The 144,179-nt window shown below is 35.6% G+C and overlaps 1 protein-coding gene across 2 annotated transcripts; it reads left to right on the top strand.

Annotated features, from left to right (window-relative positions):
* Nucleotides 1-38,212: 38,212 nt before the first annotated feature.
* On the top strand, nucleotides 38,213-99,171 carry LOC131161516 (protein PSK SIMULATOR 1). Of its 2 annotated transcripts, none has more exons than XM_058117332.1 (13): nucleotides 38,213-38,620; nucleotides 38,961-39,545; nucleotides 50,395-50,720; nucleotides 50,843-50,935; nucleotides 51,035-51,125; nucleotides 60,841-60,934; nucleotides 79,534-79,631; nucleotides 79,869-79,938; nucleotides 84,666-84,769; nucleotides 97,566-97,682; nucleotides 97,830-97,906; nucleotides 98,219-98,263; nucleotides 98,350-99,171. In XM_058117332.1, exons 2-13 carry the CDS (start codon nucleotides 39,222-39,224, stop codon nucleotides 98,861-98,863), a joined length of 1,953 nt encoding a protein of 650 aa, XP_057973315.1. In that variant the 5' UTR covers nucleotides 38,213-38,620; nucleotides 38,961-39,221; the 3' UTR covers nucleotides 98,864-99,171. The 2 variants fall into 2 exon arrangements, with proteins under 2 accessions (XP_057973315.1, XP_057973316.1); XM_058117333.1 differs by having other exon boundaries at nucleotides 38,213-38,625.
* Nucleotides 99,172-144,179: the final 45,008 nt, after the last annotated feature.

Here is a 144,179-nt window from a genome sequence, read left to right as displayed (position 1 = left end):
AACTATAATCCTGCGAAACCCCATCACTGGAAACCTCCCCACGTGCTCCCATGCACTGGCACACTGCCAACAGTCCTGATCCCACGAGATGACATGTGAGATAGTTTTCAGCCACTTTTATTCTGATGCCTCAATCTATGGAGTTGAAGTGTGATAATCAAGTTAACTCTTCATATTGCCTCCAGCCCAGTCTTCCATAAGCAAACAAAACACGTTGAAGTTGATTGCCACTTTGTTTGGGAGAAATTTGTGCAGAAGCTCATTACCACCACTTATCTCCATTATGTAGCTTGCTGAGTTGTTTACCGAAGCTTTGGAGGGTGCTTGTGTTAAATTTATTTGTAACAAGCTAGGAGCATATGATATTTATGCTCCGGTTTGAGGGGAAGTGTTAATGGTTATTTCAGTCTTACAAATTATTAGTGTGTTAGTGTTATGTTAATAAGTGAGAGTTAGAGAGAGTATTATGGTCATTAGAAATGTATTTGATATGTATTATAAATAGAGGGAGAGATCTATTCTTGTGTTAGGTCATTCATTTAACCAAAAATGTTAACAATAATGATGGCGAGGGTTTGAGAAAGTGGTGTTCTTAGCTTTTGTTAGGTTTTTCTCTTTGCTTATTTTATTTTATTTATTTATTTTCCTTTTTGTGGACTCTTATTTTTCTTTATTGTTCTTAGCTTTTGTTAGTCCTATATTAATTTGTTATCTCCTCTTCTTTTATCTTAGTACTTTTCTTTGCTTCTCTAAACAAAAAATTATTTTTCCCCTGTAAGAACAATGCTGAGCTTTAAGAACAATGCTGAGCAGTTGAAACTCATTTTGATGAGTTATCTTTCTTCGCATTGTAAATGCAACATTATCAATCATATAAATTGCATTTTGAAACAGACTAGGTAATTTTAATATTTATTCTTTTAAATTTCATTTGGAGGCGAACCCCTAGCCATTACAAAAAATGGAGACAAAAATTTGAAAATGTTGGTAATGGGGATGATCTTAAATTATAAAATGTAAATTAGTAAAATTCTTTTTTTTTTTATATAGTTGAGAAAAACTTTAGTATTAGTAGTAGTAATGATGATGATGATGATGATGATGATGATGATGATTGTACAAACAACAACACTGCGAAGTTTGGATTTCCAGTCAGATAAACATGCACATTTAAGTTTCAGTTCCTTAGTAATCATGAACTAGATTCTAGAAAGTTCTTGAATGAAAAAAATTTCATTTTGCTATTGAATGCAAATCAACTCCTATGTATAGTTTATTGGAGAAGGTATGCCAAATATATTATCCTTGGGTCCTGTATCTGTAGTATTCCATCTGTTCCCCGATAAATTCTTTCCTGGGATTTTTTCTGCTTTTCATAATAGATGTTTTCCAAGTCTAGCCATCTATAAAATAATCTATATCTTAATCACAATAAATAAATATCTGGTCTTACTCTTCATGACGTCAACCCAGAGGCACTTGAAACTTTAGAGCAATTTTGGTCTTCCATTTTAGTTCTTGAACTATTCTTTGGGAAAAAATTTATGGCTTTACGTCTTTGTAGCTGTTTAATCTACTGCAGCACCTGTTGTGTGAGACAGCTACCAGGCCTTGGTGTATAATCTGTTGATTGCAGGAGCATTCTCTCATGACATAGAACCTCCATCCCCGAACCTCTCGTTGCCAGCATTAGACTAAACCCTAGATCTGCCTTGGTGCTCTTGTGGCTATGCATGACCCTGCTTGCAACAATGGTGTTTAATGATTCAGGTTGAATTTTAGCCTGCTGATCTTTTCCTATTGTTTAAAATCAATATGTGCTAGCTTTCATGTTTGTTTGGATTTTTTTTTTCTTTTTCTGCTAATACTTTCTTCGTTCCTCTTTGTGTGTGTGTGTGTGTATTTTCCGGGCTGTTGTACTGCTGTTGTGATGTTGGTGCTTCAGTCGATGAGTAAAGTTTAGGAACAACGAGGAAACTAAGAGCTGTTCTGGTATCGTTTTGAGAGTCTGAAGGGGACTTGTCTTCATATAGTTCATTCTAAGATTACTGTTTCATTTATATTGGGTTATGTCATTTTCTCAAATGAAATATTATTTTCTATGCTCAGTCAAACAATCCACAATCTATATTCAAAGTATTGCTCCTTCAGCATTCTCTGCTTGTTCAATGTATCTAGTGTGAGTTTGAAAAATAAGAGTTGGGTCGTGAGTATTGGACAACTAATTTTTAAAAGCTTGCCGTCTCTAATGAAATTTGAAAATAGTTATTCCTTGTATATTTCTTATTATGGACTCAAAATGTTTTACATTATTATTTGTTTTGTAGTAATAACGCAATTCCTTGTATAACTAATTGTAGTAACCTACTAAAATTAATCTATTAATGAGAATAAGTATTCCACAAACCAAACTTAACTTTTTTTTTTCTTTTTTTTAATTAACTTCTAAAAAATTATAGATTGGAAGAATTTTTTAAGTTAAAAGCTAGTTTTTTTCTCAAACAAGTTATTCAACTCAATTGTTGTCCTTAATTTTTTATAAATATTACAAAACTATCAATGCGTTAAATATATTTTTGAAAAATATATGTTGATTTTAGTCATTTTAAATGCTTAATTTTTTATGAATATTTATATATTTATTTATTTGCTTATTATTGTAATGAATAATGAAATATAATGGAGCAGGTACTTGCCTGTGATAGTTTTTAATGGAGCAGGGTACTGAGTTCAAGAGCTATTTTAATGGCATCTGTTGTGATGTAGTGGTTGAAGGCTTCTCAACTGTGCCAATCCCATTGATTGTTTTATTTGGTTATTGTCGACCTACACATTTTTATGAACAAAAGATCTTCATGACTACTTGAAATCCTAATGAACAAAAGGCAAATGGGTTTATTATGCTTCACTGTCTTTGAATTTTAATGATCTCTCTCCCTCACTGTCTAGATATCCTCTCCTCCATAGATTTTTGAAATAATATGAAATTTTGGAATGGAAGCTTGTGTTGATTCATATGTATTTTTAATTTAAATAACATAAAATGTCAAAAAAAAAAATTGAATGCATGTCAATAAAAATTACAATTGTTTAGCTTCTACCTCCCCTTTCTTGCATCCCAGCTATTCGACTTTCCCCTTCCTTTTTCTATTCCATTTATCTATAAATGAAAGTTCCGGTAAAAAAAGTTAAGGTTAAGACCTTTGTTCTATAGAATCATTAGAAAATTTATTTGAAATCTAAGATGGAATTTTTTAATGATTTTACTTTATTTTAGGTGTTACATCATTTGAAAAAGTCAATAATAAACTTTTAAAATGACCTGAATTCTCAAAATGATAAAAATTAAAATTTCAGTTCTAGGCTTCCTTATTATATGTTTGTAGAATTTTCTATTCCACATATATCCCAAAAGTCAAAATTGAATGCTCACCCCTTCGAATCTCTATCCAATGCCTGTAAAAATTCTCCCTTCCCTTTGCTGTATCTCGAATACTCAGTTTCCCCTTACCCCTCTTTTATTCCATTGACCTAGAAACAGGAGTCCCTACAAATGTGACGATCCACCTTGATTCTCACATTCAATTATGAGGTAAGAGATTTTTGTTTCGTATGGTCATTAGCAAATTCATTTGAATTTTAATATAGAACTTCTAATGATTTTACTTAGATTTGATTCTAAAGTCATTTAAAAAAGTAAGTTTAAAAATTGGCCTAAATTTTATGATCTTTCTTAAAAGTAAGCTTAAAAAAGTAACACAACGATCCTCCTGGTTGTATGTGAATTTTTATTTGTAGACTTCGGTTCAATTTTTAAGGGTTATTGGTTTTCCGTGCGGTCATCCTCGTCATGAAAATGAGGCATAACCTTTATGGTAATCACATGAAGGGTAGATTAATTTTTGTGCGTTGTCATTATTGAATTTGTATTATTATTATTTTTTAAAAATTGTATTTTTCTAGATCTAGGATTTTCTTTTGTGAATTGTCTAGTATTTTTCTTGTGTTTTAATGATGTATTAATAAATATGCGAGTCTGAGAATTTTAGCCATGGTTTTTTTCTCAGTATTGGGTTCATATAAATTGTTTGTTAAGATGGTTAAAGTGAAACAGTGGAAATATTTTTATTTTATCTATGTTACATGTGATTGCATGAAAAAAGTATTATGTAAATTATGTTTATAAATCTTACTAAAATTTAGATATCCTTTTTAAATTAATTAGTAATATATTGTCATAATTTAGTTTATAAATATTAAAATATGAATATTGAAAGTTATTTATAAAAACTTGCATTATTTTTAGAACTACAAGATATATACGATCATACAGATAAAATATTATTATGACACTAGGTAGATGCATAAACAAGAATATTTTTGAAAATATTGATATGATAGGAATGTTATGATAAACATTACGTGGAATTTTAGAATTTAATATTTATGTAGTAGCATAGACAAAAATTTTAATAAATGCATATACATTTTATTCTTTTTATTTTTTTAATAATCTTAATATATAAAATCTTCTAATGAAAATATGAATAAATTTATTGAAATTTCTAAATTGCGATTTTCTACTTAAAATATTTATAATTAATATTTTTTTTGTTTACTTAATGATCAATTAATGACTCTTTTAGGCTGAAATAAATTTAAAATTTATTATTTGGGGCACTTCTATGCCTTTAATTTTATTTTTAAATTTATTTTCAAAATTTATATTATTATTTATTTAAATGATGTTCGAAACTTTGCAATTGACCTATTTCATTTAAGGACATATTGTTATTTAATATTTATAATACAATTATATTTATTATATTTTTAGTTAAATTTATTTTTTAGGTTAAAATATTAACCCATTTAAAATAAAAATTTTAAATGTAAATTTATCTAATTGAACTTAATTTTTTTTAGAAACGATTTTTCTTATTTTTAAAATTGAATAATATTTTACACTATTCGTACTTTTATATGATACAAACAACGTTACTTTATTTTGTTTTTTTAGTTAAATAATTTTTTTCTTTTTTGGGTTCAAACATTTAACTTAGACAATATATGTTTTATAAATGTAATTTTATCTAATTTTGTTTGGATTTACATTTTCATAAATATTTTGTCTTACCTTTAAAATATAAGGAAATTTTTACTTCAGGATGTTCTCTCCAATTGTAAATTAATTATTTATAACATGGATATAGATATGAAATATCGATACATATTATATTTACGTACACACACATAGTTCCTTTTCATGAATGGCTCTCTTGAAGGCTCTTTTTTTTAAGGGACTAAAGGTGCAAGGCAAGGAGACCTGTTCTCAGGCTATTTGTTTGTGATTGTTATGGAGGTCCTAAAAAACTACTTAATAGGGTAAGTAGATTGAATCCTTAATTTGAATCCTTAATTTTTTAATTGGGCAAAAGATGTTTGATAAAAAGATAATGATTTTATCTGAGATTTGAAAAATTTTAGAAACCTTCCCTGAGATTTAACAAAAAGACACGAACGTTCTTTCATATTTTGTAAAATGATAAATTTTTCTGTGAAAAGTATGTATCCTTTTGATAAACTTTAAGAGAGGTCCGAGTCATCTTTAAAATCTCAGGAGAAAGTTTGTATCATTTTTGAAAAACTTTAGAGGAGGTCCCTGAAATTTTTAAAACCTCAGGAGGAGAAGTCTTTATCTTTTTGCCAAATCTCAAGGAAGGTCGGTATCTTTTATCCTTTTAAATAATGTATAATATAAATTTTACAATTTATATGGGAAGAGTGATTATATGGGGCAACCTGTCAAAGTAGTCATAAGTATCATAGAAAATGCAACATAAGTAAGACCATTAGTTTGTGCATTTGTAGCTTGTTGAAATTATCTTATAAGGATTTACTGTATAAAATCGGATGCACAGCCAGAATAACATAAGCATATAACGCAGCATTCAACGGTGAAAATACAGAACAATACAATCACGCAGATTATATGAAAGCAATAACAAAAGATACAAACGTGATTCGACAATGCTTACATCCATGAGAGCAATTGGTAGTATTTTCTTACTATTTTGTGTCAGACATCAACAATTATACAAACACATCATAAACATTGTATAAATAAAGTTCTCGCAAGCTTTCCCTCCAAACATCAACCAACTTAACATCCCTATTCAAAATTTGAAAATATGTGCTGGATTCCCGAGCCAAACTATCGACGATTTTAGACAAAAAGCAAAATCTCTCTGAAATTGGGTCAAACTGTCCATGGTTATAGGGTTACCATTGACGATTTCCCTTGCTGATAGTAGGATCTTCATTTCCATTATGTTTTCTCTTTGTGCATGCGTTCCATTCAGTATGTAAGCTACATATCTCAACAATTTCCACCTTAGCAAATATATGCCCCTTAGGAGAAACTGAAAGCATAAACCCGCTGCTCCACCTTGACCCTAGGACATTAGATTGGGACCGTCTCCTTTTTAGCAACTGGAGACATTCAACAAGTTCAAGAAATACTTGAACTTAACCATGGTAACCAACTTCGTCAAGATATCCACTACGTTCTTAGAAGTGTGAATTTTCTCAAGCACAAGTTCACCTGAAGAAATCAACTCCCGGATCCTATGGAAACTTACATCTATATGTTTGGTTCTAGCATGATACACTTGATTATTCGCCAAAAAGATGGCCCTCTAATTGTCACAACGCAACTCAACTCCACCTTGCTATATGCCTAGCTCCTTGACTAAACCAGTAAGCCACAACACTTCCTTTGTAGTTTCGGTGACTGTCGTATACTCCGACTTAGTTGTTGATAATGCCACCAGAGATTGTACCATAAACCTCCAACAAACAGGTCCTCCCAAAAGGATAAACACATACCCTGTTGTAAATCCCCTGTCATCAAGATCCCTTGCATAATCTACATCAACAAATCCCACACTAACGGATTAATATGTTGCTTGTCGAATATGATGCCATAATGAGAAGTATCCCGTAAGTATCTGAAAATCTATTTTACCACATCCCAATGTTGTCTACCTAGATTTGAAAGAAACTTACTCACCACACTGACTACACGTGTCAAGTCTGGTCTTGTACATACCATAGTATATATTAAACACCCCACGACACTAAAATAGTGGACCTTTGACATGTCTAGAATATCATCATCCGTTCTTGGGTATTGAGCGATAGACAAGTTAAAGTGATTCACTAACGGTGTACTTACCGGTTTTGCATTAGTCATGCTAAACCTTTCCAACACATTCTCCACATAACCGTCCTGAGATAACCACAATCTCCCTACAGTTCTATACTGCCGAATCTCCATCCCAAATATCTTCTTGGCGCAATTTTCATGTCAAACACTTTATTTAATAGAGTCTTCAACTAATTTACCTCAGTCATGTCCTTCGCAACAATTAGCATGCCATCAACATAAAGTAACAAGAAAATGAGAGAACTATTATCAATATTCTTCATATACACGCAACAATCATACTCACAACTCCTGTAGCCTATCCGAATCATATAGGAATCAAAACATTTGTACCATTACCTCGGAGACTATTTCAGCCCATAAAGAGACTTCTTTAGTTTGCAAACTAAATGCTCCTACTCAAGTTGACTAAATCCTTCTGGTTGTACCATATAGATCCGCTCCTCCAAATCACCATAGAAAAATGATGTCTTCACATCCATTTGTTCCCAATGCATATCATAATGTCCCACTAATCCCAACACTACACTATTGGAAGTGTGTCTGACCACATGTGAGAAGATTTCATCATAATCAACTCCTTTCTTTTTTTAGTACCCCTTAACTACTGATCTTGTTTTGAACTTCTCTCATTCCTTTTTTGATACCACTTCCTTATTCCTTTATACCCACTTGCAACCTATCGCCCTCTTTCCATCTGGAAGCTCCACCAAATCCCAAGTTTGGTTTTTATACAACAATTCCATTTCCTCCATCATAACACTCATCTATCTACTTTTCTCCTAATAGTGCACTGTCTCTTGAAAAGTTGTTGGATCCTTGAAATTGGTAATGAAAGCATAAGATACCAGATCATCAAATCCATACCTAAGCGGTGGTTTGATAGTGTGTCTAGATCCCTATATAGGAACATTGTCTACTTGTTGGTTTCCTGAGCTAGAACTCCCTATAATCTAGTGAACATGATCATTGCCCTAAGTCTCTAACTCCACTTGCACAACATGCTCATCTCTGCTCTAACTTTCAGACTTCTATTTCTCTTCATCATCTCCTTGAGTGCCCTTCACCATTGCTTTCTCATTGAAAACTATATCCTTACGGATTAACACCTTGTTTGTCATTGGATCCCATAGCTGGAACCCCTTCACACATTTCTGATACCCCCAGAAAAATGCAAGACTTTGCGTCAAGTTTCGATTTCTCCTCACTAGAAATGTGCACATAAGTTGGACAAATGAATACTCTCAAACCGGGGTAGTCTACCACATTACCTATCCATACCTCCTCTGCAACTTTTCCCTCTAGTGATGCCCTTGGTGATCGGTTTACCAAGAAACATGCCATACTCATTGCCTCAGTCCAGAAGTTCTTTGCTAGCCCTGAATTTAACCTGAGACACTGAGCTCTCTCAACCAGAATTCGGTTCATCCTTTCTGCCATACCATTTTGTTGTAGTGTCCAGAAAACTATGAAATGTCTCATTATGCCCTGCTCTCACAAAACTCCATGAACCTCGAATCACCATACTCGGTCCCATTGTCTGACCTGAGGCATTTAATTCTCCTTCCGGTCTGGTTTTTAATCTTAGCTTTCCACAATTTAAATCTAGTAAACGTATCTGACTTGTGCCGCATAAAGTACACCCAGACCTTCCATGAGTAATCATCAATGAAACTCACAAAATACATATGTCCACCCCATGATGTTACTCTCACCGGTGTTCAAACATCCGAATGAAAGCAGTCAATAATACCTTCTGTCTTGTGAATGGTTGTTTTAAACTGCACCCTATTCTGCTTCCCGAGAACACAAAGCTTGCAGAAATTCATCTTACATGTTTTCATACCCTTTAAGAGTTTCCTCTTATGAAATTCTTTCATCCTATGCTCACACATATGCCATAACTACATATTCCACAAGACGGTGTCATCAAACTCAGAATCTACGACTGCAGCTCCACCTACAATTGTAGTGCCCAGTAGTGTATAGATGTTTCCCGCTAGCTTATGCCCTTTCCTCACCATTAGAACGCCTTTACACATCTTCATAATCCTACTTTTGGACTTGTAATTAAATTCGTTACAACTCAAAGTGTCCAATGAAATTAAACTGTTCTGTAGATCCATTATGTGTCTTACATTACATAAGGTTCTTATAATAACATTAAACATTTTAATTCTTATGTTTCCTATTCCGATTTTTTTACAAAAAAAATCATTACCCATCAAAACATAACCAAAATTAATCGACCTATAGGTGTTGAACCATTCTTTGTTTGGTGTCCTGTGATAAGAACATGCCGAGTCTAGGATCCAAGAGTCCGTGAGGCGATCCGACCCCGATGAAACTGAAAGTATATCACCATCACTGCTTTTCAAATTTCCTTCTTCAACTACATTTGCTGATTTTGAAGAACCATCTTTATTTTCAGCATTTCCCTTCTTCCATTCTGGACACTCCGGTTTTGTGTCCCTTTTTACCACACTTAAAATATCATATATCCTTCTTCTTCTTGGACTGTGATCGAGACTTATTTTGATTCGATCCATTCCTGAATTTTCCTCTTCCGCGTTCATGATTACTCTTCACCACAAGCCCTTAACCATGTGAAATTTCATCGCTGACCTTCTTTGTTTGATGAAAACCCAACAATCCACTTGTTACCTCTTCCAAATTCAGGGTTTCTTTACCCTATGTTAGAGTCGTAACCAAGTTTTCATATGTTTAAGACATAGGTAGGGAATTCAATAGCATCAACGGCTTGTCATCTTCCTCGAATTTCACATCAACCCGCATTAAATCACTTATGATTTGATTGAATGCATTGATGTGTTGGTTCAAATCCGAACCTCCCACTATCTTAAGCCAATATAACTTTTGCTTAAGAAATAATTTATTCCTAAGAGACTTAAACATATACTGGCTTTCAAGTTTCTGCCAAACAGACGCAGGGGAATCCTCTTCTATGACGTGATACAGTACGTCATCGGCCAAACATAATCTAATAATAGCCACAACTTTTGCTTCCAATTCCTTCCAATTTGCCTCATTCATGCCTTCTAGTTGAACTTTGTATAAGGTCTTCACCATATCTTGCTGCACTAACAAATCCTTCACCCTTCTCTGTCATAAACCGAAGTCTCTGGTTCCATCAAACTTGAAAACATCGAACTTTGCAAAAGAAGTTCCAAAAGCCATTACTAAAATGCTCTAATACCAATTTGTTGTATAAAATTGAATACACAACGGAATAACACAAGCATATAACGTAACACTCAATGGTGAAAATACAGAACAATGCAATCACGCAGATTATATGAAAGCAATAACAAAAGACACAAAGGATTATGTGGTTTGGTAATGCCCAAATCCATGGGAGCAATTGACAATATTGTCTTACTATCTTGTGTCAAAGACATCAACAACCATACAAATACATCATAAACAGTGTATAAATAAAATTCCCAGAGGCTTTCCCTCCAAACCCCAACCAACTTAATGTCCCTATTCAAAATTTGAAAATCTGCACTGGGTTCCTGAGCCAAATCGTCGATGGTTTGAAGACATATTGTTGATGGTTTCAGATAGAGAGCAAAATCTCTCTGAAACTGGGCCAAACTGTCGACGTTTATAGGGCAACCTTCGACGGTTTCCCCTACTGACACTAGCATCTACATTTCTATCATGTTTTCTTTTTGCGCATGCTTTCCACTCAGTATGTGAGCCACATATCACAACAAGATTCAATTTTTCCAACAACATAAACAATGTTTTTGCATTTATTCTATTTTCTCTTTGGCTTGTTAATGGTTTTCATCTATCGCATCTCAAAATGTGAAAAGAATAATGTTAAGCAATTCTTGGCTATTGCCAAGGGTGAGCTAACAATTAAGTACTTTAGCAATTCTGTTGTCGGTAAAAAAATATAGTAAGAACTGCATGCCTAGCTTGTGGTGAGAAGTCATTCTAGAATATATAATTGAACAAGTAATCATCTCCCTTATTGAGTGAGACTTTTAATCATAAAGTGAACTTTGATAAGCATTCAAGGTATTGGAGAAACCTTATTTGTCCCTATTGCTATTATTTTGCACAAAGTTGGGGGGAAAAAGCATGCAAGCTATTATCTAAAGGGAGCCGAGCATTAAACTAATCTTATATAGAATGCTGTTTCTATTGTCAAAATTTTGGATTATTTGTACTTAGAAAAATTTGTTTTGCTTTAATGAAGTGAAAAATGTCAATATTGGGGCAATTAAGCCTCCCCAAAGTGCTCTTATATTTGAAAGAATATTCCTAAGGCGAGCAATTTTATTTACGATAACTTCAAGTATATCAATGGTGATCGAAGTACCACTTCCTTATTTTATAACAAGGGCACCCCTAAGCCCTTTTGGAGGTGGTGTTGGGTCCTTCGATAACAACTAATATTCCTTTTAATGCTAAAGTTTCAATATCATCATATAAGATCATTAGAATTGGCCAAGAAGTACTACAAGTGAAATTGATGAAATTAAGGACACCACCCACTTCTTTTAATATGGACTTCGTTGTATTTCAAATGCCCTCCTTAATTACTTCAATTGCCCTCCTTAAGTTCTTCCACTTTTCCTATAGCTTAGGAGAAAAACACAAAAAATTAATCGGTATAAGGTAATATGGTTCAAATTTAGTGCCCTGAGGCATGCCTTTATTTGCTAGTTGACAACTTCGATCAAATTATTGACCTTAAGCAGATTAAAGGTTTAAAGCATAGTTAAGTATGTTTAATGAATATTTCATATTATGGAGGATAAAGGTCATCTATTATTTGACTATGATGTTACAAAAGCACTTTGTCCTATCAAACCTATCATTACTTAGGCACATCACTAATTTGAGAAGAAGAATTTCATTGGCTTTTTCCTTGGTTAATAATCTTTCAGATTTTATTAGTTAGCTAGCTTGGGCTGCCACCATATATCATGTTTGGAAGGCTAAAAACATTTCTTATTTGAAAATGCTCTTACTAAGCCCAAAGAAGTCATTGCATTTTTTTTTGGAAGAATAAAGTACTATTATGTTAAAAGAATGCAAAATAGTCTAAGAGTATAAAAGGAGAATAGAGAAAACATATAATAGAAATGATTACGAATCAAACAAAACATAAATATAGTAAAGAATCAAATATGTTAAGCCCCAAACATCTACCTTTAATATCAAGGATTATTTGATTTGTAACCTTAACAACATTAATGTGTTCACCTTCAAAAATTAAAATATTTCTAACTTTCTAGTAGTAGTAAGTGGAAGTGGTCCAAACTAGCCTACATAATTCATTAGTACTTTATTTAAGCAAAGAGGAAATCTAGTTTAGATTTTCCTCCCAACGCATTGAAGACTATTGAATATTGAATTCAACAAACACAAATATATAGATTCGTCCAAAAATTTGACAACTAAAAAAAGATATGATCTCTGCTTTCAATATATTCTAACACATGCTCTACAATTTGGATCATTTATTGACTTTTTGAGTCTGATCGCTGTTTTGATGTTGATAAAGCACCAGTATCTTATGTGTTCATTTAGTGTGTGAACGGGTTTTCATTTCAACACGAACGTAAGATATCTAAAAATGGAAGCTAACAAGAACATAAAGCTCACACACCTCTGGCAAATTCTATGGAAAATAAAGAGTAAAAGAAGAAGACATTTTGATTCTACTTGTATTGCATTTAATTTTTATTATTTTTTGTCTGTAATAATGCATGCATCTGCATGATATGTTTGAATGCTCAGATGACCATAGGTTGACCATAGGACACCTAACACTTCACAAAAAACCTTTTTTTTAACAACTAAAATCAGACAAAAAGGTTTAAATTGGTTAGCGCCAAAATCAGGGCAAAAGCAAAGTTTCGATCGATCGACGTTGGATTTTTGGGTAAAATATTATTTTTTTAATGCCTCGATCGATCGACATATTCGAGCTTTAATCAGCTCGGTCAACCGAACCTACCCGGAATCAACAGTTGACTTGGTTTGGTCGACCAATGCTCTTTTGAACTTATCTTCCCTAGTCAACTGACGCATGTATCTTTGCTTTCCAACGCCCACAGCCGATCGGCTCCTTTAGTTCAAAACATCAATGGTCGACCGAACCTATTGAATGGCTGACCATTCTTGCCCCTAGGTTGACTGAACCCACGAAGGGTTTCAGATCGCCTCTCAATCGGTTAACTAACCTTCCCATTGATCATCCGAGCTATTTAAAATTCAAAATCATTGTGAGAGCTCGGCCAACCAGACATGTGCTCAGTCAGCCAAGCTTGCCTAACATGGTCGACCGAACCTTGACTCGATCAACCGAATCTCTTGGGTTCCAACATTTTTAAATGATAAAAACACGTTTAAAATTAATTAAACTTTTCTAATAATACTGAGCATATCCCCAACAGTTATATTTTCTTGAAAATCTATAAATACTCATTCATAACCTCAAATTAGCAACTTTGATTAACTTCAATTTTCTCTAAACCTTTGTTAATCAAATTTCCCCCAAATCAATTCTTATTGCTAAAATTATATTTTTGAGGCAAAATCTTTAAACAAATCTCTCTCAACTCTCTTTTACTGTTTTATTTCAAAATCATTTTGAAGAGAGTATTTTATTTTGGGCATTTCATTTGTATTCACATGCACATACTCTTACTCGTTATTTATTTTATGAAAATCATTTTAAGAGTATTGCTTGGGTTTCTTTCGATTATTTTCATGATAAATATTCTTGGGAGAAATTATTTATTGCACAAATATTTGCTTGAACTTCAACTTCAAATTATCCAAAATACTTTATTTGTAAAAATTTTTGTTAAAGAACATAATAATCATTTTATATCCATATATTTTATTTGTGCACATACTATTTGAAAAACACTCTTACTTTACTGAACTCATAATTCATATCATAAGAGAGTGCATTGTCATGCCCCGAACCTGCAGATGGGCCTCAGGTGTGAATTACGAACCTAACATGTCTTTGTATTAATTAAAACATACATGATACTACACTAAATGAGGGTCCGACCTCGTGGGGTACACGTATACCCAATACACTTTCATATACACATCACATACGCAGCGAAAATGTTCTTTCTATACATACATCATACCATACCAAAGTCTATACATAACTAGAGTCTACGCTCCAAAATACAGTACGTACCCGGGTGTCTACAAAACCCCAAATAACAACCCGGTTACAAAATTCGTACTTACACAAGTACTATACGTAGCTAACCGACAACCACACTCCCGTTATGCTAAGACACTAGTGACAGCTACTCGAAAGACCTAAAAAATATTTGTATATTTAAGGTGAGACACCTCTCAATAAGGAAGAAAACAGGTTATATCAGTGTGTGGCATACAAGTGTTATTTCGACATAAAACATAACACGGTACTTTTTCAGTATTTTCACAATCCTGTTCTAGTACATACAATACAAAACATACGGTCAGTGTCGTCACACTCTTTGGATGAAATTGGCCGCATTACACAGGACACCCGATAACCTGGAATTAGACGAAGCCCCACAGAGATATCGTTGCTAATATGGTGTCCACGCACACCCATAGGTGACCAACCGGAAAAAACAGGTGATATTTCACACCCTCGGATATAGAATTGGACACTCTCACCCATGGTATTTAGCCGAGACATGGCGTTTGCCCATGGTAATTAGCCGAGATGTGGCAAATTTCAAAAAACCTAGAACAATTTTGGAACTCATGTTCCTATACCTCTCAGCTTACGGTAATTAGCCGTCATGATTGTTTTCACACTCCTGAAACATTTTACATACAACAGTTCATTCCACACTTATTTGATATACAACAAATCATATCGTTTTCAATTCGAGAATACAATTTAATACAAAAATAGGTACAGTCATCTCAATATCACAATTTTATACAACATACGATTTTCCAATAGAAATAGAGATGATACCCGAAACTCCCAAATTTTCCCAAAATAGTAACCCGAAAATTTCGTATTTTCACTCGATAGATTTTCCCAAATAAGTAATCAAATTATACATACAATCGTAAACTACATGTTTACCGATTTCTATTTAAAAAAAAAACTGATATAAACAGAATCCCCTTACATTTTCCCGAATACCAAAGCCTGAACTCTACGGCTCCAAAACTACAAACCGAGTTCCCAAAACCTAAACAACGAAGAACAATACTTCCTTACAATACTATTCTCTACAGATCTACCAAAACGAAAAGAAATTTGAAGCCTTACCTCGATTTTGGGTCAAAACCCGAAAATCCTCGAAAGGAAAATCTGATCCGCTATAAACGTAGAGATTCTCCTCCTGATCCACGTGGTAATGTTGGATCGTTAATTCCTGCAACAAACGACCCAAAGTCCTAAAGAGAGAGAGAAAAAGAGAGAGAGAGAGAGAGAGAGAGAGAGAGAGAGAGAGAGAGAGTGTGTGTGTGTGTGTGTGTGTGTGAGAGAGAGAGAGAGAGAGAGAGAGAGAGAGAGAGAGAGAGAGAGAGAGAGAAAGTGTGTGTTTTGGTTTTATTCTCAACTAAGCAAGCCAAAAGATATTTATAACTTGGTTGACCCGAACAGATTCGTCGACACCAAGTTGGACTCGTCGACGAGTTTGAGATTTCTGGATTTCCCAAAATCCCTTGGTATCTCCTCGTTGATGGGCTACTGATTCTCGTCCCCAAGCTGAACAAGAGACTTCGTCGACGAGAAAAGAATCTTCGTCGACAAGCCATGCAGATTTTTACCTTTTTAATTTTTCTTCTCTTTTCTTATTTATTTTATACTCCTATCTCGGGTCGGGTTTTTACATGCATGTATTTGAGCTTTTAATATGTACATTCATGCTTGTATTTAGAAGCATATTAATATGCACAAAAATATTTTTCATAGACCGGTTAGGTTTAGGTCGTTAATTGAATTGGGCAGTCTCAACCCCGTAAGTAAGGCCGATTGGGTTCAACCCGAAAATTGAACTGGGGAGTCTCAGCCCCGTAAGTGAGACCGGTTGGGTTTAGCTTGAAAATTGAACTGGAGAGTCTCCGCCCCGTAAGAGAGACAAGTTGGGCTTAGCCTTGTAATTGAGCTGGGGTTTACCTTGCCCCGTAAGGAAAGGTTGTAACAGCTTCTGCTCCACCCGTTTAAGTGAGCAGGGATAGTGTAATCCTTGGAGGATATGCCCAAGGTGGGGACATAGGTTAGTTTGGCCGAACCTCAATAACAAATATCGCGTATCTCTTTCTCTCTCTCTCTCTTATTTACTTTCTACACTTTAATTTCCATATGTGTATGCTTGTTTATTTACTGTCATAATTATTTGCATGCACACATTTGAGTTAAATGCGATATGCCGCACGTGTATGCTTGAACGTATAGTTTCATCATTTTTCATACACACTATTATACTGAATGTGATATAAACTATTGTGAATCGATGTAAATGTTTAAATTTGCCAAAATATTTTTAAAACCCAATTCATCCCCCCCCCCCCCTTTTGGGATCACACAAATTCCAACGATTCGTATCAGAGCCTTATTGTAAAAAGTTTAACCGCTTATGCTAAAGATCGCAACGACTCATTTTTCGGTGTATCCCTGTTTTGAGGGTTAACCCTTTGCAAATCCTCCACTGCTTTTATTGAAAAGATTTTACCATCTGAAATTTGAAAATATTTTTGTAAAATCAAATGATTGAAGGATTTGGAAAGTATTTGTCAAAGTTTATCATATCCCATTGAAAATTATTTCAAAATGCATGTTTACCAAAATCTGAAAATGAATTGAATTTGCATGACATGTGTTTTAATGCATATCATTTGTGTGCCTTGCATATTTTTACTTTGCCTTAACTACTAATGTTCTTGAAAAGTTCATGTCTTGTATTAGTGCTAAGGTTTTTGGTAATGTCTGAAAAATATAGTAAAATCAAGAGAGAGACGTAAGCCACTACAAGCTTAAACGACTGAGAAGAAGTAAATTGAAAAGGTATATCAATTCTCCTTCTACTTTATTGAAAATTTCATGCAATGATTCACACTGTTTGTTTTGAATTACATTTTTTTTTTTATGAATCATGTGAATTTAATTATGACTGCATGCTATCTTATAAGATGCTCAAAATAGATTCTTGTTAATACTCATAAGGTATTAGGACATTTAAAAAAAAAGGGGTATATTGCTTTAAATGCTTAAATAGTGTGTGTGATTAAAATTCTAAATTTTTGTATACACTATTATCATCCTGAGGACCATTCGAAAGACAAGCCAATATGAAAATTAAAGTGTTATGTTTAATCTATGCTTAATATAAATAAATATCATTATGATTGACTATTATATAACAATATTGGCTATAGAATGATTTTGGTTGAAAATCCCCTTCAAATCGACAATGGTTTTAATTTGTGAAATGATGTTATATGTGATGTAGTACAATTAGTTTAAATATAGCATACTATTTTTTCCATCACATTGTAATGAGTTTTAGGAAATTGATCTTTTGCTATGTAATGTTTAATCTTAAACTCATCATTGAGCTTAAACGATAAATCTTTTTCAAATGATAAATTAAATTTAAGGAATTCATAGGCTCATCCCCATATTAGAAAATATTGGTTATGTCAAATACTATTGATTGAATATAAAACTCTTTAGCTGCCTAATTGAGGGGGAGCAAAAAATTTAAAATCTCATCCAATAAGCTCTTTATTGCACTATGCTTAATTTTGGAAATGTTTTATTATGATATTTTTATTGGATGATTTGTTTGCGCTAAATGCTAAATATCCATCTTTGCCTAATGTTTATATTGTCTGATGGATGACTGAAATTTTAGCTTGATTTGTTGTTTGAGTTGAATGCAACTGTCCATTGTTTGCAAAATGATTATATTATTTAATTGATAGTCTATACTGATGAATTTACTTGAATGCATGCCTGTATTGAATGCCTCTTGCATAGCTAATGCAGTGATGTGAATTGCATATTGGTATAGATTATAAGTTCTCGCATGCTTAAACTGAATTATTATATATTACTTGTTTGAATCTATTAGTGCATGAGTTTTTGGGAAATGTCCTATTTACAGACAACATGCTGTCGAAATTTCGGTAGACTTTCCCAACATAATTAAATATTATAAAACATGCACTAAGATGATATTAAGTTTGTGCATGCTAAGATATTTTTGAAAGGATGGGTGAATCATAAAAGAATATCAATTTTCATCCTTAGTTATAGGTGCATGTTGAACCGTCCGCTGGTGCATGTTAAATTTTAAATGGTATATGCTAAATTGAAAAACATGCACAGTCTTCATGTTTATTTCCTAGGATGCTAGTTAATTAAATAGATTAGTACATTTTAAATCCTATTTGTTTGCGTTGAACTGAAAACATGTACACATTTTATGGACTTAGGAGAAACTAAGTTCATAGACACCATTCGGTCCTAACCTTGGGATATGAATTTCATGAAAGACCCAAATGGTCAATCATCATGTTATAATATTTAAGTCCATGTAACTATGAGCAATTGCATGACTTAGGGGGAGTGTTCATCACACACACTCATTGTGTATTTTGAGTTGTGTTATTCTTATATTGAACCCCTATTGTATTACCTTTGAATATAGCCTTATTTGGCTATCATGTTTTAAAATTGAAATGCAATTTGTCATGCATATGTACTAAATGACTATCATTTGCTGCATGCTAAAATTCTTTGAAAAGATGAATATATGAGGAATGCATTTAAATGAACATCATCCTTGAGCTTAATTCAAGTAAGCGTGCATGCAAATATACAGAGGAACTTAAGCCCTAATCTTAGGATAAATCGGTAAGAGCTTAATGCCTACATTCTCTTGCATGCTAAGTTTTGTTATAAAGGATGAACATGTGTTGAGTGTGCTTAAATGAAATTCATCCTTGAATGTTAATGCACTTATGTATGCTTGAGACTATACCGGGAAGCATAAGCCCCATCCTTGAGAAAAAGATTATAAATAGCACCTGCCTCATGGACTCACATTATATTGTTTCCATTTTTTGAGTCAAAAGTTTCTTTAGGCATCTTGAACATCATATCCTGCATTTATTGAATCAATATTTGATATGGATTGTTTTTGGGGCGTGTGAACACCTTGCACTTGACTAAATGATAAATTTCTGGTGCATGTGTGTTTTAGGAACAATTTTACTGGTAAAATACAAAGTACTTAAAATATATTTAGTAAAATCTGTTTAGGAATGAAAAATAATACTTATACTGGTTAAACTCTTAATGAAATTTTCACAATCAGTACTAGTATAAGCAATTAAGTGAATCTAAGCACGAATTCATATTAATAGGGGGAGCATCTAAATATAAAATCCTATCTTGTGTTGCTCACCAACATTTTTAGGCTTAGATTTGTTTTTGAATTTTTTGTGGCTTGTACTTAAATGAGATATTTTTATTGAAATTTTTTAATTGAAATATACTACTTAGTTACAACTCTTTGTTCTTTCATGTGATCATTGTTTTTAAAATTATCATAATATTTTTATGATCTATGTGGTTGGTTTTTCTGGTTATTTGTTGAAATGATCTATGCATAAATGTATACCAGAAAAGCATTGTTTGCTTAAACTTTCATATTAAAGTTTTTTCTTTAGCGAGCATAGCACCCAATATTTATCGAAAATCATAAGGGGATATATTTTAATACCTATATACATTTTATATGTGTATATATATGTGTGTGTGTGTGTGTGTATATATATTTAATGTATTATAGCAAGAATTTTTTTTAAATGAAACATACTTTATTTCTTACTTGTGTGCTTAAATGCCTATCATGACTTGAGCTTTCTTTATATTAAAAATTATGTCATGAAATTTCAAGTGCTTTTTAAGGGTGTTGCATAACTAGTTTATTGATTATACATGAAACGAATGTGAACTAGTTAAACAGTTTTTATGCTCAAACCTACTTTTTCGTATGCCGCATATTTTTAAATTTTAATCTTTGTGGGGACTTATTGTAATGCCTCGAACCCGAAAATCAGGTCCAGTGTGTTATATCTGAATAAACCGTGCTTCGTGGCACCCCGAACCCGCCTGATGGGACCCAAGTGCCATGTCATCCATTCATTTACCTAATATTTGACATTCTATTATCATTTATGCAGCGGAAAACATAAATACAATCCTCCAACAATATAATACCATAATTTTCCACATCTATCTACATTCCAAAATAAACCATTCATCCACCTGTATCCACATATATACATATCTTCAAAAACATAATCTACAACTTCCAATATTCACAATTCAGAAGACTTAAAACATAAAACATAAAACTTATACATCTCAAAAGTATCATCAAAGTTTATACCCTTTCTCTTTCTATATACAAAAATGCAACAAAAACCCCGAGCTCTCTAAGTTTGATCACATGGAGGTCCTAGAAAAGATAAATTTGTATTCGAGTGAAACACATCTCAGTAAGGGAAGAAACAATATATTAAATCAACGTATGGCCAACATGAGGTTTGTAAATAACATATGTATATGTATTCATTATTTGAAAATCATTATCATAATTTCTAAAATCCTTTCCTGAGCCTGATCAAACACATGCAAGGTATTTTACCCACGAGAATACCTAAGGATTTAGGTGATTACCCGCCCATACAAGTAGCACCCCTCTGTTATGATACTTTAGGTAAGCAATGGTCACAACTGAAACATATCAGGGCACTTACCTTACTCAGTAAGCCCTCAGGTGAAAAAGTAATTTCGTATTCACACAATTTATACAAAGGTTTACTAGTAAAGGCTCCAGAGAATAAGGAAATTTGCCCGCTCATACAATTAATTTCCCTCTTCCCTAATATGTTTTACAACCTACTACTATATTTAATACCTACTAGGGCACTCGCCTTTCTCAGCAAACCCTCGGGCGAAGAGTTTGTCCCACCCATATAAATACATAACATAGTAGCATAGATACTGATACTATAATAATACATTACTTTGTTTGTCATTTATTCTATATTTCTCATATCTTCATGTTCTCAACTTTGACATTTCATTGCATTTCACTTTACATGACTTTTTCCCATTTGACACCGTTCACAATTCACATTTCATTTCATTCATATTTCATTTCATTTTATGCATTCATACTATAGCTCCTTTCAGCTGTACATCAGTTAGTCTACATATATATGCGCTATTTTGCTACTACAACTCCTTTTAACTATTCATCAGTTAGTCTACAACTCATTTCAACTGTTCATTTGTTTCCATAGTTACATTAACAATCATATGCAGTATAATTCATAGCACATTTTCATTCTAATTGCATTTCCTGTATAACCTGCATTTCATACATATAACATAATTCAACATAGAATTTCCATTTTACTCATGCCACACAAATTAGTATTATATTTCAAACATTTTCTATAAAATAAGTCAACCCTCATTTATCGTTCATATGCTGAAAGTATATTTTTAATTTCCTACACAATTATCTTGAAAAATCTTTCACTTTCATCAGTCCATTTTCACAAATACATATTTAATAAAATAGTCCTAGGCTCAGAAATCATAATTTAAACGGTTGGCATTTTAAACCCATTCGAAAACATATACATATATACATAACATAATCTATTTATTCATTTAATTCATAAAACTTGGTTTAATATATATTCCCCCTTATCTATGTTCTTGAACTACGCCAACAGGGATCTCGAAAAAATACTTGTGGCGCTCACCTGAATCCTGAATCAAAAATCCTAGTTCCATTAAATCAACCTTAAATAAAATACTATTTTAACATTTCTTAAGCCCATAAATTCCCAAATATAACAAATTTACTTAATTCTCTAAATCTCACTCTTGCTTTGGAGTGGTGCCTAGGATACCCAAAATTTATTCAGGCCAAAATGACAACAATTGAGACTATGACCCCGTGATGGTGCCCGATCATCGATTTAGCTGAAAATCTAAGGAGAAATTAAGGAAAAAGTGAGGGTTTACTTTACCCTAGGAGTGGTGCCTATGTTGCTCCCATGACAAATCCACTTCGGTAGAAATGTCGATGATAGAGATAGGAATCCAACGGTACCTTCCGTTTTTCGATCGGCCAAATATTCAATGAGAAATTTTAGAGAGAGGGAGAGAGAGATGGTCGTGGAGGAGAGTTGGAGAGAGAGAATGGCGTGAGGGTTTCTTTTGGATTGCTTACAAAGAAAACATCCAACCCACTAACCTATATAATATATATATCATTAAAATATTATACTAATATCATATATATATATATATATATATATATATATGATAAAGTTATATATATATACACACACACACATTTACATATTACTTTATCATATATATATATATATATGTGTGTGTGTGTGTGTATGCACTCACATATATCTATCATACCATTTATTTAATTACTTTAATTTAATAATGCTTAATTAATTATTTGATTAATAATTAATATTTATTTATTTATTTATTTTTCCACATTATTCCTTTTATTAGTTTATTTATTATTTTTATTAATTATTTTAATCATTTTAATTTTCTAGGTTTTTACATTCTCCCCTCCTTTAGAAAACTTCGTCCTCGAAATTTCTTTACTAATCAATCATTTCCTCATTTCAGACATTCATTATCTCACTATATTCCAATATTTATATCAAAAGAATTCCTATATTATCCATAATAAATTAAAATCATCATATAAACTTCTCAATCATCCATAGTTAAATTAAATCATTATTATCTTAATCACAAACTCATACATGTGCCCCTGACATTATCTGACTCAAGCTGAACCAACGAGTAAACTCATGCTAGACCACCTCTTCCTAGTGTGGTACTTGCTACTTCCCCCGATCCTGGTTCGGTACAGGTATAATAGGCAACGGTTCTTGACAATTCTTCTTGATATGTTTCAGTTTATCGTACCTGAAACAATTAGGAGTCTCAAACCAGCATTCACCCCTATGTCTCTTGTTACATTTTTGGCATACGGTGTAAGACTGATTATCCTGATAACCAGGATAACCCCGATCTTATGTCTCCCATCTTGAGCCCATTGCATCTTTGCCTTTCTTCCCCGATCCCTGACTGACCTTAGCTTGAAAACTGGATGGTGTAGGCCTCTTTTTTTGCTCTGTAGGCTTTGTACTATCCTAGATGCTCTTTTCCAGTACCGAAACCTTATCAATTAAGTCTGAGAAATTCTGGACTTGGAATCCCACGACATGTTCATAAATTCTGCATTTTAAGTCTTTTTCAAATTTTCTGGCCTTTCTGGCCTCGTTCGGGATCAAGAACGGTGCGAAGCAAGATAGCTCCACAAATTTCACTGCATACTCCCCAATGATCATATTCCCCTAGGTGAGGTTAGTAAACTCTTCAATCTTTTCCTCTCTGGTAGATAAGAGGAAATACCTATTAAAGAACAGTTCTTTAAATTGCTCCCACGTCAGTGCTATCTTTACCAGCTTTTCTAGTAGTTTCACAGAAAGTCACCAGTGTTTTGCATCTCCGGTCATCTTAAATACGGTATAACGGACCTTCTACTCGTCCGCGCAGTCGATTATAGCCATAATCTCCTCTATCTCCTGTACCCAATTCTCTGCAGCCACTAGATCAGGTCCTCCTACGAAGGCCGGAGGGTTCATTCTCATAAACTCCTTGATGTTGCAGCCCTGACCTGCAAGTGGACACTTCTGCTCTCTCAGATTCTTCCTCATTTCTACCCTGACCTGTCGGGCTATACCCCTCAGCATTATGGAGGTGTCCAAGTCCTCCTCACTGGAAGTCTTCGCATCATCTCTTCCTTAAGCCTCTACATCCTCATCCCTAGGATCCATCCTAAAAATAGGACAAGAAAGAGTTAAGAATCTCATATCATAACTCTAACAACACAATCATTAAATTTAAATCCAATATACATCCAAGTTCTCCACATAAGGAACAGTCTCACAGCTTAGAAACGAAATCATCTAAGGTTTACTATGCTTTTTTGAGGCGGCCGACTGCTTCAGAAAAATCACAGAAAATTGCCGACGTATTTTCGCCTCTAAACTACAAAATAAAATTTTATACTTCTCAATACCTAACATATCCATCTAGTATCCTCATCCTAACTGATTCCTGTACTCTGGTATAAATCATCCCTAAGTTTGTAGAACCTAAAACCTACTGCTCTAAACCAAAATGTAATGCCCCGAACTCGAAAACCAGGTCCGATGCGTTATACCTAAATAAACCATGCTTCGTGGCGCTCCGAACCAGCTTGGTGGGACCCGCGTGCCATATCGTCCATTCATTTACCTAATATTTGACATTCTATTATCATTTACGCAGCAGAAAATATAAATATAGTCCTCCAATAATATAATACCAGAGTTTTCTACATCTATCTACATTTCAAAATAAATCATTCATCCACGTGTATTTACATATATACATATCTCCAAAAACATAATCTACAACTTTCAGTATTCACAACTCAGAAAACTTAAAACATAAAACATAAAACTTATACATCCCAAAAGTATCATCAAAGTTTATACCCTTTCCCTTTCTATATCCAAAAATGTTAGAACAACCCGAGTTCTCTAAGTTCGATCACGTGGAGGTCTTGAAAAAGATAAATTAATATTCGGGTGAGATACATCTTAGTAAGAGAAGAAACAATATATTAAATCAGCGTGTGACCAACATGAGGTTGGTAAATAACATATGTATATGTATTCATCATTTGCAAATCATTATCATAATTTATAAAATCCTTTCCTGAGTCTGATCAAACACATGTAAAGTATTTTACTCACGAGAATACCTAAGGATTTGAGTGATTACCCGCTCATACAAGTAGCACCCCTTTGCTCCGATACTTTAGGTAATCAATGGTCACAACTAAAGCATATCAGGGTACTTACCTTACCCGGTAAACTTTCAGGTGAAAAAGTAATCTCATGCTTACACAGTTCATACAAAGGTCTACCAACAAAGGCTCTCAAGAATAAGAAAATTTACCCGCTTATACAAGTAATTTCCCTTTATCCTAATACGTTATACAGCCTACTGCTACATCTGACACCTACTAGGGCACTCGCCTTTCTTAGCAAGCCCTCGGACGCCCATATAAATATATAACATACTAGCATGAATACTGATATTACAATAATACATTACTCTGTCTGTCATTTATTCTGTATATCTCATATGTTCATGTTTTCAACTTTGACATTTCATAACATTTCACTTTACATGACTCTTTCCCATTTTACACCGTTCACAATTCACACTTCATTCATATTTTATTTCATTTTCTACATTCGTACTACAGCTTCTTTCAGCTGTTCATGAGTTAGTCTACAACTCATTTCAGCTGTTCATTTGTTTCTATGGTTACATTAACAATCACATGCAGCATAATTCATAACACATTTTCATTCTCATTGCATTTCTGGTATAACCTGCATTTCATACATATAATATAATTTAACACAGAATTTCCATTTTACTCATGCTACACAATTTAGTAATATATTTCAAACATTTTCTGTAAAATAAGTCAACCCTTATATATCGTTCATATACTGAAAGTATATTTTTAATTTTCTACACAATTATCTTGAAAAAAATCTTTCACTTTCATCAGTCCATTTTCACAAATACAAATCTAATAAAATAGCCCTAGACTCAGAAATCATAATTTAAACGATTAACATTTTAAACTCATACGAAAACATATACATATATACATGACATAATTCATTTATCCATTTAATTCATAAAACTTGGTTTAATATATATTCCCCCTTATCTATGTTCTTGAAATACGCCAACAAGGACCCCGAAAAGATACTTGTGGCGCTTACTCGAATCCTGAATAAAAAAATCATAGTTCCATTAAATCAACCATAAATAAAATACTATTTTAACATTTTCTAAGCCCATAAATTCCCAAATATAATCAATTTACTTAATTCCCTAAATCTCATTCTCACTTTGGAGTGGTGCTTAGGATACCCAAATTGAAAATTTACTCTAACCAAAATGACTACGATTGAGACTAGGACCCCGTGGTGGTACTTGATTGTCAATTTAGTTAAAGATCTAAGGAGAAATTAAGGAAAAAGTGAGGATTTACCTTACCCCAGGAGTGATGCCTATGTTGCTCCCACGACAAATCCACTCCGATAGAAATATCGATGACGAAGATATGAATCCAACAGTACCTTCTGTTTTTCGATCGACCGAATATTCACCGAAAAATTTTAGAGAGAGGGAGAGATGGTCGTGGAGGAGAGTTGGAGAGAGAGAATGGCGTGAGGTTCTGTTTGCAATTGGAAATGGATTTCCAATTTCTATTGTTTCATTTGGATTGCTTACAAAGAAAGCATCCAACCCACTAACTTATATAATATATATTATAACTGACTTTATCATATATATATACACACATTTACATATTACTTTATCATATATATTATTATAACTGACTTTATCATATTATACTATATATATACACACATTTACATATTACTTTATCATATATATATATATATATATATATATGTGTGTGTGTGTGTGTGTGTATCTATCATACCATTTCTTTAATTACTTTAATTTAATAATGTTTAATTAATTATTTGATTAATAATTAATATTTTTTTTTTCACACTATTCCTTTTATTTGTTTATTTATTATTTTTTCTAATTATTTTAATCATTTTGATTTTTCGAGTCTTTACACTTACGTTATGATTAAATTGAAATAGTTTGTGTATAATTTTGGTCTGATCATGTTTGTCATTTCATTTTAAACTTAAATGACCTGTTATACGATTTGTGTTATGCCCAAATTGTTACATCAAGTAAGGGGAGAGTTTTTTTTTTTTTTTTCCAAAAGGGGAGTTCTCTTTGTTAAGTCTATTTTAAATGATAAAATTATTTTATACTTAACTTAACCCTTTTTGCTGATGCAAAAAAGGGGAGAATGTTTATGAGTAAAATGATAATGGTCGAAAGAGAATTTTCGTTGGGGCAAATATTTTGGGGACAATTATCTAAGCGTGTGCTTTAACACAAAAATTTAAATGCATGGTCATTTGTAATGTCTTCTTTTGTGAATGTGCTTGAAATTTATTGTTTGTATTTTAGATTATGCATATTCTTAGGGGGGGCCTTTTCGGGCTTATCACATTTTGCTCTTGGGTGTTTGGCATCATCAAAAAGGAGGAGATTGTTGACTTTTTGAATCCGATCCCTGTTTTGATGCTGACAAAATACCAGTATCTTATGTGTGCATTCAGTGTATGAACAAGTTTTCTTCAACACGAACATAAGGTACCGAAAAATGGAAGCCAACAGGAACATAAAACTCACACTCTCTTGACGAATTGCGTGGAAAATGAAGAGGAAAAGAAGAAGACATTATAATTATACTTGTATTGCATTTAATTTTTATTATTTTTGGTCTGTAATAATGCATGCATTTGTATGATATGTTAGAATGCTCAGATGACCATAGGTTGACCATATGACACCTAACACTTCACAGATAACTTTTTTCTTAACAACAAAAATCATACAAAAATGTTTAAATTGGTTAGGATCAAAATTAGGGTAAAAGCAAAGTTTTGGTTTACCAACGTTGGATTTTTGGGAAAAATATTAATTTTTTTAATGTCCTCGGTCAACTGACATATTCGAGCTCTAATCAGCTCGGTCGACCGAACCTGCCCAAAGTCAACAATTGACTTGGCTTGGTCGACCGACGCTCTTTTGAACATATTTTTCCTAGTCAACCAACACATGTATCTTTGCTTTCCAACGCCCACAGCCGACTGACTCCTTTAGTTCAAAACATCAATGGTCGACCGAACCTATTGAACGGCCAACCTTTCTTGCCCCTAGGTCGACCGAACCCACGAAGAGTTTCAGATCGCCTCTTAGTCGGTTGACTGGCCTTCCTATTGGTCAACCGAACTGTTTAAAATTCAAAATCATTGTGAAAGCTCGGCCAACCAGATTTGTGCTCGGCCAACCGAATCTCTCGAGTTCCAGTATTTTTAAATATTAAAAACACGTTTAAAATTAATTAAACTTTTCTAATAATATCGAATGTATCCCCAACGGTTATATTTTCCTAAAAATCTATAAATGCTCTTTCATAACCTCAGATTAGTAACTTTGATTAACTCCAAATTATCTCTAAACTTTTGTTAATCAAAGTTCCCTCAAATCAATTCTTATTGCTAAAATTATTCTTTTGGGGCAAAATCTTTTAAACAAATTTCTCTCAACTCTCTTTTACTTGTTTATTTCAAAATCATTTTGAAGAGAGTATTTTATTTTAGGCATTTCATTTGTATTCACATGTACATACTCTCACTCGTTATTTATTTTTTGAAAATCATTTTGAGAGTACTGTTTGGGTTTCTTCCGATTATTTTCATGATCAATATTTCTGGGAGAAATTATTTATTACATAAATATATTCTTGAACTTGAACTCCAGATTCTCCAAAATACTTTTATTTGCAAAAATCTTTGTTGGAGAACATAATAATCATTTTATATCCATATATTTTATTTATGCACATACTATTTGACAAACACTCTTACTCTACTAAGCTCATAATTCATATCATAAGAGAGTGCATGTATTTGAGCTTTTAGTGTGTACATCCATGCTTGTATTTATAAGCGTATTAATATGTACAAAAATATTTTTTTATGGACCGATTGGGTTCAGCCTGTTAATTGAACTGGGGAGTCTTAGCCCCATAAGTGAGACTAATTAGGTTCAGCCCATAAATTGAACTAAGGAGTCTCCGCCCCGTAAGTGAGATCAGTTGTGTTCAGCCTAAAAATTGAACTAGAGGGTCTTCATCTCGTAAAGGAGACAAGTTGGGCTCAATCTTGTAATTGAACTAGGGTTTGCCTTGCCCAATAAAGAAAGGTTGTAACGGCTTTTGCTCTGCCCGTTTAAGTGAGCAGTGATAGTATAATCCTTGGGGGATATGCCCAAGGCGGGGACATAAGTTGGTTTGACCAAACATCGATAACAAATATCGTCTCTCTCTCTCTCTCTCTCATTTACTTTTTGCACTTTAATTTTCATATGTATATGCTTGTTTATTTACTGTCATAATTATTTGCATGCACACATTTGAGTTAAATGAAATATGCCGCACATGCATGTTTGAACGTATAACTTCATCATTTTTTATACACGCTATTATACTGAATGAGATATGAACTGTGGGGAATCAGTGTAAATTTTTAAATTAGATAAAATATTTTTAAAACCCAATTCACCCCTCCCCCTCTTGAAATCACACTATTTCCAACATCATTGATACTACCCCATTTTGAAACTTTCTCAATAGTATTTAGTCTATTAAGAATAGCTAGCCAAAGATGAAGGAAAATCTTGGGACTAGATGCTTGAACCAAACAAAGTTAGTCTAAAAAATCTTATTCTCCTTTTTCCTTATAGCTTCACCTGCAGAAGTAAAAGAGAAATTCCCGGGTGAAGTTAAACTTGAACAAATTTTATCGGCAATTCCATCGTTAGGATAGAAAATCAATTTTTGATTTTATTAATAACATTATCTTATAATCTTATAGTCCATCTCCAATTATTTTCTTTAATTATAGAGCTTACCTAGGCTTTTACTTGAAGCCCAAACTCTACTGCCAAATAATCTCTACAATGTTGAATGAGAGGACCATCCCTTGTATTCTTGTTTTTTAACATGTATACATGTATCTAGATAAGCCCAAAGAAAATTCTTTGAAGTACATCCTGTCAAGGGTTTGTTACCCAAGCCATCTTCATTTGAAGCTAGCTATACAAACCTTTTTCCTCTTAACTTTAGAGTTGTGAGAGTTCCAATCATTTACTCTTTAGATAAATTTCTTAAACTTTTTTTCAAGTTCCTTATAACAACTTGAGGAAGAAAATGAGCGAAAGCTCAATAACCATAAACATTTTGCAATCCAAGTTTTACTAATTGTAATCTTCTAGCAAAAGATAAAAATTTATGAGGCCATGTAAAAAATAAATGTATTTTCACTGAGCTAATACATTCCCTATCATCTTTTTAAGGAGAGAAGCAAACAAAATTTAATTTAAACCTTTTTTTGGCAAAAAGAAAGAGTACATTGGCATAAAAGGGATACAATAGGGTAAAGAGAGAAAACTAAAATAGCAAAGTAGAAAAAAACTATAAAGATTTCAACCACTTAACACTTTCCCACTACCTTAAATGCCTTCAACAATGGGATTAATAATAGTATCCCAAAAATAGAAGAATTCTCATATATAATAAGATTTCTAAATCTCTAAATATGGTAAACATCCTCATTCAAAAGGTGGGACCTTCACTTAGCAAGAAACCTATTGATATCCTCCTCTAATTACATTAGAAAACATTAATAAAAAATTTTGACATAATTTAATAATTATATATTATTTTGTTATGTATATAATATATATTAATTATTTTTTGAAATATAATGATATTATTCACATGATAATAATATATAGCATAAAATCCAACAATACCCTCCGAATTTTCTGAAAATAAACTCCACCCCTTGTATTTTAAAAAATTACCAAAGAACTCCTCGAGATTTAATTATATTGACCAAATGAACCTTTCATTAATTGACCGAAGGTCAATAATTATATATATATATATATATATATATATATGCGAAAAAGATTAATTTTAGCCATAATATTTTAAAATAAAACTTGTTTAATAAATTAAATTGAAAAAATTGATCAACTTGATGTATTGAGAACTAACTATGCGACTCAAAGACCTAATTAATTCTCAAATTAACTAGTCTAATTATCTAACTACTTTAAATAAACCAATTGACGTTAGAAGAAGAAAATTATTATTATTCCAAAACTTTAAATATATATATATATAGAATAATAAAAAAATTATTAATAAATCAAAAAATACCTTATAATTATAATACTACAAAATGTTATTAGATGTAATTTTCATAAAAAATTAATAACTAAACACGTCATAAAATAAATAGAACATAGTTTCAATATTTTTAAATTCAAGTAACTTATCGTGTTAAGAAAAGATAATCTAAAATTTTGAAATTCATTATTTCTAAATTAAAATTATAAAATTGGATGTTAGATCTTCTATGTGTAGAATATGAATACGAAATGGATAAAGAAAATTAAAATTTGTATTAATTAGTAAACCATTAAACAATTCACTGACTTTTCCTGATTTTATTCAAGTCGATATCTTATTAAATATGGAATTCAACTGGACCCAAAAAAGCAAGCCACATTCGACCAACCATTCAATCAGAGCCGATTTTTTAAAATATTATATTTTTTAAAGATATAGTTACTCATTTAATTTTCATAAAATGTATATATCAAATATTTTGTACTAATATAAATATTTAAATATTTTTTAAAAATTATTAGTATTATTTAGTTTTTTATAATTTATAATTTAATAATTTAATTTTATTGTCATGCTTATGTCAATTAAAAGACCCAGTTAGTCGCTGGGTGCATGATTCACTTATGAGTTTATTTTTCAAATATATTGTGATTAATTGAACAATTTTTGCAACTTAATTTATTAAATTAATGTCATTTTCTTAATTTATTTTATCAACATTGATTGAAAGGATAAAATTTAATTCTTTTCCTAAATTTTACGGTCATGGTAAACTAATGAAGAGTTTATTTTGTCAATAAAATTAAACCTCGAGGGGTTTGTAGTAATTTTAAAGAACTCAGGGGGTGGACTATCATATTTTGAAAAAGTGAGGAGGTGTTGTTTGTCGTTAGATTTTACCCAAATATATATTCCTACGAGATTTATAATAAAAGTAAGTACCCAAACACCACTTATTTTTATCGGTACTTATAATCAATAATTTTTTATACACAATCAAACAATACTTATGACTTCTAATACTTTCCCAATTCAACATTTATTATTAATACTCATCAAATTTAGTACTTAAAACGATCGCTAAGCACTCTAAAAATTGAAATCTCCTTTATTTACACAGTTAGATCAAAGTTTTAAGCACGTTTACGAGTCTTAAGCTTGTTCCACAAAGTCAGCCAAATAATAAAAGGAGTACTTGAAAGCTATATGGATTAATATACAATAAGACCCCTCCAATCATAGGTAAAGTTAAAAGAAAAAGATAAACTAGAAAACCAAACAAATTGAAAGAAAAAACAAAGTGGAAGGCCAAACAAGTCAATGTTGGAGTTGAAGGCCAATTTATCTCCAATTATAGAAATAGTTGAAGATGTGCTGCTTACCTAAATCCACCCCCTGTACTTTTATAATATCAAAGGATGTTTGTTATCAAAGGAAAGAAACTAATTATTACTACCATTTCCAATTCCTTTAAGTGTTTGAACTTTGAAAGCATAAAATACTTACCAATTTAAGTTGATTATATTTCAAAACTCATAGATTGAGTAGAAGAAATAAATAAAATTGTACTCTTTATTTTCAAGCTCTCTCACCAACTATAAAAATAAAATTTCATTATATTTTAATTTTATTTGAGAGCTTATTTTAATTAGTATTAACTGAATTGAGACGACAAGGACCACTGCTACTATTATTATCATAAATTTCTTGCAATTATTCGAAAAGCATAAATTTATTTTATTTTTGTTGAGGCAGAGTGGAGTAAATTTAAAATATTAAAAAAATAATAGATAAAAGAAAAAAGGACCCTGCTACTTTTAGCGGCCCAATAGAGACGTCTCGTCGCTAAAGAGGCGGGACGGTAGAATTTCCTTGCTACATTACTATTTCCAATTAAGGGGAATGCATCAATAATATGCCAAACTAACCGTGGTTAGATATTATAGAGTAAATAGTTGAATTTGAGCTCAAGTCTGAAGTTTGAATGAGAGGACCATCCCTTATATTCTTGTTTTTAAATATTTACACATGTATCTAGATAAATCCAAAGAAAATTCTTGGAATTACATAGATGCCACAATAATTTCATTGTTGAAACTGTCCTTGTTAGGACCGGAGGAACCCATAAGTGGGCTTGATACTCCCCCTTGAGCGGAAACCGTCTCCCTTTTGGGAGTAAGCTCAATTCTCTAACAGTTGCTCAAATGGGCCTTATTATTGGTGCCTTACGTGCGTCGGATTGCATTTCACGTGCCTCCGAACCAATTATACATCTTACGTCTTGACCCTATTCGGATCCATCTCTAGCCTAGATGATCCTTATTGACCTCAGTCACACACTTGGTCCTCCAACTGTTAGCACGTCAGGCGAATTAGTCTCACATTTCGACTTTTTACAATGTCACTCACCCAAAATTACGAACCGTCGGCTCTGATACCACTTGTTAGGATTGGAAGAGCCCATAGGTGGACTTGATATACATGAGTGAACACCAACTTGATCCAAAAGTTTGAGCTTATTGGATATTGAGCCTAACCAAGTATATAAGTACTCACCGTCCACTCAATATTTCTAATGTGGGACAAACTCACAATTGGAATTCTCAACAGTCCTCCATTCTATCAAGGGTTTGTTACCCAAGCCATGTTCATTTAAAGCTAGCTTTATAAGCCTTTTTCATCTTAACTTTAGAGTTGTGAGAGTTTCAATCATTTACTCTTTAGATTAAGTTCTTAAACTTTCTTTCAAGTTCCTTATAACAACTTGAGGAAGAAAATAAGCAAAAGCTTGATAACCATAAACATTTTACAATCTAAGTTTTATTAATTGTAATCTTCTAACAAAAGGAAAAAAATTACGAGGCCATGTAAACAATAGATGTATTTTCACTGAGCTAATACATTCCCTATCATCTTCTTAAGAAAAGAAGCAAACAAAATTTAATTTAAACTCTTTTTTCAGCATAAAAGGGATACAAAAGGGTGATGAGAGAACTAAAATAGCAAAGAAAAAAAAACTATAAAGATTTCAACCACTCAACACAATATGTGAAATCTCTTTTACGCTACCTTAAATGCTCTCAACAATGGCATTAATAATAGTATCCAAAAAATAGAAGAATTTTCATATATTGTAACATCCCTAACCTGAAAATCCGGTCCGGTGTGTTATACTTGAATAAACCGTGCTTCATGGCGCCTCGAATCCGCCTGGTGGAACTCAGGTGCCACGTAATCCATTTTCCTGTTATTCCATTAACAATTACGCAGCGAAAAATATAACTACAATCCTCAACCATTATAATACCAGAGTTTTCTACATCTATCTACATTCCAAAATAAACCATTCATCCACCTGTATTTACATATATACATATCTCCAAAAATATAATTTACAACTTCTAGTATTCACAACTTAGAAGACTTAAAACATAAAATATAAAACACTTATACACCCCAAAAGTATCATCAAAGTTTATACTCCTTTTCTTTTTATATCCAAAAATGCTATAACAACCTCGAACTCTCTAAGCTTGATCACGTGGAGGTCCCGAAAAAGATAAATTTGTATTTAGGTGAGACACATTCCCCCTTACCTGTACTCACCCTAACCCTGAATCAAAAACCCTACTTTATCAACTCAAATCCCCAAACCACGTTCATATAACACTTCCTAGGTTCCATATACCTTAATCTAACAATAAAACTCTAAAATATCTCACTTATCCTGATTTTGGGATAGTGCCCAGAATCCCAAATCAATGATCTATTCCGGTAGCTTTGCAGAGAGCGATCCCACGAACCTCGTGGTGGCTTCGGATCATCAAAATGGACCTTTACGGAGCGAGAATCGAAGAAATATGAGAGAGACACCGTAGGGTTCAGAGAGAATGAAGAAAGAAATCAATTTCCTTTGAAAGTCACCCGCATGACTTTCTTTATAGTCACCTCTGCGCAGAAAACCGTTGCTGATTTTCTCAGCCCCTCAAAATTCCGTCGCCAAACCGACTCTGTTTTTATCGTTTAATCCGTTATTGACCCGCGATAATTCCATATAACCATCGCTGATTTTGTCCTTACTTCAAAAAACTGTGGCCGATTTTTTATTTATTTATTTTTTCGAGTTATTACATATATAATAAGATTTCTAAATCTCTAAATATGGTAAACATCCTCATTCAAAAGGTGAGCTTGGATAGATGGACCATCACCTAGCAAAAAACCTATTTGTAAGTCAAACTTGAAAGTTTTAAAACAACTATTAATTAGAAAATATTAATTAAAATTTATAACATAATTTAATAATTATATATTATATTATTATATATATATAATATTAATTATTTATTGAAATATAATGATATTATTCACATGATGATAACATATAGTGAAAATCTAGCAACACCCTCCAAATTTTCTGAAAATGACACTCCACCTCTTATATTTTAAAAAACTACCAAAAAAATCCCTAAGATTTAATTATATTAACCAAATGAACCTTTCATTAATTGATCGAATGTGAATATATATATGCAAAAAGGATTAATTTTAGCTATAATATTTTAAAATAAAACCTGTTTAATAAATTAAATTGAAAAAAGATCAACATGATGTATTGAGAACTAACTGTGCGACTCAAAGACCTAATTAATTCTCAAATTAACTAGTCTAATTATCCAACTACTTTAAATCAATCAATTGACGTTGACAAAACAAAAAACTATTATTATTTCAAAAATTTAAATATATATATATATATATATATATAGTAAAAATTACTAATAAATCATAAAATACCTTATAATTATAATATTACAAAATATTTATTAGATGTAATTTTCATAAAAATTTAATAACCAAACACATCATAAAAATACACTCACGGAGCATCGGGGGTTCAATTCCAAGTAGATACACTCATGGAGTCAGCGATACCTGTGGATGGTGAGAATTTACTCTGTATACCTGTGGATGATGAGAATTTACTCTGTGAGCCAGCGGGGACTGTGGATGGCGAGAGTTCGTTCTGTGAGCCAGCGGAGACCGTGGATGGTGAGAGTTCTCAGTGAGCCAGCGAGGACTGTGGTTGGTAATGGAGATGTGTCTCAGGGGTCGGGTTGGCCGAACGTCCAACTGATGCACGAAAGCCGTGTCCGCATTCCAGACTTTACCTGATCAGTGAGACCTAAGGGGAGGACGTTGATCCGTAGGTTTAGTGCCGCACTAGAGGGTCCGAAGGGCTTGTTAGTGGCTGGAGTTCCTATGTAATCCAAAAAAAAGAAGAAAAAAAAAGAAAAGATAATCTAAAATTTTAAAATTCATTATTTATAAATTAAAATTATAAAATTGGATGTTGGATCTTCAATGTGTAGAATATGAATACTAAATGGATAAAACAAACTCAAATTAATATTAATTAGTTAACCATTAAATAGTTCACTGATTTTTCCTAATTTTATTCAAGTCACTATCTTATTAAATATGATATTCAACTGGACTTAGAAAAGCAAGTGACATTTGATCAACCATTCAATCCGAGCTAGTTTTTTAAAATATTTTATTTTTTAAAGATATAGTTACTCATTTAATTTTTATAAAATGTATATAGCAGACATTTTGTACTGATATAATTATTTAAATATTTTTTCTAAATTATTAGTATTATTTAGGTTTTTATAATTTATAATTTAATTATATTCTCATGCTTATGTCAACTAAATGGCCCAATTAGTCGTTGGGTGCTTGATTCACTTTTGAGTTTAATTTTCAAATATATTGTCATTAATTGAACAATTTTTGCAACTTAATTTATTAAATTAATGTCATTTTCTTAATTTATTTTATCAACATTGAGTGAAAGGATAAAATTTAATTTTTTTTCCTAAATTTAACAGTCGACTCATGGTAAACTAACGAAAGGTTCATTTTTCCAATAAAATTAAACCTCGGAGATGGGGGATTTGTGGTAATTTTAAAAAACTCAAGGCGTGGAACATCATATTTTAAAAAAAGTGAGGAGTGGTGTTGGATTTTACCCAAATATATATTCGTACAAGACTTATAATAAAAGTAAGTAACCAAACACCGCTCGGTACTTATAATCAAAATTTTTTATATATACAACCGTGCAATACTTATGACTTCTAATACTTCCCCAATTAAATATTAATTATCAATACTCATCAAATTTTGTACTTCAAACGATCTTTGAGCACTCTTAAAATTGAAATCTCCTCTATTTAGACAGTTAGATCAAAGTTTTAAGCATGTTTACGAGTCTTAAGCTTGTTTCATAGAGTCAACCAAATAATAAAAAGAGTACTTGAAAGCTATATCCGATTAACATACAACAAAGATCCCTCCAATCATAAGTAAAGTTAAAAGAAAAAACAAACTAGAAAACGAAATAAATTGAAAAAATAAAGTAGAAGACCAAACAAGTCAATGTTGGAGTTAAAGGGTTAGCAGTGAAATCTAATTTATCTCCAATTGTAGAAATAGTTGAAGATGTGGTTCTTAACTAAATCCACCTCTTGTTCTTTAATAATATCAAATGATGTTTATTATCAAAGGAAATAAACTAATTACTACTACCATTTCCAATTCCATTCAAGTGTTTGAACTTTGAAAGCATAGAATACTTACTAATTTAAGTTGATTATATTAAAAACTCTTAGATTGAGTAGAAGAAATAAATAAAATCATACTCTTTATTTTCTAGCTCTCTCGCAAACTATAAAAATAATATATTTTAATTTTTTATTTTATTTTTGTTCAGAAATTTAAATTAGTAAAAAAAATAGATGAAAAGAAAAAAGAAACCTGCTACTTTTTAGCGGCACCATAGAGCCGTCCCGTCGCTAAAGAGGAGGGACGGTAGAAATCCCCCGCTACACTACTATTTCCAATTAAGGGAAAGGCATCAACAATACGCCAAACTAACCGTGGCCAGATTAATTATAGAGCGAATAGTGGCGACTGAATTTGAGCTCAGGTCTGAAGTTTGACCAGCAGAGAGAGAGATAGAGAGAGAGAGAGAGAGGGACTGCGCCTACTTTCAGAGCGCGTTGGTCGGGACTTGGGGGGGTGGGTGTTGCTGGTGTGGACTTCCTCTGTAGCTCTCTCTCTCTCTCTAGAGCCCCCTCGCTCTCCTTCTCTCTCTAAAAGCTTCTTTTGCACTTGTGTTTATGCGCCTGCTGATCCCTTCCCATCACTATCATCATCATCACATCATCATCGTCTGCACAGCCTCTCTCTTTCTTTCTCCCAGAAAGAAGCAGTCCCAATAATTTCTTCCATTTTCTCACAGATCCAGCTCATCCTTTCTCTCCCCTCCTCTGTTTTGCTGGTATGGTATACCATCTCCGTCAATCTTTATTTTATCAGCTGTGTTAACTGTTCTTTGACCATGCAGATCGATGTCGAGTTTTTAATTTTTCAGTCCTGCGGTTCATCTGATTTCTTGTTTATTTATTTATCGTGGGCATTTGATTATGTTTCGTGGGTGTTTTAATCATTTTCAATCTGCTTTTCTAATGTTCTTTTTTGTTATTTATTTTGTAATTTATGGTTGTGTTTTTTCTAGTTTTGCCAAATCAGCAGCCTTAATTTCTTCTTAATTTTGATACGGTTGATTTGTTTTAAACTTCTGGGTTTTTCTTCTTTTTTAACCCCCTATTGATTTGCAGTTGGTGTCATTGGACTGGAGTTCCAGTAATGATCGGAGCAGATACTGTGGTAATTTTGATGAAATACGAGGTGAAAATTTATGGGATCAGTTTTTGTGACGATCTGTTTGAGAGAAACGTCGATTAGCTGCTGATCATTTCAGTTATAATTCCTCATTTGGACAATAAAAGGGTTCTTTATAGTTCTTGTACATATTTCAACCTCTTGCTTTTTTATGGAAATCTTGACCTACAAGTGAATAATAATTTTCCATTATTGCAATGGGTGGGCTTTGCTCGAAGGGTTCCCCCATAAATAATGCTCCCACTGGAAGCTTTGCACATACTAATGGTCATCTGAGTCATGGCTCTGAGTTGGTTTATCAGTCCCGTGGATTGCCTGCAAAAATGGAAGGCAATTTGCCCACATCCCCAATTGGGCAAGGCATGGATAAGCAATTACGAGAACCAGTTTCTTTTCCAGATATTAATGCAGTTTCACATGGAACTGACCCAAATGATATCTATGATGGGATTCCTCGCTTGTCAAGGGCATTATCAAACAAATCTAGATCAGCGAAGTCTAAGCAGGCTGCTGTTGCTAAGGCAAGTTCAACCTAGATGTGTTCCTCAGATGTTCCTATGTATATTTCAGTTTATGCTTCTCCGGATCTCTCTTTCTTTCTCTATATATGCTTTTAGTTTGTGGCTGTATTGCACTGCAAGGTGTTATAGAATAAACGGGTTACTACCATCTACTTTGCTATTGGTTAAATTTGTTCTATGCAGCAGTAGCCATCGAGCACATGGGATGCATGTGTAGTATGTCTTCATTTAACTTTTTAAAATAAATTTAATTAATTCTTTGCATTTTTTTTTAATTTTTGTCTATTTTTATAATTTATCTAATTTCATTATTTAATGTCTCTAACATTTACTATCTAGTCCACTGTAAATTAGTTTACAAAGTTAAATGTGGTTAAGTAATAGTTAATTTTGTAATTGAATTTGAAAATTTGTATAGGGATATTTTAGAAAGTTAACAAGTGGACACCTATGAACTAGTTGTAGTTAGTCGTGGGTTAATTTTGAGTTTTGGTCTTTACATATTCATGTAGTAATTATAAGTAGTTACGAGTTAATTGTGTGATATCTAGTAATAGATTTCTATGCATTGACTATTCCTCTAGAATGCGTCCATAGCAAGAAATTAAACCATTGCACAACATAGTTGTACAGAACTGCAATGGAGTCAATTCATGAAACCATTAGTGTAATCTTCTTCATGCAACAAAAAGACACTGATTTTAAATTATAACATGCTTTCTAAAAAGCAGTGGATTAGCCTTTTTTTCTCTTTGGATGTTGGCATGCAGCGTATGAAATGCATTAACTTTTATGTAACAAAATTGAGAGTACCAGTGACTAGTTAATTTGATATTTTTTAACATGTGTAGTTGCATATTTGAAAGCCACGAGAATGAAAATCTTCTTCCCTCAATTTTTTTTTGAATTTTATTAACATTTAACTTTGAAATTTACACTTATATTTGTTTTTTGTATGTGAAGATATACTGACACTTGTCAGCATCTAAACTTATTTGAAATGAGTCATACTCCTAGACTGTATTTTTGCGCCTAGGCACATTGGTAAGGACTGTTTGGTTGCTCCTTTTTTTCTCCTGTGAATAATGGGTTTGAGTTTTGGAAAGATTATTGTTTGCATGCAGATTGCAGGGTGAGACTGAGTGTGTCAGACCACCCTGCCTGGACCCACATTGCTGGGTGCCTTGCATGGGGGGGTTACATGTGAATTAAGCTAGGCCGGAGATAAGCGTTTAAGCTTGGCTCAATAAGAGAAGGGTGTGTACGTTCAAGCTTGAATTCGAGTCATGCTTGACAAACTCTTTGGCAATCACTTTCAACTGAAAGCTTATGAAGTTTGAGCTTGGATTAAACCAACTCGAGTTGGTGAGAGCTCAGATCTTGCATGCTTGAACTCTAATGAGCTCTGATGTAATTAGTTTGTTATTTGTACATGGAAACACTAAATGTATAAGTACATATGAATGATAAGTATGTTAATTATTTCTGTAAGTATATAAAAACTAATAAACATATTTGAGCTCACAAGCTCATGGACTGAATAAAGAACTTCAAGGAAGAAGTGGAAATATAACAATAGGAGGGTTAAAAAGGATGTATAAGCAAAATGCAAAGCAAGATAAAGGGACAGAGGAATATAAAAGGCAACCTAGGAGGGATGGTTCCTTGTGTAGTAATACAATCATTGGCACCCCTCTCATCAAGCATATTTTTTATGTTGTTTGTAAAACACTTCTGTTCCTAATGACTGCTTTGCTATAGTTACAGAGATGTGAATTTTAATTCCTGCTTTCGTGTAGCAAATCACCATTGAACTAGCTTAGAGTTATGATATCCAGCATCCCTTTAAGAGTTGCTGGGAGAGAGGGGTTGGACATCTTACTATGAACATATTGCTACTTGCAAGTTCATTATCACTTCTATTTTATGTGAATTTTCTTTCATATATATGATTGTACTTTCTATTGGTTGTTTCATCTCCTTTGTACTTTTTAAATGTTTATTGTATTAGAGATAAGAGTTATAAACTTCACGCAAGGCTACATGAACAAGTTTGAATTGGAGACGTGGACATTTGACAGCAGGCTGTGCTCTTGATATATTAATTATTTTCACCCTATGTGATTAGTTTCAATATATCGACAAGGAAGATGAAGTAAATGTTTTATAGTGAGTGTTTAATTTATTGAAGTTGCTATTGCTATGGGTAGGATGATGGCTACTATGAAGGGAAACACTTCAGGCTTTTACTGCATGTTTGGTACATTGGAATGGAATGGAATGGAATCAAATTTATCACTTGATTTCTTCAAGTTGTCCGTTCAATTTTTCATTCCATTCCATTCCTAACCCTTCCATTCTGCAAGCCAAACATGACATTAGGGTTGACTTGAAATTAAACAAGCAAAGGATGGTTGTTGTATGCTAGGATTTTTAAAGGTTGCTCAACTTGCTCACGGTTGCTTTGGGATAGAGCGACTTTCCTCACATCCCTTTGGGTGCACTCTCTTGAGTTTTTTTGGGGATTTCTGCTGTTCGACTACATGAGAGATTGGAGGGCAGCGCTCTTGTAATTGATACTTGTACTGTTTTTTTTGGTTCTTATAGTAGTTTATAGTTCTTTGTTTCTTTTATTATCCAGGGAGGACTTCTTGTCCACCATTATGTAATATGTTTCTTATTTTTAATTAAATTGTCTTCTATCCAAAAAAGAAAAGGATTGTTGTTGAATAATATCCGCTCGCATGCAAAACTATAAAAAATGGATTGTACAAGTTCTTTAAATCCCACAAGCTACAATAGTGATAAAATTATTAGTGTGCTAAGAGTTTTTGGATAAAAAAGAAAAATAAAAAAAAAATGTTGGTGAGTTAAGAATTGGAAAAAAGGATAGGAGACCTTGAAAATAGTTACTAAAGAATAAAAATGGAAAGACTAATCAAATCATGGAAAGTTTGTAGACAATGAGAACTGATGATTAAAGTTTTGAAGGGATAATCTCAAGTAACATCTCTCTATCTCCCCCCTCCACCGGGAGGCATATAATCAACAATCATTCTTGGGGACTATATAAGGGGAAAAGCATTGTAAGGAGTAAGTCTTTGTCTACTAAAATGGTTTTATAGATTCTTTAGAGAGTTAGATCAATTTTCATCACCCTTGGGTGAGTTTTAACTTGTATGCACTGTGATGCACAACTATTCTGTGACCACTTGGACATTCTTTGGAGTAAGTCACCACTTGTGATATACTCGAAAGGACACTCAGGTGAAAACTTCTTTTCCTAGCTTGCGCATTGTGTACAATGCTGTTATACTTTTCACCACCTTATTTAATGCAACTTTTTTGGACTCTTGTTTCTTGGTGTTTGTGGGGAGGGGGAGGAGGAGGCTGTCTTTTGATTAAAAATGTTTCATTGTAATCGTTTGGGCTATTTGGGTTGAACATAATGGGAGAATGTTCGAAGATGCCTATTTGTACTATCATTTTTCGTTCACTAGAGATTTCCATCCTTGTTAATAGGCTAATGTTGAGTATTTTTTGTTTCTAATGTAAACTTAAGATCCTTGGTAACAAGCTAATGCTAAGTAGGAGTTTAGGAATATTTCTTTTTGATTTTGTTAGAAAGCGGAAGAAAGTTCCCCATCTTTCATATCTAAAGGTACCATTGTTATAATTTTATGCCACTAAGTTATAGAGCTTCCATCTTTTGTGGCAGTGTTCTTCATTGGATACCTTGGTCAATGAACATTAAAGTTGCCATCTTACCAAGATGGAGTGCTTCCATCTTGCCACATCACTTAGGAGTCCCTTATGCAGCAAAAGCACTTCCTCTCTCTCTCTCTCTCTCTCACACACACACACACGCACACACACACACATTTATCATTTATGTTTCATGGAGTTCTTTTCATCCTTGATGTGCTCACTTATGTTCAATATGTTTAATTTCATTAAGAAACAACATATGGATGAGTTGACAGGAGAGACATGACAGACTAAAATATTTAATGCATACATGTAGATAAGATGATAGGAAGTTGTCGATGACGGTTTCCTAATGCTCAATAGTATGAAAAGAATGTACGACAAAGATCACAATTGCACAAAATAAGGTTCAACTCTTTGGTTCTAGTTGGAGATCCCTAGAGAACATTAGGGAGGCAAAAATATGAGTTAAGTCCTTGGGAAAAAAAAACATTATGGCTTGTAGTTTGAGAAAAAGTAGTTTCAGGTCATACCAAATGGTGAAAAAAAAATTTGTGCTACTCAGTGATTTAAAAGATGTTCTTGAGGGGCGTCTTGATGTGTTTTGAGTGTAAAACACCTCAAGGCATAATGTAAAAGGTGAAAGTACGCCTCAGCCAAAAAAGCTTGCATTTCACGCCTCAACAAACAAGGCGCACGCATTTCAGACTCCACTAATTACAGAGCAGATTAAGCTTCCCACTACATCGTCGAATACTCTATTTCGATTTGTTGATGTTCTTTGAGAGGACCTCTCCTCTGGCAAGACGGCTGGGTTGTCCCTCTTCAACTAATCAAGCACCACGATGCTCTCTCTCTCTCTCTCTCCACTTCAAATTGTCGACCAACTTTAGATCTTTTGCAGATCTGTGCCCTTGTCTTCTCAGGCGACCTCTTTCCCACATTGAGGACCTAATTTTGATTTTGGAGCTTAGACTCTTTAGGCTATTTTTAGGGGTAAAGATTAAGAAAATGTTGTATTTTAATTACTAAATAAAATTCATATTATTTTTAATAGGAATCATTTTATTTATATATTTTTTTAAATAAAAAATTAAATTCCTAAAAGACTTACACCTCAATGCCTTGAGGCATACACCTCACGTTGTAAGGGGTAAAACGCCTTGCCTTACGCCTTTGTCTTATCCCTTTGCCTTTTAAAACATTGGTGCTACTTATACCAAGTAACTGTGGACTTGGAATTAGACCTTGTTGAGCTAAGTTTGACAACAAACACGCTTCATGAATAACTTGATTTCCAAAAGCAAGAGAGATGTGGCGATGATTGCATGGAATGACAAGCAATGAAGCATGGAAATAGATATGACTTATGAGGATACATAGATATAGAAATTATTAAAAATTCGATATATGATATGGGGGGGATACATTTATAATTAGGTTTATACCAATATCTTACGACATATCATCCTAAACATATAAAACAAATGTCAGAAAGGCTTAAATAAAATATAAAACAAGATATGGATAGAAGCATAGAGGTTTAAAGGATTTTGTTAGATTACCACATTACCTAAAAGCTTAAACTATTAGGTTGTGGGCCAACAATGTATATCAAGCCTTAACACTTTTCCACATGTGCAGCTCGACAGCACATGGAGAGATTACCACATTAACTAAAAGCTTAAGCTATTAGCTTGTGGGCCAAAATATATATCAAGCCTTAGCAATCCCCGGCATGTGCAGCTTGACAGCCCGTGGAGAGATAAAGACATGGTAGATAATACCCATTATAAGGAACGCAATAATTTTTCAAAGACCACACAATAAATGCCGGCAACAAGACTTGAACCCAAGACCTCCTGTTAACTAGCTTTGATACCATGTTAGATTACCTCTTTAGCTAAAAGTTTAAGCTATTATGTTGTGGGCCAACAATGTGTATCAACCCTAAAAAGGTTTCATATTTCTTTATCATGTTAGTGAAAACTTGGTGGTCTTCTATTCTGTTCATGGCGAAGGCTAGTTTTATGTTTGTCACAAAGTTGAAAGGAATAAAATAAAAGCTAAAGATGTGGAGCAGAAACTCCTTTGGGAATGTCCAGGCGAAGAAGATTGTTATCCTTAATGGCATCCAAGAGATTGATGAGCAAGAATTTATCCAGGTTCTTGATGATGAACAAAGAGCCAAAAGAGCTATTCTTAAGAACGAATTGAACAAGGTTATTAATATAGAAGAGATATCTTGGAGGCAAAAATCTAGAGCTTATGAATCAAAGAGGGGGAGTGTCATACAAAATTCTTTCTTAAGATAGCAAACGCTCACTATAGAAGTAACCCCTTATCCAACATTGAGATTGGGGAAATAATCTTAACTAGGGAAGAGGATTTTAGAAAAGGTATTTGTGAATTTTATAAAGACCTCTACACTGAGCCCGAGGCTTGGACACCTACAGTGGATGGCATAAATTTTAGATCTCTCAGTTCTTCCATTGTAGGGTTACTTAAGAGACCTTTTGAGGAAGCATAAGTCCTCCAAGCTATTAGAAATTGCAATAGGGATAAGTCGCTTGGACCGAATGGTTTCTCCTTGGCTTTCTTTTAGGCTATTTGGAGCCTCCTCAAACATGACTTGTTAACATGTTTGAGGAGTTCCATAGATCAGGAAAATTCATTAGTTGCATAAATACCACCTTTGTCACTTTTTTTCCAAAGAAAGTTGGGGCTGCTACCATCAAGGATTTTCACCCCATTAGCTTGGAGGGAAGCATTTATAAAATCATTGCCAAAGTACTAGTTGGGAGGTTCAAAAAAGCAATATCAGAACTCATGGTTAGTATCAGCATGCTTTTGTGGCTAGAAGACAGATTATGGATGCTGCCCTTATTGCTAATGAAGTGGTGGATGCCTATCTAAAGCAGGGAATAGTGTGCAAGCTAGACATGGAGAAAGCGTTCGATAATGTCAATTGGAATTTTCTTCTTTATCTCCTCAAGAAAATGGGTTTTGGGCAACTATGTATAGTTGGATTGCTTAATGCATCAAAACCCCAAGCTTCTCAGTGCTCATAAATTGCTGCCCTCCTGATTTCTTTCACTCCTCGAGCAGCTTAAGAAAAGGAGATGCCTTGTCCCCTTTCTGTTTATTTTGGTCATGGAGGTGCTTCGCCTCACGCTGATGAAAGCTATTGAAAGAGGGATCTTTAGAGGTCTCAAGGTGAGCAGAAATGGAAGGCTTTCAGAAATTTCTTATCTTCTCTTTGCTGATGATACAATTACTTTTTGTGAAGATGACCCCCTTCATATACTCAAGCTTTGATGCATTTTGTTAGGGTTTGAGGCCATCTTAGGCCTAAAAGTGTACCTTGGTAAAAGTGAACTTATTCCAATTGGGGAGAACACAAGGGGGGAACTTTCCTTGCTGGTCTTTTGGGTTGCAAGATTTTTTTTTTTGGGTGGGGGGGGTTTACTTTCCTTGCTGGTCTTTTCGGTTGCAGGGTGGGAACCTTTCCCATTAGTTACCTCGATCTTCCCCTCGTAGCCAAATTTAAAGATAAAGGAGTATAGGGCCCCATTATTGAAAATTTTGAGAGGAGATTGGCAGGATGGAAAATGCAAACTCACTCTTGTTAGGAGCACTTTTGATAATGATGCCAAATGGGCCTTAAGTAATTTAACAAAATAATTCATCGATTAATTTCTAAAATGTCTCTATAACTGTCCATTGTCTCCTTAAATCCCCACTATCTCCTACAAAACAGTAAACTTTGGCTGTTTAACGCACACTTGTTTGTGGCCACAGTTAGATAGTTCTTATGGAAATACAAATAATTTAGAAATAAAAAGTTAAGGTGGAAAAATGTTGCACTTAACATCTAAGTTCAAATTTTTTTTTTTTTTTTAATAAATTTCAAGAATCTTAAAGCTACCATTCGTACTCTTCTTGTAATAATATTATTTTCAATGAAAAAGAACATTTATTAAGATGAAAGTTTCAATTTTGTGGTTTGAATATCATATTTCAAGGAAATTTTATGCCGCATTAGAATTTCTGAATAAATTTATAATTTGAGATTTCAATAAGTTTTAGATGATTTGTGGAAATTTTGATGGAAATTTTATAGATGGAAATTGACAGCTATTTAGACTTTGTACGAGGTGGAAAGTGGAAGTTTCAGCAATTTTGTCAAAATTTAAGGCCATGGAGTACTTAGGGGGAGTGTTTTGGGATTTTCCTTTATGGGTCCCAACTTTTAGCCCAATAGGTCAATTCTCTTTAATTTGTTTAAAGGATTAATGTTCACTAAACTGTGCCGCCAATCCAGTTATTAAGACCTTTTTAATGTTTGTTATATGTGCACCTTTTCAAGCTGCTAGTTGCCTTCTGATTATGGGCAGGTGAAAATTCTTTAGGAACAACAATCACAAAGATTAGTCAAATTAGACAATAATAATGGCGTGGACTTATGAGTAAAGGATATGTAACTTAACTGAAAATTAGGGCCTTTGCTTTAATTACCACTAATTTCATGGCTAATTAAAGAAATTAAATAATTAAGGATGACTTGGTTTATCTACTCTAGCAAATTTTTGAGGGCTTGGAGAGAGCAAGGAGACAGAGGTTATGCCGTTGTTCTATGTTTGTAGTTGTTTGGTGCATGTGGTTGGAGAGGGATGCTAGGATTTTTAAGGATTGAATATCATGCATTTATCATGTGATGAAATTCTCTTTTATGTTTTTACACTAATCTTTATGATTGGGAGGGAGTTGAGCTTCTTCTTTGCATGGTTTATTGGATTCCTATTGGACTTCTCCTGGAATGGATTATACAGTCTGGACTCTTGGATGGTTTGTGTTTTTTCTTGGAAATCATTTTCTCTCATTTGTTTTACTATTGTCTCTCTTGTTTCCTTTTTTTTGGGTGTGTCTAAATTCCCTGGAGGTTTTTTTCCCCCTATTCCTTTTAAAAGTTTAGGAAGAAGGAAGGATTGCAAACGGGTCGTGGAACCATGCTGTTTTTGTATTACTTTGGAGTATCGGATTAGAGAGGAATGCTTGTCTGTGATGGTCAATCTCTACCTTTTCACTTGCTTTTGGGATGGAATTCGTTTTCATAAATGCATGAAATTACAGTTTTGCCCTAGATTATGAAGTTGGCCCACAATGAACTTGCTTGTGCACAATTATGAACTAAATGTTAATTATCTTATAGTTGCACCTTTGCAGGTCAGTCTGCAGTGCACGTGCCCAGGATTGGTCTTGGAGACATGGGATGGTCTCATTCCCAATGCCGATCCTGAGGTGTCCTAGAGAGTCTTGGCTTGGTGGATTAAGGAGTGTGCTGACCCTTTAGCAATCAAGCTCTCTCTCTCTCTCTCTCTCTGTCGCTCCTCTTTGAGAAACCCACCTGTGGCCTGGTTCTCCGCTTCGGTTCTTTATAGAATAACCATTATTTATGTATAGTGCAGGCTCTTCTTCCCTTTCAAGAACACTTTCTACGGTTTTCTTGCTTCTTTCTGGGCATTTTCATGTGGTTGCTTCAAAGGAATGATTTTGTTAGACTTTCAGTGGGAATGGATGGGTGGTGTTAACTTTTCTTTTCCCCCTTTTTTGTGTTACTCTTTGTTTCTTATTTTCTCCTTTTTATATTCTCATTATAGGAGGGCACCTTATCCTCTTTGTTGTAAGTCTGTTCATTCGTAATCTATACTTTCTTTTGCTTAAAAAACTCTCTCTCTCTCTCTCTCTCTCTTTCTCTCTCCCCCTTTATCAATGAATTTTTTTTTTGAAAAAAAGTATAGGTTATTTATTTATTTTATTTATTTTTGATAACAAAAGAAGTTGAATTCATTATAATAGAGAGAGCATACAAGGAGGATGAGAAATCTGTTAAGGGTTATTTTGGTCATTTATCATTATTAGTATATGCTAGAGTTATGTTAGTAAGTGTATTATGGTCATTGGTATGTACTTGACATATGTTGTAAATAGAGGGAGAGACCTATCATTGAGGTTAGATCTTCCATTTTACCCAATTATTCAACAGAGTCATCCTCATCAAAAAGAAAAAAAATACAAGGAAAATAAACAACACGGTGAGACCCAACAATGAGATTAAAAAAGCTAGCGAATCCCGATGGATATAAGAAAACCTCACTCCTTTAAAACATGTCTTAGGTTATAAATGCATTAATCTCTCTGTGCGCATTTGTGTGTGTGTGAGGTGCATTTTAGGAAGAAGGAAGGAATAATAGATCTGATGGCACCTAAACAATAAACAACTTCAGGAACGGTGGGCAAAATTTTTGAACTCAATAGACTTATATTTGTTTGGAATGATCAAATACAACATTGCTGGATCTGATGTAAATAAATAACTTTAAGAAGGGGAGATGATCAAGTGAAGAAATGAAAGAAGTTTGTTTGCAACATTAGAAAGAGGTGAAAACTCCAGTATTTATTTATTTATTTTTTGTAAAATGTCTGGAATCCTGATATGCACTAGTCAATATTTGATATTTGTACAGAAACATAATCAGGAAGCTAAACTTACATGGGAAAAATAAATTAAAGACTTCCTTAAATTCCATTCAGGATTTGGCAGTTGCTTCTTGGAATCTATGGAAACTGAGTTGTAATAAATTATAAATGTAGACGTAATCTGCTGAATGAAATTTTATTATAATAAAAAGAAATTCTTTTGACTGATTTATTGTAAATAAATAGGTTTGCTATGCTTTCGTTATGGATGTAATTGGTGAAACTAAATTCTTCGTCTCCTGTTTACGGTCCAGAGAAACATTGATGATGAATCTAGTTTGTTGCATATTTGTATGAATCTATGCATGCATGCATATATGGATTTCTACTTTCCTATGCATGACATTCTGAGTCATCATTGAGGTTGTGAACACCTTTCGCTGGCAATGTATGCTACTTCCAAGCATGTGCATTTAATTTTCATAGCATAATTGTGACTAGTGCTTTCTGCTGGTTCTTATGTTGTTTATCTCTTAATTTAATAGAATATAGAAATTGCTGTTTTTGAAAATTAATGGAGGGCAAGCTTCTGTAAACTTGTTGCCATGCTGTTCAGATGAAGTTTTTTGACTAGCTTTGATTGGTTGTTTTTGTGTAATAGGTTTCAGAAGTTAGTTCACTTCTGGGCAAAGCTGGCACTGCTGGGCTGGGGAAGGCAGTGGAAGTTTTGGACACACTTGGTAGTAGCATGACAAATTTGAACCTTAGCGGTGGTTTTGGCGCAGGGGTGACTGCGAAAGGGAATAAAATTTCAATTTTATCTTTTGAAGTTGCAAATACAATTGTTAAAGGGGCCAATCTTATGCAATCCCTCTCAAAGGAGAACATCAGACACTTGAAAGAGGTGGTACTTCCTTCCGAAGGTGTGCAAAATTTAATATCAAAGGATATGGGTGAACTCCTGCAAATTGCTGCAGCTGACAAGAGGTGGATATGCAAAATTTCTAAGATTCTTTGATATTTTGTTTGACTGAGCATACTTTATTTTCTGGTTATTCCTGCAATTATTGTTTGAAAAGTAATAAATTTATTTCAATATATTCTGGCAGGGATGAGTTGAAAATTTTTTCTGGAGAGGTGGTCCGCTTTGGAAATCGATGTAAAGATCCTCAGTGGCACCACTTGGATCGTTACTTTGAGAAGTAATCCTAAGGGCATATTACCTACTGTAGCTTCTATGTGTGCTTTATGACATTTTAGACAAGTTTCTTATGTTATCCATGTACCCCAAATCTTTTTAGGCTAGGTTCAGAACTTACACCCCAAACGCAACTGAAAGAAGAAGCAGAAACAATTATGCAGCAATTGATGTCTCTGGTTCAGTATACAGCTGTGAGTGTTTCATTGTTGTTGTGTTGAGAAAGTTGCTACTTGGTTCTCCTTTGCTTATGAAATTGGTGAAAAAACATTCCTTTTCTCTATGGTGTTAGATTACAGTACATGATCTTTGCTGGAATAGTCCTTGTTTCTGTTTAATGCCCATCTTTGCTGCTGAGATGAATTATACATACAATGTTGAGAATGGAATGCTTCTTGATATATTGTTGGTTAGTGATATTGAGGAACATTTATCTGTGTGTGAATTTATTTACTTTTTTTTTTTTTTTGAAATTTCTTAAAGCTTCTGAAAGGCTGGCTATTAAATGTTAAAGACCAGACAAGCTAAATTTTGCAAGCATTAATCCAATTATTATCATTTTTATTTGATACTTGCTATACCCAAACGTCCTTAGAAAATTACAAGCCATGGAGTTGTAAATTATCCCCATGGGGTTTTGGCAGCTGATATGTATTCATCTTGTAGTGCTGTTGCACTAATGTTGGACAATAAACATATTTTGAGCAGCGAAAGCAATGGAGATTGGGCTGGGGAACTTGCTCATTGTATTGCACTTGGGCAAGGCTTTTGAACAAGCCCATAGTGTTAATGGGTTGTGTTAAAAAATATGTTTATTTTTTATTTATTTATTGTGGCTTTTATCACAGCCGTTGGATCGTCTCTAAATCCAACGGTTGTGTGGTGTCATATATATGTTTGTAAGCCATGGGAAAAATATAGGGATTGCTTGTCATTTGTGCAAGGAGAACTAGAGGGGGGTTCTCTCTAGGAAGAACTTTTTTTCAACGGGTTGAAGGTGAAGGGGTGTACAGGGGATCTGGGATTGGGGAGAGACTGATCAGATCTTGTACTGCCATCGTTTCATAGTGGATTTTTCTCCAAGTGCACGCTCCGTGGACGTAGGCAACCTTGCCGAATCACGTAAAATCTCTCGTCTCCATTTTTCTGTGAATGTTCTTTGTATGATTTATTTTGTTGATAGGAAGATTAAAATTGCTGTGCGTCAACAAGTGGTATCAGAGCACGGTTTTGATTGGGTGCAGATCTGATATATTAGATCAGATCGGAAGAAATTTTTTGGATCTGAAGTTTTTCCGCGGGAGTGCTCAAGATTAGAGCGGTTCGTTCAGATCGGATTGAGGTACATGAAGATTTAGATCAGGTGTCAGAAATTATTCCAGAATTTTTCAATTTAAGGAGGATCATTTTTCAATTGAAGGTGTGAAAAAAAAAAAATTTCGGAAGAAAAAAAAATTTTCACAGATGAAGAACATGATGAATAGTGCTAGAATTGGGTGACAAACCTGGATTCAGGATCGGGTTGGGCGCTGTTGTTGACGTCATCTTGACAGGTTCTGACGTCAGAGGAGAGAAGGGAAATTTATTTATTTATTTTTTTAATGGCGAGTACTTCGACGGCCAAGTTCAAGGTGGAGCCCTTTAATGGGAAAAATAATTTTAGTTTGTGGCAGAGCACTGTGACGGATGTGTTGGTCCAATAGGGACTAATTAAGGCATTGTATGGGAAAGACAAGAAGTCAGAGACCATGTCAGATGATCAGTGGGAGGAATTGGAAATGAAAGCGGTAAGTATCATTCGCTTAAGTTTAGCTCCTGAAATTAAATACAGTGTGTTGAATGAGACATCACCAGCTGAGCTTTGGAAAAAAATGGAGAATATTTATATGTCCAAGTCCTTAGTTAATAGACTGTATTTGAAGAAACAGTTGTATCGGTTGAGGAATATTTATATGTCCAAGTCCTTGGTTAATAGACTGTATTTGAAGAAACAGTTGTATCGGTTGAGCATGACCGAGGGCACACATTTAGAGATTACCTCAATTATTTCAATAAGATAATCGCGCAGTTGCTGAGTATTGAGGTAAAAATTGAGGAGGAAGATAAAGCACGAATTCTGTTGTATTCGCTTCCCAGTTCACTTGATACTTTGAAAATCACACTACTGCAAGGTAAGGAGACTCTTACACTTGATGAGGTGACTATTGCCATTCTAGAGAGTGAGAATTTTCACAAACCAGATTATCCAGGACATGGAGAAGGGTTGGTGGCTAAGGGTGAGTTTAGCCAATAGCGGGGCAGGAGTTCTAGCAGGGGTAATTGGAATCGAGGGAAATCTCGATCCAAGTCTAGGGGTAAGAGTGGGATTGGAGTAGTGATTGTTTTTATTGTGGGAAAGAAAGGCATATGAAGGACTGTCTAAGGAGGAAAAGAGATTTAGAGGAAAAGAATAGGAAGAAGACTGAGCAGACTACTGTAGTGGAGATCAGTTCATCAATTTTTGATGGGGATCTTTTGCCTATTACTATAGGTTCTAGTTACTTAGCCGATACCTGGACTTTGGATTCGGCATGCTTATATCATATGTGTCCATACAGGGACTGGTTTGACTCCTATGAACCAATCTCTAGAGGGACGGTGTTGATGGGTAACGATGCTTCCTGTGGTATTCTTGGTATTGGAACGGTCAGAATCAAGATGTTTGATGGTGTGGTTAGAACCATTAGGGATGTGAGGCATGTTCCAAATCTGAAAAAGAATCTGATTTCCTTAGGCTCTTTGGACAGTAATGGTTTCTCTTTTTCAGCTAGGGATGGTGTGTTGAAAGTGCTAGAGGTTCACTGGTAGTAATGAAGGGTCATCTGAGGAACAATTTGTACACTCTGGTGGGTAGTAAGTGACAGGTGGAGCTGCAGCTAGTACCTCTTTAGATATAGATACAGATGATACTACTTTGTGGCATATGAGGCTGGGTCACATGAGTGAGCATGGTTTGCAGGAGCCGCACAGGCGGAACTTATTGGGAGGTAATTCTTGTTGTAAGCTTAAGTTCTGCAAATACTGTTTGTTTGGTAAATAGCACAGGGTGAGTTTCAGAACAAGAAAGCATACGAGCAAGGAGGTGTTGGAGTACATTCATTTAGATGTATGGGGTCTAGTACAGGTACAATCTCATAGTGGTGCTATTTATTTTGTCTCATTTATTGATGACTTTTCTAAGAAAGTTTGGATGTATTTTCTGAAGCACAAGAGTGAGGTATTCAGTAAGTTCAAGGAATGGAAAGCTCAGGTAGAGAAGCAAATAGGGAAACAAGTGAAGTTTCTGAGATCTGACAATGGATTGGAGTACAAAAACAACCAGTTAATTGATTTCTGTAAGGAAGAGGGGATCACTAGGCACTATATAGTTCCACATGGGCCATAACAAAATGGGGTGGCTGAAAGGATGAACAGAACATTACTAGAGAGGCCAAGGTGTATGAGGATTCAGACTAATCTGCCTAAGTCATTCTGGGCAAAAACAGTGGCATGCTATCTAGTAAACAGGTCTCCTTTTGCAGCTATTGACACAAAGGTTCATGAGGAGGTATGGACAGGTAAGCTAGTAGATGACTCTGTGTTGAGAATATTTGGTTGTCCATCGTTTGTGCATGTGTAGGAACAGGACAGATCAAAGTTGTACTCTAAGTCCAAACTGTGCGTATTTCTTGGTTTCTAAGAAGGAGTGAAGGGATACCGGTTGTAGGACCCTATAGTACGGAAAGTGGTCATTAGCAGGGGTGTGGTCTTCGATGAGGAAGCCATGTTGAAGGAGAATGCTGATAAGAAGGTGGAGTCTGATTTAGCGGGAGTACCTATTCAGGTGGAGCTGGACAGTATTCAGAATTTAGGTATGGGTAATACTTAGACTACTGTTGTTGATTCTGTTGCACAAGATATAGTGAGAAAGGCTACAATTCCTCAAGAAATTCCTCAGATAGGTGATAGACATGAGCCTATAGGGCTAGCCACCGGTAGAGAAAGGAGGAATGTTAAGCCTCCGGTCAGGTATGGGTTTGAGGACTTAGTTGCATTTGCTCTGATTACTAGTAGTGGAGATCCTTTTGATTTTCATGAAGCAGTTCAGAGTTCTGAACTAGATAGTTGGCTTGGAGCCATGGTTGAGGAGATGGAATCTCTTCATAAGAATGACACTTAGGTGTTGGTTTAGAAGCCCAAGGACAAGAAGTTGATTGGTTGTAAGTGGGTTTTCAGAAAGAAAGAACCTACTTCAGAATCAGAAGGAATAAAATAAAAGGCCAGGCTAGTAGCAAAAGGATACAAACAGGAAGAAGGTATAGATTATAATGGAATCTTTTCTCCTATTGTTAAGCATGCTTCTATTAGATCCTTGTTAGCATTGGTTGCCATGTATGATTTAGATTTGGAACAGATGGATGTAAAGACAACTTTCTTTCTTGGTGAGTTGGAGGAAGATATTTTTATGGAGCAATCAGAGGGGTTTGTGGAACAAGGTAAAGAGCACTTGGTATGTAAGTTGAATAGGTCTTTATGGTTTAAAGCAATCCCCTAGGCAATGGTATAAGAGGTTTGATTCTTATATGTTGAGAATTGGGTATGTTAGAAGCAGTTATGACAGTTGTGTTTACTTCAGATTGCTTAACAGTGGTGTATATGTGATCCTTATGCTATATGTGGATGACATGTTGATTGCCTCTAATAGTTTTGATTAGTTGAATGTGTTGAAAGCCAGGTTACAGGATGAGTTTGAGATGAAGGATCTTGGTGTAGCTAAAGAGATCCTTGGCATGGAAATCAGGAGGGACAGACAACAGAAGAAGCTGAGGTTGTCACAGGGTAAGTATATTGAGAAGGCGTTGGAAAAGTTTGACATGGATAAGGCTAAACCAGTAAGTACACCTCTAGCTTCTCATTTTTAGTTGTTTGCTAAACTGTGTCCTTCTACTGATGAGGATAAGTTGGATATGGGTAGTGTGCCTTATGCCAGTGCAGTAGGGAGTCTGATGTATGCTATGGTATGTAGTAGACCAGACTTGTCATATGTAGTTAGTTTGGTAAGCAAATATATGACTAATCTAGGTAGAATGCATTGGAATGCAGTGAAATGGATTTTTAGATATTTGCGTGGCACTTCTGATTATTGTATCTTGTTTGAAAGTACTGATGATTGTAATGTTTAGGGTTATGTGGACTCCAATTATGCAGGTGATTTGGATAAGAGGAGGTCTACTTCTGGCTTCATTTTTACCGTGGCTGGTGGTTCCATTAGTTGGAAGGCTATGTTGCAACCTACTACAACTTTGTCTACTATAGAAGTTGAATACATAGCTTTGGCAGAGCCAGGTAAGGAGGCTTTGTGGTTAACTGGACTGATTCAAGAACTTGGTGTTATGCAGGATAGGTTACACGTATTCTGTGATAGTCAGAGTGCGATCCACTTGACAAGGAATTAGGTCTACTGCTCTCACACAAAGCATATTGACGTGTGGTACCATGTAGTTAGAGGTTGGGTTGAAAGTGGTAAGTTCCAGTTATTGAAGATCCACACAGATGGAAATGCTGCAGATATGTTCACGAAGCCTGTTACATTAGCTCACAAGTGGAATTCTCAACAATCTCTCCCTCACTTGTGAGTTCCAACTGCTCCCCCTTGAACGGAAACTATCTCCCTTATGAGAGTAAGCCCAATTCCCCAACAGTTGCTCAAGTGTGCCTTACCACTGGCGCCTTCCGTGCCTCGGATTGTGTTCCGCGTGCCTCTGAACCAATCCTACCTTCCACGTCTTGACTTTATTCGGATCCATCCCAGGCCTAGATGATCCTTATTGGCCTCGGTCACACACTTGATCCTCTAACTGTTAGCATGTTAGGAGAATTAGTTTCACGTCTCGACTTTTTACAATGTTGCTGACCCAAAGTTACAAACCTGGCTCTAATACCACTTGTTAGGACCGGAGGAGCCTATGGGTGGGCTTGATACACATGGGTGAATACCAATTTGACCCAAAAGCTTAAGCCTATTGGGTCTTGGGCCCAACCATGTATATAAGCACCCATCATCAACTCAAATTTTCCAATGTGGGACAAGCTCATGAGTGGAATTCTCAACAGGTTGGATTGAATTTTTTTTTTCCCAAAAAAAAAAATGTTTACTTTTTGCTTTATTTTGGATCGCGTGGATCAAAAGGAATGTGCGGATTTTAATGACAAAACAAATTTCTCTTATATGTTCTTTGGTATAAAGTTATTTCGTTTTGGCTTCTCTTTTAGCTCATCATTGGCTTTTTTTTTCCCAAGGAATCTTTGCTATTAGATCTTCAGGGGGATTGGAAAGGGGCTCTTATGTAACTGTTTTTGTTTTTGTTTTTTTGTTTTTTGTTTTGGTTTTTGTTTTTGTTTGTTTTTTTTTTTTTGTATTTATTGTGGATTACTTATCCTCAACTTTTTTCTAATTTTCTCTCTTCTATTAATGAATTTATTTTCTATAAAAAAAATTGTTTTTGGACAAAAGGTTCCTTCAACGAGCTCAAGTCCAAACATTTTTGATAGAGTTGGGGAGGCAGTTGTTATAACCCATGGGTTTGATCAACCTTCTAATAAGGGCTATTGGGATTCTTTTAGCGGGGGTTCATGCAGTAGAGAGGCCCAAGAAGCTTCTTATAGCAAGAACTAGGGTGAATTAGTCAAAGATGCGAAGGCGAGAAACTCTCAGGTGGAGCAGGAACTACAATTAGTTGGTGGTAAGAATGATGAGAGTCTTAACTGGGTATTTTTGGCAAATTATGGGATGGAAATGAATGTAAAGATGACTGTGGATACGAAGGTGTATAAGGGCTGATCAGGAAGGAAGGAGGGTAAAGGTAAGAAAAAATTGCTTGTAAACAATTGTATGAATTCAAATTGTAGGGAGGAAAATTTTTAAAAAGAAATGATGCTGTGAATTTTTATGTTTAGGAATTTCATAATTACACTGAGTTTGACATAGATAAGGGGGGAACTCATTCTTAGAAAATGAAAAATTAAGAGAACATCTTGGAAAAGGATAGTGAATTTGATAGTGATTTTGCATGTGATAGTGGTCTATTATTGGATGAGATTTGTGAAAAATTGGATTTTGTGGTTGACTCATTTGATGCACCTAGGGATATTTCTTATGTGCCTCCTCCACTTGAAGGTTTTGAAGATGTACCTATTTCTGAGCAGGGGGCATTGGGTGACAACTCGGCTGTGAATAATCAATGCAGGAAGGGATAATGTATTGGTTTTGTTCAGTTCGGTTCTTTAACCATGGTTGTTGAATGGGCTGAAGTGAAATTGAATCGATAATGGAAAAAATGAAAAATGTGAACCAAGACCAAAACCGAATTGAAAAAATGGTGAGTCAATTTTTTGGTTTGGTTGAATTTGGTCTTGTGGTTTGAATCTGTCTTATGCTTTTTCTTGCCCACTCCCATGAGTAGTAGCCTTGGGCAAAGATGAAGATGCAAGAAACCCAACTATACCTAAATGGACTGCAGTAGCACTAGATGTAGAAGACTGAGTTTGAATTTGTTCAACCATGCTGACAAGATTGTCATACTCCTCTTAGGACACAGCAGATGATGTACTCAACTCAGTGAAGTGGCTAGGTGCCTTGAAGTGTCAACGGTAGAACCACCCTTGACATGTGACTTATTGGCACCTTGGCGATTCCCCATGGATATCCCATTGGCGATCAACTGTATGATTGCCATCTCCACACTGTATGCAAATGCAAAAATTGCCATGGTGAACACATCGTCTTGATACACTACCTCTGCCAAGTTTCCAACTGCCCTCCAAACCTTGTCCTGGCCCTCAAACAGTTCCCCTACCACGGTTAAAGGCAGTGCTAACTATGCTGAACTATCACGTGATAAAGCTTGAGAAGAAGATTGAGAGACATCTTTAGTCATGCATGCTTTATTCGTGGTTGGTTTGGATTCAATGGCAGCAATTTGATCATGAATTGCTTGAAGCTAGGGACTCAATTTAGAGAGGAACTTCGCATCCACAAACTCTATCCTATGTTATAACTCTGCCCAATGTTACTAACTGGTTGATAGATATTGAGTTCCTCGTGCATACTCTTCAAAGTGCTATAATACTCACAAAATGGACCTACCTTCTTAGTTATATTTGAAAAACTTCTCATGCAGGTCAAAACATGAGTTTGATGCTTGTCTTGTGAGAAGCTTTCACAGAGATCATCCCATATGGCTTTGGTTGTTCTATGAAACATCACACTCGCAGCAATTTGTGGTTCCATGCTATTCCAAAACCACACAAGAAACATGTCATTCTCTTTCATCCAATTTTCATAAAACTTGAAGTCTGAAGATGGAAAAGAATGCAGCAGATACTTGGACTTTCCTTTGGTATTAATGTGCGCATGCACTGCACAAGACCGCAAGTAGTTGGAGGATCTGACCAGTTTGATGGCTGTGATTTGCACACTAATAGTATCAGCTGAATCTTTCTCTGTAGAGGCCATTATAACCACCCCAATACACCACATCAGCATGCATCAGTATCAGGAATGAACAACACAGCAACAGTGCTGAATCAGGCAGCACAGTCTAGCACAGAATAGCACCAATACTTAAAAAGGCCCAGAACTGCAAGAGGCAGCAGCAACCACGAACTGAAGCTATGGTATCCTAGGAGGAATCACAGAAATAAAATAATCTTTCAGACAGCCAAAGTTGGCTTTAATCACACAGAATAGAGCAGACTGTACTTTCATCACACAGAAGAGCAGGCCACGGCTAAGCACTGCAGGCACTTAAACAAACAGGGTAGGCATTCAATAAACAACCTGGCAGCAGCTAAAGGCAATGCAGGCATAGAAACAGCAATCAGTGTGTTGTAACAGTATCATCACTCGACCATCAGGCTGAAAGGCGTCAGAGCAGCAACAGCAGTCTTATAGGAACAGTAGGTTGCTGACTTTACATGAGCAAACTACGGCAAGCTGCACGACAGCCACAAGAGTGGCTCACAGCTGAAAAGAGAAGGGTATGAAACCCTGGAGTCTCCTAAACATAAAAAAAAAATCTCTACTCTAAGAGTCAACAAAGGAGAGGAAAGAAAAGAGGTTGAGAAGGGCTATAGCTATGTCAGATTTATCAGGTATTGAAAAGTTTAGTGCTCTGATAAATCTGAAATAAGTTGAAGTTTCAATGAAGAAAACACAACACTTAGGGTTAGAGATGGAAAAGAAAAGGGAGGAAGAGATTATAGGAAGAAGGCTCAGTCAGCAGTCTCCAGGAGCTCATGTGCAGCTCCAGGTCTGCCGTCTTTATATATTAATATTAAAACAAACAAGAAGGATAAAAATAACCCCACTCACACCACCTAATTACTAAAAATAATCCCTTTTATGGAAGGAGAATGACACATAGGAACGGAGGAATAATGACCCATGGAGACTAAAGAAACCTCTTCTACTCTTGACTAAAGATGAACCCCTTCTATTTTATATTATGGCATTGTTTATATATTCCCCAGGATATTTTATGATTCATTGTTCATCATTCCTTTACAAATTTATTTACGCACACATGCACACATCTTTATAAGGGTGGGGATTCAAGGCTTCTCCCTGCCACCTCTTATCTTTGTCCCTGGTATACGTAAAAAGGAAAATTATGTGGACTGGATTTTATTGGTCAGGAAATTTCATAGTACATTCTTTGGGCTGAAGATTATGCTGGAATGGTAGGACAGAGTTCATGCTCTCAACTTATTTCTCCTTTCTATGGGGAAAAATGCTTGATGCAGGATGGCATGATGTACTCATGTACTAATTGCAAATATTGTGTTTCAAAACCAAAACAAAATGGAAAGTTTAATATTTTATGGTTGCAGGAATTATATCATGAGATGCATGCTTTGGACAGATTTGAGCAGGACTACAGGCGAAAGCTTCAGGAAGAGGACGCTTCAAATGCTACTCAAAGGGGTAAGCTGTACTTGCATTCTATTTTGTTTATACACTATCAGTTGAATGTATATTATCACATGTGGTTAATGTGATAATAGTTAAAAGTGTTTCTGAAAACTGAAAGCCTATTGATGACTCATTGAGATAACAATGTGCATATTGTTTCTTTTAGAACTATGAATAGTACTTTCTTAATCATCCACACACTATTTATGAGTCTACCATGTTCTCTACTCTTGTTCTAGTATATGCTACCTCTTTTGGTTTCTTGTTTCCTCTTTGTTGGGTTTAAACAGTCAGATATGAAGCAGAGACTCCTCTGATCTCTGCAGATCGAGAGGAAAACTTTTAATGTGTGTTTGGAAAAGAAGTTGGGGAAGGGGATTTCGTTCTTTTGGAAGACAAATATCTGTACAGGAATCAGTGGGTCAGACCACTATTTTGGTGCAAACTATGGGTATGTGACTGCTTGTCTGCAGTCTTCTCAAGATTGAACCATTTTGTTCATTATAGGAAGTTTAGCAGGGTTTGATTTTGGGTTGCAATAAAGGCAAATTGGAATGGCAAGTACATGGTGTGGGAATTATGGATGTTTGTAAGAGGTGTTCTATTCTCATTTTTGAAGGTTTCGATGGGATGAGATGGTGAAGATATGTTGAGATGTTAGCGGATATGCTTCTAGAGTAAATCTTCAGATACAATCATGCATCAGTCTTGTGATGTCTTGCTCATGGGAGTCGGAAGGAGGTGATACCAGGAAGGAGTGAGCCAATAGTCCATGAGCACCAAATGTGGTGCCAAAAACATGGAGAGTTGTGGTCGCTGCTTGGTAGAGTCGTGGAGGTTGAAGGCTCTGTGAGTTCCAGGGCTTCTAGGGTTTGTGGGATGAATATGATAGGTGTGCATGAGCCCAAGAATGGGATGGGTTGGTGTGAGCTTGGCCTGGAATTATTAATATTACTTTAGCACTTAGGCCATATTCTAAATAATACATGTACAGGTCTAACAAGTATGTGGGTCAGCTTATAGATTCATGGATCGGCCCACAATTCCTATTAGTTGTAAAGCCCTCTCTTCAAAAACTTGTTTCTAAGACCAACTTTTTAGGGATTCTAATTAAAGAGATTTTCATAGGTAGAAGGGGCTTTGTGCTTCTTTTATAAGGCTGTTTCACAACTGGGTAAGGGAAGGGGACTTAGGCCATTTCTCCTCTGCAATAATCAGATAATGACCAATTGATGCTCATGAATCTCATGTGCTTGGTTGTGTAGGGGAGGATTTGGGTACAAATAGAATCCTAATCACTAGTTCTGGGTCTTAAATAGAAGATTATAAAAGTTGTGAAATGGAGCAGTCAAAGGAACAACATTTGCTGAATATTTTTTTCATAGACTTTCATGAAAGTGTTTTTACATACTAACTATTTGTTCTATAAGCATATTATATTCATTTTTCCAATCGATGTGTGCCTCATTATCCTTGGGAGTTGCCTGCGACTCTCATCCTAGATGCCCTTTGTGCCTTAGTGCACTTAGAGCTTTTAACAACTGTGCCAAAATGGTATTGGGATCTAACTTACCATCATATGTACATGTATCTTCTTGAATACTATTAGTGATATCCCCACAACTCTCTTTTCACGAACCTAGTAGAGTGCGATAAAAGGCCTGTCATCCCTAATCAAGAATCCTATCATTATATTCATGGTTGGCTGCCTAGATATATTTTGATGCTCTGTAGAATTGATCTCTTGATTGTACATTGAGGCTTCTGATATTGAAGGCCTGCCAGTGGGTTGAGGGGCTTGACTCATTTTATTGGTGGTTATTGGGTTGGGAGAATGGCTTGGGATGATCCTACAAAATCTAGAGATTAATTAGACTACCCAGTGGCTAGCAGACTTATCCATACTTTAATCTGGATGCTTATTGAAAAATTTCAAGACTTATTTGCGTTGTTCCTTGAGTTGCTAAAGTCTATGACCCATAGAGCCCTAAGGATATTCAAGTGGGGAAGTTTCATGCGAGCCAATGTTGTTAGTCATTAACCACATTAAAATCAAACTAAAGGTATTGAGGAAGACTGAAGTTCAAGTATGGAAGTTTCATGCGAGCCAATGTTGTTAGTCATTATCCACATTAAACTATTGTCTTGAACACGCAAACACTATCAAATTTGTTGCAAATGACATGTCTAAGTTCTACTAGGTTCAATAAGCAAGTGGCTAGATGCAAGAAAGGGAAGTGGGTGAGAAGATGTAAATAAGTATAGGGTGAGAATAGGAGAATAGGAACACATATGTATATGTGTATATATATTTGTGTTTATATATATAATAATTTTCTAATCAAATGAATACTAAGCTAGTATTATTGGAATGACTTGCTCTTTACCAAGTGCCTTTGATCTTGCTTCATGCAAGATCAGTTCATACAATTTCTTAGGAGTAGACCCTATTTCTTGCAGCTCGTTAACTTCTTGCAGCAAGTTTTCAATTTCTCATAGAGGACGTTGCCTGTGCCTTATGTCCATGCTCTATAAACACTTTGCACAATAGTGAGTCTAGAACTTTTCACAACTATGCTAAGAAGGTCTTCAGGTTAAACTTACTGTGTTACGTACTCCATCTTCCATAATCCTGATAGTGATAACCTAGATCAGTTCATAAAGGACCTGTCATCCCACGTAGAAATTCTATCATTATATTCATGGGCTGGCTGCCTAGGCATGTGTCAATGCTTTATGGGATCACTTCATCCACAGGGTGCTTACCCAAAAATTTCAAGACTTATTTGAGTTGTTTCTTGAGTTGCTCGAACTTATGGTCTACAAGGAGCTTTCAATTGATGAAATTTCATGTAATATTTGAGTCAATGTTCTTGTTGTTGGTCATGATGCAAAATAAAATTAAATAAAAGGAAAATGTTGAGGATGGTTAAACTTTCAAACTATCATGATGCACACACAAAAGGCATCAAACTTATTGCAAATGAGTTTTACTTGGTGCAATATGCAAGTGGCCGGATGCAAGAAAAAGGAAGTAGGTGCTAAGATATTGTGTATATATCTATATATATATATATATAATGTAAATGTATGAATGTATGCTTGCATGCATATGTGCATATAGGTGGGTATGTATATCAAAAGTAATAGGGACCATTTAGGATGTTGAGCATAGGTCTAAATTGAGGGTGGGTTGGGTCTTGGAAATTTGATGTCTAAAAACAATGCCCTAAAGGATTCTTCCCTTTGGCATAGGGTCATTGAAAGTAAGTTTGGGCTGAATGTGAATGGGTGGGATACCATTGTGGGATCTAGATTTCTTTGGAAAGCCCATGGAGATCTATCTCTTAAATTTATCCTCTCTTCATTCCCTGTATTAAGCATGTGTTGGGTGGGGGTTTCTTGTATTCGTTTTTGGAAAGACAGTGGTTGGGGAATATTGTTTTGTCCACCTTTTTCCTTCGTTTCTGTCGCTTGAGCTCAGGGCAGAATAGCGTTATTTCTTCTTCTGTTGTTGAGTTGGGTGATCCTTTGCCTTCTTGGGATTTTCATTTTCGAAGATCTCTCAGCGATAGGGAGATGGATGAGCTTTCTTCTTTGTTAATGATATTGAATAACTATTGTATTTCCTTGGGAGCGGGTAGTCATTCTTGGTCTTTAGATCCTTTGGGGATGTATTCTTGCAAATGCTCTTGGGATTTTTTGACTTGTTTGAAATTTTCTTTTCCGCTTTAAAAAATATTATGGAAGGCCAAAGTGCAATTCTTTTATCTGGTTGGTTGTGCTTAATAGAATCAATACTAATAACTCGCTGCAGAGTAGGAGACCATTGAATGCACGCTGCAGATTAGGATACTGTTGGAGGCACGTTCTCCAGATGCTTGTGTGCTTTGCTATAACAGTTTAGAAAATGCATCCTATGTATTTATTTTTGCACTGTGATGTTGCCTGGTGAAATCAAAATAGGTTTTCTGTATTTCTTGAATGAATAATTTGTACAAGCCAATGCATTATACTTATAATACAATCGGGTATGCTAAAAATGGAAACAATCTCCAAAAATAATCTCTCTCAATAATAGACAATTCTCTACATAAATATCCCCTAAATCACTCCAAGACACTCAGGATTTCTACACTCCCCCTTAGGTTGGATCATAGATATTGATCATATCCAACTTGCAGATGAAATCATCAAAACTCTATTGGGCTAACCCTTTGGTAAAGATGTCTTCTTTTTGTTCCTTGGTAGGAACATAAGTCATACAAAATGGTTCCTTCTTCAACCTTTTCTTTGATAAAGTGTCGGTCCACTTCTTCATGCTCAGTCCTGTCATGTTGAACTGGATTGAGAGAGATACTGATGGCTGCTTTGTTATCATAGTAGAGTTTGATAGGGAATTTCACCGTGATCTGTAGTTCTTCCAAAAGTTTCCGTAACCACAGTCATTCACATATCCCTTGTGCCACTACCTTGGACTCAGCTTCAACACTACTTCGAGCCACTACATTTTGTTTTTTACTTCTCCAAGTCACCAAATTTCCCCATACAATGGTGCAATATCCGGTGGTAGACCTTCTATCTTCCGCTGATCCTGCCCAATCAGCATCTGTGAAAACTTCTACTTCCTTGCTTTCACACTTCTTGAAGAGTCCTTTGCCCGGAGAACCCTTGAGATACCTGAGAATCTTGTACACAGCCTCTAGGTGAGTCTCCTTGATGAATGCATGTGTTGGTTTACCACACTTACTGCAAATGCGATGTCGGGTCTGGTATGTGATAGATAGATTAGTCTACCAACCAATGTCTGATACCTCTCATTTTTAACCGATATTCCGCAGTTTTCAACTCTCTTTACTGCTTCAATGGGGGTTTCACTAGGTTTGCATCCAAGCATGCCAGTTTCGGTTTGGAGATCAAGGGTATACTTTCGCTGAGAGACACTGATACCCTTTTTTGATTTAGCAACTTCTATTCCCAAGAAGTACCGCATTTGTCCCAGGTCTTTAACATCAAATTCAGCAGCTAGGACTTTCTTCAATCTTTCATTCTCCACTGTATCATCTCCAGTTAGGATTATATTATCAACATACACAATTAGAATTGTTTTCTTCCCAATTTCAGATTGTTGGAAAATCATAGTGTGCTTTGATTTCCCTTGTCGATATCCTTGGTTCTTTGTCACCTTCGCAAATCTGTCGAACCATGCTCTAGGAGATTGCTTGAGTCCATACAGGGACTTCTTGAGTTTACGTACTCTGTTTTCTTCACCTTTCTTATTGAAACTTGGTGGTATTGTCATGCAGACTTTTTCTTCTAACTCGCCATTTAGAAATGCGTTCTTAATGTTGAGTTGTTGAAGTGGCCAATCCAAGTTGGTTGCCAAGGACAGTAGAACCCGAACTGTATTCAATTTTGCCACCGGTGCAAACATCTAAGTGTAGTCAATGCCATAAGTCTGTGTAAACCCTTTCGCAACAAGACGGGCTTTATATCGTTCAAATGTCCCATCAGTTCTATATTTCACCATGAAGACCCATTTGCAGCCTACTGACTTCTTCCCTCTTGGCAAATTCATAGCATCCCAAGTTCCATTCTTTTCCAGGGCCCACATTTCCTCCATGACGGTTTCCCTCCATTCAGGAATCTCTAAGGCTTCCCGGATTTTCTTTGGAATTTTTATCCTGTCAAAGTTAGAGGTAAAAGCATGACACCCTGTAGACAGAGTTTTATAAGACATGAATTTTGAAATGGGATGGAGAGTACATGACCTAGTTTGTTTTCTAAGAGCAATGGGTAAATTGATGTCATCAGGTGCAGACTTATCAGAAGGAAGCTCATGGCCATTTGGATCTATTACCTGATCGGGATTGGGCGTGGACTCATGGTTGCTTGGAGCTATCACCGGTTCCAACTCTCTTGGTGCCTCAAGTGTGAGATTCTCCTTGTTCTTTGATTTTGGCTTCCTTGAGTAAACAGGTATCTCCTTGTTATTTTATTTTTCTGCATATGCCCCCGAGTTTAAGTGGTCTTTTGTATATGACAGATCAGGGAATGGTGTAATGACAGTGGTGTTGACAGACTCAATGTATGGCACAGATTCTTCAACCGAGAAATCAAAGAACCGAGAGTTGGAGTTGGAGTTGAGCCGAGAGTTGGGAAAACATTCTTGGAATTTTTGGAGAGTGGCAGAAGAAAGAACCCGTCTAGGCATTCTATTAATGAGATATGTAGCTGTTAAAATGGCATCGCTCCAAAAATATTTTTTCATATTTGTAGTGAACATCAATGCCTGAGCTACTTCACGAATATGCCTATTTTTGCGTTTGGCAATCCCATTTTGTTGAGGGGTATCCGCATAGGAACTTTGATGGATGATTCCATTTTCTTGAAGATAATTTCCCAAGATATTATTGAAATATTCTATACCATTATCAGTACGCAAGATTTGAATGTGAATTTGGAATTGTGTTTGAATCATGGAGTGGAAATTGATAAAATTAGAATGGACTTCAGTTTTATCTTTCAATACGTAAACCCAACAAATACGAGTGTGATCATCAATAAAGTAACAAACCATTTCGTGTGGGTGTGATTAAGAGAGCGTGAGGGCCCCCATAAATCACTATAAATCATAGTAAAAGGTCTGCATGGTTTGTATGTGGATTTTGGAAAGGAATTATGTTGGTGTTTTGCAAGTTCACAAATCTCACTCTGAAAATTAGAAGACGTCTTATTTGAACAAATGGAAGGAAATAAACATCTAAAGTATTGAAAATTTGGATGACCCATCCTAGAATGCCATAACAAAATTTCACTATCCTTAGAAACATATGCGGAATCACAAATAGCAATTTGACATTGTTCACTCATATTCGCCTCCTCAAAGTAGTAGAGTCCCTCACACTCCTTAGCACTGCCAATCGTCTTCCCCGATGATAGGTCCTGGAAAATGTAGCGAGAGGAAATGAATTTAGTAGAGCAATTGGAATTTTTTGTCAATTGGCTAATGGATAACAAATTGCAAGACAACCTAGAGACGTGTAGGATAGATTCTAGAGTTATAGAGTCAAAGATTCGAATACTCTCTTTTCCTGCAATAGATGAGAGTGATCCATTTGCAATTTTAACTTTCAAATTTCCAGCACAAGGTGTATAGGATGAGAACAGATGATAGGAATCAGTCATATGATCAGAGGCACTAGAATCAATTATCCATAGTGATTTGTTATGAGAGATGGTATTTAAGGCTGTCAAAAAATTACCTTAGTGGGCTAAAGAACCAGATGAATACGTGTGGAAGGCTGACCCGATGCTTGAATGGTAGAGAACATTTTATAGAGTTGCTTCAACTGTTCTGGATTGAATGCGCCACTTGAAAAGTGGAATTATTATTTTTCTCACCTTGTGGTTTCTCGGCTGGGTTATCAATAGCAGCTTGGTTGCTACGACTTTTGGGATTCTGTCTCGGCTTCCAATTTGCAAGCTTCCCATGTAATTCCTAGCAATTAACTTTTGAGTGGCCCGACTTACGGCAGTGCTCACAACAGGGTCTTCCTTTTTGCATTTTTTGGCTTGTCCCAGTAGGAGTTCCTCTTGAAATAAGGGCTGACATTTCGGGCCCATTGTTTCCGATTAGAATCGGTTCCTTCAACATCACTTTGCGCCAGTTCTCCTCTCACCTCACCTCCAAGAAAACTTCCCGAGTTGAAGGCAGAGGACGTCGGCCGAGAATCCTCCCTCGCACCTCGTCCGAGTCTCGGTTGAGTTCGGCCAAAAATTCGAAGACTCGTTCATTCTTGAGTCTCTTCTTGTATTGGGCACTGTCTCCAGGGCATTCCCATTCTTCCTCAATGCTCAAGTCGAGTTCTTACCAGAGATTCGTCATCTCCATATAGTAGTCTGTGACTTTTCTTTCTCCTTGCCGCAACTACCATAGCCGAGTTTGATCTCAAAGATTTGAGAGTAGCCTTCAACATCTGAGTAGGTCTCTCGGAGAGCATCCTAGACGTCCTTCGCCGATGGTAAGAACATATAGGTCTTGCTGATTGATGGTTTCAAGGAGTTCACCAGCCACACAGTCACCATGGAGTTCTCAGACTTCCACTTCTGCAGAGCTGCAATGTTGGTTGAGGCGGGCTTCTTTTTCTCACCTGTAAGGTAGTCTAACTTTCCTTTGCCGTCAATCATGAGTTTGATTGACCTAGCCCATTCATGGAAATTCTTTCCGTCAGTCTCTCCACCGAGAGTGGGAAGGGCGAGCTGTTTAGCCCATTTGAATTCAAGTTGGAGGTGGCTTCAGTCTCGCTGTCGAGAGCTTCAGAGGTACTCGACCCTCTGCTGTTGATGGCTCCTTCTGCCATCATTAATTAGGATTATAGAAACCCTAGCTCTGATACCGTGAAATCAGAATAGGTTTTCTGTATTTATTGAATGAATAATTTGTACAAGCCGATACTTTATACTTATAATACAATCGGGTATGCTAAAGATAGAAACTAACGGGAATGGTGTAATCCCAAGAGGAGGGGGGGGGGGTGTGAATTGGAATTTTGAAACTTTTGTAGATTATATAATCAATTCACCCTAACAATATCCCAATTAAAATGTAAGGCTTGTATGAAAAAACAATCACAACAATATAAGCAATCATACACGTGCAGAAATTTAAATAAGATAAGAGAGAGAGAGATATTGACACTGAGATTTTTAACGAGGTTTGACTATACCCGCTTACGTCCTCGCTTTGGGCAAACCCCTCAAGGATTTCACTAACCTGCTCCCTTAATTGGGTAGAGCGAAACCATTACACACTCCTTCAAATAGGATGGAGCCCTCCTCTCTAAGCAATACCCCACGCTTAGTACTCGTTCAATAAGGTAGAGTCCCCCTCTTTGAGTGATGTACCCTCACTTAGTACGGATCACACTGTATACCACTCCTTCTAGGCGGAGCCACCTCTCTAAGTGATGTACCCTCATTTAGCATGGTTCACAACCCAAACCGCCAAGGGCTTGTTTTGAAAACGTTTTTCGTACAAGGAAATGCTTCTCAAAAGCTAAGATGTACAATTTGATAACTAAATGCACTTTCAAATGATTTGTAAAGTGAAGCTCAATAGAGTTAGGGTTTTCCTCTCAAAATATTTTTCAAGTAAATATGAGAGTTGGGAAAATGATTTTCCTCAAGATTGACCTTTTGTAAAATATGAGAAGCCTTTCAAGCAAGTATATATTAAATGAATATATGCTCAAAGCTCTCTTAACCAACTCAAAGATTTTCTCCAAATAGGGTTTTCAAAAAATGAAGAGTATGGGAGAAGTGATCTTTGAATATACACGAATAAAAAGAAAATGCCTTCAAACAATATATATGAACTTTGATATAAGCTTAACCCTTTTCAAGAACCCTTAAAAGTTTTCTCCAAGAAAGTATTTTCAAAATGAAAGATGGAGAAATAACAATTTGATCTTTGAAATCTCAAGAACAAGAAGCTCCTCAAGCAAGTATATATAAGTTTAATATATGCTCAAAGCTTACTTGTATACCCCAAGATTTTCTCCAAAAAGATTTTTCAAAAGAAAGAGTAGGAGAAAATGAATTTGATCTTTGAAATGGAGTATGAAGTGTGAGAAGGAATCAAAGAATAATCACTAAGGCTTTCAATATTGTTTTTCTAACATTTGCAAAGTGATTTGACCAAGTATTTATAGGAAATTTCAAAATATGACCGTTATATGACCATTTGCCCATTAAAATAATATTTGTTTTCAAATCATCTGAACCCAAGAGGTCCGGTCGACTGACCAAAGGGCGATTTTCCATTTTTGCGAGCTTTGGCATGTCGGGCATATGATTTGGTCTGCTAGATCATCCTTCCTATGAAGGCCGGTTGACTGGGCCAAGAAAGCTTTCAGGTGGCCGGTCGACTGGGCCCTTTGTAAATTGCCCATGTGGCCAATCCGGTCGACTGGGCTTGAACAGCCAGTCGACTGGGCCCTTTGTAAAAACCTCATTTTTGGTTTGATGAACACTTCGGTCGATTGAGCCTTGTAGGCTGGTCGACTGGCCTTAACAAAAATGAGTTTTTGGCCTTGTCTTTGATTTCAAAAATATTTCATACCTTTGGTTATTGTTTTAAATTATAGAAAGGTTTTCATTAAATTTAGGGTTCCTAAGGTCAATCTATGGTCATTGATGAGCTTCAATTTAAACCATATGAAATGCATCCACAATTAACCCTAATTATTATTACAACTTTAAAACAGTAAAGTCTTCAGTCTTTGCTCTTTGTAATTCCATGGAATACGCCAATTTGATGTGAGCTTTGAGTTCTTTCTTGGCTTCCATATTGCATCATCATCTATGCTTTTCTGAAATTTAACCTGTTCATACACTAGGCACACAAATGAGATGCCGTGGTTTGTCATAATCAAAACAGGGATCGGACTCAAAAAGTCAACATAAACAATCTCCTAAAATAATCTCTCTCAATAATAGACAATTCTATACATAAATATCCCCTAAATCACTCCAAGACACTCGGGATTTTTACACCTGAAAAATGTGGAATGAGTTATTTGGTTTATTGGGAGAGAATTGGATTTGTTAAGAGACAGTGGAGGATTTTTTGGCAGTTCCTATTTTGGTTTTGGAAGGAGAAAGGATTGGGCAGCTCTTTGGTTTGCAGTGATGTGGGGCTTATGGATGTAACGTAATGCACGTATTTTTGCAGGGAAGAAGATGAATTCTTAGCTGGTCTGGGAGAAGATTCATTACTTGGCATTGTTTTGGCGTGTAGGCTATGGGTGCTTTGAATGAGTGAGCTTCTCGGATATTCAATGGGATTGGCTTGATTTGTTAGTTCAATGTATTCCATTTCTTTTCTTGTTCTGTTTTTTTATTTTTCATTTTTTATTTCTCTTTTTTTTCCTCAAGTTATTTCTAGGAGGATGTCTTATTCTCTTCTTTGTACATTCCTGATCACTTGATGAAATTTCTTTTTTGCTATAAAAAAAAATTGAAGATACTTGAAGTTGGAACAATGGTCTTAAATTTCTATGAAACTGTCGAAATTTATGGCCAAATTTCCACTTTCCATCCCCATCTAAATTGAAATGGCAGTCAATTCCCATTTTACAAAATTTCCTTTGAAAATTCCAAAAATCACCCAGACTTGTGAAATTTCAGCAAAATTTGTTGAACTCTTGACTATAGGCTGAAATTCCTTGAAATTCAAATTTGAGATTCAAAACCAAAATTGAAGTTTCTCTCTTAATTTATCTTCTTTTCTTGGTGAATTATTACAAGAAGGATATGAATAGCTTTTAGACTTCTAAAATTATATGAAAAAGTATACGTAGATATTACCTACAACATTTTATTTGACCACTTATTTTTAAATTATTTGTATTTGTATAACAAATAATATATAACTTTCTTCTTTATTGGTACTGTTGGAGGGTTGTCAGCTTTCAAGTGAGAGAAATAGCCAGACTTTGCTTTTGGATTCTTTAGGAGTCTATTCTTCTAAATCTTTCCCGGAGCATTTGACCAGAATCTTTTAAGTCTTTACCCATCCATCGTTTTATTTGGAAAATCGAAAGTCCCCTCTAAGATAAAGGCTTTTATTTGGTTTGTTGATTTTGATAATAGTTAACACCATTAATCTGTTGCTTATTTGGAGGCCTTTGGAAGTGTTATCTCCAGATGTTTGTTTCTTGTGTTTTGAAAGCTCAGAATCTGGTTCACATTTATCTTTGCTCTACTCTCTCTCCTGGTGGATTTGGAATACTTTTAGTGTTTTTATGGAGAATTGGTCTTGTCCGGGTTCAGTGGAGGAATTATTATGTACCTCTTTTACAGGATTTGGGAAGAATGGAGATGGTTTGATTTTGTGGATTGGTGAGATCTTTGTAATATTATGGGGAATTTGATAATGTTCATATTTTCTCAGAGAAGAATAATTCTGGTTCTTTGCTATAGGAAAGGATTTAGTACTTTGCTTCTTTATGGACTTTTGCAACAGGCTGATTTAGAGGGATACTCTTGGCGAATCTTCAAAGAGATTGGATGGCAGTTTTATTTTGATTGTTTTCTAATCTTTTTGCTTTCCTTTTTTCTTAGGAGGAAGTCTTGCTCTCCTATTGTACATCCTTTCTAATGAATTATCTCTTCCTTTTCTATCCCCAAAAAACCATATATATATATATTTAACTGATTTATGAATTTAATTTATATTAATTGAACATGTTTAATACCATTATTATATCTTCAATCAAGAAAATATTATTATGTCTATTAATAGTTTCTAAAATCTCATGAAAGATATCCATGCTTTACTGCATATCTCCATCATTTTTCAAAATCGAAATTGAAATTGACATTGCATCAAAATTTCCATCAAAGTTTTGAAGCATTAAAATTTTAGTTGAAATTGAAATTTAAGGCTTTCTTGGAACTAACAAAATTTAATAATTCTCTGATCAAATGAATACTAATAAAAAACCAGTAGAGGGAATTTGACCTTATGGAGTGCCCCTTTGAGCTTTCGACTCCAACTTAGCCTTTTCTGCTATTTGTTAGGAATAGCCCAATTTCTCATGGACCAATTTGAAGTAATCCAAGCTGTTGCAGCAGAAGGACAATTTGATGTTTGGAGATTCTCCTCTTTGAAAATCTGAAAATCTTGCAGGTCAAAATTAAGGGTCCAAACGTTCACTATGGTGATGTTCCAATCAAACTGGTAACCGAAACAAGTTGATTGCTTCTTAAAATTTAAAACTGTTGAAGATCTGCCACATATGGAAAGCTACCATTCTAGGCAACTCTAAATATAGTGTGCTGAGAATCAAAATTAGTGTGTCCTAAATTAGACTTGCCTTATTAGCTATAATTTCCTAGAATTAGTTGTATAGAGTGTGAGTTGATTTCTTTCTATTTATAGGCACCTGACTTTATGTATAAAAGCAGTGGTATGTAATGACATTATACACTAACATAATACAAAAAAGTCATTCGTTAGTTTTTTCTACTTGGTATCAGAGCCTAAGATTCTTAACACCCTAGCAGCACAGTCCTGAAAAAACCCTAGCCGCACATTCCATCCCTGAGAAAACCCTTGTCACCATCAGCTTCTCGAGCACACAGACTCAGGCTGAGAAAGAGGTTCAGCTGCCACCCTATCAGGCCGAGAAAGAAATCCAGCCACAAGGTTCAGCTGCCACCCTCTCAGGATGAGAAAGAAGTTCAGCTAGCACCCCCTTCTCAACCAAAACCCTAGCTGCCGCACATCCCTACCCACCTGCAACCTGAAACCTGACAAATCACCATGTCTATTGACAGTAAACATCTCGTGTCAGCCATGCAATTCAACAGCCAGCATGATCAATCCAACCTCTTGATGGTGTTTGAGAAGCTGAATCCCACCAATTATGTCAATTGGGCACAATTATGACCATCAGAGGGAAGAGCAAGTTGGGATATCTAGATGGCTCTAAGAAGCGTCCTGAAGAAGATGAAGCTGCAGCAGAGAGATGGGAAGATGAGAACTCACCGGTGTTGGCTTGGCTTATCAACAGCATGCGGCCAAACATTGGGCGTAACTACCTATTCATGGAGAAGGCAAGCGATCTATGGGCATCTGTGAAAGAGGAATTTTCAAGTGGAGGTAATGATGGTTCAATTTATGAGTTGGAGAATTGGATCAGACACTAAACAAGGTGATTCCAATGTTTAACTCCTATTTCAGTACTCTAAAGGGATTATGGATGGAATTGGATCATTATCAAAATTTAGAACTTGAGAATACTTATGTGCCCATTAGAGTTACTCGCCTTATGGAGAAGGGTAGGACGTAAGTTCTTGGCTGGTTTACAATCTGAATTTGATAATGTGTGTTCCATGGTGATTGGTAGAACTCCTTTTCCTTCCCTTAGTGAAAATTTCTCAATGGTACGAAGTGAAGAGAGCAGAAGAAAGACCATGACTAAGGATTAGAGTTGAGAATCCGTGGCTATGGCAGTCGACAGAGATTGTAGACCTCCAAATTAGAGGAAGAAAGGGGACGACGAGGACAATCTTTGGTGTGACTGATGCTATAAAGGGATGCATACTATTGACACTTGTTGGGAGGTACATGAAAGTCTAGGAGCTAATAGAGATAAAGGTAAAAAGGTGAGTAAAGCACATATGGCTGAAGGTGCTCACCAACAGTAGGAGACAACTGTTGGTAGATTAATTAATCTATCACATGCTAGACCTGATATTGCTTTTGCTGTAAGTTATGTGAGCAGGTTCATGTAGTGTCCTGGTAAAGAACATATGGAAGCTGTGAATCGAATCCTAAGGTATTTGAAGTCATGCCCAGGAAAGTGCATCTTATACCAAAAACATGATTCACTGAATGTAGAAGTCTATACCGACTCAGATTGGGCGGGATGTCTGGATGATAGAAGATCTACTACAGGATACTCTGTATATGGCGGGAAACTTAGTTACATGGAAGAGTAGCAAGCAAAATGTTGTTGCTAGATCCAGTATAGAAGCAGAATTCCGAGCCCTAGCTAAAGGAGTAGATGAGATACTGTGGATTAAACTAATCCTGAAGGACCTGCAAATGAACATCAATGGAACCATGAAGCTCTACTGTTACAAGTAGTTAGCAATCTCATTAGCTCACAATCCGGTACTAGATGAAAGAACTAAACATTTTGAGATTGATGCACACTTAATTAGAGAGAAAATTGAGTCTGGGGAAGTGTGTATGCCATATATCCCTACAGCTCATCAAGTGGCAGATTTGTTTACTAAAGGGTTAGAGAGGAAGACTTATGAAGCTCTGGTGGACAAGCTTGGAATGATTGACATCTATTTGCCAGCTTGAGGGGGAGTGTTGAAGATCTGCCACATATGGACAGCTACCATTCTCGGCAACTCTAAATATGGTGTGCCAAGAATCAAAATTAGTGTGTCCTAAATTAGACTTGCCTTATTCGATATAATTTCCTAGAATTAATTGTGTAGAGTGTGAGTTGATTTCTTTCTATTTATAGACACCTGACTTTATGTATAAAAACAGCAATATGTAATGACATTATACACAACATGATACAAGAAAGTTATTTGTTAGTTTTTTCTACTAAAGCCAATCCCGAACCATTAATGGAACAAGTACTTAGAAAACCAACTCTCGGCTTACGGGCTCAATCTGTTTTTTCTTGGTTTTTTCACAATCAATGAATCTCTGTTCATTGAGTGATGGATCTGTTCATTGAGTGGTGCAAAAATTGCAATCATAATTATGTCAGCCCAAGGAAATAAATGCAGTTTTGGAAGGAGGGGCTTATGGTTTTTATAGGAGGGTTGCCTCCCACTTCACCCACTGCTGATGTGGGATTGCAATGCCTTTAGAAGTAGGTGGTCAGGCTCTCTTCTGTTCTGTCCCAGGCTTCCAGCGGCAGCTGGTGGTCACCTTGTCCCACATTGGATGTGGGGAAGTTGGGGCCTGGGGGCTCCTCCTCTGCCTTATTATATCCACATTACACAGCCCTGTTAGCATTGCGTTCTTAAAACTGATTCAACTTTCCCAATCTTTTATAATTACTAATTGTTGATAATTAAGTATAACTATGAAAATAATTTTGTTTATATTGTTTGAAAGTAAAAAAAAGGGGTAATAAATAAAAAATTTAGCGTTAGAATCTATTTGATAAAAGTTGTACAATAAAATATTTATTTAGGTTCAGCATTTCCGTCCAGACTGAAAACAAAACCTAAAACCAGTTTTGTGATATATGGAAAACGAAACATAGAACTGTAACTGAAAAACCAAACCGAATCGCAAAATGTTTTGGTTTCAGTCTGGTTTTTAGGTTTTTGGTAATTTTCTTTCACTGCTTGTCAAATATTGCCCTTGTGATCAAAATATCATGGCTTATGGGCAAATTTTGCAGCTTATTTTCAATTTCTCATGGCTGATTTGCATATCTGCAATATGCAGTCGAAGTTTTGTCTCTCTGGCAAAATATCTTGGCTTGGCTGTTGGTTTGGGTAAATGAGATGTATTTAATTCTTGGTAGATAAATTTTCTCGGACTCTCTCTCTATTTCGGTAATCACTGGCTACAATTTTCTATTTTGTGTTCCTATATTTGTTGCAGCATTCGTTTTCTTTCTGGTGAGGTTTGAGTTTTGGGCCGTGGGTTAGGATTGAAAGGACTCTCTGTTTCATGGAGTGATGGCTCAGGGTGGGAGATGATGATTGGAAAGTGACTGTATGATAATGGTGTTGGTGGCAATGGGGGATTTTTGGGTGGGACAAAGACTGATGTAGGATAGCCAAGAGAATAGGATTGGCAAAGAGAGCAATAGGAAGGGGGGAGGAACAAGAGGAAGAGGAAGGGAAAGAAGTAGATGAGAGAGAGAGAGCGAAATTGGAAGTGAGAGGGAAAGAAAAAGACTTATAGCTTAGGGAGCAGATTCTCAATTAATTATCAAAATTAACTCATTACTTTCGTAATCCTATATTTATAAGCCAATTAGAGACCCTAAAATTAAATAACCAAAAATTACAAAAGAGCTCCAAAACTAATAAAAATCTCAAAATAATCAAATGTCCCAAAAACAAAAGCAAATCCTTACCTTCTTATACCTACTCTTATGAAATTGCAGGGCAGCACAAGTGATCCTATTTCAGGGAACCTAGCGCACTGGGTGTTCCTTTTTTTCTTTTTCGCTCATCCTGCCTTCCACTGCCTATGTTGGGACTGTGCACCAGGGCATGCTGATGCTTCTTTAATATTAATTTATGGTTATTATCTGAACTTTTTTGTTGTTGAAGTACACATGCACACATTGTTTGAACAGTATTCATTTCATTAACATTACAATTTGGCTCGTCTTTCTAAAGGCTTGCTCAGAAAGGATTCATATAGTCAACCCCGGCTGGTGGGAGGGATCATTTGGAACCACTCATGCATAAGTGCTTTTCAGAAAAAAAAAGTGCTGATCATAAGTGTTGAACTGGAAAAGTGCTGAAAGTTTAAGTGGTGTTTGGTTGTGTTTAAAAGAAGTGGTATTTGAATACTCACTTTTATTATAGAATACTATATGAGTACTTTAAACATATTTTAAATTACAAATATTGATATTTTTTAATTAATGATTTCATTAATAATTATTTTAATTATTTATAATTAAAATTTAAATATTTTCTATTTAAAAAATAATATAAGATTATTATTTTTAATTAATAATAATCTTGTTATTAATGTATATTCATAACATATTTCTATCATAGTAAATTATGATAAAAATAATGTTATTAAATTTTAATTTATTTAATGTTAATTTAAAATTTAAAATTTAAAATAAATAAATTGTTCTTGTTCAATCCAAAATTGAATCACAATAACTAATATGTATTTTTAAATATATTTAAATAAAAATATTAATATTTTTATAATTAAACATTTAAATTATAATTGTATAAATTTTATAATTAAAATTTAAATATTTTCTATTAACTAAAATAAGATAATATTATTTATTAATTAACAATAATCTTGTTATTAATGTATATTTATAACATGAGTCACATTAATTTATGCTAATAATATTATTAATAACTAATTTAAAATTTTTAGTTTATTTAATGTAAATTTAAGTTTATAGATGGTTCTTTTTATTAATTCTAGACTTTAATTTTATTTTATTAATAATTAATAGGTTATAATGCATAAAAAATAATATATGATTAATTTTAATTAAAAATTTAATTAATAATTATGTTAGCTCTTATTTTTAATAAACATTTAAATATTTTTATTATGGAAAAATAATATAATATTATTTTTTGATTAACAATAATCTTGTTATTAATTTATATTTATAACAATGATTATCATATGAATTTATGTAAAAATAATATTGTTAATTAAATTAGTATTTTTAATTTTTAATATTAATTTTTATTAATGGATGGTTCATCTTCTTCATTCCAGAATTGAATTATTTTTCACAAATAATTAATATATTATAATATATAGAAAAATAACATAGGATTATCTTCTAATGTATTTTTTAAATCATAAAATAGCCACTAATTTTTCTTATGGTTACAAAATTGACTCCGCTTATGAATAATGCTATTTATAAGTGGCCAAAAAGCTATCTTTGATTGCTTCTCAAAAATCACTTAAATAGTTCTAAAAAAAGTGGTTATTTTAAGTAGTTTTTTTTTGCAAAAGTGCTTATTTTAAGTGGTAAGTGCTATAAGCACTTTTTTTTAGAAGTGCTCCCAAACAAGGGCTTAGGGCTTTTTCTTGTTCTTTTTGTCATTGTTTGGGTGGTTGTGGTGTGATTTAGGGTCAGGCCATTGCAGTTGTGACTTCTGTTTTTAAATTATAGATTATATGGCTGGGCTGAAGCCAGCATAGTTCTTAATGCTTGGACCAACCTAAGCTGTTCAAGGGCTAGTCTGATGCATTGGTCATATAGTCTTGCCTTGTTCCTTGAATTGAATATCACACCTAAACTTCTGTGAAATTATATATTTTATTTATTTGATATTCTAGCTTTATATGTGCATAAATTATTTTTGCTTTGACACAGGAGACAGTCTCGCCATTTTGAGGGCAGAGCTAAAGAGTCAAAGAAAGCATGTCAGAAGTTTAAAGAAGAAATCACTTTGGTCCAAGATTTTGGAAGAGGTAGCAAGTCAGTGCTGCTTTACGTTATCTCTTTCTACCTGCATATGGGAGACATGGTTTAAAAATATTCTGAGTATTTTTAAATGTTATTGTTTTTTCTTATGTTGGAGGGGGGGGGGGGGGTCATGATTGAGCAGTTGTTCTGTGGTCTATGAAGGATCTGGGTTGTTAGGCTTTGTGCTTTTGACTTTTTAAGTTATTTTTCAGAAGGTAAAATCTAACATTCTGTGTTTATAGGTGATGGAGAAGCTTGTAGACATTGTCCATTTCTTATATTTAGAGATTCATGATGCCTTCAGTAGTGCTGGTATGCATTTAAAACTTTGAAATAAATTTCTGTTTATGGTACTCTGTAATTCCTGTCTCCTGCTTATTTATTTATTTATTTGAGGTTGTTGGGTGAGCCTTGACCCAATGGGAAGGGTGTTACACCCAAATCTTCCAGCTCACAGGTTCTAGTCACAGAAACAACCTCTCCAAATGCATAATCCTACCTAGGCACTCATACATCCCCATGAAATGATTATATATTGGGATTGAAGAATAGGACGATCAAGTGCATATTGTATATTTCTTTGTGTGATTTGCAAAGGGATTGGAGATATTTTAAGAGAGGAACAAGAGATTAAGACCTAAAAGAGGACAAGCAATGCTCAAGAGAAAGGAGAACAAGACCAAACAAAAAAACAGAAGAAGAAAAACCTAACTACTAAGTCAAATAAGAAAGTACCTCTTTAAACTTTTTCTATCATTTCACTAAGCACTTCACATTTACTAATTTGCATGGACTCTTCTTCAAATACTTTTTACCTCCATCCAGATGAACTGTCACTTGTAGGATCAAATTAAACGCAACTCATCTGACAGTTTTGGAGCTTCTAAGTCTTTCCAATAAATCTCTTCTATGGGAGTGGGCAAAATCCCGTCCTTGCACTGCTGCTGCTTCATCTTCCTCAAATATGGTGGCACATATGATTTATTTCCAAGTAAATAGAATGATTTGTGAACATAGAATCTCATCCAAAAGTGAACTGCGTCATTATCCAACATGTCACCCCATTTTTTCCTTCTACTCACCCTCGCTACGCCTCATTTCCATAACTCCCTTATGAATATTTGGAGATTCCATGTACCCTGAAAGTACCTTCAGCATTTCTCCTTGAGATTTTTCCTATTGTGCCAGCAGAGTTACCTTGCTTGTCCACGTGGCATGTATAAACGTTTCCATAATTCCTTCCCTTTGTAGTAGACTTGTTCGTAACGCCATCAACTTTCCTTTTTATATCATCCATACAACTTTCATGGACCTTAGTGAAAACCTCCCCATCAATTGTCATCAACTGAAACTTCCTGATCAAGTCTTGCCTTTACAGCAGCTCTGTCCCGTCTAGGGCGCATGAGTATCAACCAAAGTCTCATAACTAACTGAATCCTCCTCTCCCTGGTCAGAACCTCCCTCTCAGGACTCGCCCTGTTATTTACCTTGTGCTGCATTGTGGAGATGTTTAACCTTTTCTGTGATTTGGATGTGTTGTATACCCTGTTCTGTGAAGAGAACAAAGCAGATCCTCCTCCAATTGAAAATCAACCATAGTGGGGCCATATCATCCTTTCCTGAAACTTTTCTTGGCTGGTTAACTTGATCATGTGTGATAAAAATTTGGGCCTGAATTGGAGGCCCATTAACTTTAAACTTTTTTTGGATGCAAGATGGATCTCTTTTTTTCACCTCAAGGTTTACTTTTTCTCTAACCACTGAACGTTGGGCCCTGTGGCCTCTCAAATGGGCTGAAACTTGGGCCTGATCCAGGTCTGGCCTGGGAAAAGCCCAAATTTAACACAATAGTGAGAGCCGAGGCCCAGACCACTTCATCATCAACCCTTAGATTGTCTCTTGTAAAGGTGTGAAATCCTAACCCCTCTGCCGTAAGCCGATTACCTTCTATGCAACTTGTGCTGATTGCCTCACACCATCTTCAATTATCTTCTGCTGCAAGTTGTCATACAGATATGATCATTTATCCCGTGACACAACTTCCTTCCATGACCAAGATTCTCGTTGCCATGTAGCATCAGTTCTGCTGACCTTGCAAGGAACATGGTTTTAAATCACGGTAGCGGGTAGTGTAATGTAATGGTAATAGGTGTAGCGGGAAGTGGGAGTAGCAGATGTTACATAATAGGGAGCAGGTGTAACGGCCTTTAATTTTTTTCAAGCACACACAACCTCATGCATATTAGTCTATTTGCATGTTTTAAGCTTTTAATCCTTCTTAGAAAGAGTTTTAGTGTATATTGAATCTTTTTAACTAAGTTGTTTGGTAAGGGTAAGAAATTTACAGTTGTTTGAAACCACCATAGGCAAATAAATTATGTGTGAGCATGTGTATTTATACTTTTTCATTATTCTTATGTATGATAAATTAATTAATAAAACAAATATGTTATAAACTCTATTAATCTATTAAAGACATAAGACATACGAATAAGACAAATATACAGTAACTAGAAAAGAAAAGAAGCTTGAAGTTGAAAATTATAGAACATAAATATCAAATTGCTAATATTTTCAGAATAAAATATATTCTTAACAAATTAGTATTATTAAATTGTTATTAATGCATCTCTTGTGAGTACTTAAAAAAAATAGTAAATTTTTGTATCATTATCATCCTTATAATCTTTTTTCCCCTTGTATATTGAGAATGATGTATGAAAGGGGGGAAGAAAAAGTAATATATATATATATATATATATATACATGTTGCTGTAACAGTCCTGCAGCGGTTACATAACAGTTGTAGCAGCCTTAATGTAATGGTTGCAGTCCATAACGGTTGCTATGGGTGTGACTTTTCTTACTAATTTTGCGGTGTGTAACGGTATTTGGAATTAAAAAAAAAAGGTTATGTAACAGTGTTACATAATGGTCACAGCCATTATTTAAAACCATGGCATGGAACTTCCTTAACTAAATCCTTCATCAACAGTTGAAGCTCTCCCGCAAAACTCCTCCAACCATTATCATGAGCACCTCTTGGGATGTTATAGAAAACCTTTTCCAATTCTGTGCTAGCAGCCCCACTCTATTTATAAGAATATACTTGTCCTCACTTGCCTGATCACCATCCAATAATCTACCTCCTAACACTAAAGACAAGCCATCAACGAATGCTTGCACTGCCGCTAGAGAAACCCTAACTCAGTGATTGCAAACTGGGTTTATAAACAGAACCACCTTTCCCCATCCCCTCTATCTGCATATTGAAGCATTTCCCTTCGACCTCTTATGGCAAATAGTAGCCATGATTAGCCAATTGTATCCTGTGGCATTGGAAATAATACTTGACACTGGATTTCTTATTGCTTTTGCTGTCAAGTTGCTGATTATACCCCTATATACATGGTTACCTGATACCCATGGAGAAGATCAGTTCAGTGCTGTACTTGTGTGCTTTTAGCCAAAATCTTCAAAAGCCTATGCTGAAAAAGAAAAGAAAAGGAAGAAGGCTTCAAGAAGGGGAGAGGAGAGAGACATTCTCCATGTATATATTTTGTTAAGTGATAGACACTGACCTCGCTTAAGCTTGTCCAAAAGGTACTAACATCCTCTAACGTTTCAAAAATTCCATAAACCTTCTTAGACGTTTTATTATAGAGAAACTTACACCCCCTTTGTTAGTTCACTATCAAGCAAACCAATGGAGAAAAACACTGACCTCACTTGAGCTTTGCTAGAAAGACAAATTCCCGACATTTCATAAGGGCAACTTACCCCCTTCTTTAGTTCACCTAATTAGGCTTCTTGGAATGCACTGGTTCCCCCTCCTTCCCTTTGTCTATCTCAAAATCTGTCCATAACCTGTACATATATGCAAATATATTTCAACTTGTTAAAATACACAGTATTGTCTGCATCTATAATGTTATACTATGGCATGACATGGTACCATGCTCTCTAGTGGGGCGTGCTTGCAGGTGGTGCTTTATGTTTGGTGGTGACGGAATCCTGATTCAGATGGCCCTTGGAGCAAGCAGAGTGCCATATCATGCTATGGTACTAACATTACAGGAGAAGTGTACCACATACTAATGGGTGTATATTTTTATATGCTGGAATGTAATTGCATATATGTACACGCTATGGACAGATTTTTTTGACTGTTCAAAATGAATAGTTATTGATTATAGAATGCTGTTTAGATTCTGGAAATTGATTTGGGATTTTTTATTCTCAAAATGAACAAAGTTCGATTATGCAGTGTAATTTGCATGAACAGATTATGTGTTTTTTTTTTTTTTGGATAAAAATGGACATGAAAATTGTTGTTCAAGAATCAGTTATGGGCATGATATAAATCAGTTATGGACAGATTATGGATTAATCATTGTTGTTCAAGAGCATAGCCCTTGAAAATTGTTCAAACTTGGAGCCATTGTCGGGAGCCATTGTCTCCACAAAGGGCAGCATCTTATATCCAAAGCCATTTGTTGGATCTATCAACGCTAGTCCCTTGTGATGTCTTGTAGTATATGTTATCCAACACAGGTGGTATTTCAAGATTTTTCCTTGAATATTGCATTGCTTTGAAATTTAGATGCCTTCCATGGTCTGAGAATATTTCAAGGGCTATTCTCTTGTACAACATTGACTAACCCATAACCTGTCCATGATCTTTTCATCATGTCCATAACCTACCCTTGAACAGCAATTTTCATTACCTGCAGATTACATACCTGTCCATAAACTGTTCATGCAAATTAGACTGCATAACCTGTCTCTCCTTGCCCTTTTCTATCTCAAAAAAGGAAAAATATTGTTTGACCCAGATACGTAAAATATCATGCCCAACAGTAGATCCGAAAATATCGACGATAAAGTTAACTCTAGACACATCTGAACCCCTGTACGCCATTTGTCACCATGCTATACATCTTCGGCCAACAATACATGGTTTAGAATTATATGTGCAAACTATTATTTGTGTTCATCAATTTAATGAAGTTTGTCTAATCGTCTTGTTAATCTTGCAGATGGTGATAAACCTGTAAAGGGTTCTTTAAATAATCATCGAAAGTTGGGGTCTGCAGGCCTTGCATTGCATTATGCAAATATTATTGCTCAAATAGACACTCTTGTGAGTTTATGTTCCATCCAGTGTTTTCTTAAGCTTTATTATTATTACAATAATAATTATTATCATCGTCATCACTGTGTACTTGTGATATGGCAAACTATCTTCAGTGAATATTAGGAAATTCAGTTGGTTTTTTTTTTTTTTTAACCAAGAGATCGTTAAGAGTTTTGCTAGAAAATCATTTTGGGATTTGAAAAGGAAATCAATAGAAATTTTCATCTGTTTTTCACTTTTTCCATTTCCACTGATATCTGGTTTATTTTCTATGGATAATTATGTGAATAATCGTGTAGTCTTGGAAAGTGTTTGTTGTAGTAAATCTAAAGGAGGCCTTGGTTTGGGGATATGAGTTCTCAAAAGTTGGAATGAAGCTCGTCTCCAAATGGCTTTGAAGGTTCTTCAAAGAAGCTAGAGAATGTTTAGGAATCTAAATTTCCCTCATGACTCATTCTAGCCTATGGAAGTTCATCTCTTAATTGTTGTCTGCACTAGACATGTTGTTTGAAGCCTTGCGAATGTTTGGAAATCTAAACTTTCCTTAATGGAGATTCATCATGGCCTATGGAAGTTCAAATTTCAAATTGTTGCCTTTTTAAGACATGTTTGAATTGGCTCATCTGTGAGGTTGAAGCTTGAATATGGTTGCGAAAATTCCCCTATTGTGTTGGTTTATCCTGCCTCTTTTGTTTCTGTTGCATCCTATGGTGCTAATCTTGGTCTTTTCGTCTTCTGTAGAAGTGTTTTGAATTTGAAACAGAAGGCTTCCCAAACTGTTTGGAGATGAAAGAGATTTTGAAGCTCTTCCACCTCACACAAAATCTCTTCCTTTTGGATGCATTACCCTATATGAAAATATGGATTTGATTCTTTTGGGTACAAAGTTCATGAGGGTTCTTTTAAATAATGCAATACCTAGATATCTTTCCTTCACGAATTAATATGGAAACGTAGGAGCTCTCTAAAAGTCATGAATTGCTAGGGATTATATTATATTATATTATTTATATATATGTATGTATGTATGTATATGTATATACATTCTCTTTGCTAATTTGGTCTGATTATGGTGTTTCCCCAGAGATCCAGAGTCCCTTTGGCATAGGGTGAGCCCTAGTAATATGGAGCCCATCCAAACTATTGGGATGCTAGAAGTGGTGATAATGACTCGTGTCAGTCCTTTGCTGAGGAAAAAAAGTTCATTTCTTGAAGATTTTGGATAGGGGATGCTCTTTGTTTATCCTTGAAATTCTGGCCTTTGAAGTTGTTATAATGCTGCCATTTCTTTAGGGCTACTGTCTATTGGAACTTCTATTTTAGTAGACATTTGAGTGAAAGAGAATGATTGACCTTTTTCTTTTGTTGAGTGTTTTGATTCTTCCCTAGCTCTTACAGGAAAGATAGAAGGATTTGGACCTTGGATAATTCAGGGAATCCTTCCTGCTAATCTTTTTTGATCATTGAACTTTTGGTTCTAATGATCATTTTTTTGCATTGTCATATTTGGAAAGCTAAAGCCCCTAATGAAGTCAAAAGTTTTACCAGTTTTGTGGTTTATAATAAGATCAATACTGATTTTGTTGAGATAATAAGGCAGCATAAAGTTTTGTCTACATGTGCATGTGCTTCACTTTCAGAGTAGTGAGAGGAATGCTCTCTCTCTCTCTCTCTCTCTCTCTCTCTCACACACACACACACACACACACACACACACACACATACACACACACAAAACACGCTGTTTGTTCTCTTAGTGCATTTGGAATTAATTGTTTGGAGTTTTTTGGAAGTATTGAGTTTGCCCTTACTTGCAGGGTTTCTTTCTTTGTAGAAGTATGCAGGGAAATCCTTCGGAAGTGTGCTGCTTCTGGTTGAAGCATAATGCTAGGATTTTAGGGCGAAACAGTTTCTCCTGGCTTGGTTTCTAGTGGAGTTATTTCTTCTGCTTTGTTTTGGTTCTCTGCTTTTAGTGTATTCAAAATAGTTTCTGCGGTTGAGATGCAAAAAAGATTAAAGGGCTGGTTTTGGCTTTTTTTTTTTTTTTTGCTTATTTATTTATTTAAGAGGATATCTTCTATGAAATATTTTGAAAAATTTCACGAACTACGACTTTTTGGTACTCACTCATCTTCCTTGATAAATTTCTTTGTTATTCGAAAGAAGTCTTCCATACCCATTACCCTAGCATTTGCACGATTTTAATGATACAGAGATTACTTGTTTTGTCATTTCTTTCACTAGCTAGATCCACCTGTAATATTACTTGGCCTTTGCATATAAGTTCTGTATCTTTCTTGATTGTATCTTTCCTTGGCTTTGGGGAAAAATGTGATCGAGGTATGTTATTTTGACATTATGGGCTTTCATCTACACTGAGTTTGCCAATGCCCGTCTCAATGAAATTATTCAGGTCTGGAAGGCTAGTTCAGCCTCCCATTCCTGTTATTCTACTAGTTTAATTGCTTTTATCCCGGCAGGGTCAAGACTAATGTTGATGGTATATTTCAGCAAATCCTTGTCCTATGCAGATTTGCCACTCATTAGAAATCAGAGTGGGCATTTCATATTTTGCTTCCGTTGTCCAACTGGTTTAGGCCTTTCTTTTTTGTTTAAGAATTTGACAATTAGATTAGGCATTAATCAAGTCTCAGAGAGGTATTAGCACTTTGATTGTCTAGTTTGAGTATTGTAATGTTGTAACCAGTTGAACTAACTCGAATTGCAGGCTGTTTTTACTTGGTAAAAAATTATTGACCTTCAACACACGATGACGCCAATTTGTTTATTAAATGAACAGTCTTAAGCAAGCCTCTGATAGAGCTAATCTTTGTTTAAACTTGAATAGATTGGTTGGTCCATAGTTTTAGTGTACACTAGAGCCTACTTACCTAAGTCGGTTTTGCTCAGGGTCTGCTGGAAATATTGATTAGATCCAAAAATGACATTGAGATTTGAGCTTGCCTTATTAGCTGACAAATGATCTTGAATGAGGCTCTTATCATGTTTGAGTTGGGAGTGCAACTTGAGTCAGCTTGGTTTGATTTGGCTAAAATTTGATCGCTGACCTTATGATGGACCAGGAACCCATGTTATGTTTGGGCTCTTTTTTGTTTTTATGGTTTGGAGAGTTTTCTTTGTTTCGTTTGCTTTAAATTGTTTTTGGAGTAAATAAAGAAAAACAAAGGAAGCAACTTACAGATTTTCAAATGGTTAAAAGAATGCAAGAGTTTTCAATTGCAACTCCTCCACCACAACAAATTAATCTGCCACAAAATGCAAAACAATGTTCCTCATCAAAGAAAAAACTGCAATCATCATAAAGAAATTCGCTGTCAATGTATTTGTTTGCCTCACTTGCATTCGTTTGTGTGTTTAGTTCTTGTAATTTTTTTAAGTTCTGTTCTCCAGCTGGCTTGGTTTACTTGATGCTCAACCAGAAAAAAAAATCAATTAAAGTTGGTTCTGTTGTTATCCAAAATCAAATCAATCCCTAGAGGAGGGAAAAAAAAATCAAATGAAACCAACCAAAAATAGGTTAAGTTAGTATGGTTTTCTGGTTGGCCTGATTTTTCTTTGCACAATTGTAGTTTTATTCCAAATCTATATTTCTGCATTACTTGTCTGTAGTGGGATGGATAACTTGCTGGAAGATTGCTTTTTCTTGGCTGTCATTTATTTTAATTTTAATTTTAATTTTTCTTGTCATTGCACTGTTTTGGAGTTCCATCAACTTGTACATTAATTCCAATCAGACAGGAAGAGCATTTTTCAAATCAAATTCAAACTTCAGATTCTGCATATTAGTTGTTGAATGTGTGGTTTTGACCACTCTTCAACTTTCCTGAGACAATTCTACTTTATTGTGCCATTAAAGTTAAAACCTGGATCTGAAGTTTAAAACCGTGTTTTGGTCCGACAAGTCTATTTTCCTAATTCCAAATGATGCAGCAGGTTACAAGTATGCTGTTTAGCATTGTGTTGGTAGAGAACTATGATGCTACCACTCTGTCTGCACTCATGCTTAAATTAATTTAAAATGTTAAAACATATCAGAATTGCTAACTTATCACTGTGCATGTGACAGAGGACTGCCTACATCATTTAGGTCTCCTAGTTGGCATACTTATTTTTGGCATATATTTAGGAATCTATGCATGTATTAGTCTTTTTGTTTGTGTAACTGTGTTGCATAATTTTCTGTTATTTTGGGTATACGTAATTATGTGTTTGGGATCATTTAGAACCACTTACAGTAAAGTACTTTTCTGGAAAAAAAATATTTATCTGAAAAAGTACTTATTTAAAAGTAGTTTGAGATTACTTATTATAAGTAGTATTTTTTCTGGTAGTTTGAGATTACTTATTATAAGACTTTTTTCAGAAAAAATACTTTTTTCAGAAAATACTTATTTTCCTAAAAAAGTTGTTTGGAAAAGTACTTTTTGAAATAAGTACTTAACTGTAAACCAAACACCACTTATTGACATAAGTACTTAATTTAAGTACGTTTCATTATAAGTACTTATTTTTTAACACGTTCCAAGTGGGGGCTTAAGTAAACCTGGCAAAGCAGATCGGATCAGATAATTTGTGGTGGATAAGGTGGATTATCTGGTGAAGAAATCATAATCCATATTCGACTCGTTTAAGTGGCAGATTAGGCAGTTTTGGGTCGGATAATTCATGGCGGATGGGCGGATAGTCTGTCATTTTCAAATATAATTTTATTAATAATATATTTTGTGTCATAATAATTTAAGTTGCATACGACAACTTGCGATTAGTTTGTGTATTAACTTTTCTAGTAACTATATCAATCATTGAATCGTTTATACTAATTAACAACTCTTGATTCATGTAAGTAAAACTGTAAGCATTAAAAACCATTCATTCATCAAATCGTCAACGGTTACTGTTGGAATTGGTGTATTCCCAAGAGGGGGGGAGGGGGGTGAACTGGAATTTTAAAACTTCTTCTTAGGTTAAACCAGATATCAGTAATGCACAACCTAGAGTCTTTCTAAGCATACACTAATTGCGCAGATAAAAGTAATATGCGAAAATTAATTCATGCGCATCATTCACAATATATCAAATATAACATACATGTGCTGGAATATAAAGTACTGGAAATTAAAAGTAGTCACATGATATGTTATCGGGGTTCGGCCAATACTGCCTACGTCCCTCTCTCAGCTCTCAAGTTCGAGGATTGTACTGATACTCACTTAACGTGTGGAGCGACATCGTATACAATACCAAATCAAATTACCAGGGCTGACTTCAACCTTTATAGACAATCCTTACGGGCTAGATTAACACCTCCTCAGGTCACGCCTGGAATACAACAAATGATGAAATACAAATTTTGTGTACAATATATGTGTTTCTCTAATAAGCAGATATGTACCAGTATAACCAATGCACTTCAATATGATAGGATTTATAAGCTCAGTGAAGATAATATTACAACTCTCAAGATAATGCAAATATTGCAATGAAAGTGTGAGAGTGTATGTGTAGGGATCTTTGAATTGAAATGACAATATCAATCACAACGTGCAATATCAAAGATCTTGAAGCACACAATCAAAATCTCGAAAATGATTTTCAAAAAACAAGCACATGAGATGTTTTGAAAACAAACTTGTCAAAAATATTTTCTTCAAAATACAAGACAAGCTCTTGAGTCTTGCAATAAGAATGCAAAGACTCACAAGCTTATGAAAGTTTCCCCACAAATTAAATTTATGGATTAAATCACGACGGAAAACTTTTGGCTTACTCTCACTAAAATCACAAAAACAATCAACACACATGAGAGTGTAAGCTTGTAGTGGTAGTGTAGGTTATCTCAAAATACTCTCACAAAAGTTGTTTTTGCAAAGGAATGAGAATAGGTGGAGTATGTAAGCTTGAATGTGAAAAATAGGCTCAAGGAATTTTCAGAGAATATTTTCGTTTATCAAAGTCTTAATCCTTTAGCTAATTTTTGCAAATGAAGGTATATATATAGCCTCTAACAAAAATATAACCGTTTGGACACGAAGGGAATTATTAAAAATGTTTAATCAATTTTGAACCTCAATTACCCTTAATAACCCGCTGTAAAAATGTGGCAACTCGAGAGTTTCGGTCTTTCAGTCCTTAGGGCCGGTCGTCGAAACAGACACAGACAGAAAAATTCACTTTCTGACCACGGGTGCCCGAGGGAACGTTCGAGTGGCTGGGCCAAGGCAATTTTCCAAACGTTCGACGTTCAGTCACCCGGTGAACGGTTTGGTCTGCCAAACTTCATACTTCGGTCGCCCGAGGTATTTTTGAACTTGGAGTTCGGGCGCTCGGGGAAGGTAAAACGTGATTGCTCTTATGTTCAGTTGACCGTAGTCATTCAGTTCAATTTTAGTTCGGTCGCCTGAGCCATAGTCAACAGTTTGACCTAGTATGGTTCGGTTGACCGAGGCATTTATAACGCCAAGGTTCGGTTGACCGCAGCCTTTTCAAGCTTTAATTTTGGTCCTGATTTTGATAAGTAGTCACCCCTATTCATATACTTATAACTTTTGAGTTATAGGAGATTTATCATGAGGTGCTTGGGGACCAAGAGTCAGTCTACGGCTTAGGTTTTTAAATTAAGCCCAAAAATTCGGCGTTGGTCGACCTTCAGGTTTGGTTCCCTACGATCAGTCTATGGCCTTTTGAGCATTTAAATCCTATCATGCATGCATATGCATTATTACAGACCATATTAAATATTACAGACCCAAGAGAATAAATGCAAATACAATAAAGAGAGAGGTCTTCAATTTTTTGCTACTTTAGATGCCATATATGAATATGCCGGGAGTATGTGCTCTTTGAGGTCTTTCTAGCATCCACTTTATTTTCATGTGTGTGTTATGAAAGATTAACCTGTTCAAGTACTTAGGTACACACATTAGTAACATACAGTTTGTCATTATCAAAACTAGGGATTGGACTTAAAAAGTCAACAGTTACATTTGTCTGCTTCCGATTCAAATGACGAAGATCCAAGGCAAATCATCACAATAAAACTAAGGAGTGTCAAAGATCCAAAGTCAATTGTCCGAGGATCATATATGCTAACAAATCAGAGCCTATTGATTCAAAAGGAGCTTATATGTCAACAATACAGATTGTATCTCAAATCATGGGATTTATGATATCTTATTTATTATTACCTATATCGTGTAATCGTGTTTAAATATCCTTGCTTGTATCCTCTCTAAAGCACGTAGTGTTCTTGGCTTAGTTATTTGAATAAAAATATCATTGTTCTTAAAAAAAAAAAAAGCGGTTTGGTGGATATCCGCCGAATAAACCTGACCCAGCCCGCTAAAGAGGCGGATATGAAAATGAAAAACCATATTAGACTCATTTAGCAAGCAGTTGATTATAAGTCAGTTAAAACAAGTCAGATGTTGGTCGGATTAACAGATTTTTATCCATTTTTCCAGGTTTAGGCTTAAGTTATATGTAGGTTATAAATACTTGGACAGATGTATTGGACAGTTGCTATATTTGAATTCATATTTCTGGAACTAGTTCCCCCCTCTCCTCCCCCTCCCCCCAAAATTCTTTTTTGTAACTTCTCCCTCTTCTCTTTTTCTCCCTCCTTTCTCCTCCTCCTCTTATATTTCTGTCTCTCTCTGTTCTGTTTCTATTTTCTTTTCTGTTCTGTCCTGCAACAGACTCTCATTTCTCCCCATTCTTTCTTCCTCTGTTCTTCCCTGCTCTCTCTATATCCCACCTTGCTTTGCTATATTTGACTTCTTTGAAGAAGAGCATGCTGGTTGGGTAGAGTTCCTTAATGGATATACCTTTGTTCGTAAACTTCGCTCTGATGTTTGAGAATAAGGTAGCTTCAGTAAAGTAGCTGTTCTTTTCCATGTCATGAGTGCTTAGATCATTGGATTTGATCGTTTGAAGGATGAGTGTTCTACTTGTCCCTATTTTGGTTCATTTTTTAGGGGATGATTGAGGGCCGTTGCAGAGGGTTTATAGAATTTGCCATCCATGAGGGTAACCTGTTCAGGGTACTAGTTGATGCATTTCCCACATTTCTTCTAGAGATTTTTTATTTTTATTTTTTATTTTTAATTTGGGAGTTGCATGCAGGTGTGTTACCTGGTCATTTGGGAGTGAATAGAAACATTACCTTGGTTGGGGATAGGTTTTATAAGTTTTCTTTGAAGAGGGATTTTGCTAGGACAGTGTCATGCTTGTCACTTGGTCGAATCTAGTGGATAAAACATTGGTTTTATGCCCCTCTTCCATACCTTGAAGTGACTTAAGTATGGATTTTTTTCCTGGACTCTGTAAAACAGCCCAGGGGTATGACTCCATATTAGTTTAGCACAAGTTTTCAAAGATGACATATCTTATCTCAAGTATTAAAATTTCCACACCTTTCATGTGGCCTTTTATTTTTTATTATTATTTTTTTTTTAATTTTTTTTTCTAATGAGAAAAATATATTAACAGAAAAGAAAAAAATAACAGTGAGGAGAACAAGTGTCATCCTTAGGAACAAAAGAAAAGTAACAATCAATTACAAAATAGCTGCCCTTGAAGCCCTTTTCAGGTTGGGCAGCAGCATCCCCTTAGAAAACCCAAACAGATGAGCCCAGAAAGAAGCTAGAAAGACAGCTTTATCTGATAACAAATGAGGAGAGGTTGTACGATCCTTGAAGATTTCAAATTCCTATCGATCTAAAGGGTCCACAAGGTAGCAAAAACCACACATCTCTATAAAGATCTTCCCCTTTTGACAACCTTGTGTGGCTAAATTTTTCTTCAAGGAGGTAGTCAAATTGCATGGTTTGTTGACTTCTATAGTGTCTGAAAAGGGGTGTCAAATTTTCTTGTTACTTTTGGAAGACAATTTGGAAAACGTGTGGGACTTGCTGTTTTCTTCTGCTCTTCACCTGCAAAATGATGGTCAAAGTTATGGGCATAATATAGGTGATCTAATGAGGTGCGTAGTGGGATAAGAATTGGACAATTAGGACTTAATTCTATCCAATGTTGAGTTTGGTTATAATAAATCTGTGAATAGGTCCATGTGTAAGTCATTTTGAATGTGTATTCAGTTACAAACGATGTGCACCTATTGATCTTGTTTTTTTTCCACCAGATGCTGTACTTCAGTATTTCAAAGTCAGTCCTTTGTTCCTCACATCCATGAGTTGTATGCTGAGGTTAGGCGAAAACTTGCTGTGAGTAATATGGACTACAAATTTGCTGTGGATGTTTATTGTGGCGCTAGAGAATTTAATGTGCTTGATGTTGTCATGGTTCACATTTGACCTAAGAACCACCCATAAATTCCTTCAAAAAAGCTCCATGCTGTGCCATTGGTCCTATCTTCATCTTTATGAAACTTGGACCTAATGCATATTTGCTTTATTTTCCTGATCATTTGATCATTAGTTTAGTTTTTTAAAATGTGGAGGATTTGGCACCTTGTCAAGGCATGTTTGAGTCTTCTGCTTTGCCTTGTCATTTAGTACTCAGGGTGAGCTGTTCCTTTGGTTCCATCCGTTTCTCAGCCATAGGACATAGTTAATTCTATTCTGGATGACAAGTTTGTGTCTCCTCAGTGGGTATTTGTTGTACGGCATCGTTTAACACTCCATCATGGCATTTCATTCTCACATTTGTTTGGGGCACTGAAATTTGACGTGGCGGGCATATTAAGATTCCTAGAAATGAAGGATTCCCACAAAACATGAGCATCCCACTTCCACCCTCCACTATGGTAAGTTTCATGGGGATTCCTTCCTCTGGGAATTCTACTTTTAGGACCAAATTATCCTCACTATTTTGAATGGTTGGACATCAATGACCCTATAGTATTATGACATGCTATTATTATATTTAAAATAATAAATTATTGATAAAAATGAAGGTAATTATTATTATGTTATAATAATGTAATATAATGGTTAAAATTTGGCATATTGCCCCTAAAAATTATAGTTAATTGGATAGTCTTAGCTTTATTTAATTTATCATAGTTGAATTTTTTAAGAAATGGATCTAATTAGGCACATTTCTTAGTAGGTTTTTGTGTTGAAAATATTGTTATCTTCATATATTGTTTATGCACATGTGAAGGGTATAATGGTGATTTCCATGTTGAGCCAAACCCTGGCATAGGCATTACTAGGCGCATTCTTGGGAATCTTATAGTGTGAAACAAACAAAAATATTTCCATGAGGCAGGCTGCAGGCTTTCCATTCCCAGAATGAGATTCTCGAGAATGTCATTCCATGGGAATATTTTTGATGCCGCAAACCAAACCCCCTTTCAAGGTGATTTTGACAGCATTTGGTTTGGTGTAGTCACCCACTTTGGATGCCTACATGGCTTGCTGAGGAGCTGTTCATTAAAGTGCTTGGGCTGTTAAGAGTCATACTTTACACTCTTCACACTGAGTTCCATTTAGCTTGGGAGTATGATCAGGGACTGTCCACATCATTTAGGCCGCCTGAGGAAACAATGCATGTATTCGATTTCTGTTTGTTTTGTATAATTTTCTATTTATGTTTGGGTTAATATGTAATTAATTTTCTTTGTGGGGTACTTGGGTAGTTGGAGTAAATTATTTGGTATATTTGATGAACACTGGGTTTGCACATTGAAGGCCTTTTGATCAATTATGTTTTGCTGTTTAGGAGATTTGGCAAGGGAAATGATAGGAAAGCTTTGTGGCGTTGCACTGTTATGGCTAGTATTTGGTGTTTTTTTGGTCGGAGAGATATGCTAGAACCTTCAAAGTTGTGGCTACTGCGAACAATTTGCTTTGGGGTAGAGTGGTTAATCATGTGTTGCTGTGGGTGTCGGCAAGTGGTTTTTTCCATCATGTTTCTCTGGAAGACTTGCAGTGGGATTGGTTCTCTCTGCTCTATTGAGTTGTTCCTTTTTTTTCTTCCCCCGTGATCTTGTAGCTAGTTTTTCTTCTTGTAAAAGGAGGATTTCTTATTCTTGTTTTTTCCTTCTTTTTGTATAATCTTCTCTCTTATAATGCAATTCTTTGTTTATCCAAAGAAAAAACATGGATAGTTGTGTTGAATTGAACAGTCAACATATTTGAGTTCAGATTTCCAGTCTCTCTTGTGCAGCCTCTTCTTCTTCTATTCATCTTCCTCCTTTCTTCTGTTGTGTCCTGCAATAGTCTTTCTCTTCTTCTCCCATCTTTTTTCTTCTGCTTTTCTTCTCTCTGTTTATAACCCCCAATTCTCTCTGTGTTTCTATTTCTTGTTGTCCTTCATCAGCATGCCTGCTGTATACCATGTTACATAATTGCCAATTGCATCTAAGTGTTCCAGAATAATTGCATATAAGTTTGTCAGAACAGTTTATTTGGCTACATATTAGGTTACACTAAGATGGCGATGCAAATAGTTGCATGGATTCTCATGAAAAGTTGGAAAATTTTTTCAATTCATGGATATTGAATGTAAGAGCCAGATTCATTCTGTCTTCCTTGAGTAGTTAATTAAATAAAGCGGATCCAAGTAGCCAGTAGGCACCAGTTTGGGCCATAGCCCTTTACATATTTATATATGATTTTTTTTTTTTTTTTTAGAATTGCATACTGGCACTGAATTTTTGAGCTTCAATGAAATTAGTATCCTTGCAAAGAAGTTGATTGAGACGAAAAAGATATTGTTAACCCATCAATTTATTTGCTTGTGAAATTAGTACTGAATTTTCCAACTCCTGCATTCATGCAAAATATATTTTCTGCAATGGAAAAAGTGAAAAATTGGTTGCACTGTTAGATGGGACATGGTTGGTGGAATGATTGGTTTGGTCTCTAATATTGAGAGAGATTTTCAATAGCATAGCAAACAAGTTGATTATGTAGTGATCCAAAAACATGAAAATATGTTGAGGGCAATTGTGGGATTTTATCTTTCATGGGAATAATGCAGTGAAATATGTGTGTGTATATATATATCTGTTTGTAAGTTGATATTAAGAGTCTGATAAATCTATGATAAGCAAACACTTTTAAAAACTCAATCTTAAGAAATGGAAGACTAAAATCATAAGATGCATTATGCATATGATAACCCCACCAAACAAAAATCCTAGGTCCGTCACCAAATGATATAATCATGAATTGTGTGGATTTCTAGTTTTGTTAATTACTTGTTACAGCATATGAATTCAACTTGCTAACTTGCCTGAAATAATTGGGGTCACAGTCAGCATTTTGATAAATTGATTGACCGTACAAAATGAGTTTGATTTATCTTTTTATTTGGGGCTAATTTCTATTTACCTTAAAATTTTAATATATCTATGTATTATTAAAACAATGGTTCATTACTTCTCTAGAATCCGGTGAATTGGCAGGTTTTGGGAATTCTTAGCATCAACTCTTCAAGTGCAGTATATATTAGTCTACATTTCCTCATACAAGTGTGTGATATTCTAATGTGGATTTAGGACCTGAAATAAACCAGTTGAACCGTACCAATTGGTTGCTGCACAGGCTGTTTGTATTCACAGTATGAAATTGATATGTTGACTTCTATTCCCTTCCATCCAAAACTTTTTCCCCTCTTCTTTTCGTATAATGTTTTGGTGGTGTTGATGTGCCTTACCATAATTGGTAGATTATATCCAAATACAGCAAACATCATTATCTTCCTTTAATCTGGAGCCTTCTGTTTCTGTTGACTAGGAAAATGGAATGTGATGCTTTCTATCAAACTATTTGGGGTATGGCTTTTACCTGGATAATTATTTGAATGTGAACAGGTATCCCGATCAAGTTCCATACCTCCAAATACAAGAGATGCTTTATACCAAGGACTTCCACCTAGTATAAAATCGGCTTTACGCTCTAAATTACTGTCATTTCAAGTTAAGGAGGAGGTAACAATTCTAACACCTTCCTGCATTTGAGAAAAAAAGAAATCATGATTTCCCTTGTGATATGCCAAGCTCCTGATTATAATATTGATAATGACCTTTTTACGGATGTGCTAATTTATAACCACTCTCTTTAATCTTGTTTTGTAGCTTGGTGTCCCACAAATCAAAGCTGAGATGGAAAAAACTTTGCGATGGCTTGTTCCAATTGCCACCAACACAACAAAGTAAAGCTGCCATCCTAGCAATTTTATTTTTCGGTTGCATTGCATTCATTAGCCCATTTTACAGATTGTCAAAAAAAAGGGCATAGAGAAGGGTACAATAGTAATGAAGGCATTTGCCCTTTTTTGATAAAATTACTATTATACCCTTTTGTGCTGTTCTCATTGAAATTGGGTAACAGAATGGTGTATGAAATGGATAACCAGAGGTGATCCTTTCCATTTTCCTGTGTTGCGACGAATTTATTTGAGTCTGTTTTTGTTTCTCTTTGTTCAAATACTGATGTGTGTTTTTGGGGTGTCTGATTTGGTTAGAGCTCATCATGGCTTTGGATGGGTTGGTGAATGGGCAAATACAGGGTAAGTTTGATGTAATAATTGTTTTTTCTTCACTTTAATCTCTGGGTCCCTGTACACTGGTTTGATTTTCTGATTAATTTCTCCAGCTCTGAGATGAACCGAAAGCCTGCTGGGCAGACTGACTTAATCCGGATTGAAACACTCCACCATGCAGATAAGGAAAAAACTGAAGCTTGTATTCTTGAATTGATAGTGTGGCTTCATCATCTTGTCAGCCAGTCAAGGGTCAATGGTGGAATTAGGTCTCCTGTTAAATCTCCCATTCGTTCCCCTAACCAGAAGACAATTCAGTTGTCTACTTATAAGCCTAATTCTCCCTCTACAATGCTTACGGTGGAAGACCAGGAAATGCTACGGGATGTGAGTATGAGGAAACCAACTCCTGGAATAAGCAAGAGCCAGGAATTTGACACTGCAAAAACTAGGTTATCCAAGCACCATAGGCTGAGCAAGAGTAGCAGCCACTCTCCAACAAATGAAAGTAAGAAGGGGCTCTTTCCCTTTAGGAGGCCATCTTCCATTCCTGTCATTGACTTTGACATCGACCGGATCAAAGCCTTGGATGTCATTGATCGAGTTGACACCATTCGGAGTTTGTAATTATAAGTAGTGAGATGCACAGGCAAAGGGACCTTGTGGATGCGTAGAGGGGTCCATCTGCTGCTGTATTTTTTGCTTGTTGAGTGCTCTTGGCTGTGGCAAGGGATGGTTATATGAGGCACAGGATGGTGGGTAATGGTAGTTGATGCGTTTTTTGTTATGTGAAATTTTAGTAAAGATGATGGGTGGCGATGTGTTCAGGGAGATTGATTGTTTTGAGAGGCAGAATGGGTATCCAGGGATATGCATGTACAGAATACTTACCATTTTCTTGATAGTTGAAAAGTTCAAGGCTCTGTTTCTGCTTTGTTCGTCTCCGTGTCTTGTTTTATCATTTTAGTAAGCAATAAAAAAGTGAATTATGTGTCAAAATTACAGTGTTTTCATACAATTCATCCCATCCACCCTTCCCAACAGTCATTGCTTGCTACCCCCAACTCGCTCTTCGGTACAAGAAAAGGGGGAGAGAGGTGGAGAAAAGACTAGGAAACCCAATTTGATGTAATAGTCCTAAAACCTGGAAATGATGCTAGTACATTCTAGCAAATAATAAGAAACCCAAAATGAAACATGATATCATTCACCTTTACGCAGCTTTAACTTCAAGCTTCAAGCTTAACTTCTTTGTAGCAAATGCACAATTACTGTGATTGACCAATACGAATTGCTCCTGACAAATCACCCCCAAGTCTAAAGTAAAAAGAAATTGTTCGTTTGCTTTTAATCTGCGAATATATTCTTTATAGGATTCAGATGTATGTGGAGCACCGCCCGTATTATTTTATTCTTGTTATGAAGCGTAACATTTGCCTCCCCTTCAATTAGTTCAGCTTCGCCGCCTTTCCTTTGAACAGGTGCCAATTGGGACACACGGCTCCAAATTAGTGACCACCACCTTGACACTTGAAACCGCTCACTCCTCTAGGGACCTCGCAGCCTGTGCCAAAATTGTATTAAACCTTGAAAATAGTATATGTTGAATGACTTTCCCCAAGTGTTCATTTGAGTTTTCTTGCATGGTAACTTCGGCAAATGGAGAATGAGCTTTAGGAAGATTGTGTTGCATATATTCCTTCACCAACCTAAACTGTGTCACCAATTGTATTAAGATGGCCTTTAGGAAGACCATGTCCCACACCCTCCTGACTATAAAATCTGCTAGCATACTCAACTACAGTCAATTAGGTTTCCTCATTCCACACCCCGATGATAAAATCTGCTAACATACTCAGCTACAATCAATTAGGTTTTCGCATTCCACACCTGGGTGTGATGATAAAATCTGCGAGCATACTCAACTGCAGTCAATTAGGGTTTCTCATTCCACATCCGGATGATAAAATCTGCTAGCATACTCAACTATAGTCAATAAGGTTTTCTCATTTCACACTAAAGAACTGGATATGGATGGGCTGTTGGTAACTAGAAGGCATAGTTGTTCTTACATAGCTCGCTTCATCCCATCCCGTCTTCGAAACTCTTTAAATTTTTTGCCTAGTTATCTCTTGGTTGATGGATGAATACCAAGAAACTCCTCTTTTCCTTGAGCTCGGCTTTTGCTTTATGATTCCTTACTCTCTCAAGTCTCAATCAAATGCATCTCAGAAAGTAGTGAGAAGCGAATAGAAGAGAAAAGAAATAACTCTCTCTAAGTTATTTTATTTGGTTAACATTGTTAGGAATTTATACTGAAACACATGTTTTATGTAATATGTTTCTTAGTATTTATTAATAACTTCAATTATTCCATTTTAATGAGAATCTTTGTGGGCAATGTTTGCCTAACATTATTTATTTAATGATTATGCATGTGTGTCTTTTATTCTATATAATAGGTGTTCTAGTGTGTAGAATACGACTTATACACAGAAGATTAGATCATCAGTTCTTATAGAATAAAAGTTTATTGTTTATAGTCTTAAATGAAATTGGACACACCATTGGTAGGACTGTAGCACAAGATTTTAATAGATCTGTCTTGACTATTGGGAATGGTACAGTTCTAACTCCTTGTGCTAGTACACTTTTTGTATATTAAACAAGACCGTCTTGAGGTAATTGTTTTTATACTGACTATATAAAACAATTAATACCTCATCGTTATTGTATAAAACAATTAATACCTTATGATTATTATGAGTGCTTATGCTCTTAATCCTGATATGATTATTGGACATGTGCATCTAGTGTTTATTACTTTTATTTATAGAAGAGTGAGATTCTTTATAGGTCAAAATACTCAGTGAGTTGGGCGATGACATTATGTGTATGGTGAACATTAATTATTAATGGAATCCACGTCTCGGTATCGGGATTGATGATACCCCTTTGACGAAGCTTATAAGTTTTAATTGTGTCAAACCTTGCAGGTGAATTTTGAATCCGACACATTAAATAAGTAAAGTGGAAGGTTTCAGGGAATTAATATGTCAATTACTTAAATTGTTAGTAATTTAATTTAATAGACGGGTATCTGTGATCTTTACGTGGGGAGATAAATAAACATTAAATAATAGGAGCTTGAAGTGCAATTATAATTCTTTCGTGGTATGAATTATATTTAACATAGTTAAGGATGAATTTGGGGCCGATTAGGAATTCATTACATGGGAAGCCTTAGTCATATTTGCCCAGAGGTCCCTATTATAGCTTATATATACACGCACTCCATTCAGCAGCTAGGAGAGAAGAAAAAACTTTCACAAAGGCAAATGTTTTTATGAGAGAAGAAAACCCTAACAGCTGCTTATGAGCCCACTCTCTCAGGAGTAAGACTTGTTCAAAGAATACAATAGAAGATTCCTAATCGTCTTTAAGAGCTTGTTTTTTGTATTTGCAGATTCGGGATCAAACTAGACAGATCTCGTAGGTATAATCCTAATCACGTAATTAGAGATTGCATAATCTGATTATTTTTTTTGTTATTTGTATGCACTACAACTGGATCCTAGGGCTATTCCCTAAGTCCCTTCAAACATATGGTGCAAGAAAGAGAAGAAAAGTGGAGAGAAGAAATTGGAAAATAAGTTACTTCGTTTCTTCCCTAAATTGGAGAGAAATGAGAAGAAGATCAAAACACCCTTATGAAACTTTAAAAGGTGGTTATGCGAGAGACAATTTTTGTAAGTACCAATTAACTTTCTATCTTCCTTCTTTATGTTCCTCTTTGTGCACTATCTAGTATAGTAAAACCAAATAAAATATGATGAAACTAATTTCTCTTATCTTCTCTTCTCTCGTAGTATAAGTTTCTTTCTCGTTCTCTCCAACGAAAAGGACTCTAGAAAAAAATTCAATGATTTTCCACAAATTTTAACATTGCAATTATTCTGACTAGCAATCATTCCAAAATCTCAAAATTTAGGTTTCATCTATTCCCCAACAACCATTCTGATTTTATTTTATTTCCATTTTTAAATGTTGCTTCCTATTTGTGCTAAATATTAAAGTTTATTCATGTCGGTTCTCATTCTACCCTATTTAAAACTATAGGACTAGGTATATTTAGAGTCTGTTTAGGTCTAGGACTTCGTTTGGGGAAAGGAAATGATGAAAATAAGAAGAAAATTTATTTTTATATCAAATACTATTAAAATAAAATTTTATTTTAATATAATTAAAAATTAAGAAAAATAAAATGTTAAAAATATGTAAAATAAAATCTTTGTTCATTTATTTGATATATTTATTTTCTTTCTCATTTTCCTTGGTAACCAAAAATGAAAAAGTGAATTCCTGCATATTTTTCTTTCTTTTTCTCAATATTTCTTTAGTTCCACATGGGCCCTTAGGCAACCATTTTTTTTTTTTCTTTTTTCCAATTTTCCATGCAATTTTAATCTACCTCTTCCATTTTCTCATTCAATCTTTTAATTACAAAGCCTAGAACATGCAAGCTCCAAGAATCACATTTGCAAGATCCATTTCTATAATCGTAAAGGAAATTAAGGTTTGTATGATTATTTGAAGTTGTTCTAAATTTGCACAATGATGTTTTATCTTTTTCTCTGGGAGAGGGGGGGGGGGGTGATGATCATGTTGAGAATTCCACTTGTGACTTTGTCTTACATTAGAAAAAAGTTAGTGTTTGATGGGTGCTTATATATATATATGGTGTAACCTAAGACCCAATAGACTTAAGTTTTTGGATCAAGTTGGTGCTCACTCATGTGTATCAAGCACACCTATGGATTCCTCCGGTGTTAACAAGTGGTATTAGAGCCGATGATTTATAACTCTGGGTGTGAGAATGTGTGACTAAGGCCAATAAGTATCATTTAAGTTGCCAAGATGGATTCAAATAGGGTCATGAGGTGAGAGGTAGGATTGATTTGGAGGCCCACATGGAATACAATCCGAGACACATAAGACGCAGTGGTAAGGCTCACTTGAGCAAATTGTTGGAGAATTAGTCCCATGAGGGAGAGAAGATGACTTTTGTTCAAGGGAGAGCAGTTGGAGCTCACAAGTGGTATTAGAGCCTACGGTTTATAACTCTGGGTGTGGAAGTGTGTGACCGAGGACAATAAGGATCATTTAAGCTGCTAAGATGAATCCAAATAGGGTCAAGACGCGAGAGGTAGGATTGGTTTGGAGGCCCACTTGGAATACAATTCGAGACACGTAAGACGCAGTGGTAAGGCCCACTTGAGCAAACTGTTGGAGAATTAGTCCCATGAGGGAGAGAAGATGACTTCCGTTCAAGGGGGAGCAGCTGGAACTCACGAGTGGTGGAGCTTCCGTTCAAGGGGAGAGCAGTTGGAACTCACAAGTGAATGAAAGATTGTTGAGAATTCCATTTATGAATTTGTCCTACATTAGAAAAAAGTGAGTAAATGATGAGTACTTAAATACATGATTGGGCTTAAAATCTAATAGGTTTAGGCTTTTGGGTCAAGTTGGTGCTCACCCAAGTGTATCAAGTACACTTATGGACTCATCCGGTGCTAACAGATCATATCATGTACATGAAACTCAAAACTCAAGCATTTGAGTCTTGATGTGTTGACTTCATTTGTTTGTTTGTTTGTTTTTTTTTTTGTTTTTTGTTTTTAAATTTAATTTATTTTTTTAATATTGGAGAGTGTTTTGGGGAAAATGCATCAGTGTGTGTATGTGTGTGTGTTTTTTTTTTAATTTTTAATATGTATTTAAAATTAAAAGTATCAAGGCATGATATGACAATCTAGAGTGTAGTGGTTGGAGAAAGATGCAATGAGCATTTTGGAAAGGCTGCAAGTTCTTCTAGATTAGGATTAATTTTAGGGATATTTTGTGGCTAATAAACTGCACCGCGAAAAGACTCCAAGATTTGTAATAGATAAATTAGGAGTAACTGTACAATATTAGTGGCAAAAAGAGATTCTCCCATGTGAAAATGCAACTTGGGGGGCATGAAAGGTGCCACAAGGTGAATCCTCAACCCACGCTTCTAGACCTCATGAAAATATTAGAAATGATAAGAAATTAGAAAGAAAAAATTTTGAATAACTTCTTTAGTTTTTGCATAAGAGTGACATAAATATAAATGTACAACATAATTACACATTAAATGTGCCTAAGAAAATGACTCACTCTTGATTATAATTGGTTTTTACATTTCTAGACTCCAATGACTTTATAAATAAGCTTTGAAATGAACTTTGTAAATAAACTTGGACTTAGAAAATGATGAATGTGAACATGACAATAGTGAGTCTATTCAAGAGGCTCCTTTCCCTTTTGCATATTTTCCCCATTATTTCCATTTCCCCTATATATATGCTGGCACTTAATTCATTTTTTTTTTCTTTTGAAAAATATAGGTAAAATTATGCAAACCCTCTCTATTATTTGACACAAAAATAAGGAGATACCTTGTGATATCATTACAACCACTAAACTCTCTTGTACTTTCCAAAATTATTTTAAATCATAATCTCAGTAATTTTTATTAGTAAAATATGCTAAAAAGTCCTGCACAACAATTAATCAAACTAAGATATTAATTAATATTCACGGGAAGTTCAAGGCTTACTCCCTTATTGCTAGTAACAAACATGTCAAATCAATTCTTGATCTACATATATATCCACCTTGTAGGCTTATGTTGTGATTAACTAAGCTGTAAAATTTGTATAAATTTTAACCCACCTAATTAATATTTTAATTTAATTATATAGTTTTATGAATATTATGGTCTTTTCATCACCTCTTATTTATAGAAAACAATATTGTTGTAGCCAAAAAATGATTGGATTGATCGGATCGACCATGACCTCAAATATATGCTAAGAATTAAGAAAAAGAGGCTTGGAGGACTCGAGGTGTACTCTAGGGGCTTACTATGATGCCTAAGTTAGGGAATATGGAATGATTTAATTATTACAATAGTTAAAGAATGAGTGAGAATGAGATGCATCGCCTCTTCCCGGAGTACCCTTTTTTATAATTGTTATGACCTTCCACCCATTAATTTTCTCATTAAGGAGGGGTTATAAGGGAGTTATGAAATTTAATTGGATAAATGAACCTTTATTCTAACTTTTATTGGAGGTCATTATCTCCTCTAATTGTCTTTAAATTCCATGTCTTAATTAGTTTATTGACTTTGTGTAATGGTCTTATCACTACTCTTTGATTAAAGTGTAAATTTTATGTTCCATTAGTTGCCCCGATTCCTGAGCCTAGAAATTACTTTTCTTGGCTTAGGAGTAGTTTTAAGATTATATATATATATATTGAAGTTGAATAAATATCCTTTGCCTTTGACCAAGTAGGCCTTTGGTTCTAGCTGAGCAAAATATGATTAAGTTGAACATAAATTATCAAAGCCAAGTAGGCCCCATCTATGATGAGTAGAGTTCATCCAGTTCAAGTAGGGTTCTCTCCTTTATTTTTCGTTGAGTAGTCTTGTGACGTCCCGAACCTGCCACGTGGGGCCTAGAGTGCCACGTAGGAAAACCTACATAAATTCCTATAATAGTGTTTGATACCATAAATGCACAACCCGCCCCCAAACTGGGGTCCTGGGTGTTCCTGTCCATAACTGAGAACATAAATATGCAACGAAAGACAAACCATCTCAAAACACATTACCAAATTTCTAATTGTCCCAAACACAATTACAAAGCTCCCTGTCATTATATTACAACCCAACATAATAAAAAACATCATTTGGTGTCTCACTAGTTTTGACAACCACTATTGATAGTCTAATCCCAGCCCAAAGTATGCTACGCTTGATTCCCTAAAAGACCTGAAATATTATATGGATATTAGGGTGAGACACTTCTTAGTAAGGTGGATAAGATTATCATCAGTGTGTGGCTAACATGATTTTTAGTGTGAACATAATACTTTCATTTATTTAAGTGAACATAAAATGACATTTGAAAATTGTATTCACTTGTATAGCTTAAAAATACACATACCTTTCCTTCATAACATAGTTTGGCTCAATATAGCTTATTTATCATAAATTCACAAATATTTGTTTTACAGGAAAAAGGAGATGATGAACCCATTCACTTTAGTTTTTCCCAAATACGTATAATAATCAAATCTAACATTTTTATAAGCTTGATTCGTTTAGAAAATCACATATACCGTTTCTAGAGTCATATACAACAGTTTAATCGGTTCATATTTCAAAAATAACTGACATAATCTAATCCTTTTACCTGTTCCTAGAAAATTTGCCTAAAACCTTCAAGAACACGAAACCCTAGCCGCTTAAACCTACCGAGGATCGACAACCTTCGAGCCGAGAGGAGGAAGAGAGGATCTAGGAGCACGTAAGAGTGATCCGGGAGGCTTATGAGAGAGAAAACTGAAACCTTAAGAGAGTGTGTGTGCGTGTGCGTGAGAGAGAGAGAGAGAGAGAGAGAGAGAGAGAGAGAGAGAGAGAGAGAGAGAGAGAGAGAGAGAGAGAGAGAGATTTTTATTTTCTAAAGAAAAATGAGATATATATAGCCAAGCTAGCCCGCATGAAACCATCGACGATTTCTTGATGCCGTCGACGGTTTGGTTGTTTACCAAAACAAATTCTTCCTCGGAAACCTCTTGGTAGTTTTAACCATTGACGATTTCCTGAGATTCCTTGAAACCATCAATGGTTTGGTCCTGTGCCAAACTGATTTCCTCATTTCTTTCCATTTCTATTTTCTTTTTTCTTTTTCCATTTATTTTCTTGGTTCGGGTTCCTACATCCTCCCCTCCTTACAAAAATTCTGTACCCGAAATTTGCTAACTGACTTTCACCATAATCACTGGATTATCATTGATCTATTGGATCAACTCTAGGAAGAGCCGGTGGCCACCCATAGAGGAGCCCCGTCCCAAGTTTATTAATTACCCTGACTTATGACGGAGGAATACCGTGGTTACAATAAAGGTCCTTGGGAGATTAAAAGTAGATCAACAAAATTCTCCCAATACCACTCAAAACACTAACCCAAAATCTATGGATTTACAAACACTCAAACTTAACTAGACAACCTGCACAAAACACAGTTTATGTTGCAATTGGTGTATTCCCAAGAAGAGGGGGGTAAATTGGAATTTTAAAATTTATTCTTAGGTTTAGCTAATCTAACAACAATATATTCGCAATCTAGGGTCTGTCTATATAGTTCCAAATGCGCAGATAAATAAAACTTGCAAAAATTAAATCATGCGCGGAATTCACAATATAACATACACGTGCGATAAATAAATTACAGAAAAATAAAATGCACATATGATATGTTATCGGGATTAGACCAATACTGCCTACGTACCCGCCTCTAACTCATAAGCCTGACGATTCCATTAATGCTCACTTAACGTGTGGAGCAGCACTGGTTACAACTAGGTCAATTAGCGGGGTTGACCTCAACCTACACCTTACCAGGATGGTTCACCTAGCTTTCCTAACTGGGTCTAAGCCAATCCGGGACTATTCAACAGGACTAGTCTCCCTCTTCAAGCTCGTGCCTGGAATACAAAAAATGTGAAATATAATTTTTGTATACACGGAAATATGCTTCTCACACTAAGTAGATATGTACTACAATATGCATTATATAATCAATGCACCTCAATGATGTATGAACTATAAGCTCGGTACTTTATGTGTGCAATCAACACTCAGAATAATGACTTTATTTAATCAAGCACAAGAGTGTATTCTAGAACTATCTTTGAAACTATGTATCACTATATCTCAATCACAAGCGTAGGGTATCAAAGATTACTACCAAGGGTATTCTAAATATCTCTAAACAATACTTTCTCAATATTCAAGCACAAGGAGATATTTAAAAATAATCTAGTAAAAATATTTTTGCACACACAAAAATACAAGCCCAAATGAGTCTTGCAATAACAATGCAAAGACTCACTTAGCTATAGGATTTTTCCCACACAAGATTTATTGAATTAAGTTGGTGGAAAATTCCTTGCTTAACCTTCAATATGAAAATCAAATATCTCAAACAAGATTTTCATAAGCTTAAGCACAAGAGATATTTTTGAAAAACAAGCTTTGTTAAAAAATATTTTTCTTCACAACACAAGACAAGCTTTTGAGTCTTGCAATGAGAATGCAAAGACTCACAAGCTTAAGAAAGTTTCCCACAAATGAATTTATGAATTAAATCACTGGGAACACCTCTAGGCTTACTCTCACTAAAATAAAAAATCAATACACTTATATGAGAGTATAAGGACGTAAGAACTTTATGGAATAACTCAAGATACTCTTTCTCAAAAGGTTTTTGCAATAGAATGATCAATAAAAGAGTATATGACTTTGAGTATGAAGAATATGGAAGAAGGGAAGATTTTAGCCAATAAAATTTTCAGAGAATTTTTGCTAATCTAAAACCCTAATCACCCCTTAATTTTGCAAATGAAAGACTATAAATAGAAATGTGAATAATTATAGCTGTTGGGGACATATAGGGTATTAATAGGATTGTTTTAAAATATTTTAGCAAAGTTAACCTCGTTTAAAAAATTTAACTTCGGTAAAAAAAATTTCCAACTCGAGAGCACCAGTCAACTGAACTTAAGGTTCGGTTGACCGAGTGATAGAGTTCGGTTGACTGTGCAAAAAATGAACTGAGAGTTCGGTCGACCGGACTAAGGGTCTCAAGGGTGATTTTTTCAATTCCGCGCGGTTCGGTTGACTAGGTGATTTTGAACTAGGTAGTTCAGGCGACTGGGCAGTTGAATTCTCCCACATGGGGGTTCGGTCGACCAGAGCGTTGCTCGTATAAATGTGGTCAGTCGACCGAGGAGTCAAAATGTTGACCCGGTGGGAGTTTGGTCGACCAAGTTTTATGACCTTGGCATGGTACGGTAGACTGAGCTATGGTCAAAATATTGACCTCTGTACGGTTCGGTCGACCAAGTGATTTATCTTGTGAAAGTTTGGTCGACCGAAGCACTGTTCAATGCACAGTTTTAGTCTTATTCTTTATCAGAAGTCACCCCTATTCATATAGATATAAGTTTCAAGTTACGGGGGACTTTACATGTGATATTTTGGGATTCTAAAGTCAACCTATGGTCTTTGAGAGATAACCCCAAAAATTTGGCGTCGGTCGACCGAAGTCTTGTCTAAGGTCATTTGATTTTCAAGTGATGTGTAGGTACCTAGAGTCGTTCTAAGGCCTTTGAGCTTGTAGTTCCTACATGCATGATATGCATTAAATATTACAAACCTTTTTCTTCTAATTACTATTACAGACTCGAATTGAATAATAATGAAATACAATAAAAATGATCTTTAGGGTCTTCATGCTTTACTTCATGTGCCATCAGTGTATATGCTAATATAAACCTGCATATGAACTTGATAGTCATTAATTATTAGTATTTGTCATTATCAAAATTGGGTGTGACACATAGGGTCAACAGTTTATATATAATCAAATTCTTACCTGAACTGTTGTACCTACCTGCCCAGTGTTGGGTCTCTCTGAATAACTGCAGGTACTTTTGACATATTTCCTCTTCCAACTCCCATGAAGCTTCCTTCATTGCGTGATTACACCAAAGCACTTTCACCAGTCGAATCTTCTTAGTACGTAGTTCTTGTTCCTTACGATCCAAAATTTGAACTGGCACTTCCTCGTAGAATAAGGTATCGCTGATTTCCAAGAATTCATAACTGATCATATGTGAGGGATTTGGGATGTACTTCCTTAACATCGACACATGAAATACATCATGCATTCTAGACAATGCTGGGGGTAATGCTATTCTATACACAACAGGACCAATTCTCTCTAGTATTTTGAATGGCCCGATGTACCTAGGGCTTAGCTTACTCTTCTTTCCAAACCCCATAACCCCTTTCATTGGAGCAACCCTCAGGAATATCTTTTCCCCTGCCGCAAACTTTAGCTCTCGTCAGCGCGTATCAGCATAACTCTTCTATTGATTCTGAGCTGTTTTAATTCGATCCTTGATGAGTTTGATCTTTTTAGAAGTCTGCTAAATGATCTCTGGCCCCAAAATTCACCATTCACCAACCTCATCTTAGTACAACGGAGATTGGAACCTTCGACCATACAATGCCTCATATGGTGCCATCTCGATACTAGCCTAATAGCTATTATTGTAGACGAACTCCCCTAGCGGTAAATATTGAAACCAACTACCTTTGAAATCCAACACACATGCCTTCAACATATCCTCTAATATATGGATCGTCCTTTCTGACTGTCCATCTATCTGAGGGTGAAATGCTTTGCTGAAAGTAAGTTGAATTCCCAAAGCTCTTTGCAGACTTTTCCAAAATTGGGAGGTGAACCGAGGGTCCCTGTTTGAAACAATGGACACTGTTATACCATGCAGTCTCACTATCTCTTGAACATATAACTTTTTTAATTGGTTTATGGAGTAGTTGATTCTAATAGGAACAAAATGGGTAGTCTTCATCACACGGTCAACAACCACTCAGATAGCGTTTTGTCCATGAAGTGCTAGTGGTAATCCCAGACAAAGTCCATGGAAATGTGCTCCCACTTCCACTCAGGAATGGGAAGTGGTTGCAACGGTCTTGCTGGCCTATAATGCTTGGCCTTAACATGCTGACATATAAGGCACTGTTCTACAAATCGGGCAATCTCCCTCTTCATATTATTCCACCAAAAGAATTTTGCAGATCCCTGTACATCTTAGTACTCCTTGGATGCATTGTATAGAGAGAGCGATGTACTTATTCTAGAATGGTTTGTTTAATCTTCGCGTCATTTGGTACATATATCCTGGTGTGAAACCTCAACACCTTGTCGTCTAAGACATTGAAATCTACACTCAACCCACTCAGTACTTCATCCATCATCTTCGCCAGTTCTACATCTCTCATTTGAGCTAACTTGATCCTTTTTAATAAGGTCGGCTGAATTACTAGGCTAGCGATGAATGCCCAGTGATTTCCTTCCACTATCTCCCCACCAAGCCGTTCTAGATCCATCCTTATCTTATGCTGAATTACCACTACTGATATCGATGCGTTCACTGACTTCCGACTCAGTGCATCAGCTACCATATTAGCTTTTCTTGAGTGGTAACTGATGGTACAATCATAATATTTAATTAGCTCTAGCCACTTTCTTTGTCTCATATTTAGTTCTTTTTACGTGAATAAGTATTTGAGATTCTTGTGGTCTGTAAAGATCTCGCATTTTCACCATATAGATAGTGCCTTTAAATTTTCAATGCAGACACTACTACTGCCAATTCCATGTCATGTGTGTGATAGTTCTTTTCGTATTCCTTGAGCTACCGAGAAGTGAATGCAATGACCTTTCCCTGCTGCATCAGAACACACCTGAGTCCTTTATAAGATGCGTTACTGTAGATCACAAAACCACCATTTCCTAATGGAAGGGTCAAAATCGGGGCAGTGACCAGTCGCTATTTCAATTCCTGAAAGCTCTGCTCGCACTCACCAGTCCACTCAAACTTCACATTCTTCCTCCTTAGCCGTGTCAGAGGACCTGACAGTCTAGAAAATCCCTCTACGAACTAGCGATAGTATCCTACTAGACCCAAGAAACTTTTGACCTCAAGCACATTTTTCGGTCTCGCCCAATCAACTATCGTCTCTATTTTGCTTGGGTCCACTGAAACACCTTCCCTAGATACTACGTGTCCCAGAAAAGTAACTTGTTCCAACCAGAATTCGCATTTCTTGAATTTAGCATAAAGTTTCCTTTCTCTGAGTACTTGAAGTACCAACCTCAAATGTGTCTCATGCTCCTCGGGACTCCTCAAATATACCAGTATGTCATTAATGAATACAACTACAAACTGATCTAGATACTAGTGGAAGACCCTATTCATCAGATCCATGAATGCAGTCGAGGCATTCTTCAATCCGAAAAGCATAACTAGAAATTCATAGTGGCCATACCTGGTTCAGAACATAGTTTTTGGTACATCCTCTGATTTAACTTTCACCTGACAATATCTAAATAGAAGATCGATCTTGGAGAAGACCTGTGTGCCTTGAAGCTAGTAAAACAGATCATCATTACAGGGTAATGGGTACTTGTTCTTTATCATCACCTTATTTATCTCCCGATAGTCGATGCACATCCCTATCGATCCGTCTTTCTTTTTCACAAATAGCACTAGTGCTCCCCAGGGTGACACGCTAGGTTTGACTCCCTTACTACTAGGATGTCCTCCAGCTTGAGTTCTTTCATTGATGCTTCTTTCACAAATGCTAGGTACCCCTAACATCCCCTCAGAAGTAGCCTCTTTGTTTGAATGGCTAAAAGAATCCATGCTGCGGAGCGCACACACGACCCAAAAAATTTAAACTCTTGCTCCCTAGGAGGTCTGAATACTACCTCTTTCTTGTGGCAGTCAATACTCGCATAGTTGGATGCTAGCCAGTCCAATTCCAAAATGACATTGAATCCATGCATATCAAATACAATTAAGCTAGCAGAAGAGATTCTACCTTGAATATCCATTGGGCAATTTCTAATCACTTTACTACATGCTACTGCCATCCTTGTCAGTGTAACTACTGATATATCATCATCTAAGAACTGTGTTTCTACCTTACATAATCTGACCTACCCTAGAGACACAAATGAGGGTATGTCAGAATCCATGCATATAAAATACAATTAAGCTAGTAGGCAGCATTCTACCTTGAATATCCACTGGGCAATTTCTAATCACTTTACTATATGCTACTACCGTCCCTGTCAGTGTAACTATTGATATATCATCATCTAAGAACTGTGTTTCTACCTCACATAATCTGACATACCCTAGAGATACAAACGAGTGTGTGTCTCCTGAATCAAATAACATAATAGTTTTATTTAAAAACATATAAATGTTACCTGTTACCACATCTCCTGGATTCTCCACATTGCCCGGAGTCAAAGAATACACCAGCGTTTGGGCAGTACTCCTCTAGTAGTTCTTGTGTGGTGCCTGATTAACTCCTCGGTATTGATGAGGTGAAGGTGCATTGCCCACCGGCCCACGACAATCATGAGTGACGTGGTTGGGTTTACTGCATCTATAGCAGATATTCATTCTTTTCCATAACTCTCCTGGATGCCTTTTGTCACATGTAGGGAAAATAGGGTATGATGGAGTACCCTGAAATGCCCCACCACCTATATCCCACTTCTGGCCTCCACCGTTACCATACTTCCTCCAAGGACCCTACTTCGCACCTGTGAGAGAACCAAAAGGAATGGGCCTCTTCTTCGGGTTCTATACCCCATACACCTCTCTGTTAACTCGTATCCGCCACGGTGGCTTTATCCACCAGCTCCGAGAAGTCCTGCACCTATAAAACTGCCACCTACTCAAAGATCTCCTGTCTTAGGCCCCTCTCGAACCTCCGCGCCTTTCTGAACTCATTAGGTACCATATATGGAGCGAAGCACGACAACTCCATGAACTGAGTGGCATACTGCTGAACAGTCAGATGTTCCTGAGTCAGGTTTAGGAACTCCTCCGCCTTAATGTCTTTGGTACTGGCGGGAAGGTACCGTTTGAAGAAAATCTCTCTAAAGCGATCCCAAGTCAACGCTGTAGGTACCGGCCTCTATTCCTCTAGTAGCTTAATAGCCAACCACCACCGCTCAATCTCTTATGCCAACTTAAATGAGGCGTAGAGAACCTTATGTTCATCGGCGCAGTGCAGCACTGCCAAAATCTTCTCTATCTCTTGCACCCAATTCTCAGCTACGATTGGGTTGGCTCCTCCTAAGAACGATGGGGGGGGGGGGTTCATCTAGATGAACTGATCGATGGTACAACCCAGGTTGGCGATAGGACGTTTGTATCCCCTAGAACTCTGCATGACCTCAGCCATGAACTGCTAGTAAAAGTCCCGAATCACCGATGTAGAGTCATTGCTATCCTCATTAGACACCCCCTCGTTACTGCTTCCCCCAGTGTTTGTATTATTATCATCCTTGGGATCCATCTTAAAGATATAATCGAAATGAATTTAGAATTTTAATATCTTAACATGCCTGGTGCATTTATAACACTAAAAGACCCATTTAATATCTCAATTCTCAATATAAGCCCTAAACATCCAACATAGACACAAAACGGTTGATGGTTTATTGAGACCCCCAAAAACCGTTGAAGGAAAACCTAAGATGAAAATCTAGAGAGCTTGTTTTGAGCAAATCGTTGACGGTTTGGCCCCAGCCACCTTTACTAATCCTTCTTCCTATACACATTTAATAAATCTAAGTATTGGGCCTAAACCATCACCCCTAAATTATGATGTACTCTTCCAACTTAATATTCCCTTTCAAATTTTCAAGTTTCAGTCTCTTCGCTCAGAAACAAAACTGTCGATGGATTGCTGTGGTTTTTATAAAACCATCGTTTCAAGAAAAACATAGAAGTCCGTTAAGGAAAATATGCCCCCAGGCTATGAAACCAAAACTCAAAATTCCTACTCGTATCCTAACTTGAACCTATACTCTAGTAAGATCATTTGACAAAGTCTACAGAACCTAGCACCCTAAGCTTTGATACCACTTGTGACGCTCTGAACTCGCCACGTGGGGCTCGGAGTGCCATGTAGGAAAACCTACATAAATCTATGTAATAGTCTCTGATACCATAATACATAACTCGTCCCCAAACTGGGGTCTCGGGTGTTTCGGTCCATAACAGAAAACATAAATATGCAATGAAAGACAAACCACCTCAAAATATATTACCAGAGTTCTAATTGTCCTAAACACAATTACAAAGCTCCCCGTCATTATATTACAACCCAGCATAACAAAACACGCCATCTGGTATCTCACTAGCTCTGACAACCACTACTGATAGTCTAATCCTACCTCAAAGTATGCTAGGCTTAGTTCTTTGAACAACCTTAAATATTAGATGGATATTGGGGTGAGACACTTCTTAGTAAGGCAAATCGGATTATCATCAGTGTGTGGCTAACATGAGTTTAGTGGGAACATAATATTTCCATTTATTTAAGTGAACAAAAAATGACATTTAAAAATTGTATTCACCTGTATAGCTTAAAATACATATACCTTTCCTTCATAACATAGTTCGGCTCAATAGAGCCCATTTATCATAAATTCACAAATATATGTGTTGACTTTTTGAGTTTGATCCCATTTTGATAATGAAAAAACACAAATATCTCATCTGTGCATTTAGTACTTGAACATGCTTATATTTCAAGCATGCACACATAGCAAAGGATAAATGGAAGTTGTAAGGAACATAAAGCTCACATATCTTGGCCTATTCCATAGAGAATTCAAAAGCAAATGAGTGAAGACGTAGTCTTATTTCAATTGTATTATTTTGGATTATATTTGTATATGCACGTTCACATGATATAGTTGGAAGCTCAAATTAACATATAGACAGACCTTAGGATGCATGTTTTTTCATGACATATTCATATGCATTGACCTAGGTTGGATTAGGCTGATTAATAGGTAGCTCGTCGATGAACGTCCTAGTCTCGTCGATTAAATAAATGAAGACCACTCGTCACCGAATACTCTGCTTTCGTCGATGAGAAAATACCAAGAGCTCAAAATCTTAGACAGTCCACTCTTCAATGAATCCCCTGTGTTCATCGTCGAACGAGTATTGAACACTCATCAACGAACGTGTGAACTTGTCGATGAGTCTGTGCCGCAGACTGACGCTCTAGCACTGAAAAGGTCATATTTTTATCATTAAATATATTTTAAATGATCCAATGGCTAGAAATCATTTAGGTGCCAAGATTACTTATAAATATCAACCTAAAACCCAAGTTGAACAACTTTTGAACCTCTTGCCTACACTCTATCGCATTCAGACATCTTTTGGGCATTCTCTTAGTTTATTAAAGAACTTTTCTGCATACATCTTGCAAACATTTTTTGGATTGAGGTTTGATAAAAGTAAGTATGTGTTTTCAAAGTATTTCTTCTCTCGTATTCTTTTATTTAATATTTTATTGAGAGAGCAAAAACCCTAGTTTCTCATATATTTGTTGTTGAAAAATCTTTTTGAAAAAGTTCATTCTAGGACTTTAAATCTTTGAAGCATTCTTGATATTATTTTTATTCAAAGATTTTATATTCTTTTATTCTGCAAAAAGTTATTTGAGAAAACCCTAGATCTCCAACACATATTATTTGAAAAATCAATTTTTGGAGACATATTGCATTGGGTGTAGATCTTTGAGAAAACTCATCATACACATTTTCTATATACAAAGATCATATATTTTTCATTACATAAATCATATTGAGATCAACACATATTCTCTCTTGAGCTTCAAGTTATATTGTGTGAGAGTGCTTAGGGCTTATTGTACACATGAGCTTGTTAAGGAGCATTTAAGTGTATCCAGAAATTGTATTCATCTATTGTATTTGCGGTTTAGTGTGTGAGGCATGGTGAGGAAGCTACGCCTTGTGGAAGTAGTGGATTATAAGGAGGGATTTGTGCCTCTTGTAAGCAGCGGATTAGGAGGAAGCTATGCTTCTTATAAGCAGTGGATTATGAGGAAACTCTACCTTTTGTAAGCAGCAGATTAGGAGGAAGCTACGCTTCTTGTAAGCAGCGGATTTTAAACGAGAAGCTTTGTCCTAATTTAAGGAGCGGATTAGTGGAATCCTTGGGTAGTTTGCCCAAGGTGAGGACGTAGGCCAGGTTTGGCCGAACCTTGTTAAAAATTTGATGTTTACACTCTCTCTCTCTCTCTCTCTCTCTCTCTATCTCTCTCTCTCTCTCTCTCTCTCTCTCTCTCTCTCTCTCTCTCTCTTTACAATTCCGCACTTATATTTATTGGATCTGCTGTGCATGTTTAAAAATTGAGATATCCGAATATCTAAAATACCTGACATTTATTGAGTAATACTGAGATTAAAGCTAGAACATACGAAGAAATTTTAAATTCACAATTCACCCCCCTCTTGGGAATACACCTAAATTAACAATATGCATAGAAGAACCAATCTCTTGGGCCATTGCACTAACGAAATGCTTCCCCCATGACGGGTTATGTTGCCCAAAGGCTGGACTTAGCATATTACCGGCCAACCAATGCTAAGTCAAACTAACTAATTTGTAAGTACAATTTGCCTACCCTATCCTGGAATGTACCTCAGTAGGGTCCCTTGGAATGTCCTTTAGGAGGGGTCTCCCGACATGTACTTCAAGAGTAGTATTGTACCCAGGCCAAATTGACTATTCCCTACCACACTTTCATACCAGTGTGGTTGCACTCCCTCCTGATTATAGCTACGGTACCGTGCTCACATTACATTTGATCCCTCAGGGTTCTTAAACCATATATTACAATTTACGAAATAAAACTGTAATAAAATCTCATTTTCGTATATCAGTATAAAACATGCTATATTGTATCTCGGCATCAAGCTGCCATTTCATAACTCGACATACAACCATTATTTCATAACCCGACATACAACCATTATTTCATAACTTGGCATACAATCATCATTTCACACCCTGGCATACAACCGTCACATTTTGTACTAATAAAACACTTGATAAAACCATCGTGTTTAATTACGCTATAATACTCATTCTCATGCCACACAATTTTAACTGATAAATCATAATATAATAAAGTGCTCGGAGAATATAAAATTTTCTGAAAACAAGGGTATGATCATCTCTAGGGTTTAATTTAACTCAAACTATATGTTTTAAACGAAAAAGGAGATGATCAACTCATCCACTTTAGTTTTCCCCAATTACGTAAACTAACATTTTTATAAGCCCGATTCGTTTAGAAAATCACATATACCGTTTCTAGAATCATATACAACAGTTTAATCGGTTCATATTTCTAAAATAACTGACATAATCTAATCCCCTTACCTGTTCTTAGAAGATCTATCTAAAACCTTTAGGAACACGAAACCCTAGTCGCTTAAACTTGTTGAGGATCGACAACCTACGAGTTGGGAGGGGGGGGGGGAGAGAGGATTGAGGAGCACGTAAGAGTGATCCAGGAGGCTTAGGAGAAAGAAAATTAAAACCCTAAGGGAGAGAGAGAGAGAGAGAGAGAGAGAGAGAGAGAGAGAGAGAAAGAGAAGAGAGATTTTTATTTTCTAAAGAAAAATGAGCTTACATATATATATATATATAGCCAAGCTGGCTTGCATGAAACCGTCGATAGTTTCCTGAAGCCATCGATGGTTAGGCCGTTTACCAAACCAAATTCTTCCTTGAAAACCTCTTGGTAGTTTTAACCATAAACAGTTCCTAAGATTCCTTGAAACCGTCGATGGGTTGGTCCTGTGCCAAATTAATTTTCTCATTTCTTTCCCTTTCTCTTTTCTTTTTCTTTTTCCTTTTATTTTCTTGGCTCAGGTTCCTACAAGTCTTTTGCTTTATTTGTGCTTAATGAGCAGATTCTTTTGGGCTTTTATGTGCCTTATGAGTAGAGCTCATCATATGGGCTTTTTTCATGCCTCATAATTAAGTAAAGCTCATCATTTGAACTTTTCCATGTATCATGAGCAACATTCATCATTTATGCTTTATGAACAGTGCTCATCATTTGGGTCGAGCAAATTCTATCTATTAATTAGCTCTTTCATCTGCTTGCAGTTCTTTGACCGAGCAGATTCCATCTACTAAGCAATTTTTTTAGCCGTTGAGCAATTCTTTTATCTGCCAAGTAGCACTTTTGCCGTGTTAAGTAGTTCTTTTATTTGCAGAGTAACTTTTTTTTTTTATCTACTAAGCAATTCTTTGACTGAACATATTCTATCTATTAGCAACGCTTTTATCTGTTGAGTAGCTCTTTTATCAACTAGGTGTTTTTTAGCCTTTATGAGTAGCATCTGCCAGATAAGCCATATTTTGGGGAGCTTATGTTCGTCTCTTGTTGCCTTACAAGTTTTTCTCATTAGGTGGGCCATATTTTAGTGAGTAGAGTGCTCACCTTTGGTTGCCTTATGAGCTGTGTTCATCAAGTGGGCATCTTCGAGCCTTATGAGCATTGATTATTGATAGGCCGTATTTTGGTAAGATATGCTCACTTCTCGTTGCTTCATGAGTTGTGTTTATTAAGTGGGTGCCTTTGGGCCTCATGAGCATTGCTTATTGGGTCATATTTCTATAAGGTGTACTCACTTCTTTTTGTCTTATGAGTTGTGCTCATCAAGTGGGCATCTTTAGGCCTCATGAGTAGTGCTTGTCAAATGGGTTGTATTTTAGTGAGTTATGCTCACTTCTTGTTGCCTCATGAGCTGTGCTCATCAAGTGGGTGTCTTTGGACCTTATGAGTTATGCTCATCAGATGGGCTGTATTTCGGTGAGCTGCGCTCAATACTTCTTATTGCCTTATGAGTTGTGCTCATCAAGTAGGCATTTTTGAGCCTAGCTCATGAGCGGTGCTTATTAGATGGTCTAAGAGGAATCATTTCGGGCGCAAAACACTTCCTAGACTCAAGAGTAAACACATCCCTTGTTCTTTTCTACTGCTACTGAAGGCTTTGGTTTACATGATTTAATAGTTCTTGGCATGATCCTTCGACTTGCGGTTCTCTTGGAAGATTCCTATGAGCTGAAGATGATGCTTCCTGAGACTTTGGGGGTATGCTGCTCATCACACTACATATCAGGTATGATCTATTTAGTGCTTCATTCTTATATATGGTGATGACCTCTTCTAGGTTGACATACTTATGAGCTCATGCCATTAATTCTCCCATATTAATTAGGGGTTTCTTTTCCAAAGAATTCAAGAAATCACTAGGGTGGAGGGTTGTAGTCAAACTGGCTATCGTGACCCCATGATCTAAGTTTCTATTGTCCAAGGTTGCATTAATAAAGCGACACATAAATTCCTTTAACGTTTCACTCTCTCCTTGAACAAGGCTAATAAGGTGGGCTGAAGTTTTCACCATTTTTTGGCTATTGAAGAAATATTATATAAATTGTTGATCCATACAAGAGACCAAGCTAGGCATTAAAGTTCGGTACCATGCCCTCGTGTTTCCTTTAAAAGTTGCTGCAAATGCTTAACATAATTGTGTCAGGTGCACCTTGCAATTATATCAATATTTTAAAGGTGTTGACGTGGTTTAAAGAATCTTTCAACCCACCATATCTTTTTATGCTTAGCATTTTGAACTTACTGTGCAAAGGAATCTCCATTACTTCCTTAGTAAAAGAGGGATCTGAGGACTTGGTTGAAATTCCCCCTCCCCAAGGGTTGGATGCAAACTTCCTTCACCAACTTTTCCAGTTGGTCAATTTTCCTAAATTTTTCCTTAAGCTCCTAGGATCATTGTTCATAAATACCCGCACTATTGGCATCTTTTATTTCTTTTGTTGGGGATGATACTTTTAAAGCTGCTTCTTATGGTACTACTGCATTACCTTTAGGTTCTACTTCTACTTGAACAACATTTGGGTCTTGTTCTACATGATCTTTTTTTTTTTGTTGTATGATCATGCTAAACATATCTTCCACCTTCTTTTCAAAGGCTAAATTTTTTTCTGATGACACACCTTGTGACGAATTATCTATTGGTAGGGAATGAATCAACTACGTGATTGATTCCAAGCAATAGGTCCTGATTTAGAGTTGTGTGATGTGGCTATGGTCAAGATCAAAGACAAAAATCCTTTGATTCCTATGGACAACGCCAACAAATATAATTACTATTTTACGTATTTTTAGAAAGTGCAAGGAGATTTAGTAATGATAATGAAATAAAGAGATAGTTCATTATTTTTGAATCGAATGACAACCGGTATGTCGCAACGTCCCGAAGAAGGGTTCTAAATGGTGAGGAATAATAATATTGAAAATTTGATGGAGTCGCCACTTGTTATTTACCTTGGTTTGGTTAGATCACCTAATTACTACTCATTGATTGGTCTTTAGACTATTCCTAAGCTAAGGAGCCACTAGCTTTAGTCTATTTAACTAGAGTTGAGATCGAGAGTTCAGTTATGCGAGGGGAAGGTACTAGCACCTCCTACACACTTGTTCTACGAACAGTACCTAACTAATAATGAATTATCCCTAAATTGAAACTAATGGTATTTAATTAAACCCATTTCAAAATAAACAAATAAATAAGCAAACAAATAAATGAATAAATAAATAAATAAAATAAGTAAACAAATAAAGAAGATTCTAAAAGAAAATAAAAATTAAAGTGCAATTAGGAATGTCTAATAAGACCTCTAAATGAGATGATCTTGTTTGATAAACCCCCCTTAGAGTTAGTACAGACGAGCTCTGAAAAACCTCTTTACCTTTTTTAAGATCATTAGGATGCACACACACAACAAAATCAAGTAAAATCATCACATTTTAAACAAAAAAATCTTAAAAAAATTTCCTGATTTTTTCAAAATTTTGTAGAAAATTTTCAGCATTTGTTCTAAAATTTTCTGAGATTTGTAAAGACTTTTTCCTCATTTTTTTGGAATTTTATTTTTCTATTTTTTAATTTGAGCCAAAATAACTCAAATATTTTTCTTGAATTAAAAAAATATTTTCCTAATTTATCTCGATTTTCTCTAATTTTTATGGTTTTTTATTATTTTTATTCAATTAAACAATATAAGAAAACTAAATTAAAATTTAAATAAATAAGATAAATAATAAATATTTTAAAAAATAAACGGTTAAGAAAAAAGATCAGTTCAAACCATTTGAATCGGGTCAGCTGGTTCAAGATAATGGGGTATGTCCACCTAAAGTGGTGACACGTCGCGTTTTATTCCCTATTTTTTTTTTTAATTTACTGTAGCAGGGTGACATCATACTGTTGTCACCCTACCATGTGGCATCACCTGGTTCCTTCTCTTTGTCTTTATTTATTTATTTTGAATTTATGCAATAGGGTGATGTCATGTTGACATTACTAACCACGTGGCATCTCTTGAGTGGCTCACGACATATGACATGGATTGCTGATGTGATAGCGATCCAACTGTCGAAAGAAAACATAAATTGGACAACTAAGATCAAGCTATGTTACCCTTAAAATACTAGGCCTAGATTATGACACGTGTCACCGTAGGGATGGTGACACGTGTCTTGCTACTCTCCATATAAAATCTTTTTTTCTCTCTCTCTCTCTCTCTCCTCCATTTCCCCAATGTTCTTTCTCTCTCCTCTCTCTGTTTCTCTCTTTCCCCCTTACGCACACTCTCTCTCTTTGTTCTCTTTCTTACTTCTCCTCTCTGATTCGTATTTCTCTCTCAAGTCTCTTCTCTTTCTCTTGTTTTTATTCTCTATTTTGTGTTTCTCTCTCTGCTCTTTTATCTTTCTTTTGTTTTTCTTCTCAAACTCACTTTCTTCTCAGATTTTTTTACTTCTCCTTTTTTTGTTTTGTTTTTGTTTTGCAAATTGAAGCAAAAGACTCTACACCCTAGATTCAAACATAGGTCAAAGCTATCGCAGATAAGTTCACACGACCCTCATTTCTTTTGTTTTCCCAGATTTTTCCTTGGTCTGAATCAACTTGAGCTTGTTTGAATTTTGTTTGTTGGGTTGCATTTGGGTTTGAGGTGAGTCAACCCACTAGGTTGGGTTTTGTTTTGGCTCGAAAGTGAATCAACTTACTGAGTTGGGTTTTGGTTTGCTTAGGAGTGAGTCAACTCACTGAATTAGATCCTGAGACGTTTGATTTTTAGGCCTAGGATGATTGGGCTCTGACCCACTATTGGGCTTGGTTTTTGGGGCTTGACTTAGGATTGGGTTTGTGGATTTGAGCCTTGAGTGAAGGCATAGGCTCAGTCCAATATGTGGATTGAGGCCTTTGAGTATTGGGCTTTGAATTCAGATTTTGGGTTTAGGCCTAACGTTAGGTTGAAAATTTGGTTTTGAATATGTGGGCACAGCCCATGATCTCTTAAAAGAATTTGGGCTTTGGTCTTGGAGCCAAATATGTGGGCTCAGCCCATGATCTCTTAAAAAGAATTTGGGCTTTGGGCTTAATTCTGAATTTGACTTTGGCCTTAGGATTTTGAATTTGACTTTAGGCTTAGGATTCTGAACTTCAGTGTAAATGGACCCAAATCCATATTGGACCTAGGTCTCGAGTCTGTGGATCCTCTGATCAAATGGGTTAGGTCAACCTAGGTTCAGTGGATTGGGTCAATGGACCTGGTTTAAAGGATTAGATCCACTAATCAGATTTGGTTCACTACTTTATTTTCAAAGCATTTTTCTTTATCAAATTGAATATGGAAAACAAAAAATAATACCTACATATGGTCTTCAGTTCCTTCAATCTCTAAACCCCATTCTTTTGACTTTGTCTGCAATTCTGAATCCCCAAATTCCAACCTTCAGAACTTCCAAACTATTTGATATCAGCTCTGGTGCTCCTTCTGCAACCTCACCAATTCTTCAAATCCTAATCTTCTGTTCTTTACCCTCAATTTGCTTATGTGAAACCAATTCTCTATGTGAAAATTTCACCGTGTCCCTTTCACTGTCTCAGAAAACTTTATTTAAAGGGTTACTTCCCAAATTTGATTAACCAATCAAATTCAATTTCATCAATCAAAATTAAAACCAATTTGCTAATTAATTTAATTAATCAACTTAAATTTGTTCAATCAATCTTTAGTAACTAATCAATTTTAAATTCTAATTTTCCTAATAGAATTTTTATTGTGCGTGTGTGCAGGTGCAAGCATGAAGAACTGGAGATCTGTCCCCCTTTTATTTTCCCTATTCTGTTTATTTTTCCATTTTTTGATGTACAATTTATTTTTCTGTATTTTTTTGTATTTATAACTTATGAAAAGAAATTCTACTTGTTTTTGTGATATTAACCCTGGACAATTTGAGGTGTCTACACGAGATTTTGGTAATTTTTCTAAAAATATATTAATCAAGTTTTGTCTTAATATTATAGTCATTCTAAGAACATTTAATGTAAGGGTCTTGCTAGCTTTATCGGGTTGTTTACAATAACTCATAATTTAATTTAATTTGTTCTATTTCAACTTACGTGGGACCCAAAAAAAAGAATTCATGTGGCATATTCAAGCTACGTGGACTCACAATTGGCCCATCAACTTCAAATGAGGCTGTTTGTCAAAAGTATTTTTAGGTTACTTTTAAGAGCTAAGCGTTTCTTTAGGTTACTTATAATAGCTTAATTTTATATATATATATATATATATATATATATAATATAGTGATACTATAAAGTAAGTAATAAAAGTGAAATTTTTTATGAATTTATATAACAAGAAACAGTAAAAAAATAATTATTTCAAATTTCACCATAAAATGTTTGTTCCTTATTAAATGTTGGATGAATCAATAGTAATAACTCAAGTGGTAAGGGCGATTCACAAATTTGGTGATCCAAAGATCACGGGTTCGATTTCTCCTTGAGACATCACACCGGTAAATTACTAGGGGTGCGTCAATGGGCGGGTGACTTTCATCCTCGAATTTGGTGTCATACCATAGTGTCCAAAGTGGCGCGACAATGACTGAAGTCCTTGAATTATTAAAAAAATAAAAAATAAAAAATAAATATATATATATATATATATATATATATATATATTAAGAGTAGCTATTATCTCTATTACTAAATTTTTCATCATATTCCATTAACATTGAATGATTATCTTTTGAGTTAGAAGTTAAAATTTGATAATTATTGTCATTACACTTTTAATTAAACAATTTAAAATTTTAGTATAAAATATGATGCTTTTGTATTTTTTTTTTTTTTTTTTTACTTAGGTTTACAATATACTTATGAGTACAAAAAATATATTAAGAACAAATTTTTTTTTAGTCAATCGCTCAAGAAATTTCTTAGAATTCTTGAGAATATGAGTATGAAATTATTGATGTTCCCATAGGATGAATTTCAAAATTCTAGGCAGCTAATGTTGACAATTTTCAATAATTATTATTTTTGATACGATGATCTTCGAGTCTCTTTGGATACTTGATTAATTTGTTGGAATAACGGGTTCGCTCTTTTATCCTTATCCATTTACCAAGGTTTAATCTCAACTAGAAGGTAGAAACCACACGATTTGAACACTTAGATATAATTAGAAAAGTCTTGAGCTTTCAAAAATTATAATGCTCACAATACACACTCACTTATTTTTAAATTATTAATCATGCACTCAGGGGTATCTCTTAAACATCCAGAGGTCGTGCGATATTGTGTTAAAAATTATGAAAATAACAAAATAGAAATTAAAATTAAAAATTAGAAACAAAAAGTAGAAATCGATTACCAGCTTATTTTGGTTAATATTTTTAAAATTACAAAATTAAATCTTGACTAAACAAATGCTCATTTTTGTCTTTGAATCAAATAATAAAATATAATTAAAATAAAAAATTGACAATGTAAAAAATATGTTTTCATAATATATATATATATATATATATATATATATATATAATTGTACGAATGCAAAATAATAAAAAATAAAAAAGCGAAAATAATATCAAATATGTTGTAAAGGATGCAGAAAAATAAATAGAGATGCATGAGACACAAATTTTACGTGGTTCGGCTATGCCTACTCCACGGGCACATGTGATAAAAAACTTCACTATTTCGAGAGGAATTACAAGATAATTTGAAGCCGATTTTATACAAAATATCTCTGTTCTTTTTATCTTTCCTCTTCTCTTATCCTTTGTATTCGTATGCCTACTCTAAGCCTTATGTTTATTTGGTACATAATATTATTTTGTACAAAATATCCCGGTTCTTTTTATCTTTCCTCTTCTCTTATCCTTTGTATTCATATGCCTACTCTAAGCCTTATATGTGTGTACCAAAATGAGACGGAGAGAGGGCCCGGACAATAAGGATAACACATAATTTATGGTGGTGGAGAACGAAGGAGCATAGCTTACGAAGGTGAAAAATGAAGAGGCAACGACCATTAATTTTTATAATTTTCGTACCAAAATACACTTCTACTAAAAGCAATCAATTCTTAGACCCAACTGAGCTCATAGATGGTGGAGCTTTGATTCCAACTTCTTTTTGTCTTCACACTCTTTACGTCAGGCAGTTTTGAAAACGTACATTAATTGAATGCATGTGCATCCTACGAATTAACACTTCATCATCCTTCACACGTAGCATTAATAAATTAAGGTATGCCAATGCATTTCTTTATTGCGTACAGAAGAGAATAAGCTAATTTTCTTTTTGCTCTTTAAATGCTTCTATAAATGCGTCAGTAAATACATTTATTGATGCACATGTAAATTCACCTGTGAAGTATCTGTAAAGTGCATCTCTTAATGATGTAGAATTAGAGCACGATAATAATTCTTTAAATTTAAGTTTATAGTAATTTTAAATGGTAAGATTGACTTATGACTTTGATAATTTTAAGATCACAAATTTGATTTACCCTTGAGATATTACGCCGATAAATTTGACTTCCCAGATTTGATATCGCATTATAGTGTACAAAGTGACATGATGGTGACTGGAGTCTCTCGGTTATAAATATATATATTAAGGATATTTCGTAGTGACCCAAATTAAATATTTAGAAGTTGTTCGATATAATTGTTAAAAATTATGAAAATAAAAATTAGAAATGAAAATAAAAAATTTAAAACAAAATTAGAAATTTTAAAAAGTAACATGTTTAGTAAATATTTTTAAAATTAAGACAAATTAAAACTTGACTAAACAAGTGCTTATTTTTGTCCACGAATCAAATAGCAAAATAATTATTTTACTTTGTTATTATATTTCAAAATTTATGTTATAAACAATCTTACAGAGCATAATAACTGAAAAATAATAAATATTTTGTAAATGAATTTTTTTTTTATTTTATTTTTTTTAAAATTTTTTAGGTATTTTTATTTTAATCATATTTTAAATTCATAGGATCATTTTATTTCCGTTTCAATTAAAAGTATGTATAAAGTGAATGATTTAATCCAAGAAATTTAACTCTGTATACGAAAATATTTCGACAACACGTTGACGAACAACTGAAAATCATAAAACTTGAATTTTAGTTTTTTCACAAATAACACGGGAATTGAAACAAAAAGCTAACAATATTGTAGAGAAATGCGTTTTGATAATATGTTTTTTCATTATATGAAAATAAAAAAAAATAAAAAATAAAAAGAAGAACAATACTAACACACTTCTTCTAAAAGTAATCAATTCGTAAACCCTAATCAACTCTTGAAAAGGAATCCTTAAATGAAAAATAAAAGGCAGCACCAACATCAAAGGTATGCTTGGTAAAAGCAATCCCAGCTAATTTCATTTGTCTTCATCCTCCATTAAACCGGGGCAGCTTTTCAAAGCATGCAGTGAATGCATGTGCATCCTACAAATGAAGAACCCCTTTCTCCCTTATCACATAGGCATTAATTAGGGCAATACCAGTGCATATCTTTATCGCCCACAGAAGAGAATAGGCTAATCTCGGTTCTGTTTCTCAGTGGAAATAAACAATGCATGTGATGATCCATGACGTACGTTTGTCCCTTTCATTACTTCCCATACACAAACCCTTCTGGCCTTTCTGTCTTCTTCTGCTTCACTTTTCTTTCTCTGCATTAATCGCTGCACGTATGTATATTTCTTCTTCTGCCATGGAAGAAGAAGAAGATGAAGGAGGCATTGGAGAGGCTTTTGCCGCCCTTAAAAATTCAATAGAACTTGCAGAAGATGAAGGAGGCAATGGGATGATGATGGTCATGATTGGATTAATATTGTTTTGATGATCGGTATTAAAAAAAAATAAAAAATTAGCTAATTTTTTTTTAAAACATTTCATTAAATAAACTAACAATAATAATTTTTTTTTGCACTATTAGCTTGCGCAAATAATTTTATTTTTATTTCTAATTTTAAAATAATTATAAAAATGCAACCTGGTTTTCTATTTTTTTTTAAAAAAAATTATATAGAAAAATTGAAAAATATTTTTATCATTTCAAAAATTTTAACTCTTGCCTTTCGTATGGAGGATGAAATTGAGATCTTATATTTTGATTTGTATGGATTATGTATTGAGTTTCTTTTAAATCTTCACAAATTCAATTTTTTGAGTATGATGCAAAATACTGTTTATATAATTTTTGAGATATTGAAAATTAAATTTTCTTTTTTCATAATTATTTTAAAATTTATAAATAAAAAATGAAAGATTGTTTGCACATTATTTAAACATACTCTTTATTTCTACCTTTTTAATGTGAATATTGAAGAACTAAAAAAATAAGCTAAATTTTTATAATTCTTTTTTAAAAAATAAAAATAAAAAAATACTTTCTGCAAATAAATGGATTCCGATGCTATATTTGGAGAAGATATTACTTTGGAATCATATATTTTGGGGATTACATTTGAATTTGTGTGAATTTGAAAAAAAAAAAAAAAACTTCATACATAACCCACAAGTAAAAAAACAAGATTTGAATTACATGCTTCAATACAAAAGGAATATAGGTGATATACCCAAAATTAATACTCATTCATGGGAGGAAACAGCTACAAGACTATACTTAAAATCTCCACGTAAATGCTCATAAAACTTCTATAACCCCCACAAGCACAATAATGTCTGTCAATGTCGAATTGATGGAGGGTCAACCTCCGCCACTATAAAAAAATACTTGTAGAGGAGGTAAGCATCTCACACTCATGCTCATTTCTTTCTACTAGTACAATTCAGAGTCTTTCATTAGTCTCTTACTTAGACATTAGAGTGATCCCTCGGAGTGCGCTCCAGGTCCTCTAAGCCGTTCTTACTTGATTCTTTTCAGGTGGTCGTAATCAGGGAACGATTCACTAAAGTTGTTCGATTTTCGAGCAGCAACAATAGGAATCAAGAAAATAATAAAAGACATTTTTAAATTTTCCACATAAATTTAGAAAAGGCGAAAAAAAAAATAAAAATATAAAACTATTACTACTAGCAAATAGTGCCTTAATTTTTTTGTTGTTTTAAATTTATTTTATATTTACAAATTTTTAAAATTGAAAAATTAGCTTATTTATTTATTTTTTATTTTTTTGTGATTCTCTCTAAATAATTAAGATAAAATAAGATTTTTTTTTTTTTTTTTTTTTTACAATTGAACAAGCCTTAATTTCTTTGAGGTGATATATAACTTTTTCTCCTGCGTGAACCAATTCTAGATCAAAATTATAATGAATCAATCCTAAAATACAAGAAACCATTGAAAATTTGTAAAAAGAAAAAATTCAAAATTATGATTTTTTCTTTTTTTCAAAACTTCAATTTGTGTATTGTGTTTTACACTAAGGCCCCATTTAGAATTCGAAAAATATCATGGAGAGGAAAGAAAAATATCATGAAATTCTCATTTTCATGTTTTGGTTATTAAGGAAAATAAGAAAGAAAATAAAAATATACTAAATTTATAAATAAAAATTTGATATTACACATCATTAATATAAGGGACAATGAGTTTTCTCTTTATTTTTTTTTTCCCTTTTTCATTTTTCACATAAAATCCTTGATCCAAACAGATCCTAACTATTGAGGGAGAAAGCAAGTGATGAGTGGAGATGAATGAAAGTGGCACAGCTATTTAATTCAAAGATTTAAGTTTAATGACCTTGTTCATATCCCTTGAATACAAGAATTAAATAACAAGTGCTCATTGAATACAATAATTAAATAACAAGGGTTGTCACTCATTAATATTATTCATAAGATTTTATACAAGTTAAAATTACACAATGTAGGATTCTCACTTGAATTAAAAGAGTATTATTGTTAAGTTGTGTCATTTTAGTTTCTTTCTCTTACTTTATTTTAGTAAGACAACTAGGGTGGGTATGATTTGATTAACCTAATCTATACCTCCTGAACTGTTAATCGAAGTTTCAATTTAGGTTGTTTAGTTGTGATTATAAATATGTTGAATCAATAACAAAAAAATTAAAAATTTCAAATTAAAACTAAACTGAAAAAATGATTAACCAAGTTTTCCATTTGATTTGATTCGATTAAATGATTTAATTCAATTTTTTGATTTTTCTCGCCAAATGTTAGTGGCAACTTTATCCACCCCCATTGTCATTTTTGGTTTGAAATATTTTTGCAGATGATTGAAACATTGAGTAGTGAATATTTCTAATTTTTTTTTTCAGCTTTCTATTTTTTCCATAGTTAAATTTTTACAAGATAACAAATTATGATTTGATTGCTTAGGTATTTTATTTTTTTCGGTTGTAGGTTCTTAGTTAATTAATGATATAATGTTCTCTTTATGCTCATTTACAAAGGAAGGACTTAATGGGGCGGAGAGGAAGAGTGTTTGGGAATGTTCTTTTAAGGAAAAATCCATCCTTTCTAGATTTATTAATCCTCTTAAAAGCATGCTCTTTTGGGAATAAGGAATTTAAAAATATGATTTTGGGAAAAAAAATGTTGCATGTAAATGTAAGTATTTTCTTTAAGATGATTTTAACAAAAAATAAATTTTCTTTATGTTGATAGCTCATCCCTCGTAGGCATTAAAAAAAAAAATTTAATGCATAAAATTAACTTACATAATTGAAAAATAATTTCTTTGACTAATAATTTTAATGAGTCCAATTAATAAAAGTTGCATTGAGCTTCATTAATAGGAAATAAACCTTTTAGTGTAACTAATGAAATGACTCATCAATAAGCCTATGCTTCATAAAAGGATACATATCAAAATGTGAGGGCTTGCATGTTTCACAAAATATATAATAAATAATATATAAATTGACATTGAATCTATGAAGAAAACCCTAACCTCAACTACTCAACAATTTGCGAGAAAGTAAAGTTGCCTATACTCTTCGAAGATCAATTGGTGATCAAAGAGCACCAAGTCTCCGATTGTTTTTTTACCATTTATTCTCTGTTCCTCTATCCATATTTCATAATCAAGCTTGTACCCACGAAATCGAACGTATGTCCATCTCTTCATAGATCATCAAATTTGTTATTTAAAAGATGCACCACCTTCGAGAACATGCACTTTGAGCACTTGAATCAATGCATCCTTTGAAGGAGATTGAATTAAAGGAATTTCCTTTCTCCATTTTAGGGAATATATAAAGCTTATTTACTTTTTAAGAACTGAGCCCAATTTTGAATGCCCTAAGTTTGGTTTGTTTCAAAATCTAACCCAAAAGCCCACACTTGTCACGCCGCGAACCCCAAAATGGGACCTAAGGGTGAAAATGTAATCTAACCTGTCCATGTATCCGATCAAACATCCAAAGATACAGTACAATGGATGAGGGTCCGACCTCGTGGGAACCCTAAACACATCCAAACACAATCATATACGCAGTGGAAAAAGGTCATTCTATAACAACATATACAGTACCATACCAGAGTCTATACAAGAGCAGAACATGACTCTGTCAAAAAGTACAAACTGGGTGCCCAACACATCCCAAAATGACAACCTATCAAAACACAGTCCTAGCACTTAGCCAAGCGCTAAATGCAGTACATCAACCACTACGCTCCCTACACTAGGACGCTAGTTTCGGTTACTCGAAAGACCTGTAAAAATGTACATACAGTAGGGGTGAACACCTCTCAGTAAGGAAGAACGCAGGTTATATCGGTATGTGGCATTTGAGTGTTATCCTAATACAACATACACGTAGTTAAATGCATTCCAGTGCTAATTTTCACAGTGCATACACACACACACATACACATACACATACACATGATCAGCAATCTTGGTGTCGTCACACCGTTCGACCCGAAGCCAGTCCGCGACAATCTGGTGTTGGCCCAGCCAACCCGCGAAGCACAGCGCCACCAGCACATGGCAAGTCCCCAACTCCCATGACATCGTACCGGCGCTAATTGGTGGATCCACACCCTTCGGCCTAATCTGCCGGTATAGGCTCACGCCCTCGGATATAGATCCGGACACTCTTACCTACATGGCAGGCAATAAACACACCCTCAAATATAGAGCCGGACACTCTTAGTACCTGGACAATTCGAAACCCCATTCCTACTAGCCATTTAACATATCACACACACATGCATGCTCATATAACCAAACAAACCACACCTATTTGGTAATCTAAATCATAGTTTTCCAAACAAATACTGTTTAAACAAGTCAAGGCACGACCATCCCAATATCATAGTATAAATCAGCATATACCCATGGTTTTCAACAAAACCAGGGATGCAGCTCGTCGCCCCCTTTTCCCAAAATCGTAATAATGAAAAACCCTTAGTTTTCCCTATTTGATCCCCCCAAATGAGCAGCCAAAACACACATAGGACCGTGGACGATAGTTCCACCGAATCCAATTTCAAAAATAAGCAATATAAACATAGTTCCCTTTACCTTTTCCTCGAATACCAAATCCTGAACTCCAAGACTCCTAAATAGCGTACCGAGTTCCAAAACCTACAAATCATAGAACAAAATATGCTCACAAGACAGTTACCTACAAAACTACTTGATCAGAATTGAAAACTGAGTCTTACCTCGATTTTACGCCAAAACCTGAAAATCTCCGAAATGAGATTCCGATCCATAAAAGTTGTAGAGAATCTTTCCACAATCCTTGTGGTAACTTCAGATTTTCGATTCCATCAATGATCGGCGAAGAAATCTAGAGAGAGAGAGAGAGAGAGAGAGAGAGAGAGAGAGAGAGAGAGAGAGATTTGAAGTTTCTTAATGAAGAAGTAATGAAATTTCCTATTTATAGCCCTTTGACTCGGCCCAATTCATCGACGAAATGGTGCCTTCGTTGACGAATCTTTCACTGACTTCGTCGACGAATTGGTGGCCTCGTCAACGAATCTGGCATCTCCGATTTTTTCGAGACTCCTCTGCTTCTCCTCATCGACGAGTCTCTGAATTTCTTCGACGAGAAGAACAAAGGCTTCTTCGACGAAATATGGCTTCATTGACAAAATCTGCCAAATTCCTAATTTTGCCCCTCTCTTATTTATTTAACCCATTTATCACGGTTCGGGTTCTTACAATCTCCCCTTCTTACAAAAATTTCGTCCTTGAAATTTGGCATCTCTCATTCACAAACTCATTCATACAGTTGGATACGTAGACACAACTCTAGAGAAAACTGGCGACCACTATAGCGTAGCCTTATCATACATATACACATACATACCCTCACTTATGGCGGAGGAATACCGTCATTATATATACAACGGTCTCAGAAGTTCACAATACACATGCACTCCCAACGACTAACCACCTATTCCAACCCACAGTAGGATCATGTACAAGTGCTCAAAACAACTGTGGATACTTTCGGCATAATTTTGTTTCTAGTTCCCAAGAAGCTTCCTCAACCTCGTGGTTTTGCCACAATACCTTCACTAACATTATCTCTTTGGTATGAAGCTTTTGAACTTTATGGTCCAGAACTTGAACAGCTATCTCCTTATGCGCTAAAGTATCCCCAATTTCCAACTCATTATAACTAATAACATGCGAAGGATCCAACACGTACCTCCTCAACATGGATACATGAAACACATCGTTGACCCTCGAAAGTGCTGGAGGTAATGCAACTTTGTAGGCTACCGGACCCACTCGCTCAAGTACCTCGAATGGTCCGACATACCTCGGGTTCAACTTGCCCTTCCTCCCAAATCTCATCACCCCTTTCATTGGAACGATACGCAGAAATACCTTATCGCCCACTTCAAACTCTAACTCATAGTGGAGAACATTTGCGGACTCTGAGCTGATCTAATCCTCTCCCGGATCAATCCCACCTTCTTAGACTCCTGTTGCACAAGTTCAGGTCCTAATACCTGACGTTCATCAACCTCATCCCAACATAAGGGAGATCGAAACCTCCGACCATACAAAGCCTCGAATGGTGCCATCCTGATACTAGACTGAAAGCTGTTATTATAAGCAAACTCTACAAGTGGAATAAATTGTATCCAGTTACCACCAAAGTCTAACACAAAAGCTTGCAACATATCTTCCAATATTTGTATTGTCCTCTCCGACTGTCCATCAGTCTGGGGGTGGAACACTGTACTGAAAGTAAGCTTCATCCCTAGTGCTTCCTGCAAACTCATCCAGAATCGAGAAGTAAACCTCAGATCTCGATCTAACACAATGGACACCGGCACCCCGTGCATTCTTACAATCTCCTGCATATACAAATCTGCTAGCCTACACAAAGGATAGCTAACTCTCATCGGTATGAAATGAGCAAGTTTCGTCAATCTATCCATGATTACCCAAATAGCATTCTGCCAGTGAAGCGCTGGTGGCAGTTCGGTCACAAAATCTATGGAAATATACTCCCATTTCCATACCGGAATAGGCAAAGGCTGCAACAGCCCTATCGGTCTCTGATGTTCAGCTTTCACCAGTTGACACGTTAGACACTGCTCCACGAAATGAGCAATCTACCTCTTCATACCAGACCACCAGAAGGTCTTGTGCAAGTCCCGATACATCTTTGTACTACCAGGATGTACCGTATACATTGAACGATGCGGCTCCTCTAGAATCGTCCTTCTGATCTCATCATCATTCGGAACACACAGTCTGGTCCCAAATCTCAACACACCTCACTCAGAGATGTTAAACTCTATAGTCAATCCCTGCTGTACCTTTTCCATAACCTCTGCCAACTCTGCATCACTAGCCTATGCGGCTTTTACACGCTCAAATAAGGTCGGTTGGACCATTAGACCAACAAGATAAACCTGATGATCACCCACCACCAATTCTATACTGGAGCTTTCCAAATCCCGTCTGATGTGACACTGAGTTACAATAGCAGATACAGCCATAGGTCCTGACTTCCAACTCAATGCATCAGCTACCACATTAGCCTTCCTCGAGTGATAACTAATCGTGCAATCGTAGTCTTTAATCAATTCAAGCCACCGCCTCTATATCATATTCAACTCCTTCTGTATGAAGAAATACCTAAGGCTCTTATGGTTAGTGAAGATCTCACACTGCACCCCATACAGATAGTGTCGCCAGATCTTCAGTGCATATACCATAGCAGCCAATTCCAGATCATGTGTAGGGTAATTCTTCACGTACTCTTTCAATTACTGAGAAACATACACTACTACTTTACCCTGCTGCATGAGCACACATCCCAGGCCTTTAAGAGAAGCGTCGCTATAAATTACAAACCCACCATCCCTCGAAGGAATGGTTAACACTGGAGCAGTAACTAGTCGGTGCTTTAACTCCTGAAAGCACTGCTCGCAATCACTAGTCCACTCAAATTGGATTCCCTTCCTAGTCAATCGAGTCAGAGGTCCAGACAATTTAGAGAAGCCCTCTATGAACCGACGATAATAACCCGCCAGTCCTAGAAAACTATGAACCTCCTACATATTCTTCGGCCTTACCCAGTAGACCACAGCTTCAATCTTGCTAGGATCAACTAATATACCTTTCCCAGTAACCACATGGCCTAAGAACACAATTTGACTCAACTAGAATTCACATTTCTTCAATTTAGCTTACAACTTCTTCTCCCGCAGGATATGTAATACTAACCTAAAATGTTCCACATGGTCTTCCGCACTCCTCGAGTATACCAGAATGTCGTTAATGAATACCACAACGAATCGATCTAGGTACTCATGGAAAATCCTGTTTATCAGATCCATGAACACCGTCGGAGCATTCATCAACCCAAAAGGCATGACTAAGAACTCGTAGTGGCCATATCTAGTTTGGAAAGCAGTCTTTGCTACATCCTCTGATTTAACCCTCACCTGATGATATCCTGACCTCAAGTCGATCTTTGAAAAGACCCGCGTCCCTTGCAACTGGCCAAAAAGATCATCTATACAAGGTAAAGGATAGCGATTTTTCATAGTCACCTTGTTAATCTCACGGTAATCAATGCACATCTGCATCGACCCGTCCTTCTTCTTCACAAACATTACTAGAGCTCCCCAAGGCGAAACACTAGGTTGAATGAATCACCTATTCAGTAATTCCTGCAACTGCTTCTTCAACTCCTAAAGTTCTACTGGAGCCATCCGGTACAGAGCTTTAAAGATCGGTGTCTTACTAGGCAGCAACTCTCTCGCAAACTCCACCTCACGATCCGGAGGTAAACCAGGTAAATCATCTAGAAACACATCCAGAAACTCGCTAAATACCCGAATATCTTCGAGCCTTAACTCATTCTGCAACTGTTCCTGCACACAAGCTAGGTGCCCCTGACATCCATCCAAGAGTAGCCTCCTTGCTTGTAGTGTCGACAGAATTTGTGGCACTGAACGCACACAAGATCCCACAAATTCGTACTCCTGTTCCCTAGGAGGTCTCAAAACCACCACCTTCCTATGATAGTCGATCACATTATAACTGGAGAAAAACCAATCCATCCTCCATATGATATCGAACCCCAACATGTCATATACCACAAGTTTTTCTGGTAGCAAGTTCTCCTGAATTTCCACTGGGCATTCTACCAACATCTTCCTACAGAAAGATACACTCTCAGATGGCGTAGTAATAGATAACACCTCATTCATATCTCGGGTCTCAATCCCACACCGTCCCATAAAATTTACAGACACAAAGGAATGGGTTGCACCCGAATGAAACAAAACAGAAGCTTTATTTGAAAGCAATAATAAGGTATCTGTCACCACGTTACCTGCATGCTTAGCGTCCGCTGGAGTAAGAGAGTATACTCTGGTTAGAGTTGTATTCTTCTGAGTGATTCCTCGAGGTATCTGATTGCTCCCTCGGTCCCCACTGAATGCAGACACATCTCACTTTGGTGCACGACAATCACGAGCCATGTGACTAGGTCGACCACAATTATAGCAGTTACCATCAAAAGACCGACACTCACCCTCGTGCCGTCTGAAGCACCTAGTACAATAACCACTAGTCTGGCTCCCTTGAGAATCCTTGCGCTCGGTATTCTAACGATAACTCGAGCCCTTGCTCCTTTTCTTCCACGATCCCTGACGAGATCCTGTCTGAGAACCAGAAGGTACTGTCCTCTTCCTAGATTCCTGAACCACCTCGTCCTCTCGGATACCGGTCTCAATCGCTGTGGCCTTATACACCAATACCGAGAACTCACGGATCTGAAGCATACCCACCAATCTGCGGATATCCTTCCTCAAACCCTTGTCGAACGTCTGAGTCTTCTTATACTCGCTCGAGATCATACATGGTGCAAAGTGGGACAACTCTATGTACCGAGCCATATACCCCTGCACTGTCAAACTCCCCCAAGTCAGCACAGAAAACTCATCAGCCTTCACATCATGTATGGAAGCCGGAAAGTATTTATCGAAGAACACCTCCTTGAAACGGCTCCATGTTATCTCCTTAGGACCGGCTCTCTACTTCTCTAGCAGACTCACCGCAGTCCACCATCGACCTGCCTCCCCAGACAGCTGGAAAGTGGCATAAAGAACTTGTTGCCTATCCGTGCAGTGCAGGACTGTAATGTCCCTCAATTTCTTAACATAAAATATCACATAATAAATAAAATGGTCAACCCGAACCCGTGGGGTAGCGGGGACACCTATCAAACACAGTGAAAAACCTAGCAGCAGTAAACATAAAATCTCAAACATCCAATCATAAAACATAATACCAGAGCTTTCTATAACATTATAAAACTGTACTTCTATACATCCTCATATACATCAAAATATCTTTAGGGTCGAACACAAAATAACTCTGACCCTATTATAAAATCTTACCCTTCTCATAGGGTAATCTCACTAGCTTAACGGTGGCCTTGACCCGCTGGTCTCTCAGGGGCTCTTGAAAAATTAATTAAGTTTGGGGGGTGAGACACTTCTCAGTAAGGAAAAATAAACTAAATATAGCTGTGTGGCAACATGAATATTTAATGCATTTGTACATATACAGTACATTTCATAATTCTATAAACATCATCATATCGTATTGGGTAAACATATATTTTCACATCTGTTAATAAATCATAACATACATAAAATCATCTGTTATAACTGTAGTACTGAAAAAAAACCCAGGATGAATAGTTAGCTGGTGTCATGTATTACCCCCCATGATGGGTTGTGCAGTCCGAAGGCGAGACCCGACAATGGCTGGCCGACCACTGCCGAATCAAATATGTCTGTAAGTACGATGAGCCCGCCACACCCTGGTCCAGACTACCAAGTGGACGTCCACACTCTACTGAAAGCTACATCGACTATCCATCTCCCATCCCCTCGTGGGATGGTTAGCACTAATCTGACGTAAATATCTGATCTAGAATATAGTTACGGCATTGAGCCCTTGAACTGAACTAAACTACATCCCGGTGGTGATAACATATAATACATGATCATATATATAACATCATTATGGTCTCGTGCCGAAAATATAGTAATTACGGCCTCATGCCGAAAACATAAATACATGGCCTCGAGCCAATAACATAAATACGATCTCGTGCCGATAACATAAATACGACCTCGTGCCAATAACATAAATATATGGCCTTGCGCCAAAATTGTTTCAGGTATATATATTCTGAAAATACATCATTTATCATATAATCGTCAAAACCATCACAACATAACTCATATTTTCATAATACCTGAAAACATGTTTCGTTCATAAAATTTTTCAAATCATAATACATTCCATGTAAAACAATATTCATGCCACACATGTGCTGTAAAAAAAAACCATACTTTATATTCTAAAATCATGAATACATTTTAATCATCATAGTAGTATTTTCCCAATCGTACATTTCATTCATAATACACAATATAACATATGCTTTTCTGAAAATAAATTTACTCATAATAAATAATAATTTGCATGGAAAGTTACTGCTTTAGTTTATTCCCTTACTTAGCTATTAAGAAATTCCTTAGGACCCAAATCCTACGCCCTTAGCGCCTGAAATTCAACTCCTGAAATTTACATTTTCCCTAGATTAATTAATCTATTTCTCCAAAATAATACTCATCTAGCCTTCCCTTGGTTCCATATACCTCAAATTAATATTTAAACTATTATTTAATATCCCTACTTAATTTTCCAAATTTTGCCTGCGGGTCCCAAAATTACACTCGCGGCGCTCACCCGAGCCCTAAATTTCAGAAATCCTACTTCAGTCCCAGATGGTTAATATTTTAGCATTTCTAAATTAATGTTAATTAATTAAAAATAAGCCCTTTAATAATCGCCGCACCCCAAATTTGGGGTTTTGGCCGGATACCCCCATGAGAATTCTGTCTCACTAGACCTATAGAGAATCATCCCTACGTGGTGGTGTCCGTTCGTCAATTGAGCTTATATTTTGCAAGAAATTAAAGAAAAATGGAAAAATGGCTTACCTAGGGATACGCTTACGCCGCTTCTACCATCGATATGCTTCGGTAGAAATGACAGCAGCGGCGAATGGACTCCAGTGGTATCTTCAGATTTTCGATCAGGCGAAAATCCGTCACGAAATCGAGGAGAGAGAGAGAGAGAGAGAGAGAGAGAGAGAGAGAGAGAGAGAGAGAGAGAGAGAGAACGTGAGGAGAGAGAGAGAGAGTTCAGTGCAAAGAAAAGAATAAAGAAAAGGAAAAGTAAAGAGGAAGAAGAAGAAGAAGAAGAAGAAGAAAGTAAAATAAAATAAAAATTCATTGCATATTTAAATCAACCTTCAGGAAAATGTCCTAAAGGTTTCATCTTCAAAACTTTACTTATATAATTATATTATATTATATATTTTTTTTCCTTTTTACTTTAACCCTTATATATATATATATATATACACACACACACACACACACACATATCTTTAATATTATTTATTTAATCAATTCAATTTAATAATATTTAATTAATATTAATAATATATTTTATTAATAAAAATAGAAATAAATTTTGATTGTTATTTGTTTTTCTTTTTCTTTTAAATCCGATTAATTAATTAATTATTTTTATTTTTATTTTTGAAATCAATTCACTATTATTTTATCTCTTTTTGGGGTTTTTACAAGGACCTCCAAGATCCTCTCACTCTTCTCCATCCAGTCCTCTGCTGTCGTCGGGTCAGGTCCTCTAGAGAAAGTCGGAGGATGCATGCATGTGAACCTCTCAATGGTGCTCTCCGCAGTAATAGAAGAGTGCTCACGCCTCCTCACACTCCGCTCGATCTCCCACAATACCTACCTCGTCAAACCTTGTGGAACAGAAGGAGACTCATCACTTGCCGTCTCCTCAGAGCCACTTCCCAGGTTATTATCCTTGGGCTCCATTCTGCAACACAATAGGAATCTATCAGTATTCCCTGTGACACATATAGCTAACACAATGATTTACACTAAACGTGTTAACTACTCCATGCCAGGTCTAGGTCCATCCTAGCACACCAACACGAAAGTCATCAATGATCTGCCCTACTTTTGCTGGAATTGTCATCCTAGGAAAAGCACGAAATACCGTCGACAAATCCTGGTCTAGCAAACGAACAACCCTCAACCAATCCTACCCATATCCACATCCTATACTCTGGTATGTACTCACAACTAAGCCTAACCAAGTCTACAAGATTTAGTAACCTGGTTAGCTCTGATACTAAGCTGTCACGCCCTAAACCTGGAAATGGGACCCAAGGGTGAAAATGTAATATAACCTGTCCCTGTATCCAATCAAACATCCAAAGATACAGTACAATGGATGTGGGTCCGACCCCATGGGGTTCCTAGGCACTCTAAACACATCCAAACACAATCATATACACAGTGAAAAAAGGTCATTCTATAACAACATATACAGTACCATACCATAGTCTATACAAGAGCAGAACATGACTCTATCAAAACATACAAATTGGGTGCCCAACACATCCCAAAATGGCAACCCATCAAAATATAGTCCTACCACTTACCCAAGCGCTAAACGCAGTACACTGGCCACTAAGCTCCCTACACTAGGATGCTAGTTCCGGTTACTCGAAGGACCTGTAAAAATGTACGTACAGTAGGGGTGAGACACCTCTCAGTAAGGAAGAACGCAGGTTATATCAGTGTGTGGAATTTGAGTGTTATCATGATACAACATACACGCAGTTAAATGCATTCCAGTACTAATTTCCATAGTGCATACATGCACACACACACATACACATGATCAGAAATCTTGGTGTCGTCACACCCTTCGGCCTGAAGCTGGTCCGTGACAATCCGACGTTGGCATAGCCAACCCGTGAAGCACGGTGCCACCGACACATGGCTAGTCCCCGACTCCCATGGCATCGTACCGACGCTAACTGGTGGATCCACACCCTTCGGCCTGATCTGCCAGTATAGGCTCATGCCCTCGGATATAGAGTCGGACACTCTTGCCTACGTGGTAGGCGATAAACATGCCCTCGGATATAGAGCCGAACACTCTCAGTACCTGGACAATTCGGAACCCCGTTCCTACTAGCCATTTAACATATCACACACACATCCATGCTCATATAATCAAAAAAACCACACCCATTTGGTAATCTAAATCATGGTTTTCCAAAAAAATACAGTTTAAACAAGTCAAGGCATGGCCATCCCATTATCACAATATAAATCAACATATACCCACAGTTTTCAACAAAACTAGGGATGCAGCCCGTCGCCCCTTTTCCCAAAACTGTAATAATGAAAAACCCATAGTTTTTCCCCTTAGATCCCCCCAAATGAGTAGCCAAGATACACACAGGACCGTGGACCACAGTTCCACCGAGTCCGATTTCAAAAATAACCAATATAAACATAGTTACTTAAAAAACCTACAAATCATAGTACAAAATATGCTCACAAGATAGTTACTTAAAAAACTACCAAATCAGAATTGAAAACTGAGCCTTACCTTGATTTTACGCCAAAACCCAAAAATTTTCGAAACGAGATTCTGATTCATAGAAGTTGTAGAGAATCCTTCCACGATCCTTGTGGTAACTTCAGATTTCCGATTCCATCAATGATCGATGAAGAAATCTAGAGAGAGAGAGAGAGAAAGAGAGATATTTGAAGTTTCTTAATAAAGAAGTAATGAAATTTCCTATTTATAGCCCTTTGACTCGGCCCAATTCGTCGATGAGATGGTGCCTTCATCAACGAATCTTTCATTTACTTTGTCGATGAATCAGTAGCCTCGTCGACGAATCTGGAATCTCTGGTTTTTCCAAGACTCCTCTGCTTCTCCTCATCGACGAGTCTTTGAATTTCGTTGACGAGAAGAACAAAGGCTTTTTCGACAAAATATGGCTTTGTCGACGAAATATGACTTCATCGACGAAATCGGTCAAATTCCCAATTTTGCCCCTCTCTTATTTATTTAACCCATTTATCACGGTTTGGGTTCTTACAACACTAACATGCACCCACACGTGACTAAGGTCACGTCGCCCACTCGAGGTCGTTCGAGTTCACACAACTCGCTAAGTTGGCTCGTATAAGTCAATAGTTACCCACTCACCAAATCGAAGATGAGTTGACTTGTTTTCGTCTCCCTCTTCACCCTTGAACTCACAGCCAAAATCCCTAACCATGAATCCTAGGTTTAACAAATTCAAGAAACACATATCATAATCACATCTAGTACCCCAAACACAAAATCTGAACAAACAAACAAAAATAAAAATTGAAAAGTAGGAAAAAAAAAAAGAACTTATCTACTGGTGTCTTTGAGAAAGGAGCAGACCCCTTCTAAATCCCACGATGATCGTCACCATAATTTAAACTTCACTATTGAGTTGAAGTCTCCCAATTTCCAAGGCAAACATGGTCTCCCGCACCTTAGAGAGCTAAAAGTGAGCAAAAAATGGGATTTAGATTTCCATTTGAATTTGGATTAGGAGTTGTCATTGAAAAAGGAAAACGGGAATTGGGGATTTGAAGCTTCAAGCTTTCAAAAACAAGGAATAGCGAGCAAGACAAGAAATCTCACATAGGGTTTCGATCTGAGTAGAAAAGAGGAGAGCTACTGAGATGGGGGGTATTAAAAGGGGCCTGAGAAAGTGAGAGCAGAGGGTTATGCTCAACCGGTTGTAGAAGAGAGAGTCAGGAGAAGAAGGAGAGGGGGTGAGGACCAAGGTTTTTGAGTAGGTTGCACAAACGAGTGAAGAGAGAGAAAGAGGAAGGGTTTCGAGGGAGAAGAGACAAAAATGAGAAAAACAAAAATAATTAGTTTAAGTATACTTTGCCTCGGTACCATAGGATTTATCCATGTGTCACTTTGTCACCTGTTCGATCGAGCCGCATGTCAAATCCCTTTGTAGCCGTTGGATCTCTGATCTACACCAACGACCGAGATTGCCCCGCAACAGAAACCATCATTGTGCTTGCATGCCCCATCCTTCACACGACAAGTGGCCGTCTGGTTCCCCGAGCAATCAATACTAGGAAGCACCCGTCCCCCAATCATTGGATCTCTACCCCATCAACAGTTGTAATCATCTCGTGTCTTGAGCTCTCATCGATGCCTAAGTGCATATTTGTTCGACAGCCAACACGTGGCACCTGGTCTCCCTCGCAAATAATGCAAACATGACCTCATCTCACTATCTGATCATCCCTCCCTAATGAACGGCCGCGATCCGTTCCTACCCACAATCCGAATCTACACTCAGTGCCCATCCGCTATGTGACACCTGGCACATTCCCCTCCACCTGTAGCACATGCAACGTGGCCTTCCCCGACCCTTCGATCAACGCCTTCCTAACAATGATCAGGATTTTGCCACCACGTTAATTTCAACTTGCAGGCGTCCCCCAGTAAAGCCTTGACATGTTTTGGCCCTGACTTTGGTCCCCAAAACCATTTTTGGACTGGTTCCTATTTTGATTT

Source organism: Malania oleifera, chromosome 8, assembly GCF_029873635.1.
Source record: "Malania oleifera isolate guangnan ecotype guangnan chromosome 8, ASM2987363v1, whole genome shotgun sequence".
In the NCBI taxonomy this organism is placed as follows: Eukaryota; Viridiplantae; Streptophyta; class Magnoliopsida; order Santalales; family Ximeniaceae; genus Malania; species Malania oleifera.
This window is presented reverse-complemented; position numbering and strand designations above follow the sequence as displayed.

Excerpts from the sequence above, each read along its gene's own strand:
- LOC131161516 (XM_058117332.1), top strand. The coding sequence starts at position 39,222 with ATGGGTGGGCTTTGCTCGAAGGGTTCCCCCATAAATAATGCTCCCACT. Across the intron at positions 60,935-79,533 it reads TTCAAATGCTACTCAAAGGG|GAGACAGTCTCGCCATTTTG; the intron begins GTAAGCTGTACT and ends GCTTTGACACAG. Across the intron at positions 97,907-98,218 it reads ATTGCCACCAACACAACAAA|AGCTCATCATGGCTTTGGAT; the intron begins GTAAAGCTGCCA and ends TGATTTGGTTAG.